This window comes from Gallinula chloropus (assembly GCF_964237585.1).
Source record: "Gallinula chloropus genome assembly, chromosome: Z".
In the NCBI taxonomy this organism is placed as follows: domain Eukaryota; kingdom Metazoa; phylum Chordata; class Aves; order Gruiformes; family Rallidae; genus Gallinula; species Gallinula chloropus.
Genome location: NC_140089.1, coordinates 78860580 through 78992779, shown reverse-complemented (window position 1 = coordinate 78992779; position 132200 = coordinate 78860580). Strand labels below are relative to the sequence as shown.

General features: G+C 45.9%; 2 protein-coding genes across 2 annotated transcripts; both read left to right on the top strand.

The window, feature by feature from the left end:
* Positions 1-12121: 12121 nt before the first annotated feature.
* On the top strand, positions 12122-92563 carry LOC311203777 (phospholipid-transporting ATPase FetA-like; the record flags this gene model as incomplete). Its single annotated transcript, XM_084278535.1, has 25 exons — positions 12122-12344; positions 30578-30656; positions 42826-42884; positions 53686-53799; positions 56083-56181; positions 57958-58019; positions 59601-59673; positions 59861-59931; positions 60949-61031; positions 65214-65372; positions 66333-66421; positions 71775-72009; positions 72992-73276; positions 75369-75412; positions 76969-77134; positions 77933-78121; positions 80111-80226; positions 81630-81794; positions 84110-84221; positions 85217-85322; positions 86098-86242; positions 89318-89501; positions 90983-91206; positions 92046-92129; positions 92549-92563. The coding sequence occupies exons 2-25, from the start codon at positions 30614-30616 to the stop codon at positions 92561-92563; spliced, it is 2922 nt and encodes a 973-aa protein (XP_084134661.1). The 5' UTR covers positions 12122-12344; positions 30578-30613.
* Positions 92564-92995: 432 nt separating this feature from the next.
* LOC311203801 (putative phospholipid-transporting ATPase IM) lies at positions 92996-98437 on the top strand. Its single transcript, XM_084278560.1, has 4 exons — positions 92996-93240; positions 94084-94222; positions 96075-96205; positions 97930-98437. The coding sequence occupies exons 1-4, from the start codon at positions 93016-93018 to the stop codon at positions 98149-98151; spliced, it is 717 nt and encodes a 238-aa protein (XP_084134686.1). The 5' UTR covers positions 92996-93015; the 3' UTR covers positions 98152-98437.
* The last annotated feature ends 33763 nt before the right edge of the window (positions 98438-132200 follow it).

Genomic DNA, 132200 nt, shown 5'->3' with positions numbered 1-132200 from the left:
ATTCATAGGGAAGTGATGTTTGGGTTTGGCTTTTTTCCCCTTTGGGACCACTCATGAAAAGTGGGACACACGAAGGTGACAACTGACAACCCCAACCTCTTCCACTGGATGACCTGCAAGCTCACTCATCAAACACAGTTCCTACATGTCTGTGACAGCAGAAGGAAGGATCTCCATGCTTGTAAGCCAGCAGGTACACGCCATGCTTCTCAGCAGCTGCCTGATAATTGGCATGATGGGACTCATTGATCACCTGTTGTGGTTTTGCCCCGAGCTGGGAGCTGAGCATGACGCAGCCGCTCGCTCTCAGTGGGGAAAGAGAGAGAGGGGAGAAGGAAAAAAAACCCAAAGGCAAACCTTGTGGGTTGTTGGGATAAGGACAGATTGCTGGGACAGGGGAGAGAAAGAGATAACAATAACAGGACTTTATAGCAAAATATGTGAAACTGGTGATGCACAATGCATTTTTTTGCTGAACAACTCAGGCCATACAGCTCAGAGCTGTCCCAAAGCTGGACCATCACCAAAACTGCACATCCTGGAGCCAAGCACTCCTTCTCCCTACCAGCCCCCCTTTATGCTGAGCATGACATCATCGGTATAGAATATCCCTTTGGCTAGCTTGGGTCACCTGTTCTGGCTGTGTCCCCTCCCAGCTTCCTGGGTGCCCCCCTCCTTCTCATTAGCAGGGCAGGGTGAGAAGCTGAGAAGTCCTTGACTGGCAGCAACTAAACCATCAGTGTGTTGTCAGTGCTGCTCTCATCCTGACACCCAAACACAGCGCTGCGCCAGTTGCTAGAAAGAAAATTATCTCTATCCTAGCCAAACCTCACACATCCCCATTCTGGTTTGGGCCCTTTCACTATAAAAAGACATGTCTATAAGCAATATAACGTCACAGATGTAGTGATGCCAGCAAATGCCTATCTCCACTAAAAACAGCAGCAAACAAAACGGAGGATGATATATTTTGCATGGCTGATGTCTTTTTCATGTCTTTTTCATTGGCAAGTCTTTTACTGGCTTTCTGTTGTATTTCATAACATTTCTTGTCCAGACAGTCAAGGTGAGTTATGCTTCTATGTTCAACCTTTTGTTTGTGGTGTTGAGAAAGTCTGCAGGGCTCACCTGTGCTACCTGGAGTAACCACGGTGATCAGGCATTTTGCTGGTTTGGCAACTGTCAGGTAACATGTGTGAGGTTTGAGCCGAAGCAAAATAGAGGAGGGGGACAAGATGCGAATGTGTCTTGAGATTATCCCACCTGTCATTTTCTTTGCGTGGTGTAGGATGATGGAATGGGAAATAGCATTGACATTGCTATTGTTCAGTCTCCAGTGTCAGTCTGGTATCACCCCCAAAACAGTAAGAGCTCACCCTAGGAACATGCCTGCTCTGCAGAGCAATGCTCTTACAGTGTAACGAGCACCAATAAACCAAGAGTAGCCAATTTTGTCCACTCTGTGGGTTTCATCTGAGTAATGCAATGTGGTTTTAAAAGACTGACAGAAAAGCGTGACTTGGCAGAAAGCATCTCTAACATGAGGTTTAAAAGCAACCCTCTTAAGCAATTAAAAGCCATCAACTTCTGTGACAGAGGAACCCACCAGTTATCTCACAGTTTGCCACCTCACCATCTGCCCAATTCACTACAGACTATTATGGCCCTTTCCTATGTTCCACCAAAGCAAGGATGACTGCAGTACGTGCAACATCCATAGAATGAGAGCCAGGGGAGGACCATAGACCATTTATCTCAAGTCCTGCATTTGTCAGGCCATAGAGCATCACTCAGTTAACTCTGCACTGGGCTCAGTGACTTTGGATGTGGCTGTCCCCTCTCACAGAAAGATACTCTTCATCTTGCTGCTGAAGCACTAAGAAATGTAGATCAGCTCTTGGTATTTTGCACTGTTGGTTCCTGGTTTGGAAATGTTCCCAATACTTATTTGTTTGGGTTGAGGCTTCCAGCCTCAGTTCTTACTTTTGTGCCCTCATGACAGGAGGTCAGGTGTTCAGAGCAAGAGAAGTGAGAGGTCTGACTGGGGTTGCTCAGCTGCAGGTTTACCAGAGCAGCATTAGTAGCTGAAAAGAACCCAGGTAGACCCAACACACTTGGAGTTAAGTCCAGAATGAAGAAATGCTGGATAACAAATCATTACTAGGTCAAATGCTTCAGTACTACAGAAATCTTCTGGTAGGGTCAAGCAGTATTGTCCCTTTTCCATCATGCTGAGTAGCTGGTTAGAAATAAACTAAGACTAAAGACGTCGATTTTCTTCTCCCACCTCTCCCATGAAGCAGCAGAGATTGATCTAGTCGCTCCTCCATGGGTTATGGGTAGCACAAAGCTTCCCTTTTCTAACATGTCTGGTTGGCACATCTTACTGAAATGCTCAAGGTCACGCTGGTTAATGGTTTTGGGATCAAACAGAAGTATTCTTTCAGGTCATGTCGGCTTGTGCTGCAGAGGGTTTCCACCCAGCTCTTCTTCACAGCTTGAAATAACTTTCCAAGCTCCCTGACATCTCTGGCCCAAGTAAAGCTTCTTCGATGAAAGTGCCTTGCCTGCTGGAGGGCTCTCAGTTAACCCTGTTACCTGCTTGTGAATGACAGAACTAAAATGTTCTGTCAAATCCTGGGCAGAAATATTAAAAACAAACCCTCTAAATCTTCAGGGATTCCCTTCCCTGTGGCTAAAATTGCAAAAATGAAGAAAATACAATATCTAGTTCTAGCAAGATCTAGAAAAGAACACAGTTAGCTTGTCTCTGTAGCAGAAACAATGCTGGAGGACTTTTTTGTTCCCTTTTGATTAGCCAGGCTGCACAGGTCTCAGGAGAACCTCTCTACTCTGCTCTGGTCAGGCCCCAACTGAGTTTTGTGTCCAGTTCTGGGCTCCCTGGTACAAAAAAGACAGGGATCTCCTGGAGAGAGTCCAAAGGAGGGCTATGAAGATGACTAAAGGCCTGGAGCATCTCCCCTGTGAGGAAAGGCTGAGTGAGCTGGGGCTGTTCAGCCTTAAGACAAGAGATTGAGAGGGGATCTGATCAATGTTTATCAGTATCTGAAGTGTGGGACACAGGGGGAAATGGGCAGCCTCTTCTCAGTGGTGTGTGGGGACAGGACAAGGGGCAATGGCCTCAAGTTGGAGCACAGGAAGTTCCACACCAATATGCAGAAGAACTTCTTCACGGTGAGTGTGACAAAGCCCTGGGACAGGCTGCCCAGGGGGGTGTGGAGTCTCCTTCTCTGGAGAGACTCAACACCCATCTGGACACCTCCCTGTGTGACCTGTCCTGAGGAACCTGCTTTGGCAGGGGGGTTGGACTCAATGGTCTCTGGAGGTCCCTTCCAACCCCTACAATTCAGTGATTCTGTGACCTTATGGCCCTGCAGCCCCCGTCATGTTCGTCACTAGTGTGGAGAGGGTGGTTTGCAGCCAAGTAATGGGCAGTTTTGCAGAAATACAAGCACTCTAAAATACTGATGTGGGGTATTTGGTGAGGATAATTTATTTTATTTCAAAATGGTGTGAAATCAAAGCTCTATTTCTCCACAGCATGGCAGCATAAGCAGATTTCCCATGTACCTGCTAATCCAACAACATGGTGCTCCAGCCAGACATTAGCACATCCTTCTCCACTCACTTAAGGTCCTGCCTCCTTTAAGATCTGTCCTGGTTTTGCTCCAGCTGAGAGCCAAGCACCAGGCAGTTGCTTGTTCTTTGAAGGGAGAGGGGGGGAGGGAAGTTGGGGGGTGTTGGGCAGAGGGAAGGGAAAGGGAAAGAAATGAAACTGAGGAACCAAAACCTTGCAGGTTGGGATATGGATAGTTTACTGGAAAAGCAGTAAGGTAGATATAACAATGATAATAGGACTGTATAGCAAAAAATATATGAAACTGGTGCTACACAATGCAGTTTCTCACTGAACCACACAACTCAGGCCCTGCAGCCCAGAGCCGTCCCGAAATCAGACTGCCCCCAGAACCGTGCATCCTGGAGCTGCCTGCTCCTTCCCCCACCATCCCTCCTGTATGCTGAGCATGATGTAATTGGCATGGAATACCCTCGTTGGCCAGTTCAGGTCACCTGTCCTGGCTGTGTCCCCTCCCTTCTTGTTAGTAGGGAAATATGAACAACTGAAAAGTCCATGATTGCTTAGCAACAACTAGAAACATCAGGGTGTTATCAGCACTGTTCTCATCCTAACTCCCAAACACAGCATTCCATCCACTATTAGAAAAGAAATTAACTCCATCCTAGCCAAAGCCAGGAGCAGATCCTACCCAGGGGTAGGGTGATGCTGCACAACCTGGTGCTACGCAGAAATGCAGGAGGTCCTGGAGCGAGTCCAGGGAAGGGCAACCAGGCTGGGGAAGGGGCTGGAGGGCAAATCCTATGAGGAGCAGCTGGGGGAGCTGGGGATGCTTAGCCTGGAGAAGAGGAGACTGAGGGGAGATCTTGTCACTGCCTACAACTACCTGACAGGAGGTTGTAGAGAGGGGGGCGATGGTCTCTTCAGCCAGGTGACAGGAGACAGGACAAGGGGAAATGACACAAAGCTGGGCCAGGGCAGGGTCAGATTAGATGTCAGGAAAAAGTCCTTCACTGAAAGAGCTGTCAGGGCCTGGAACAGGCAGCCCAGGGAGGGGGTTGCATCACCACCCCTGGATGTGTTTAAAAAAAAAAGTCAGATCAAGTACTTGGGGATCTGGTTTAGCACAGGACAGGAACGGTTGGGCTTGATGATCTCAAAGGTCTTTTCCAATCTTGTGATCCTGTGACTCTGTGAGTGAGCTCCTGCCAGTGCTGTGGCTTTGCTGGCCCAGTGCCACACCAACCAACTGCGGGGTTCTCCCTGCCAGGTTAATTGTATTGTTTTTCTTTGGAGCTAAGTCTGGCTGGGATATTGCTCCAACACAGCACAATGAGTCCATTATTAGAGAACTTGGAACAAAGGCTCAAGAGACATAAGAAAAATCATGAGAAATCAGGGCTGTCTGGGAAAAACATTTTCAGTGGGACGGTGGAGCCTTACTACACATATAAGGCCACTGTGAAAACAGCATTAAGGTTGAAGAATGGCTCAAACTTTGATTAATTTTCATGCTAGCAGGCAGGTTGACATTTCTGCTTCTTCACGAGCGGTGGCATTGGCTGTGCAATCACAGCATGTATCCCTGTGTTGATGCACAGCATTAAATCAACTACCTGAATTAAAGGTGTAAGTTGAAGGGCAGTTCTGTCAACAGAGTGGCTGTCACCCAGTGTGTATGGTGGGGTGTGCGGAAGGATCCATCTTCTTCCTGCTGCCCAGGTTGTTGACTTGGTCCAGGTGTGCTGTGCAGCTGTACCCAAGGAGAAACACTCGATTTCCCTCCCAGTAAAAAGCAGGTTGTTACTTACAAGGGCAAGAATCAGCAGTGTAAAAACTGATTTGCAGCCATAGTCTGTGCTTGGAGACTTGGAAAGACTCCCTGGTGACCAGTTTAGTCATAATCTTGGTGAACTGGTCACTGCAATTGAATCAGGGAGGGGGAATCCAAAGCCCTCAAAATATTGACCACGCTTTGCCAAGGTCTAAGTACCCTGTCCATGGGGTGCCAGGGAGCGCTGGCTTAGTCACAGGCTCGCCTACTGGCTTAGATACCTGTTTCTAAGTGCACGCTTGTGTGTGTGTCTGAAGGAAAGGCCAGTGTGCCTGATGGGCCATATTTGACACTCCATCTCCCCAAAGGAAAAGCAAAGCCCCTCATGAGCATATTTCTTCTTGGCCATGATTCATAGTTCAGCATAAAGCCTGTCCCAAGAAAAAAATCACATCTAGGGGTGACAACGTCCACAGGCAGCAGAGAGAGAAACTGGAGCAGTAAATAGAAAATAACTTTCCTCTTTTCTTTGAAGTCTTGCAGATGCAGCACAGAGGCCAGCCCTCTCAGCTCAGTGAGTTGTAAATTCGTGTACACTGGGGCTCCTTCAGAAATCACTTCCAACTTCTGTGAGCAGAGACTCGTGAGAGATCAAAGCCTTAGGTAAGTAGGGCACCTATTATGCCAAGCCTTTATCTTTTCTTGAGAGGAGATTGGAGAGAGCAGGAAGTTTGATAATTTTTGCAAAGCTAAAACAGAAGTTTATTTCAGTAGCTGGGGGATATCACAGGCATCTTCACAGCAGTCCTGAATTTGCAGCTCTCAACATCCGATGTCTCCAGTGTGCAAGGAACATACTCAGGCACTCCAAAAACATGTAGGGAAAAGGAGAGATGATGCTAACAAGATAACATACTTGTTTAACTTGTTCTCCTGTGAATTTAAGCTATACTTGGGGTTGTCATTGTTGAAATTATTTCTTTTGCTCTTATTTGTCAGAGCCCACTTTTCAAAAGCCTAAGTGTTATTGCTGGGAAAACGGAATTTTTTAGGTGTGTCTGTGTCATAATGTCCCCAGAGTAAAGGGTAAACAATTCCCATGCTTAAAAGAACATGGAAATGTGTGAGAAGTCCTAGAAAAATGTAATTCCTGCCATATGTTTTTTCTCCCCAAATTCATTCCAGAGTCTTGTCAGCTTCAGGCACCTCTTGGGACACATCAAATAATGAAGAGTAAAAATCTGGGTATCATCCCACCGTTCCTGTGGAAAAACAGGTGGCTTTGAGCAGGCAAGAAAAGACAGTGCCCATGCTACTGTTTCCTTGCTAAGGCACAAGACAATTAATTAATGTCTGCCTTGTAAATCAACTCTCAGTGAGAGCTGTGCTGTAAGAAGGGGGTGCACCAAGAGTGGTGCTTCAGGGGACCAGATTGAGGATGGAAACTGAATTATCCAGAGCCACTGAGGTGAACACCAGATGGGAATTTGAGCAGTGGGGACACTGCAGATGGGTTGCACTAAGGGCCCTTGGCACTGACTGCCTTGTGCTGCGGGTCAGAGACGTAGGCCTGGCCTGGCAAGTCCAAACTCAGCCCAATCCTCGACTAGCACATATTATTGAAGGTTCATTTCTGACTCATCATGGGCCAGAAAATGGCCCTTAAAATCTTGTTCCACAGGGGGAAACCAGGTCTCGTGTACTCTGCTTCACCCGTCATAGAATCATAGAACGGTAGGGGCTGGAAGAGACCCCAAGGGTTGTGCTAAGGGAGTATCTTACTGTTAATCCTTTATGACAAACATGTCAGTCACCACGTTTCTGTGAGTCCTTTGTCAAAATTTCTCCTCTGATTGAATGGGTACTGGTGTCCCTGAGTCTGCTGTATTTGGGGCGGGGGGGGCGGGGGGGGGGGGGGGGTGAGGGTGGAGTCCTTTATGCACTATGTTGCTCTTAATGAACTCCACTGTAGTTGCATATATGATACATCCAGTGAAAGGATTTGGTACCATTTCAGAGCTCGCTGACTAACAGGAGGGATGGTGCCAGCACAGGTGTGCTAGGGGCCACCTGCCGTAACGTTTCAAACTTTTTCAGTTGTAGGAGCTCGTCTGGGTTAAACAAGAAGTTTAACACATGTTCTGTGATCTTTTATTTGTTTGCACAGTTAGGTGCAAGGGGTCAAACTCTAACCTGTGATGCTGTGGTGAGTTCAAAGTCCTGTAACATTAATGATAACTGTGGATCATTAATGCTGTTAGCTTAGATCACAGGAAAAGGGAACTGAACCTGGGTGGGAAGCTTGCACAAGCCTTGGCATACTTCTAACAATATGAGCTCTGAACATGCTGCTCACGTCTATTTCAGGATGAGTTTCAACTTCTTTGGGACCAGATTTTTTTTTCTGTTAGAGTTCTTCAGCTGGTATTTTATAAAGATCTCCACTGCCTTTTGACGTTCTTTTCTTGTAATGTTCTCTGTGTTTAACTGATAATAAGAGAGTTCAGAGGGCTGAAAGGTTTCTCTTTGGGTGTTCAGCCATGACTGAAACTTCTCAATTCCTTCAGAAGCCTCAGAAATTGTCACTTTGAAGGTTATGCCACTGGTATTTTAATGAACTGCTGGGAAACTGAGACTTTTCACAGCAGGCAAAGGGAAGTAGGCGCATGAATCTTCCTGAAATTCACTGAAAGGTGACAACTAGACTATTGCAAAAGTTAAAATTGAAACTTTGGTCAGGAGTTCTCATGCTGGCAGTGGGCTGTAATGATTACATGGCCATGTGCTGCTTTTAGACTCAGACTGTGATGCCCTTTCTCTACTTACACTACTTATTTTTTATTATCCATCACAGTGCTCCATCAGGGAGTCTGTTTGTGCAACAAACATCTGACATGCCTTAGAACAAATCAAGTCAGAACTAACGACACCAGGGAGGGTTGTCTGAATCCTAATCAGGAACAACAACCCCATTTCTACAGAGCTTTCCCTCCCTGGGGTCTTGAGCTATTCTTTCATATGTTTTGGAGTGAAAGTCTGTTTATATCCTCATTATAGGGTGTTTAGCATTAAATGTCAGGAAGCATCTGCTGGCACATTTCTCAGTAGGAGACTTCTAAATTCTGCAAGTGAGTTTGGATAGCTGTTGTGAATATACATGGGAGTTCCCTCTAGAGACTTGGATCATGTCTTTGAAGGCAAGTTGAAGCTGCTTCGTTGCAAATACACTTTTATAAAATAGGATTCTCCATAAATGGTCCAGCTGCATGTTCAACAGTGGGTGCTCACATCTTCCCTCCTTTCAGTAATGCCCACTCTCTGGCCCTCCCATATCTGGGAGACTCCTTTTGCTGGTGTTATTGCCATGTGTGAAGGCACACTTCTGTGAGATACTGGTTTCAACCATGACACTGGCTTAGCATCACTGTTCTTTATGCCATGTACTGTGCCTTTTTGAGACCCTGTTTTGAACTCAGCTGCTGAGAAGATGCATTAAAAATACCCCAACCAACCAAAACCAAGGAAAATAATAAAGACAATTAAAAAGTCCATGTTTCTGGTTTGTGTGGTAATGACTTCAAGGGGACATAACCAGACCTCCACCAACAGAGCTCAGTGAATCAGATAAGGAAGATAATACAATAAAAGGGCAGATACGCCCTTCCCTTCCCTTCCCTTCCCTTCCCTTCCCTTCCCTTCCCTTCCCTTCCCTTCCCTTCCCTTCCCTTCCCTTCCCTTCCCTTCCCTTCCCTTCCCTTCCCTTCCCTTCCCTTCCCTTCCCTTCCCTTCCCTTCCCTTCCCTTCCCTTCCCTTCCCTTCCCTTCCCTTCCCTTCCCTTCCCTTCCCTTCCCTTCCCTTCCCTTCCCTTCCCTTCCCTTCCCTTCCCTTCCCTTCCCTTCCCTTCCCTTCCCTTCCCTTCCCTTCCCTTCCCTTCCCTTCCCTTCCCTTCCCTTCCCTTCCCTTCCCTTCCCTTCCCTTCCCTTCCCTTCCCTTCCCTTCCCTTCCCTTCTTTTTTCCCAATCAGCTCCCAGTCTGAGCATAGGGGCAAACAGGAACTTCTGGAGCTGTTTTTTTGTTTTGCATATCCACTCTGCAGGAAGCTGTGTACCAAACCAGTCAGAGCTTTGGTGTCCTTCACTCAAAGTGCCCATTGCTCTTCACACCCAACCAGTACATGTCCTTAGGAATCCAATTACTTAAGGCTGATAGCCTGTCTGGCCTTCGTGGCCTGCACAGCAGGCCCTAAAGAGTGAAGCAGGGCTGGATCTTACCCACAATGCTGAGTGAATGTGGCTGACAGATACATCTGTGTTATCCTTCCATTTGTACATACAGGAGGACTTAACCCCAATATCTTCTGCATCATCCATCAGTGTCGTGGTAAACTCTCTCGTTCCCTGGATGGTTGGTGTGCTTATGGCTGGTGGGATGAGTGTCCACAAGAGATGATGAGACATCTGTCCGTTGCCAAGCCTCTTTCCCAGCACATTACAGCTATAGGAGGAAGCCACAGCATAGCAGGATATTTCTAAAGCAGAAACTGGGGGTGAAGAAACACACAGCCCAGCAGCGCTGTACAGAGTGACTCTGAATTCACAGAGGATGAGAAAACTAGTTTTGGGTTGCACCCATAGTCTGGAAGATGGGAGAGAGGGGAAATGCTCCTCAGTATTTTGTAAAGGGGACAGCAACATCTGAAAGAGCTCCTCTGGAAGAGATCTTCTGGGGAAGAGCTGAGGGTCATTAAGGGAAGAGCAGATCATGTAAGCAGTTCTTGCAAAATGACTTTCCTTTAGGCAGCAGCATGTCTTTCTTTCCCCCTTAAAAATTGCATCACTTTTAAACAGTAGTGTTTTAACTCCAAAGGGAGTTTTCATGCTACAAAAGCTTTGAGCTTTAAGCTGTACTCTCAGTTCCAAATTGTTAACCGTTGTTAATTTGAAGATATTTTTACTTTAGTGACTAACACAGCAGAGACAGGAAAGAATTGCAATTTTGCACATCCTCCAAGACCAATGCAGAATGCTGTGTAAAAGTCCAGCTCACTGACTCACACCTGTAGCGCTCAGAGGCAAAGCACTAGCAGGAGAGGCTGCCACCAAACGTATTACTGTTGTCACCAAATGTGAAATCTGCAGTATTCTGCACCTTTTCCCTTAAGAAGACATTCTTCTGTTTCAGCAGTAGGATCATGAACTAACACAAGAACTGGAAAGTCATCAGAAAAAGCTCCATTCATTTGTACCCCCCAGATAGGTGTGTTTCCCCCACTTTTACACAACATTGCCCCAGGTAGGTTTATAAACACCTCCTGGTCCTCCTTGCCTCCTACTTGTCTCTTGGGGAAGTGAAGTATTATTATTCCCTTTTATGAATAATAATAATAAAACAGAAGCAAAGCAGCAATTAACTGACTCTCCCAGGATCTGTCACGGGTGTAAGAAGGGATTTGAGTCTCATTTCAGTGCTGCTTACCCTGCTATCCTTCCTTCTTTTGGTGTCCACATGACCCGGTTAGTCATAACCATGGTCCATTATCTCCTGGGAGAACTTTAAATAAAACCATGAGCTTCCACTGGTGTGTTTGCAATCCTATCTGCTGCACCAGAAACCAATTAATAGATTTAATTTGAAAAAGGCTGCGGAGAACAGCGGTAATGACAAGTCTCTTGTCATTAGCTGAGAACGAACGGCACAACAAAGCCCCAAACAGACGAGATGGTTAAGAAGAAGGGAATTATCTAAAGCCTCCCCACTTCAATAATTCAGCATATTGGAAGGAATATATTATATACATACATATATACACACACACATATATACATTAAATAAATGTTTCTGTGAAAAAAATCCATGTTTATTTAAAGCTGACACAAATTCTGAATTTTTCAGTCAGAAGATGCCGTCAAACCTAAAATTAAGTGGCAAAAAGGCCTGTGGGAACAAACCAAAGCTTGTGAATTAGCACTTGAATTTTGCAATATCATGTAATTGTAGGAAAATTGGCCTGCTGGTGGGGCTTGAATGATGGTTATTTAGATTATTATTTTTTTTAATCTTAAGTTTTCATATTGCACCCTGTCACAGTTGTACTAAGGTGATTATTTTTTTCCTGATTAGCTCTGTCTTTTCTTTCTCAGCATTATCTTTGTAAATTTTTTTTAGGCTGAACTAGGCATTGAAACAAGTAACCTTGTATCAAAAGCTGAAGCTACTTTTGTTCTATTTTTTCCCCCCACATAACCATGGCATCCAGAAGCCTGAATTGGGATCCTGTTGTATTTGGCACCATAACCCCCTCTCCCAAATAATTTATTATCCCACAGAAGTTACATGCATTTCATGTGTCCTTATGGAAGGCAATGAAATGTCTGACCTTTGAGAAATAAAATAATGTGGGGTTTTTTTCTAATTTAAATCCTTTCTTTGAGTTCTGTCCAATGAAACACATCTGTTGACTGCCAGAAGCTGAGCACAATGTCTCGTCTGCATCTCTCACAGCTGCAGCAGTGTGCCCCAGCAGGTTTTTAACGTTTCACCTGGATGAAATACAGAGTCCTGCCTATGGTATATACAACCCTTTGTAATACCTGATGTCATAACCGAGTCCAACGATCAATTGCTTTTTTTTTTTATTTACTCAGTGCAGTGCTACGTTTCAGCTTTGGGAACTTTGCCTTTTCTCTTGCAGTCCTCTCTGAGAACACGACGTGCACCAAGACATCCTGTAACTCCTGGATCACGTTCAGCGTGCTCCTGCACAGCTTTACCTCCCGATCCTGGAAAGCGTGGTGTTCCCCAGCGAGCTTCGCAGCAGAGCTGGGGACAAGCCTGGTGTGCTCTGTGGAGAAACCCTCTAGGGATTTTAAAAGAAGCTGCAGCTTTTTTTTTCGATGGTGCTCAAAACAATCCCTCCTGCTTGTCTTGACAAAGAGCTTCAGGTAGAAAAGAAGATATATATATAACAGCCAGGTAGGACAATTTCTTCATTTGTTCTCCTAGAAGAGAAGTATAAAAGCTTGTACAGGAGTGCTGATTTCAACTATTTTTTCCTGTGTATTTTCCTTTCCTTTCACATACTGGTTTTTTTCTGTGTCTGTAAATGTTGGTTCTTGATAAGGGGTTTGGAGTCTAAGTTGGTTTTGTGTGGCACACAAAAGGCAGTGTGAGTTGGGACCGTGGATGCAAGTCTTTAGCAAAGTCAGTGGGAAAGCGCACATCTATTTTGCAGGCTTTGGACCAAGGGCTCCCTCTTCTCTCCTTGTTTTAACCTTCTGAAGAGAGAGAGGGAGAGAGAGAGAGAGAGAGAGAGAGAGAGAGAGGCTTCTCTTTCTCTCTGTGCTTAAATCCAAAAGGTGCTCAGAGCTCTCCCCTTCGATTGCATTTTAATTTAGCAGTAAAGTGAAACACAGGAACGCCTTGCCTGCATCATAGAGGGTTTTGCATTGTAACTGTCTCTGAAGGAGATGTGCTTGAGCTTGGACTGGGAGATGAGCCAGCTAACAAGTGCTGTTTTCTGGCCTGCTGTGTACCTATGATGATCTCACTGCCTTTAAAACTGGAGGGTGCAAGGCTGGGATGGAGCATTTGCACCACTTGCTTAAGACACTCAGGTAGAATCCACAGATCATCTGGATATACTTTCACTTAGCATGGTTGCTTTTGTTTCAATTAACTAGTATGTGCCATACTGTGCAAAGATGTGAGGACAACTCCTGGGCACCAGAAGACTTCATGAATATGGAGATTAAATGCATCCAAAATAGCTTCTGTACTGCAGAAAAATAACTCCTTTCCTCCCAAATCCTCTTGTACCTGATAAGAGGAAATCTTCCATCCTTCCCCCATATCTGATAGTAGTTTGACTCTCAACCCAGGAGGAAGACACTCTAGCATGTACTGAATGAGGATTTACACCACAGAACATTCTCTGACCATAAAACACGACTATTAAGGTATCCCAACGTGGGCAGAAGTCCTACAGAAGTCAGCAGGAGATCTGCTGAGTGAAGCTGCAAGAGGAAGAAAGCTTTGCATTTTAGTTAAGGTTAACTTGCTGTGCTAACCATAATGTATACTTCTAAAAGGGATAAATTAGCTCAGAAACAGTACTGAAAGGAAAGGTTAGGACCGTAGTATTGGTGACAGAGGCACTCTGTTTATCTATCAGTGTTACTTGCTTACAAGCCACCAGAGCAAAATAACCCACAGCTCGTGTTAGAGAACTGTTTACTTCCTTTCAGGTGAACAGCTTATTTTTCTTAGCAATAAAAACTCCCTGTGGATCTTTCTGTAGTTAAACGAGTGACTTAACCGCTTTAGCTTTGTTTCTAGTTGTTACCTTATTCATCACCTACACACAGTTCAGCATTACTGAATGTCACTATTTCAGACTTGGAAGGGAACAGTGGTGTAGTCTACCTTGCTGATATCAAAGTGAATCATACTGTTTGCTGGGAGTATGACTCTCTTCAAGTCAACCTGGAAACCTGCTTCCCGTTTCACAGGGAATAGTTCATCACCATTGGACAAGACAGATCCTCAGGGCAGGACCAGACAGTTGGCTGTCTGCTCTCAGGTGCTCCCTGGTGACCCCTTGCATGGCTGTGTGTCGTCTGGATACCTGGCCAGTTCCTGATGCTTATGGGTCCAGTCTAAAACCATAAATGCTTGCATGCTAGGAGTTGGACTTGATGATCCTTATGGGTCCCCTCCAACCCAAGATAGTCTATGAGTCTATGTGCTGAGCACTGGCTCCAGGAGGAGCAGGATTAGATTCTTACATGTGTGTAAACTGATACAAAGGTGATGATGAAAGGACACCTGAGTCCCTGAGGTTCATACAGCAGGAGAGCTCGAAGAGGTGAGTTCTGCTCTACTGTCTGAAGCTATGTATGTATTTAATTATTTTTTTATATATATTTAAAACTGATTTTCACATCTCAAATGTTGAATTACATGCTTTTACCAGCGCTTCCAGTGCCATGCCCCAAGCATAAGCATTGAAAAGAAGATTGCAGGTAGATCACAGTCCATTAAAGACTTTGCTTTTTCCACGTTTGCCCCAGTGATGGACAGCTGCGCAACATGGTTGGGCAACACTGTGTTAGATCCAAGGTCAAAGCTGTGTGCATGCCCTGTAGACAAGTCTGATAATTATGATCCATAGATAAACAAGATTCCTTTTCCCTTTCCCTGACTCATTCCAGGGGGCTGTGCACCTCCCTGCCAGTCTCCATTGGTTATTCAGTGTTACTCATTCATCCATTACTTCCTTCTTACTCCATTGTTCATGGGATCCTGAGTTTACTGGGAGCTGCAGCTACTGTGGATTGCAATTTCAGTGACAATCTGGATTATCTACTAGTTTAACATTAAGACCTTCCCTTTCTTTCCCCTGCCCTTTCATAAGAGCAGTTGCATGCAATTTATGCTTGTTGTCATTGGGAACGTTGCCAGTGCTTTCCCCACCTGCCATTTCACTTCTTGGGCAAACAAGATCTAGTTTACTTTTCCATCTTGAATCTACAGCTTTGGATTTACAGCAGTACAAAAGGTATTGATACAGGTGTGAAGGGAGTGAGAACAATGGTTTTGCTTAATTTATGCTTGGCTACAACAGAGTGCTGTCTTGCATTATAATTAGGATTCCTCTCCCTGTTGTTCTCTCCTAGACCCCTCCACCCTTGGAGCAGTGTCCCTGTAGGCTCTAGGGAAGCAGTCTCTGTCTCAGAGTATTTCTTTCCAAGGTCTCTGGCTCTGCACTGGGGTGGGATGGCTGGAGTGATAACTACCTCACAAGTCTCCTGAAGGCTTCTCACCTTCTAACAAAGCCATCCAAACTGACGTGTATCTCCTCCCATTGCTGTAGTTTGTAGGAACTCTTACATGGGCATGAACTGAAATAGACAATGATTTATGTTTAATTGTGGAGCTCCAGTCACATCTTCTTCAGCTCCATCTGCTGCAAGACCAACCAATGCCTTAGTTGCCTGTGCTAGACTTCCCAGGTGCCTTACAGGAACACCCAGGCTCCACTCATAGTAAACACAAGCATCTACCTGTAAGCACAGGAAACTCACTGGTGTCCAGTGCTTCTCATTGCTGTTTTATCTGTCAGGCAATGAGTTTGCCTTTCAGTTTAGGTCTGATTCTAGGGCTGTTTCACTTCATACTAGCATGCTCCTCAAGTTTCTTTTTTGTCATGCGTGAATCCCTTGGCTTCTGCTGCCTGGTCTGCACAGGTCCCCATGTGCCTTCCTTCTTCCTTTGAGTCTTCTCCTTCAAGGGCTCGTTGTGGTTTAACCCCAGCCAGCAGCTAAGCCCCACGCAGCTGCTCTCTCACTCCCCCCAGTGGGATGGGGCAGAGATTCAGAAGAGTAAACATGAGAAAACTCCTGGGTTGAGACAAAGACAATTTAATAGTTTAAAGCAAAAGCTGTGCATGCAAGACAATTTCTTCTCAGCATCTTTTCTGGAGCAGTGTTAAGTATGTGCTTCCCAAACAGGCGCCAAAACTCACTTGGGACACTGCCTTTTCTGAACTCCTCTGTGGATTGTTCGACTTTTCCTCCGATGGCCAAAACAGCAGTGTGACTGCAGGAAAAAAAAATGATATCCTTGCCTTTCTGGGCAGAGACAACCTGTTCATCAGACGGCATCCAAAGAAACACTCAGCCCTCTGTCTGAGCTGTTTACATCTCTGTACCATGCTCTTGCCCATGAAGCCCATCCAGCCTTGCCTTTAGAAGAGAAATTACAGCTTTCCTTTACTGACACAAGGCATTTATTCTGTTCTGATTACACCATCGTTGCAAAGGTCTTTAGGGATTACATGTGTTTTCTAATACATTGCTTCATTCCAGGGAGCTTGACCAGATACTAACAGTCCTTAGATGACACTTCTTCACCCAAGCCTTGCAAACAGGATCTGCCAAACAAGCCTAAGCAGTTATGTGAAGAGATGCACACTTGGGGTACCAGCAACCAGCTAATGTGGAGCTGGGTGGCAGGAAGAGCATTGCAGAGCTCTGCTTTTGAGAGGTGCCCCATCTGGGATGAGCAGTGCTTTGTTGCCTGCCAAGATTCAAGGTTGTAATCCAGTCAAAAACACGGATTTGGAAATATTGAAGCGTGGCATAAAAAAGAAGCTAAAATAACAAAACAGACTCCGAGGATTATGCTTAAAAGTACAGTTTCTTATGGGCTGCACTAAACAACATGTCCCTTCTGACTCTCTTTTTATTATTTTAAGCAGGATTGTCCTATCTTTAATTGAAGATTATCTATCTCCTTGCTGGGCGGAGGCACTGAAAAAAGGCTGAGCTCCTATTTTTGTGTCACACCAAGCCAGAGGCCCATAGATTTGGTTTTGGTTTGTTTGGGTTTTTTTTACTTCCTTTGTAAGAAAAGATCTGCCTCTCATTCTCCTGACTAGGTGTTTCATGCCACACAGTACTGCTGGAACCTTAATTCCCTTTCCTCCCTCAGAGGCCTTGATTGAGTTTTCTGTTGTGTGCCTTCATTAGCACATTCCTAGCTTCAGGCTGTGCGTCCTTGCCTTCTGGAGAGATACCTGTAAAGCCTTGATCACTCTGTCAGCAACAGCAAGCGCTGTCTCCTCCTGTGGGACCCAGGACAAGTTTTACCCTGCAAGCAGCAGAAGAAAACCAGACACGGTATGACAAATCCCAACACTGGGAATAGGGTGCTTAGTTTAAATACCTGTCTCCCTTCCTATAGATCTCCTTGCTTGTAAAAAGATCTTCTGTGATACTGCATCACACCTCAACAGGAGAAATGGTAACAATAATCCCTAAATAAGAGACTTAACCCCAGCATCCCTGTGGCGCTGTGCACTGCAGTACCCTTCTCCTGCAGTTCTCACCAGCTTAGCTGCGTCTGCCTTCTCCCCCTCCGGGTTCTCTGACACTGTTGTAGTGCTTTTGGGTGAAGAACATGTCCTCCTGAACTCTTCCATCAAGTCTTCAGGCCCTGTGCACCCATCAGGTTATTCCCCTCTTTCCTATGGCTGCAGAGGGGTTTATTTAGTGGGAATTTACCATTTAAACACCCAACAGTTGGTGTGCACAATGAGGAGAGTTGTACAGGTCCTTGTTCTCCTCTGTGTAAGTCTAGAGGAACCAGCATTTCTGTTAAACACCTAGAGAGCAGAAAAGGGAGCAATCTAACATAAAAAATAAACTTCCATTGGAGAAAAGCAAAGGCTGACAGTGCCAGGACCTGGCATGCCTGTGCTGCTTTATGTGGCTTATGCACTGCCAAGGTGATGCTGCAACTGAAGTGCAAACTGCTGATAAAAATGTCACACAGTTTCCTTGTGGAAATTTCCAAAGAAATCAATGGGTTTGGGCCTATTTATGCCAGGTTGTATTAATGCAGATGTTTTAGATTTTTGGTGGATTAGCTAAAATTTGATGTTTCAGAGGGGAACCAAGTTCTCTCTTCTTGATACTCTAGGCTCCCAGGGCTATGTTTTTTTTCTGACTCCATCCTGACCATGCTCCATTGCCACCAGACAGAGGAGGTTTCCTCACTCTTCTCAGGACATGAGCTATGATGGGTCAAAAGGTCACCCAGTTCCAGTCATCAGTGCTAGAATAATGTACTGTAAACATGTTCCTGTCCCCTTTTAGGACCACACCACTGTGGAATGCTGGTGCTGCTACGCATCCCTAAAGCAAACATCAGTCGGTCACCCCTGGGTTCTCCCTGACCTCTCTGAAGTTGGCCACCTCATCTAGCCAGAAAAAGATAATGAGATAATAAAAATGTAATGCAGAAAAAACTATTATAAAATATACAAAAGATCATTGATACATCACAGCAGGCAGCAGGTTGCCTCTATATTTTTCCTGGCAGAATAGATGTGATTGTAACCTGGAAAAGAGACAGTGCAGATAAACATGCCCATTGTGTATTTAGTTTGGAATTATGGTTAAAGTGTTTGTGAGTGTAATGGATGTGACATGAGATTTAAAGGAATCCTCTCAGGATGCCACTGAGTTTTTTATGTGAAGGGTAATTGACTGTCAGAGCAACATGTAATGCAAACCATGAGGGGCTTAAAGAAATAAATCCCAGATCTCTTGGGTGATGCTGTAGGGAATGCAGAAATTATTTGCTCCCTGCAGATCCAGGGATCTCACAGCTGCTTCACACATACTTAATGCAAAAGGCTGGTGAAGTGATGATGGAGGACTGTTGCCACAGTATGAAACAGCCTGTCCAGCATGACACTGCTCCTTGGTGTCCTCTGTGATACCATATAGAAAACTGAACATCGGATTCATTGCAGCACTGTCCTCCTCAGCCTGCTGAGCTCTCCCTGCACATCCGTTGGACACTGATACTTCATCTCCCATAGCAGTGGAGTTTACAGAGGGAGTACTGTGGCTGAGCACAACCAGGATGAGATCATCTCTGGGAGGCTAGAGGAGACTAAACATTGTATAGGCATTATACGGCCCTTTGGGTGATGTTACGGTGTCAAAAGTGCTGCTTCTCCCATGAGGACAACCCATTCTTCCCATATGCAGAGCTCGTGGGAAGACTGTAAAATGCTGAGGCTTTTTGTCAGCTCTGCATGAGTTGGATTTCCTCTGTGTGTTCAATCACGGGGTCCCACTGAGGGGGTATCCTAATTCCTCGTTGGTATGAGCTGTGGTTTTTGATGTGTATCTGAGAAGTGTGCATGTGACAGCGTTTGAAGTGTCACCAGATACAGCATATGCGTTTGTGGCTGCTGCCTTGCAAATAACAGCAGGAGGTCTTGTGTAATAGGCCTGTTACAAAGGGCACTTCAGTCAGAGGCTCTAACAATCTGGGCTGTTGCTTTGCCCTCAGCTATTGATTCTTCTATCCACATAGGCATGATTAGCTTTTAACGAGCCCTCCCAAGCATCCTCCCGAGATTCCACTTTGTTCACTGTCAATGATTAGGAAATACGTGCTAAAAGCAATGTGGGCACATCTGGGGTTTGCTGCAGGGCTGACTGATCCCTGGGCTTTCCCCACGCAGTCGGGCGTAGGCAGTGTCACAGGCAAGGGAAGAGACACAGATTTGTAGCCCAAGAAAGTATCCTGAGACTGATGGATCTCCATTGTGTGCCCATCAAATCACCTAGTTTATCATGGAACCACAGAAAACGTTTGAGGCATCTGGGAGACTTTCCCTGCCAGCAACAAGCCCTTCTCTACCACAGGCAAGAAATTTTTGGCCAGAAACGAGTTCATAAACACAAGATTCCAAATCTGGTGTGAACCAGACCTCAGAGGTGAGATGATCTTGGGCCCTGTTCTCTGCAGAATTTAGCTCAGCTTTATTTTTGTGGATTTCTTATGATTTTCCCCAGCTGATCATTGTTTGTCTGGGTCCTGGAGTACTGGGCAAGGGGATGTGATGGAGAAAGGGAATTTCTAGCCACACAGCTTGCTTTCCCTGCTGCAGGTAAGTGGCACTCCACTGAATCCTGATCAGTATGAGTCATGTTATTCTGCACACACCCACTGAAACTATTTTCTGACCATTTCCATTTGGCATGTGCCTTACAGCACTGTGTTGGTTCTCAGCTGCTGGAGTAACCTGTGAGGTATGGGAATTTTTCTGTGTGAACTGGCAGTGCTGAAACTGTGCACTTTGGTTCAGATCAGGGAGATGGAAGCACACAGGTAGGAATCCAGAGCATCCCTTCAAATTGAGTTACTCTGGATTTCTACCAGTTTATCATTTCCTTGGAGGAGCTGAATTTGGCTGAATAGCTCCCAACAGGCAAGGACAGCCCTTTAGAGCAAATGGTCACTTCGTGATATTGCCTTCTTGTGTCCATTTAATTTTCTTGCCATAGTCCAGTCATGATGACAGGAACATGTAGGATTTCTTTTTCCCTTCCTCTGCAGCCTAATGGTGTGCTTTCTGCTGCCAGTTGGACAAGTTCACCTGTCACATCCTCTGTAGGGATCAGGGACACTGCCAGTACATTTCATCTCTTCTCACCCAATAGTGTATTTTGGGACCTTTGGCTTTCACTATTCACTTTATGACTGTGTGGTGTTTCCTGGACTACAGCAATTTAAATACTGGATATTCCTCCTACACTACATTTTTTTAAACAGCTTTTTGTTATTGAAGGGGTGGGCATCAGTGTCCCACTTTGTTCCTTTCATTCCTGTATTTCTTATGCATCCTACCCTGATTTTGACAGCAAGAGGATGCAGAAAGTCTGTTATAGTGGTGTAGTTCTGTGTGGCTGGGTTCTGGTGGAGAAGGGGGGCTCAGGGGTGGCTTCTGCAAGAAGCAGCCAGAAGCTCTCTGCAGGCCCCACAGAGCAAACACCAGCCGGCTCAAGGCTGGACCTGCCACTGACCAAGGCTGAGCCCATCAGCGATGCTCACAGCACCTCTGGGAATCACATTTAGGAGTAAAAAACCATAAGCAGACGCTTTTTCCCCTTAGAGAAGGGGGTGGGGAGGAAAACAGCTCTTGAGGAACTGACAAAAACCCCCATTCCTCCAGTCCCTGCCCCTCTCCGTGCCACAAAGAGGGGAAGAAGGAAGCAAAATCATGGCTAAAGTGAAGTCTGCTAAGAAGGGAGGTGGGGGAAGAGGTGCTTTAAGATCTGGTGTCACTGGGGGTGCAGGGCAGGGTCATCAATTAGAGAGTTTTCTCTCCTTTATTCTGTGCTGAGTCTGTTCTGCCTGTGACACTGATTGTGGAACGATCTCTCCCTGTCCTTATCTACACTCCTGAGCCTCTCAATATATATTTTCTCCCTTGTCCAGCTGGAAAGGGGAGTGATGAAGCAACTGTGGTGGGCATCTGGCCTCCAGCCACGGTCAAACCACCACACATAGCACCAGCAGCTGGGACAAAACGTCCAGCTGACCCCTCATAGCCATTACAGATGCTGATGTGTAGATCTGTCAGTGGTCCCCAAAGTGAAGCACGATCCTTACTTTTCCCCTACACAAGGAGTTCCTCACTGACCAAGACTAGTCAAGAAAGAGGAGAAAAACTGGGATGAGGAAAGCATAGATTAGGTCATCTAAGGCTGACCTTGGGTGTTTATGAGTGCCATGTAGCAATGCTTTTCTGGAGTTGTGGCTTCCACAGTTGGCATGAACAATGGTCTTGTGCTGTTTTAGGAGCAACATGAAGTTGCTTGGGAGGAAGCAGTGGACCATGGTATGGCAGGTCAAGCTTCAAACCGTGCCATTCAGGACTTGAGACTATAGTTACAAGACAGTAAGGGAAAGCAAAGATCTTCAGTACTCCTTTTGAACTACATACAATTGTTGGGAAAGTATCTAGGTTGACAGTGATTCTAAAAATAGCACTGACATAGGGAGAGCTTCCCACAAGGACTGGCGCTTAGTTTACTTCTACACTGTGGGATGGTCCTGGGTGTGTTTCTCTCCTATCCTCTAGTTACTCTCTCCAATGACTCTGGGGCATATTAAGCCATTCAGAGTCTTGCTAGGTTACCGGGCATGTTTGGGTATTGTGTGGTCCATGAGGGTCCTCTGCTCCCTCAGCTTTGCTGTTTGGAAGGAGAGCAAATCTAGTCTGGAGAGTTGGGTCAAGGGCATTCCTTAAACACCTGTGTCAGTAAGTCTGCAGTTTTGCTTCTTGATTATGGTTGGAATGCCACACAGGTTGCATGATTGGAAGTCATTCTCCCAAATACAGGCCTAGGATAGGGTCTGAAAGGCATGAATGTAAATCCATCCCGCTCTGAGCTAGCCCTCGGTGACTAGCAGGTGGCTGAGAAAGTGGAGAATTCAAAGGTGAAGCATCATGATTTAGGAGTAGCTGTCTGGCCAAGAAAACAGTTTGTTTACTAGAAAGGCCGCAGACCAAACTGCTTTGCACAACTGTGGGTCACAGCAAACTCACTGCTGCCTTGCTGCAGCTGGTTAGCTGAATCTCCATCCAAAGGAGGTCAGACACCCAGCATACATGTACACCCTTCATGCAGGCACTGAAATTTAGACAACTGACATTGCAGGCTACAGCCTCCCTGGTGTGTTCAGAAAACAGCAAAGGAGGATGTGAATGTTGTGATCATCGGGAAGCTGCTACCCAGAGACCAAAGTGTAAGGCAAGAACAAGAGCCCTCAGCACTGAGTTCATAACACTGAATCATTCCTGCTCTTTCCAGTGCTTCCACATTGGGCTGAGCTTCCCCATGTGGGCAGGTTCACTGAAGTCCATGGGGAAAGCATAGCTGAGGGAAAAAGTCATCGCCAATATATGTGAGGTGAATGTCAGTGCCAAGGAAAATCATTAGCAAAACAGCTGACCCAATTTTTAGCTGCTCTAGAGTCTAAACAAGACCCAAGGCCTTGTTTTATAGTTGGGTCCACTCTCACGTCAAAGGAAGGAGATTAACCTAACTCTAGGAAGGAAGAAATTACTGTAGCCAAGGTCAAAGTGGTAACAAGTAATTTGTTATCAGCAGCAAAGAAATTGGGAGTAGTGTGGAATGAGTTGTTATTAGCAAACTTATTAAAATGGGGGGTGGCAGGGGAGAAGGCATAGGAAAGTTCTAAGAAGGAAGAAAACACCAGAATGAAGGAAGAACAAGTGGTTCTCCAAATATGTAAGATGACTGAAATGAATCCTTGTACTTTGGATTGCAGGAAAAAAAATTGATACTTGGGTCTGTTGCTGTTGAGATGGAAGTGGGTGGTAGGAATATGAGAAATGTCTAGTGTCATTGAAAAGGGGCATGGGGTATTTTTCTTCCTTCAGATATTGCTTATGGTGCTATAGGGTCCTCATCACTGCCACTCTGCACTTCAACCTTTGTGATGCCTGGAAAATTGCCAGTGCAGCATCCAGAGTCCTCCATAGCTTTCTTCTTTGACAGGACTTCAGCAGATGTCACCTTCTAGAAGACTGTCTTTGACAAAACCTTTACTCTCACATTACTACAATTAATCAGCTGATGAACACATTCAAGTGGTTAAGGGTAAAGCTGAAATGAATTCTGACAGTTACCGTAAATTCAGTGGGAAAGCACAGATTATGAAGGAAAAAACCAAAGAAAAATACCTTTGCAAATATTTCATGTTAAACTTTCCCTTACCATCAAGCTGACATGTTTGTGGCAGGCAGTACCGACAACACCACTCAGGGAGAGAATATGGTGGACTTAGAATAATTGTAATTTACAAGAACATGGAAGCAGGAGGTGGATTAAAGTTGTAGCTGGCCCTGGTTTAGTCTTGTACAGTACCTGGCAGATCAGATGCCATGGGACTGGCATATAGAAGGGTCCCACAGTTTATAAAACAAGAAGAAGTGAATGATTGGCTTATTGAAGGTGAGGGAAGGGGTGGGAAGGTTGGGAGGCTCCTGGGAGCGCTGAGAGGTTTGGGTGAGAAGGATCCCCCCTGGCAGCAGTGAGGCCAGGCGGGTGTCCCAGAGGCCGAGGGGAGGTCATGCTCTCAGGGATGAGCAAGCCCTGACGTTTCGGTACCGAAGTGATCCTCTGGCTGGCAGAAGGAAGCTCTGTGGTTGGGTTATGCAATTGTGCTCTACGAGGGCTCTTTTTTTTTTTTTTTTTTTTTTTTTTTTTTTTGCCGAGTTTTTGCTACTCAGTGTCTCTGGGTTCCAGGAGTCCTGACTGACTCCAGCACTACAGACACAGGAGAGAGAGAGGGGCTGCTGCTGCTGGGAAATGCATCCCTTACCAAGTCCATCCTTTTTTAAAGCAATGTGATACGCTGGACTCTTTTACTCCCTTGGTTTCCTTTTGAAAGCTTCCACTTCGGGAGGAGGTAGGTAAGATGGGCAGCAGTGGCTTCAGGAATTAACTGGGGTGCCCCAAGCCTAGATGCTCTGCCTTCCTGCTTTACTCTTTCTCATCTTGTTGTGCCGAAGCATTTTATTTTTAAAGGGAGCTACTACACTCTCCCTATCTACAGGAAACAGAATTAAAAAAAAAAAAAGGAAGAATTTGGCAAGGAGCCAAACCCAGTGAGTGAAGTAAGAAGTAGGGAACTTGGAGTAAGTTTAGTTACCAGGACAGTGCATGGCAGAGTGGGTCTGCCCTGGATTTTAGGGCACCCGGAGAGCAGCGTGTGATGCCCATTTCCCAGCGTAGAGAGGCTTTGCTTTCTTAGATGAATGTCCTGGCGCTGTGACCACGAGTGTTGGTGTTGGGAGGGGATAAAGCTGCGTGTAAATGAGAAGAGAGGAGTGTACCGGAGTGCTATGGAGGGCAGCAACTTTGTTGCTGTGACTTTTACAGACTGTCAAGGGTAAGATTTCACACTTTCCTTCTGCTCACTTATTTTCTCTTTCTTTTTTGGGGGGGAGAAGGGCTGGGAGGGGCAGAAAAGCACCTTTCCCCCCCTCCTCCCCCATACCCCGGAGCTTTGCAAAGCTTAATCAAAGTCCTTGGGGTTGAACTTTCTCTGCGAGCGCGCTGGTAGACTTCTGGGTGGAGTGAGCTGAGCTGTGCATGATTCCAAGCAGCAGCAGCAGCAGCAGCCGCCCTGGGAAGCTGCTATTGTTTGCCTTGTTTCAGGGGGAGCATATTGCAGCCTGCATTTCTGTTTGGGATCTCGCTCCCTCTCAGCTGTTGATCCGTAACTTGAGCGCTGCAACTAACTTACCCCAAGGATCTGAATGCAAATTTTTGACTGCCGTTCCGGTGTCAGTTTAAAGTGTGTTTTAATGAAGACAGATGGAGGATATTGGATCATTACTTTAAAACGTGGCAGATAACAGACTGAGTCTGTTTCCCAGCAATTACAGCTAATTGCATTGGCACATTTGTGTGTAGGCGTAGGAGCACTTCGGTCTGCGCACAGTTTCGTGGGTTTCTGTACGTATAGCTTGGAATGGCACCAGAAGGAAAGCTGGAGGGCTAGCTCACCCCATCCAGGACACCCCTTCAGGTATTTAAAAAAAAACCTGGAGAGGTTTCAGGGATACTTTTGAACTCCTTGCACCGAGTTAGTAGATATAGAACAGAGTCACCACGCCTTTTGTAAACTGTAATGCCAAGAGTGACCATTTGTTACTTTATTCCGGGTTGAATTCAGGCAAATCTGATTTCTGCCCTGAAAGAGTGTTATTCTGGGGTTAAAACCACACATTTTGTTTGGGCATCCTGCACGTTGTGTTCTGTGTTTCCCACCTGGAAAGCAAGGAGTGGTACAACACATGCTACTGTTCGGGTCTTTGGGGTGCTCAAACACCTGAGGATGTAAGGAGTGGAGGAGAAAAACAAATGCTAATGTATTTCAGTGTTAAAGGATTATCAGTGCTAATTATGCCTAACGACTGAAATTTTTGTGTTTGCTTTCGATAGGTGTAAGCAAATGCATCCTACTCTTTGGAGCCAAAATTTGAATAATTTGACTGAAACAGTTAATACTCTGGAAGTTTAAAGGGCCCCACTACAAACTTGCCTTTGCCTGGCACGCCACAGTCCATGCAGGTGTGCCAGGCCTTTATGTTGCCCTTGCCAGGGCATCAGCAAACGTTGTACCAACTGTGGTGTACCTCTCAGCCATACCTGGGAGAGAATGTGACTCTTCTGCTTTAACGCCAGACGCTGTGGCATCCCTTTAGCAGGCGTGCATCTAAGACATGGAGAAAACAGGGAGTTTGAGCACCTAATGTACCTGAACCCCTTAACATTTTCTCAGCTGTGCCTCCAAATCCAGTTTAAAGTGATATGTGTTCAAAATTTAGGGTTCACCTCGTGGTATTGCTCCACCAAGAGCACTAGGCAGCACAGGCAGCCTTGAACCTTGTCTGTCATGATGTTCAGTGCTTGTGATCCACTTTCTCATATACTGAGATACTGGTTGGATATTTAGTACTTTTGCCTGAAAAAAAAAATAAATTAAATAAATCCCTACAAGCTCCAGGTATTTGTGATTGGTACATCTGCTGACTACAGATTAAATAAAAACTAACTTTCTTCACATGCAAAAACTGACCTAACATAGAAAGTCATTGAGTGAAGGCGTGGCATACTTTCTAAACGTTTGCCTGGACAGAGGTATTTAAGCTTTTTAGGGTGTATGCATGACCATGTTATGCTCAGTGGCAGAAGGGACTGGAGAAACCTTGATCTCATGCTGAATTCCCCTTGACTGTGTGTGGTTGTTTCTAGCACAATTTTCTGCCCCTCAGATACCTGCTAAAGCCACTGCTTGGGGAGGAATTTCAGTCTGTACCAAACTACGCCCCATGATCTGGATTAAAGTAACCCTTCCCAAAAAACGATCGTATTTAACATGGACCATTTCACAGAGTCTGGGAACAAGGTGATGGGAGCAGAAGCACCAAGTATTCCGTAATCCGTATTTATCATTGAATGTGATGTATCGTGTCGCTGTGAAACGGGGCCAAGAAGTTAGCCAGGTTTTCCATCTGCAACATCTGCTCTCCATTCAGCCGCCCTGTGCCCTATCGTTTCTCATTTTGCTACTCGTCACTGCGGTGGTGGAAGGTGCCTCCCTCCGCCCCCAATTTGCAGCCATGGTTTTGCAAATTCCACGTGCTGTAGCTCATTGCAACCTGCCCCTTACAGGAAGAGATTTGCAGAGTTGTTCTCAAGCCAAAATCTGGCTCTTAAATAAGGCTGAGCTTCGCCTGTGAGAAAGCATCCCTCCCCTATTCAAGAGCCATCAAAGCAGCTTCTTGCTGGGGATATTAAAGCCCTCAGAGCCCATGATTAACCTGTCAGTAGCCATAAAACAGGTGGATTGTCTTTGCAGAAGTGTAAGCTGTAGCTAGACACTTTGTAGAGCACCATAGGTACAAAAGCCTTCTATAGTGAGAAGAGGTAATTTATTCATAGCTTATACCCCCAAATCCCCATAAATGAGAAACTGGGAACTTGAGCTTTAAATCATTTTATGGGCTGTGGAAACATGGGGTAGTAAGACATATCCTGTTAAGTACAAGAGTTCAACCTGTGTGATTATCCAAATACTGTGAGCCCTGACTCATTACTGAGCTGCATAGGGCACCTGAAGTAAAGTGAAATGGGAAAGAAAGAAAAAAAAAATTAAGGAAAAAAAATGAGTGAAAAAGGAAGCATTTAAAAAAAAAAAAAAAGGTCCAGAAGGGCTGACACAGGCTGTGGAAGGCAACTTGAGGAGATTGAAGCAGTGCTTCACTTTGCATCAGAAAATAGCTGCTGTCAAGGAAAATGAAGGCAAATGGGAAATTACCTTTGTTCTGACCACAGAAGGTTTTTGTGTGCTTTATGGATTTTCAATTAATATAGGAATAGGAGGCTGTGAAAGTGTCTTACCAAAATTTGAGATGTACTCAATGCCACATGAAAATCAAATGTGAGAGAGATGATTTTTTTCCCAAAAAGCAGGAAGGGAAATTAAAACTATAGCAGTGCATGAGAGTGATGTGAGGCTGAAGACCCCACTGTTGTGATTTTGGAAGGGAAACTGAATCTCAGATTTAAAAAGTAGATACATAAAGAAAGCTGAACGGGGACAAGCAGAATCTGGGGAAAAAAATAATACCCTGAGGGAGACTGTTGATAGATACAGGTGTAAAGATGCCAGACCCTGCAGGCAGCATTTAGATTCCAAGAAAAAGACCTGGGACTGAAAGGCAGACAGAGCTCAGGTCAGCCAAGAGACGCGTCTGTAGAAGTGGTGATAGCTAACAAAAACAGGAACAGAACCTGGAGCTTCACCAAAAGGGACAACCCCACTGTCATTTGCTTGGGCTTGTTTTCACACTTGCAGCCGATGGTCAATGACTGAAAACAGACACCTGGAAGTGTGAAGTGGCACTGGTGCAGAGTGGGGTGTGAGCAGGCAGGCGCAAACAGAAGCTGTAGCCAGCGTGAGAGTGGCTTGCTAGGTAAAGGAATATGAGGCTTAGATGTGTGAGTCAATAACAAAGCAGTAGAAGAAGATATTTGCAATATTATGAAAATAAAAGGTACATTTTAGTGCAATAGGGGTGTGGCAAGCCCTTAATGCCATCATGTGTGTACCCATTGAATACTGACACATTCTCAAATAACATTGTGGTTTGGGCAAGCGAGGAGCTGACTTTTACATAAAGGATCAGGTCAGCTTGGGAAGGATTCATACATAACTCCTGGGCTTTAACTATGCAGCTGTGCTAAATCTGTGGGATGGAAATGACGTACTGGAGATGTAATTGGTACAGATGGATATGGCAAAGTTATCACCCGTGTCTGCCCTAAAAGGAAAGGGTTTATGGAGTGATGAGCCTGCAAGGATGCTTGTGCTGGCTATGATGATAGCTTAAATTTGCTGTTAAGTGAAGATGTTCCGTTAATGCAATCCTAATCAAATGCACTGAAAAGTTGAAGGAATTAAAGATCCCCTCCATGCCAAAATAGTGTATTGTTTCAGTATTGTTGTCATACTGCGGTCACTCCAGAAACCAGTGATTAAAGAATCAGTAATTAACAAAAGCCATGTGTCACAGCTGAAGGAAGTTTCAGGTTTTTGTTTGTGAGACGCAGACTGTAACTCTATTGTTTGTTTCATGTTTTTACTGCTGAAAGAAGGCTTATAACCACCCTCTCTTCTCTTCTCCCCCACACATATAAACATCCTTTCTTTCCCTCTGCTGAAATTACATGCCTTGTCAATTGAGTACACAGCTGGGAGAGGTTTGGTAGCTGCAGATAGTTTTTTCCAAAACATTTGGCTCTTAGAGCAAAATCCAGAGTTCAGCATCACAGCCATATGATGATTACAGCCAGTCCACCTTTTGCATGCTTGTTCTGCCAGTGGACAGTGCCAATCACATCTGTGGCTTCTGGTGCTCTAGGAAATCCGAAGTCTTTGTGTCTGGATGTGTGTGTAGTGTGTCTCACTCCTCCCACTGTCTTACGGGAAGCTCTCAGCCTTCGTTAGGGGTGTTTTGTAAGACACAATAGTAATTCTAAAACACTCAAAGAAATACATTCAAAATTATAGACTAAGGTCAGCTAGGGATGAAAAGTAAGGTCAGTCAGCAACGTTGAGAAAGCTTTAGGTTGTGACATTGAATATTGTAATGTCAAGTGGTTTAGCTCCTTGGAAGCAGGAAATTTTGGGGAGAGGTGTTGCCAAAGCATTTGTTTAGGTGAGCAGAAACAGTTGGATCTACATGGGTGAATAGGAAAAGGATCTCTTCAAAGCACAGTGGGCACAGAGGGGTTCCTGAACACCACGGTGAGTGGCAGGGAGCACCATGCCAGGGTTGTGCTGTGCTCAGGCTGTACAGCACTCAGCTGGGTGGCTGGAGCTTACCTGGTATTGTTTACCTTATCTCAGCCTCATTGAATTGCAGCTGCTAAATATAGCTTTGCTTTAGCATCTGGAATTGACATCTGTGCATAAATGCTTGACCTATGCAGTGATAGTAGAGTTTTCCTTAAAGTTCACCTTAATTTTCCGAAAAGATGTGAAGCTCAAGCTTGGGCAGAGCCTGGTGGTGTTGTATCAGGCTTGCACTTGGGCAGTGGCATTGGCTTCATTCGCGTTCGCGCGTTTCCAAAATATGGTATATTCACTATACTTGTCTCCTTAGCACAATGCTCTGCACAGAGCGCATAAAGTGCAAAAGCTTCTTTCTGTCACTTAGACAACTTGTTCTGGATAAATGACAATTCCCTCAAATGTCTCAGTTTGGCTACGCTGGCCAGTTAAGCAACTGGTACAATGTTCCTGTTGATTCATGCCCCGGTGAGACAGGCATGCTAAGCAGAACACGGAGGGTGACCAGCACATGCACAAAAGTGTCAGCCAGTACATTTTAAGTGCAGGCAGAGGTACAGGAAACCAGTGTTTCCCACTGCTTCCTGCTCTTGAGGAAGGCTGGTCTTGCTCTGGGTAGTCACGGAGTTCCTCTCTACCTTAAGTACAAGCCCTGTGAGTGTATTCCTCCTTTTTGTTTAGGGCCAAATTGGGCCAAGGTAGGAGGAACGTCCTTTTCACCTCCAACAGCCTCTTTGTGGCACGTCAGGAGGTGAGCAAATCAAAATGTCCAAGATAGGGCTGCCCATGCTGATGCAGCAGTGCGACTCGCAAACCTGAGACGCAGTGCTAAGGAGTTTGATTTTCTTACTTTATAGGTGCAGAATCACATGTATGTGCTGTGTTGTGTCATGCTGTGGGACTAGAAATGCCCATCATGAATTACCTTCTCTTTTCTCTTGCAGAAATTCCATGGAGTTGGACTAAAATAAAGTTTTGGGATGTCTCTATTTGGATTAAAATTTGGCAAGAAGAAATTGAAAGGTGAGTGTGGTCTGGTAGTACCATTGTCACGGGTGACCACCTAAGGAATGTAAACACAGCACTGTGTGCAAGCCCTTGAGAGTGTGCTTGCAGAGAAGGCAGAGGCAGGCACACGTTGTTCATGTGCCTTGCACACCTTGGGGAAGTGCTGCAGACCATGTGCCAGTGAATGGGAGGGAGGGACACTTGCAACAGCACAGGCCTCAAAGTTTGTACCCTGTCATGGCATGCAGCTGGCTCAGGGAACGTTGTGTTTTGGTGTCTTTTACACAAGGATCTTTTGGGGCAGTGGGTGGAGGAGCAATGCATCATGTCTGCTCTTAAGTAGTTTTATAAAATATGGTAGAAGCAAGTGAGTGTGAAGGTCCGATGAAGAAATTTGATGATTAAATGTGTTCATGGGAATGGCCTGGATATTCCCTTCAGTGAGAGGTCAGAAAAAGAGCAAAGCACAGAGATGGACCCTGAGAGCATAAAGAATGCTGAGGGGAACGCTAACTCTGGAGGACAAACCAGTGCCTAACAGTTTCCTCCCTTTAAGCTCTACATGGCTCACAGATAAACAGATGTGGAGGTAGGGAGCAGCCACCCTCTGCAACATGATCCTCGCTGGACTTCAGAGCAGAAATCCCTGCAGAGATGAATGCTTGAAAGAAGTTCAGGTGGGGCCTGCTAGCATGCCCTTACAGCAGGCCAGCTTCCTGTGGCCTTGTAGGGTACATCTTCATCAGTACCAGGGCTTTGCAGCACGAGTCATTGAAGTGACTCTTGTGTTTTATCACTTCGTCTCCAGGCCCAGGGTGTGATCTCTGGTCAAGGATCCAGGTCTGCAGACACTGAATTGTGAAAGTCTCCAGCCTTTCCTTTCAAGGGTGTTCCACCCTGTGTTAGATGAATGCAGAGATTAATGCCCTGCTCGTATTTTGACATGAAATTATTTTTTTCCCAACCTCTCTGAGCTCAGAAGACTGAATAGCTTTTTCCCAAGGGTTTATTTTTGCAATTGTGCTGCTGTTTCCCCTTCCTGGCATGGGGCAGACCGTAAGCCCTGGTGTTAAGACAGGGGCATCCGTTCGCTGCTCTGATAGTCCCAGGAGAGGAGGCTGTGATTGCTTTCAGGGAAGGATCTCTGCCAGTCCAAGGTCTCTTTTTCCATCTTGGCTTTGGAGATGAGGGAGCACTGGCACATCTGTGCATCGCTGTCCACTCAGGGCATCCCCGCTTGTTAAGCAGTTGCTGTTCTGAGTATCAAAAAGATGATGTTGCTGTTTCGGGGTAGTTTGGTTTTGCCTGGCCCAGTATCTGAGTCTCAGCAGAGCAGTATTCAGCCCCTCCTTTCAACCAAGCTCAGCTCTCCCTAGATATAAAACCTATACTTTACAGGAGAAAATTATTTATTTTCACAGTTTATGAGCTTTGGATCACCAGTTCAAAACAAATTAATTCAAACTGGAGGAAGTTCAGGGAAGGATAAGGGAAGCTGGACTGATGAGGGAATGAGGAGCTTCCATAACAGGAAGCGAAAACAGCTTTTTTCCCCCCTCCCTTTTATTTTTAATTATTTTGCCTTGCAGCCCAAAAGCTGAAAGGGCTATGGTTGCTCCTTGCACACATTTTGCTGGAGTAAATGCCAGATTTGAAGTGCTATTTTAATTGAATGATATATATGCCTTTGTATTTGGAGAAGTCCACAGGACTGTGCTGCCTGGGAGCAGGCAGAGCTCTTCTGCAGAGGCTGTCCCATATGCACGCATCTTGGCAGGACAGTATTTGTCATGGAAATATCAAATTTTTGTTCCAAAAACAAAGCTGGGTGGCAGTTGACCTCACTGAAGAGCTCATGATATGACTTTCATGGGAGAGAATGGATTACCTCAGGCATCAGCTGCTGAAGCTGGGATCAGTATTGCTCCCATGAGAACCAGTAATATTTTCTTGTCTTTCCTCAGCAAGACATGGCTGTTTCCACATGATCTGAGATGCAGGCAAAATTAGGAGGGTTTTGTTTCAGGTTAGATATAGTTTAACAAGACAGGTTAAGTGGTCTAAAATTCTTGGAAATAAGAGGGACACAAAACTACTAGAGAGTGTCCAGAGGAGGATAACGAGGATGGGGAAGGGTCTGGAGGGGAAGTCTTAGAGGAGAGGCTGAAGTGCCTTGGTTTGTTCAGCCTGGAGAAGAGGAGTCTGAGGGGAGACCTCATCATGGTCTGGTGCTTCCTGATGAGGGGGAGTGAAGGGGCAGGTTCTGATCTCCTCTCTTTGGTGACAAGAGATAGAACCCAAAGGAGTAGTATGAAGCAGGGAATGTTTAGGTAGGATGTTAGGAAGAGGTTCTTTACATAAGAAGGTGGTCAGGAACTGGAACAGGCTCCCCAGGGAAGGGGTCACAGCACCCAGCTTGGCTGAGTTCAAGAAGCATCTGGACGACGCGCTCAGTCCCACGCTCTGACCTGGCTGGTCCTGTGTGGAGCCAGGAGTTGGGCTTGTGGATCCTTGTGTGTCCCTTCCAGCTCAGGATACTCTATGATTCTATAAGAGTTTTTCATTGGTTTATGTTCTTTATACAAGCAGGCAAGGACATAACTAATAAGTCAGCTTCACGGAGCAGTAATGTGTAGTGTCACGTCAGACACACTGTGTAGTGTCACGTCAGACACACAAAGACTGCTGGAGGAAGCCAGTTCCTAGACAGCAGAAACTTAGCAAAGCTCTTCCAGCCAAAGCAGGGAAGTACATCTCATAGACTAGCAGCAGTAGTGTTTCAGCAGAAAGGATGCCTGAGATCTTTTATGCTGAGGTTTAACCTACAGCAAATATTGATGGAACAGAGGATCAGGAACACTTTCAGTTCAGAGGGTCTGTGGGAAGAAATAAGGGTCATGCCTTGGTGATGGTTTATAAATGTGAGTATCTCTGCTCACTGACTTGATCCCGTGGCAGCTTAACTCAGTGCTGGAGCTCCATACGTTTAGGATGGGGGTGGTTAAGAACAATCTGTGAAACAAACAGAAATAGGGAACTGTGAGAACTCACCTACACAAATGATCTTATCCCCCAGGTGTGTGCTTCCAGTCAATGACAACACCAGTCATTGCTGCATTTTCAAGCCCAGCCTGAGTGCACTGTGCAAGGAAAAAGAAAGATATAAATTGAGCCAGAGCTTTTTGAAAGCTGCATTGGGTTTTCCTTCTTGCTGCTAGGGACAGAACCCAGCTCTCCAGGGCAGCTGGGTTTTCAGCAGCTGGGCTCAGCGGGGCTTGGCAGGGGTAGCAGCCACCTATGGTGAAGGCAGCCCAAGACTGGCTCTATGGACGTAAAGCTCAGCTGCCTCTTGGGACTCCCATTAAGGTCTGATAGGAAATGTCTTATCACAACAGACATTCAGTATGTAAAATACATTTATTTTTACATAATTTCCCATGAGGGAAATAACTGTGAACTGAAAAACCTCTCAAAGTTTGTTTCAGAGCTGTATTTATTTTTGTGATTTTTACATCACTTCCTATCACTGTGTATTGCTGTTATGAAACGTGCATTTGTGTCAAGCTGTGGAATTACCACCGTGTATAGGTGATACTATTTTCTAGTAAAGGAAATTATATGTGCCAGCCAGTCACTGTCAGTCTAGTTTTTAAAACAAAAACAAATCACCGTTTCAGCTGCTGTATGTGGCATGCTGATATTGGTCAAAATATTGTGAACTACTATTACAAAAACCAGGATACAAAGAGATATAAAATTCTAAACAAAATTTGAAAAAAAAAATTAAATTACAGTTTTCCAAAATTAAGAGACAATTTCTACTGCTAATGTATTTGAAAAATGCATACTTTCATTCTGGAGTGGACTGAAAGCAAACATGAAAAGATGTAGATGCTTCTTGAGAAATTACCTGTTGTAAGGCAATATCTGAGATGTAGTGAGTCCCCACCCCTTGCCCAGAGCCTGGGTGAGATGGGTGAGACATTGCTGGGTGGAGGGAGCAAAGGAAAACCAGTACTTATATTATTGCAGGACATGGGGAGAGACATGGCTGCCTCTGTCTCTTCACAGAATAATCTAGAAATGAGTATTTTTGTTTTAAAAATATCTAGCACTTCTTCCAGCCCTATGACCCAAGAGTGCTGTTTGACCATGAGTGCTGTACATGCTGGGCAAATCCAAGGCATCCTTTTGAAGCTCTCTTCTACTTTTCTTCCTTGCCTTGCCTTGCCCTGCCTTCCTGTCCCCTTACCCCATCTCCCCCTTCACCTCCCCCTTCACCTCCTCCTTGCCTTGCCTTGCCTTGCCTTGCCTTGCCTTGCCTTGCCTTGCCTTGCCTTGCCTTGCCTTGCCTTGCCTTGCCTTGCCTTCCCTTCTCTTCCCTTCTCTTCCCTTCCTTTCCCTTCTCTCACTTTATGGCAAAAATATCAAGTACTACATTTAAGATCTAATATTGAATTTTATTTTCATATCAAAAACTTAACTGCACCTGAGGCAGAAATAATTCCAGTTCACCCTCCAGACTTTTTATTTTCGACCTTGCATCTGCTGTATGAAAATGGAAGTGTGACAGTATATCTAAGTGGGGCCTCTATTAGCAGTGCCAGAAGAAAAAGGATTTTGCATTAATACCAGGAACATGTGAAGTGTTTTACATGTGTGGCAAATTCCACCTGCCACATAGTGTTTGACCTGTGCTAGCGTGAGGCTGAGCTCAGTACCAAAGGCACAGTCCATGACCACAGAAGTACACTTCTTGCATTTCATTTCTTTCAGGAGGGTACTTGCACTTTTGAGGCAAAAAGGCATAATAAAGAAGGTCTTTATTTAATAATGGAGGAACAGGCAGGAGGGAATAGGGTTAAATGCATTTATGGTGATGTCTCTGAATGGTCTTGCCGCAGGTTTTTTTAAATTAAATTCCTCACACTCAGCTACTCCATTTCCAAGATGAAAATGCATGTGATTGCCAGCATAAATCCTCTCCAGCTGCAGCAGCCAGAGAGGCTCTGTAGAAAAGGGGGCATCTACATGCCCAAAATGTGCAGTTTTCCAAGACAGAGAGCCCTCTGAGTCAATTAAAAAACAAAAGAAAAAGCAGATTTTCTTGCCAGGCATCTGGGCATGTTCCTGCTCCGAGCAAGGCTTGGCTGTGACCTTCCCCCTGCCCGTTTCCATCCCACTGGCTTCTCATCGCTCTTCCTGCCCCAGCCACGCTCACTGCAACCTGCCAGGCTCTGGCAGGTTCAGGACAGGGATGGGCTTTGTTTTCGTGCCGCAGAGCTGCTGGCACCAGGCATTAGGTTGACGCTCGGGTAATGAGCCTGGCTCTTGTCTGTGTCTCAGACTAGCTGTGAAATGTAGATAGTTAACCTGTGTGAACCTCAGACCTGTTGTAGGGCTCTTCCCTTCACACGTGCATACCCTCTGATCCATATTAAATGTTGAGCTGTTGGGTAAAGATCCCTGGTTTGGTTTTGGGTAGAGTCTGCTTGCTGCAGCTCCCATCCCAGCAAGGCCCTGATGTACTATGAATGCGACATCCTGTGATACAGCTCTTGTAAAAGATCACTCTGATCCCTTTAATCTAAAGCTAGGAATTCTACCCAGGTATGGCACCTGCAAACCACAAAGCTTGTTGCATGGTTCCCACATCTCTTCTGTTTGCAAAAAAGGGTGATTGTTGCTTTACTGTGCAAGGAGATTTTGGCTATCAGTTTGTATAATAACCTCTCTAGGAGCAACAGTTTTTGTTGCCTAATACATTACATGAGGTCTTGCCCTCTCCCATAAAGTTACCTTTCAGTGGAAACCGTACTTCTCTTTTTTGAGGGGAGAACAGTGATACCAATGCACCACGGCAGGCTTCAGTTACCTGTGCACATGGGGTAACGGTCCATCAAAGACCATAAACAAGAGCCTGGATTTCTCTGCCTGTGCAGCTGGGTGATCTCTTGGATCCTGGATGCGAGGTGCCACTTGTGCCCTTGCTGAGAGGGGACACCAAAAGCTGGGTCACACTGTGACAGTGAGGTGTCCAAAAGAAGGGTCACCAAAAGTCGGAGAGACATGGGTCAGGAGGAGGTGGAAGGAGACACGTCATGAGATGTGCAACAAAAATGTGCTGCTACTGTTGAGAGGTCTTCTAACACTGGTTATAGGGTGTTGTAGGAGACACATGAACTACAGCCCCAGGAAGGTCAGGTACGTGCCCTTGGGAGCAGAATTAACTGTGTTACCGCTTTCACAACTTGATATTGGTAAGGTTAGAAGCTTTGCTAAGAGCCACTTTGCAAGGAAAGCTGAGGAGATGAGCCCAGCTCCTGGATGCCACTATTTGTAGCTGGTCCAGGGCAGCAGTGTTTGTGCTCTTGAGGTAGCTTGTTTAAAGGGTGGAGTAGAGATTACTACTTTTAGAATTTATGTTGTCTCTGTTCTCTTGTCAGGCTTAGTTATGCCGACACTCCCCTAATTGGGCTGTGTTCATTCCATGCATGAGGTATCAGGGACTAGTTTGTATATGACTTGGCAAAACCAGGCAGATCTTAACCTCCTGTTTCTTGGAACCACAAGACCTAATATCTACAAAACTTTTGCAATAGCCTGTTGAAAGCATTGCTCTTGGCACACGATCCTTCGCATAAACCAGAAACAAATTTCCAGGCTGTCTGACCAGATCTTGAATCTAACCTTTTGCAGGACTTTTCCATGTAGCAGTCCTAAATGGAGAAGGCTGGTGGGCTGGCCATCTACATTCATAGCTGAGTTTTGGCATGGGTTTGATTTTATTAAATACAGATGTTATTCTGTGGTTTAGCTCCTAAATCTGTCTGCCTGAGAAAACAGCCGCTTTCCCAGTGGCTTGTCTCAGTGGTTAAACCAAGCACTGGGCACTAAGCCATATTTATGTATGCTGAGTTTCCACTGATGAATAATTTAAAATAGTTTTCAGTGGCACAGAAATGATAACTTGGAGCACGAATCCCATTCCTTCTTTCCAGTGATTTGTGACCGCAGTTTGCAGAAGCAGAAAGTTTGAGTTGCTCAGAGATAATGAAAAGTTTCAATAAAAGAAAAACTTCTCATCTGATAATTTGTCAGGTTTCCCCTCCCTTTTTCTTCAAAGCTTTCAGAATCAACAGGGCATGATCAGACGTGTGCTTGCATCTACAGCCAAAACACCCTGAGCTGTGGTCTCCAGGCAAAAGTAGTGTCATATTTGATTTTCCCTAACTTTTTGTTTATCACAATCAACCAAGAGGCTTCACTTCTGTCCAAACAGTTCCAGAAACATCTATGAGTTGTCTGGTCTATGATCGTTGAGACCTGTTGGTTTAGGAGGCATGGCAGCAGGACCTCATGGTTCTTTGCTGGTAAAAATAAAACCACTGAGGCAGTGTTGCCCTGTGCTTGTGGTCAGTGGTGGTTCTCCTTGTGTGTAGCTGGAGGACAGAAAGTTTGACTTGCTAATATTGGTGGGTGAGGCATTCTTTGCAATTCGTTGTGGTTGTTCTTTCTTTAGGCAAAAGTATTGGCTGTTAGCCAGTAAGGAAAGTGAAAATTTTGCCACTGGAAATTAGCCTCATATTTTGGCCTTCAGGCACACCACCTCTGAGAGGGATGGATGGCTACAGCAGGACACAGACTTTCCATTCAGTTTTGAACCAGGCTCATAGCTATCTGGGGCTTTCAGAAATGGGTTGTCCTGGAAAACTTGCCCTTAGGTACCATGTGGTCCAGGTCAGGAGAGCAGTGCCTTGAGGGAGTTTCATTTGCTGTTCTGTTTCATGCCCCACTGCTTCATGTTTCTGTGCCGTCCCTAAGCTGTGTGCAGCTATTTGTGTGTCTCACATAAAAGTCACCCTTCTCAGAAAGTGCACGTCTCACAGCGATGAGGAGCTCGTCTCCTTTGCTCACTGGAGCAGATGCCTGTATGGGTTCTTTTTAGGAGCACTTAGGATCTTTGCATTCAAATGCACGTGTTATAGAGGTTGATGAAGGGGGTCAGCTCCTCGCTCCCTCAGCGAAGAGCAGAGGAACTGATGGCATGTCTGTTTCTGTATACAGTCCTCTCAAGGCCTGCCCTTCCTACAAAAAACAGAAAGTCACAGAACACTTCAGAGCCTCTCAGAAGCTGCTGGGTGACCCCGGGGCTCTGCTGTGTGCCCTGCGTCTCATCTGCTGGAGAGGAAATAGATACCCAAAGGGCCGCAGCCCAGATAAGCAGTTCTGGATGTCTTTGTGCCTCTCCATCCATCATGCACTTCCGCAGTTCCTTCTCGTGACAGAGCTGGGCAGACCTGCTGACTGTGAGCAGTGTGGACAACGTTGTCTCCTGCTGTGAGCAGCAACAGACGAAGATGTCACTTGTGACATCTCAGCCTTTCATTTCAGGGCTGCCACAGGTCTCTGACTTGGCTGTGCTGCTCCCCATAGCACAGGGTACCTTGCAGAGAGCTCTGTCTGCTGATTCCCTTTCCCATGACCAGCACAAGCTCTGCAAGCACACCTCTGAGGCCCAGTAGGTTTTCAGGCTTTGTCATCTATTTCTATTTATGTTAAAGCCATTTATCTTTTCTGTGGCATTTATTCCACTTGGAGCCCCTGGGGAGGGGATCAGAGTAGCACTTACTGTATGGGAGGAAACGTGCGAGTGTTGGGAAGTCCTGTTTTTAACAAATACCTTTATCTTTCATCTGCTTTGATAATACTACTTGCTCTCAGGAAAATTCCTGAAGGGGTACATAACACAATAGTTGAAGCCCCACAAGCCCGGACCCCTTGAGCTCTGCTTCTGTTTTCCTCAGGGACATCAGACAACTTACTCTGCTCTCTCTGTACCTCATTCTCCCCATTGTGAAAGATGAGAAAAATATGTCTGAGGAAAGCAGTGAAGGATTGAGCACTTTGAGGGGCTTGAATGGAGCCTCTGTGGTTGGTCTGAATTGCCTGGTCTGGCTAGTTGGGAGCCAATTTGGAAATGCCAGACATGGATAGATGTCCTGAAGAAAGGGGAAAGCACATTTACCTGCTAACATAGCTATACATTAGTATTAAAGGTCCTGATGAAAACAAGCCACAGAGAGAGACCAAAAAAAGGTAATCTGGTAAAGGGTTTAAAAATTAGGAATACAGTGTTGTTTATAGGGTTATTGGAGGGAAAGGAAGAAGGATAGCAGTTCAGTGCACTGAATAGCTTAGATGCTTGCTAATTCAAGAGTGGATAAACAGGAAGAACTAGATGTCTTAGCACATCATTTAATATGTATTATAGACACGTGCTGGGATAGCTCATGAGGCTGGAATATTAATAGAAAAGAATAAAGCTTATTCTGGAAGGGCAACAGAGGTGGCAAGGGAAGAGATGTTTTCCTTCTATGTTCATGTGCTCTGAGATCCAGCATGAAGAACAAGATGAACAAATTGCAGATCTCTGAGTAATGCTACAAGGGTAAAGAACACAGGCATAACAAACCAAGAAGGGCAGCCTTGTCTTCTTTTTTTTTTTTCTTTTGGGGGGCAGGAGGGAGGGAAAGATGGACGAGAGGTGTTTTCTGAGATGGGGTATGGTGGTAGATGAGGATTTCTAACTATGCAGAGGCAGAGTTGGAGAGAAGCACAGGGAAACATGACCTGTGCAGCTGGCACTGTGTTTTGGTGCAGAGGTGGGTAATATTTTTCAGAGCTAGAGAGGAGGCTGTTCCAGAACTGAGTCCCTCCAACAGGGAGGAGCTGGCTGGTCCTGTGAAAGCAGGAAGGACCATAAACGGGAATGGTTATGCAATGATGGTATGATACTTCAGAAAAAGTGACAATAGCAATGTGTTTAAAATGGAGTTCAAGAAGGAAATCTTCAGCAAATCTGAAGAACTAGTAATGGTGTCTCATGGAAGAAAATCTGGGTCAGAAGGAGAATTAAGCAGAGCTGTTGTTTCCCTAAATAATTGATATTAAGGGCACATGTACAAGTTATCTTTCAGGGAAAGGCTCAGAAAGGTGAGTGAAATGCAAAATCACAAGCTCCTGATTCTCTTCAGGCAGAGGAAGGATGCTTCTAAAGCATGCAAAACATCTTGTTTTATCCAGCACAACTGTGTAGCAAAGGCTCAAAGCAAGAAAAAAAATACTGAGGACATAAAGGGCAGTAGAAGTTGTTCTCTTAAGTGTCAGGATCTCTGGGATTCTTTAACCCTTCTAGTAAGAGGGAGATCAAAGACTATGTATTTCTGCTAGTCAGTGAAAAAAGCCTAGCAAAGGCTTTAACAACAAGGAAATATGTTTTGGGGTTTTTTTTTTGTTTGTTTGTTTGTTTGTTCATTTTTGTTTTAGTTTTGGGGTTTTCTTCTTTAGATGTCTAACACAACAGTTAAGAAACAGAGGAGAAGGGGCAAGGTTTTGGGCTGGTACAGAGGGCAAATGGGTTGGCCTGGAGCAGTGCTGCCTTTGGGAGTTTCTGGAGCACAGACCAAGTTTAGAAGTCTGGGAAAAAAGCAAGCATAGCATTTATCTTGAAACAAGGGGGAAAGAAAAGGTGAGTGATTATAGATATATTGGTTTAACTTCTTGGCTAAAGGCTGAAAGAAACCAACAAACCACTTCAAAGTAACTACAAGTGTGTGTGGGGGGAAGAGAAGATTAACAGTCAGCAGTCCTGAAAAACTGCATCAAACCAAAATTAATTCTGCGCTAGTAGTAGCCAGAGGGCAAGTGAAAAAAAACTTAGATATTGGTCATATGTCTTCATTGCCACTTACAGAATTTTTACAAGCAAATTGGAGATACATGCTCGAGATTAAATCACCATACAGCGAGTGCCAGACTTCTCAGGAAAAAAAGGAGACACTGACAGTAGTTATCAATGACTGATTATGAAACTTGAGAAATTCACCAGGGATGTATCCTGACTCTGGTATTCAGCATTTTCCTCTACATCTTGGCTGGCAAATTAAAAAAAACACACTCAGTAGATCTGTGAGTGGCATGATGCTGGCAGCTGCTACAAGCGCACTGAAAGATAGAATTAGAATTGACTGGTTGGAGAAATAGTCTGAAAAAGTTTGGATGTGGTTCAGCAAGGACAAATGAAAGATTTGCATTGCCTGATGAGGCATCGGCGCTGCCAGGAGGATCTGCCAACATGGAATGGTGTCAGCTGTGTGCTGGTGGTGCATAGGGGTATTACTAGATTACTCCTGGGTGAATTCCCATGTCAAGTATACATTGTTATGAAGGAATGTGGAGTGTCCCTTGTGGTCCATCAGCTTTGGTAAGGCCCCAGCTGCAAACTGTGGCCCATTTTGGCCACTAAGTGTCCAGAATGAGGTGAACTGGATGGAGAGCAGCAAGAGTGATGCTCCTTCTGACAGACAGACTCATAAGAAGTGACTGAAGAAAGTGGAGTTGCTTACCCTTGGGAAGAGAAGACTACAGTAAGGCATTGCAGCCTTCAGCACATAATGGACTCGTCCATGCTCAGTGTCCTTAGCAAGAAACTGAGAGGGAGCAGAAGAGCTGACCATAATTTGTTTAAATTGAAGTAATAAGTTTTATGTCAGCTAATGGGGAATAATCTCCCCCAGGCAAGGATACTGCAATGCTGGAATAGGCAGTGTGAAGAACAGCCACCTGTGGAGCTTTCTAGGACATTTATTGGCAGTGACAGGCACGACCCTATCTTGAAGTAGAGGAAAGATGTGATGACCTTTTGAAATCCCTTCCAGTAGTTTTTGATTTCATGACAGCTATAGTGGTGGTGTCCCAACTGTGGGATAATGCCAGGAGATGCACTTATGCTAGAGGAAGGGCACTAACAGTAGAATGATGGCAATAGCCCCAGAGACTTCAGGAGGAAGAGATGGAACAGCGCAGGTATAGTGAACACCACTAGTTAAGGGGTAATTCCCACCCAGGAGAAGATGAACATTTAGAACCACTGCTGGCATTGCAGTGGGATGTAGACAGTGGGGACCTGAGCATGAATTTAGAGTCCTGTGGTACCATGCTGCTGCCCTGACAGTGACACCGGCTTCTCAAGTTCCCTGACACGGGCCAGTTAGCTCGGAGAACAGATTGCTGGTGACATTTCCTTTTAGCGGCTCTACTTGTGTTTTCTGATGCTTCATTCATATCTGTGTTGAATCTGCTTATCTTCAAGTCTATCTGATATGTTTCCTCTTCTTTACAGAGGAAGAGAGACAACTTCAAGCAAACAACCGGGATTTTAATCTGCAGTTTGAATATGCTGTAAGTACCCAGCATATGCTGTTTCATGCAGATGCAGTCACAGATGTAGCTGCATCTGCTTCATGTCTTGAATGTTGTTTCAAGGGAGTGACTAGCTATGACTGTGTGCTAGCTGTGACTCTGCAAACAAGGCAAACATGTGCCAGAAGAACCATCCGACACAGTTCATTGTTGAGTCAGCCATGGGGAGCTCGGCCTTTGGAGTCAACCGTGCGAACGGGCTGTTGAAGGAGGCTGAATGCTGGAATAGCACAACGCAGTGACTTTATGCACTTCCAGAAACTGACTTGTCACTCAAAGTGTTTGCAGGATCAGGCTCCAAGGCCTTTCAGTAGCGGAACCTGGGAGGAGTTTTCGGTTGGAAACGTGTCTCCATTTAAAGTAAAACATGAAAGGAAATGTGTCAGTTCCTCAGCTCTTGCAGCGAAATCCTCTGACAGGAAGGTTTTGAATCAGGCCTTTATGGCTTCCTGCCATCTTTATTTCCAGATCCTTAACAGACTAGGTTCACGTTGTGCCATGAAATCTGTGACTCCAAAGAACATCATGACACAGGCTGGCAGTGACCCAGGTCTGCCAGGCTACAGTGCCAGGCAGTCCCTTGGGCAACTTAATTTCCAGTGCCTGGGGAGTATTTGCTGACTCTGTGCAGAGGAGGGATAGTTCACTTGCTAGACCTGTACTGTCTGGCTGCAGGGTCATCTCCTCCTTGAGAAGATCCTGAAACCGCATTATTTCAAAGTGTTTGCAGCTGCCAACTGATATTGAAATGAATTTTGTAATCTTTTTTATCTCTGCATATCCGAATTCTGGTGGTGAAATGTATCCTTCAGTGTTATGCAGCACCTCCTTTGAATCTGTGTTTTGTTTTAGGAACATCACAAGGCTGGAAAAACTCAGTATTTCAGAACTTTGTAATTTCTCATGAGATATGAAGTCTGGCTTGCCAACAGCTTTGGCTAAAGATCTTAGTGTATCTGGTCTGTTGGCAACAAGAACTGGGTGGATTTCAGTGGTCAGCTCTCATCCATGAACTACACAATGCAGGATAAAGACGTCCTAGGTCTAGAGCTGCTGCATGTGCCCTGAATATGAAGTGTGTGATACTTAATATATTTAAAGGACTATGCAGCAATAATGCATAGCCAGGCCTGGTGCCTTGACACTGGAGAAGTGCATTTGATTTGCACAGAACCTGCCAGTAGAGTACTGGGGTGAGTATTGCCACTGCCTATGGACTTGTGATCTTTCATTGAAGGACTGCAGAGTAGACTCCATGCAGCAGTGGGGCAGGAAAGCAGGAGGGAGATGTACAATGAAATCAGGGTAGAGAGGACAAGCAGCTCTTCTGGGTCTGTGCCTGTTTCCATGAAAAGCCATTCATAAGGCCGACTTCACACGTCACAGCTTCCCATCTGATTGCTTACACGCCCAAGGATTTGCAAACAACCAAAATTAAGGAGAGGGCTGTGAGAGCTCCGGATGGTTTCTGTAAGAGTCTATTCATTAGGCGTGAAAGGGGATGCAGCCAACAAGCCAGCTCAATATAATCTTCATACTTTGGCAATGAGCTTCAGTAATCCTGTTCCTCGTTTTAGTCAGCTGTGGCTCATTATTTCTGGACTCCAGTGTAGACTGAGGCCTAGGAAATCTAGAAAACCATCCAGAAAAAGCCAAGTCTTGAAGGGGCAAATGTGTGGTGAGGTGCTGAAAGAATATGTGGTGATGCAAGGACTGCCCTAACTGTATGGGGCTGCACATCATGTCCTGGGCTGCTTATTTCCACTAAGTTCTGGCAAAAGGTCAATTTATTAAACCCACATTACTGTGGTGTATGAAAAGGACTAATGTTGCTCATAAGCCTCTTCAGCCATCTATAGTAGAGATTGATGAGATGCATCTGGTGATGCCAAAAAGGAAGATAGTATGCTGGTACCCTCCCATCAACGCATGTGATGGCCCTGAAAATTAGTGCTTCCAGTCCTGAAGTCCTCTGCAAGGATCAAATCTGTGTCCCTTCCTCATGTTCAGTTTTGTATGAACACAGTGGGGTTGCACTGCCAAGCACTAGGATGTGGTCCAGGGGGACCAAGACTGTCCAAATCCTGGACCTTGCCTTGGGGTGCTCAGACACAGCAGCTGTTAAGTTCAGATGTCTTTCAGCATGCCAATAATTTCTGGACAGCATTAATTTCTGTCTCCTGCAGCCACAGGCCTCCCTCATTATGTCTTCTTACCCTCATGTATTTAATTTTACCTGTGTACAACAAAACCACAGATGCATTTGGACTGTCTGTGCTTCATTGTGCTGCCTAGCTCTTTGGGACATGAGAACTGGCATATGTGGGCAGCCACACAGTGATTTGCATCTTCTTTACAGAGCCAGGAGGAGAACTGCTGCCCTCCAGCTCTTGGTCCCACAGCGAGCAACATTAGTCCTTGTCCTCCTGCACAGGAGTCTTGTCGTCTCTTGAAGCACAAAGAAAGTTGCAACAATAGCTACTCCAGGCAGATAAAAGGCACACTGCGTGGAATCTGGAAGGAAAACAACAATGTTTAGAAAGTATTTTAGACAGTGAAAGCCTCAAGAGAGAGGTTTACTTCAGTAACTTAAGGCCATGTTAGCCATAAAACCTATAGAACAGGTTCTCCTAACAAAGATAGGTGAGGTGGTAAATGTTTCCTTAGGGTGAGGTAGTTGCTGTGAAAGGCCAGTAAGGAAAAGAAAGGGAAATGCAAACAGAGGCTTAGAGTATTGCCTTACTGCTGGGGCTGGGGTGTAGGTAGCAGACGGTGTGAAGGTTAAAGCCTTTCACTAAAAAGAAAGTTTCTGTTATGTAGGCATAGATCAAAGGTACAAACGGTGCTTTGTCCTCATTCAGTGAGAACAGGGAAGTGGGAACTACAATCAGAAGTGGGTGTGTTATCCCTGAATAGTTGGTGGTTATCATCCCTTCCTGGTGCAAAGTCTACAGGGTATCTGTGAAGGGAGAGGAGAGGACCTGAGAAAGACTTGAAAACTCCATTGTGTTTGGAGCCTGACATCAGCCCTGGCAGCAGCTGAAAGCTGGCCCTCCTGGTATGAAGCAAGACTCTCTAATATGTTCAAACCAGCTTTGCAGGAACCTGATGGTGCACCATGAAAAGCTGTGTCTGACAGTGCGTGCAAGGGCATGTCCAGATCCGTCACACTTAGATTTGCAGGAGACTTTGGAGGGCAAATTCCCTCCCAGAGCTCACAGGAAAACACATGAGAGACCAAGCTGAGGGACACACTGCCGCAGCCATGAAGACTCTTTAGCTGAGCACCAGCTGAGCACCCTGAGGGTTGGACAGTGTTGGTGCCTGGGCTGATAGGGTGGGGTGAGGCTGAGGGGTGGAAAGGAGCTGTACAGAGTGGAAGTTCCCTTAACACAGAGCTTCACCGTGAGCTGAGGGGCAGTTTGAGAGGAAGAATTTGTGGGCATATGAGATGCATCATGTAGTGGGCTGGAAGATTGGGGTGATCTCCTTCATCTGGATGAACAGAGGCAATACAGACTGAGTGGGATACAGTGGAAGTATCTCTTATTTGAACAAGCCTCTTGCATGTCTTCTGATGATTTCTCCTGCAATTAAAGAATAGGAGGTACCTGTAATTAAGGGCAGCAGTTTTTATGCCGTGGAAGTGCTTGGGTAGGTCAGGATTTATTTAGACTTGGTGGGAAGACTGAAGCTGAAACTAGAGCTCTTAGGCTGGTGTAACCCCAGGCATCCTTGGCCTTATCCTGCACAGCAAGAACACAGTAGCTGAAAAAAATAAACTTTAAAACAAAGTGCTGTACAGTTAACTGGAAGGGCTGAGTGTGAAGGTACGTACTACCCACCAGCTCACAAAATTAGTTTGGAATGACTCAGAAACCAAGTGTGAATGAGTGACATGCAAAGGCACTTAGTGCAGCACAAAAATGGACTCAATATAGGTCACTAAAAATGAAAAGTCAAGTCTTAATCCCGTCTTTATTCACACTGCAGACAGGAAGATCTTTCCTGACTTCAGTAAGAGATTTGCCTGTGTAAAGACTGAAATAAAGTGAAAAGCAAGGTGCAAGATGTGGTCCAGCAAGTTTTAAAGGCTTTATCAAGGTTCTTATCTGAGGCAATTCAATCTGGCTGCAGAGGGGACTGCCCAGTGTGGGTCCACCATGATGGTCTCATGACAGGCTCTCTGTCAACACTCTGGAGAAGAAAATCTTCTGAAGGATTGTAATGTTCACTCTGATCCAAAGTCCCTTTTATTTCTTCACTTTCACATTGGAATTTAGTACAGCTGCACTGGGATGTCATGAAGGGCTGCAAAAACAACTTTGAAATTGGCTTTCAGACAATAGGAGAGGAAATGCAGGGCCCATGAGTCAATGATAAATTTCATCTTGGACCAGGATGTAGGGGCAAATCAGCATGCTTTCTGCAGGACCAGTGGTGAGGGGCTGCTTGGATTCTGCTTTTGCCCTCCCTGATCACCTGGTTAATTTTCTAGTGAAATATGAAGGTTGTATGTGTCTTCATATGGACAATACACATTGCCCTGGTCTGGATTGGCACCTGGGTTCTTATCCTTGACATTTAACTGGAGAGCAAGGAGTTCCAGAAGTGGGCTCAGATTCTGCTCCACCTCCTCCACCTGTGTGCTTTGATCTGAGAAAGTTGTCTGGTGGGTTATCCTCAAGAACCTTATCAGTGTGGTGAGGATGTTGACAATGATAGGCCTCTCTTCCCATCTCAACCTGCAGATCTGAAGACTGAAGGAGTGTTGTCTGATCATGTGAAAAGCAGCCTGAGTAGCCCCTGAAGGAATACCTGCAGCAGCAACCTGCACTGTTCCTTTTCCACTTAGGAAGGTGTTAGCTGGATTAATCTGAAGACCAGCTGAGGCACTGTCAGGTAGCAGCCAGAGCAGGGCTACCCTACAGGAGGATATGATATGGGTGCTAAGAGAGACCCAGGTGTGCAATGCTCTCACTGACCAGGGTGCAGTCCTGCAGCATCTAGTCAGGGGTGACAGGGCAGGATGCTAGGAATAGTACCCATTCTGACTGTCCCAGACAAGAGGAACATTATGAACCACCTCCAGGTTCAAATAGGAAGCCCAGTCAGGAGCAATGGGAGACCGGGCTGAAGACAAGGCTACAGCATAGGTCAAAGGTCCATCCAGGACACACAGGTGGATAGGTCCTGAGCCCTGGACAGGGGTTGTAGATGGAGATGACAGGTGAGGTCAAGGATCTTAAGGCATAGTAGAGCCTTAACAAGCACTGAAAGGTGGAATGGTGCCAGATATGAGCTTCAGTGAAGTCCATAGACTCCTTTGGACCAAGCCCTCCACTCTTCATCTTAGCTTAAGTGTCATGGAGACATTCCTGCCACACTGGTTGGGAGTCTGGTTGTGGGAGACCTTAACGAACAGAGAACAGTGGTTTTGAGTTTTCCTCCTCTGTACCACTTGATAGTGCTCTGCCCTTCGCTTCTTCCTGCTTGGCAGTGGCTTCAGGTACTGACCTTAGCAGGAGGAGAAGGCAGAGACAAGAAACAGAGAAGAGACAAGACCTTTAGATCCTGTACTTGGCCTGTCTGTGAGCATGAGGCTGTCAAGCCACACCACCTCTATCCACCTCTTCTACACTCATTACAGTGATGATTAACTGCACTGTAACGGGATGACACCAGGCAGAAGGAACAGCATAAGAAAACACAACCAGTGACCACATTTTTCTAGACATTTTCCTGGAATACCCAGTATGTGATGGGATCCTGGAACTCACTTCATAACTGCTGCCAAGAGGGGGTCATGGGGTTACATATGTAAGACATTCCTAAAGCCATTAGAAAAAAAAAAAAAGAGAAAAAAGAAGACAAAAGAACAAGAAGAAAAAAGAGGATTGTGGGTTGGATACAGACCTTTTTATTTCTGGTGTTTAGCCAGTGTTTTACTTCTAGGAGCCGGAGTGAGATCTTAGCAGGAACCAAATGAACTCCCATCAGCATCCTGTTCACCTTTCTTCTGTTGACTTGGGGTTGCTGCCCACTGCCAGGCATCAGTCCGTGTACTTGGTAGGCCTGACGCCTGGCAGTAGAAAGTGATCTGGTCTGACTACTCTGAACTCCCTGTGAAAACAAAGCCTCTGTGGCATCATAAGCCCTGTTACATGAATTTATTAAACATGTCCTTGAGCACATTCTCAGCCCTGTGGCTGCATTTCTGCATACGGCATCCGTGTGCTCTCAAACCACCCTGCCACTGTAAAAAAAGTGCTGTTGAATTGCACTCTTGCCCCCCTGCCACCTCCTTGCAAGGCTTTACTGAAGCACCTGGGAAAGCTGTTTCTGCTTCTCCACTGCTTCATCCGTCTGCACCTTGTGCTACACAGGTACCTGTGAAATTGCCAGCTGTCGTGCCACACCACTTTCCTGCAGGATCACCAAGATTCTGCTAAAATTTGCTTTGGGCCACATTGTCCAGCTGGTAGAAACTGCTATGTCATTGAGTTAAATTCAGGTGGTCAATACCCTGCTGTACTCTGCCTTTTCACCCTTTAGCCCTTTAGTAATCTAGCCACAAAACCAGCAGTATCTCTTATTTCCAGTGACTTTTATGGAGAGGAGATGATTTGTTTGCTCAGTGAACAAAGGTAGGAGCCATCTGCTGAGTGTTTGCCCGCGGTCGGACGTCACAGGCGGGCTTCTGAAAACACCCCCAAAGTAACAGCTCATCCACCAGATCTGGACTTGTGCAACTGTGGCGCGATGAGCACTATTCTTAGGGACAGCATTTCAGTAGAGTCACACCTCCGGGAGGTGTGAATCTAGCCCCTGAAAAGAGCAGATGAGAATAATCCCTCACCCACAGACAATGTTGCTCTCGTGTCAAGCTTCGCATCTGGAGAGCTTGAGGCTGATGGTGGGTAACCATGCTCAAGCCTGTTCATTTAGGACACCAGCACATGCAGGGTCTTTCCATAATCAACCAGGAGCCTAGGGCAGATCTGGGAGTGAGTGGAAAGGTCCTGATTCCCATCTTTGTGCTTGGCCCATACAGCTGCTTTTCTCAGATGTTTGATTTTTTTATATACATAAAGGCGATCCAGAAGTTCCTGTAAGGTCTCTAAATACTTAATTGCTGCTTCAAAGATACTTCCTCTCCATCACTTTTCCCATATGGGACTCTTCTTCACAGAAAACAGAGCATGGGGGAGGTAGGGCAGATGACCTGTTGCAGAGGCATTGCTTATAAAATGATGGCTGTGTATAGACTGCTTAACACAGTGTGATGCTGCAGGTTCCAGTGGTAACTCTCACACCCCAAAAGTCAGGTTCTGGTACAGTTCTAAAGGAGCAACAGCACATGATGGTGTTAAGGATCAGGACCAGAGGCCAGCTGAGATTTCCCTCTAGTTAAGTGAGGACTGGAGCTGTAAAGCCATGCAGCCCTGGCATATTGCATGGAAACGTAAATGGTATCTTACACAGAGCTTCAACTGTATCTGTGATATGGGAATGCAGACAATTGAATTGGAAAGGCTGACATTTTTCCTAGTTTGTTTTTATCATTTAATATTGATATTTCTTTAGCCCCCAAGGGCCACAAACAAGTTATTTGTTGAATTAGAAATCTTCTTAGTGATTATGAAGAATTATTTTTTTTCCTGGTGCTTAGTTTTAATGATGGATTCTAGAATAATGAGAAGATGCACTGTAATACTCCCTGTCCTTACCCTGAGGTCTGTAGTGTCCCAGCATGCCATAAGACAGCGTGTGTCGCACAATATCACAATCCTCTATGGACAAAATATTGGATGTTCAGATTCGTGCAGTTGAATCATTTGGAAGCTGTTATGTCTGGGGTTTTTACCATGCCTAATGGCAATAGGAAACAAAATGAATGGCCCTGGTTGATTCAGTGGCTTTCCTGATGTAATTAATGGACAGAAATAGAAGGCAGGAATTGAAATAAACCACTCCCATTCTTTTCTTATCCCCCTCTGAGATTTTTGCAGGCAACTATCTATAAACCTTTTGTGAGTGTTTACTGAGTAGTTTTTCCCATGTTGCATGTGACCCTTCGAAATCTGTTGACACACAAAGGTTGTGTCCCCTGTACGTACTTTTTCCTGCCGCTACTGGTATTTTTCTTCACATCAGTGGGCAGGGAGCATCTTTAAGATCCAGTTTTTATTAAAAAATCTGCCAGACTCTGTGTCTGGTGGGCACAGACTTGTCAAGCAGTTTAGCTCTCCATACGTCGGGTTTACAGGGGATGCTGCTACTCCGTTGCCTCTGGTTTAGCAGTGTCTGTGGAGCCCATGCACAGCACACATCCTGCCATGAGGAATTTTGAAATAAACCAAATTTCACTATGTGTCATGACATTTAGATCACAAAGTTAGCCACACCCCGAGATGACTACATGATGCCAGGAGACAGGCAATATTGTTTATATCATGACCACTGACAAACGCCTTTTCTTGCTGGAGTGTGATCAGTGGGAAGATTTTGCTGGCTCTTCCATCAAGGGCGTTTCCATCTCTGCTTTTTAGAGAGTTATTCCTTGGCTTGTACAGTGTATAAAACATCAAGTTAATGCTGAAGAATGTGGCTTAACTTTGTGTCTGGACGTAGAAAAATACAGTCAGCTCCTAAAATGGAAGAGCTTCTCTTATACACACCCCATGCGGTGGTATTCCTCAACAATTGGCTTAATGGTGGAAACATGCTGATGGGTGTCAGTTTAGATGTTGAGATCCTGGATTAATGCATGAATTGAAAGTGGCCTGTGATTCATACTTAGCAGTTCTCCCAACAGCTTAGCAATATCTAAAGGCTATTACAACACTACAATCACCATTTTCTATGCCGCTAAACTAGCAAATCTGTTACTGAATATGGGTGCACTGTGTAATATCTGCCTCCTTGTGCTGTTACACCCTAGGTCCTCTGGGGAGGGCTTAGTATGCATCTTTTGGAGAGCTTTTAGGGAGGGAATTTTAGATTCAAGAGATGGCAAACACTCTTCTAGGACTAAACCTAGATGAGTGCTTGATAAGCTTCATATGAAAAGAAAGTCTATCACACTAAAAAACTGAAGGGACACCCCAAACTGGTGGGCTCAGTATGACGGATTGAGCCTACCTATCAGGTGGCCAGAATCAGACCAGAATGCTCTGAACTTCAGGAAAGAAAATACCTAGTTTTGTAATCCCAGTCTTGGGTTTGAGGAAGACAGGAGCAGCCGTTGCATGGCTGGAGAGGCTGTCTGCAATTAGTAAAGGAAAGTGGAAATAGGGAACAAAGATGCAACTCACTTACTGAAGTTGTCAGTTCTTGTATTACTGTGCATTTGCACACCACCACATTCAAGCGATTTTTGTGGAACAGAAACAAGCCGTCTTTCCAAGTTTCTGAGTTGACAGGCTGCCAAATCAGCCGAAAATAATCATAGAATCACAGACTGGTTTGGGTTGGAAGGGACCTCAGACACCATCTAGTCCCACCCCTCTGCCATGGGCAGGGACACCCTCCTTCAGACCGGGTTGCCCAAAGCCTCATCCAGCCTGGCCTTGAACCCTGCCAGGGATGGGGCAGCCACAGCTTCTCTGGGCAGCCTGTGCCAGGGCCTCACCTCCTCACAGGGAAGAATTTCTTCCTAATATCAAATCTAAATCCACTCTGGTTTAGTTTAAACCTTTAGCGCTGTTACTACTCTCCCCAGTAAAAGAGTCCCCCTCCAGCTTTCTTGTAGCCCCTTTAGGTACCAGAAGGTTGCAAAGCCGTCTCCAGGCTGAACAAGCCCAACTCGCTCAGCCTGTCTTCATAGCTGGACCCCAGATATCAACAAATTACTATAGGTAGGGTCTTACCAGAGCGGAGTAGAGGGGCAAAATCATCTCCCTTGACCTGCTGGTCACGCTTCTTTTGAGGCAGCCCAGGATATGGTTGGCTTTCTGGGCTGCAAGCACACACTGGCAGCTCATGTTAAGCTTCTCATCCACCACCCCCCCCAAGTCCCTTTCCTCAGGGCTGCTCTCAAATCCATTCTCTGCCCAGCCTGTAGTTGTGCTTGGGATTGCCCCAGCCCATGTGCAGGACCTTGTGTTTCGCCTTGTTGAACTTCGTGCAGTTTGCGTGGCCACTGTCTCAAGCCTGTCAAGGTCCCTCTGGATGGCATCCCTTCCCTCCAGCATGTCAACCACACCACACAGCTTGGTGTCATTGGCAAACTTGATGAGGTTGTTAAAGGTGATAAACAGTGCTGGTCCCAATATCACTCCTTGAGGAACACCGCTTGTCACTGATCTCCAGTTGGACATCAAATAACAATGTCATGTTCTGCTCCTGTGGGGTTGTCCAGCCAAATGTCCTTCAAAGTTTTAGACAAGTTATAGATAATTGTGTTTTCTAACACTGATGGTAGATGCTACCAGTGAAGTTGTTGAGTTCTTATTGCAGTTTTTAATCCTATTTGTGCATCATATAAGTAGTTAGACTGTTAATAAAGGGAAGATGTGTCTCTGTGAGCAACGACATGTATCTGTAACTACCTGCAGTTGCACTGGCATAAACTGAGCATCAAGTTTTCACCACTTCCAAGAGGAATTCTGTCTGTTTATCCAGGCGTGGCATGGGGGAAAAGGAATTTTTTTTGAGCTGCTGTTGGAAACAATGCTATTGCTAAATATAAGCAATTAAAAACACAGTCGAAATGGGTTGTACGGTAATTCTGTTTCCTGTTTTACCAATCCTATTAATTTTCCTTTCTTCCTTACAGAACAATTCAATTAAAACATCAAAATACAACTTCTTCACTTTCCTGCCTCTCAACCTGTTTGAACAGTTCCAGCGAATAGCCAATGCTTATTTTCTTTTCTTGCTGATTTTGCAGGTATGAATTCACTGTGATGTTTATAGCTGGTTTGCATTGTCTGTTATCAAAGCCGGTCTGTGTATTGATAGTTGTAATAAAGTGCAAGCTGTATCCCTGTTATCAACTGGCTCCTCAGTAAAACCTTAAAATAAATAGGAAGTCAGGCAGAGAAAAAGCAATCTGCTGTCTTACTTTTAGATATGTTGGTCTGAACTAGATGAAGAAAAAAAATTAAAATAAAAAAATTAAATTAATACAGTTTTCAGCAAATTATGACACTTCTTCATGTCCTCTCCCACCACCCCTTTGTCTACACCTGAATGCTTCCTGCTGCCCTCATATTTGCATTATTTATTGCTCCAATAGTACAAAAGGAAGTTTTCCCTTATCCATGGGTTTAAAGTCAAATTTCACTGGCAGTCTCAAAGAGCAGGAAGAACTAATTTGTAACTTGTATAGTTTCCCTGGGAAGGAAGGAGTTAACGTCAGGAAGGCTCAAGGCTGGAGCTGGTTTGCATAAAGCTGGATATTGCTGCTCCCTGCTCAGCAGGGTGAGGAAGGTGTCTAATATGGAGCGTGTCAGACACCGGCACCACTGCCGAACCCGTGGCTGGTAATGGCGTTGAGTTGCACTTTGCCCATCGCCGTTGGTGATACAACTGTCTGAAAGCTGAGCGCCACCAGAGAAATTGGTATCAGGATTTCTGCCCCTTTGCACTTTGCTAGAATAAATGCAGTGTACTCTGTTGTTGCTAAGTCATCCTGGAATACACTTTATCAAAAAAAAAAAAAAAACAAAAAAGCAGCATATTTTTTATTATGTTTCAAGTATGCTATTTTAAAAATAGGATGATTTCAGTGCACACAAGTTTGCAAAATTACCTTTTCTCAAACGCTCTTTTTCAATTTCAGCTCAAAAAGGCCCGGGCAAAATTTTGTTAAATCTGTAGCAAGCTAGGTACATACAATCTTCTTTGCTTATTTACGGGGAATGAATTTGGAAAATTTCAGCCCACTTATATTTTTCAAGCAACTAGTGAAAATGCCTTTTCAGCTAAGCTGACAGCACTGTTCCTGTGTTGTTGTACTGCACTCTAGCTGTTTGTCTATCAAATTCAATGTGCTTCAAACAATTTGCCTTAAATTATTCCTCTGTGTTGAACCATCTAGGAGCAGCTGTGTATAGAAGCATACAGCAAATTTTTCTGCTGCTTGCTTCAAGGTAGGCTAAAGAGGGTGGCCATTAGTCTTTTATGTATTCCTCCATTTAATGTTTTTCCCTCTTCTGACCACTGACTACATCCCTGTAGCACTGGGAGTATCCCTTCCTGCACCAGGAGTGTATATGATGAGTAGGCTGTGGGGTCTCTGCCTCCCCACTCCTTTGGCACAGCCCAGTAGGAAATGCAGATCCCCAGTTAGGTGAGAAGATAGCAGTTCCTTCCCTCTGCAGCCTCCATGGCTGAGCAGGGCTGTGTTTGCCTCCAAACATCATCCTCCTGGCTGGATTTGGTGGTGCCAGGAGGTAGTGCAGGTGCAGTGGAAGGAACTAGTGCAAACAGTAGCTCTCCACCCCTAAGCACCTGCTTTAGTGGCGTAAATGTCAACTTCATGATACACATGGAGTGGAGACTGCCCAGTTACAGTCTGATGGGCATGGTGATGCTGGTATCACATTGCTTCCATCATTACTGCTGTTCTTCTAGAGGAAGGGGAGAACTGTGCTGGGGTAAGGCATCCATCTCTGCATCACTGAAGCCATGACAGAGCCACCTTCCACGTCTTGGGTCCTCTGACTATAAAGATGTGGGAAACAAAAATGGGTCTGTTGATCTTGGAAGAGCATGGTCAGCCCTGGCAACAGCTGTGTGTTGTTTATTGATATGAAGTTTACTTCAGCAAAATATGAAGAGTTAGTGAAACAAAAGATAGAAGCATTTGAAGGCTCTGCACAGCAGACCTTGCTGAGATAGCTCTGGGTCCCTCACAGCAGGCTTGCCTATGTCAGTGCCTCCAGAGAAATCCACTGGGACTTCACAATCCCAATGTTACAATCAGCACTGACAGTGCTTTCAGCTCCATCCTTATATCCTAAATTACAGCTTGTTTTGTAAGCAAAGTGTGTGTTCCCTGGCTGTCCTGCCTTGGTGGGGTCACATCTAAGTGACAGAGATGCATTTCTGTCCCCAGTCTGCATTCAGGTGTCATAGAAAAATGTTATCTTCAGGTTCCACAGAAAACAGTGCTTTGTTTTGATCTGTTGGATGGAAATTTCTCATCTTGGATCTTTTCTTCCTACAGCTGATTCCTCAGATTTCCTCGCTGGCATGGTTTACAACGGTGGTGCCCCTAGTGCTGGTGCTGGCTGTGTCAGGAGTCAAGGATGCCATCGATGATTTCGTAAGTAATCTGTATTGCTGACCTGTATTTTGGAGTTTGCCTGTGACTCTTCAGTATAATGACTAAAGCAAATCACTTGAAATAAACACAGAGGATGGCAGGCAGTTGGAGAACTGCTCTGTGGCCAAGATGGTATCTGAAATTAGATCCCTAAATCTGTGGTTCATTGCCTAAAAAGGACCCAGAAATTCCAAATTGCTGAGCAGTCCAGCAGCTCCACTGACTTGCTCTGAAACTGATTAGCAGTGGTCACCAATAGGTGTGTCGGGTTGCATGCACAGAAGCCTACTCTTAGGCTTCTGCTCTGGAGAACTCATCCTCTGCCATCTAGCTGAGATGTAGGCAAAAACCCCATTTGATTGTCAGTAAGCATATAACTTGTGTGTGATTTTTCAAACTTACACAGAGAGCTTTGGCCAAAGTCTGCTCCCATCAGAGACAATGGTCAAAATCCCATTGACTTCATAGAATCATAGAATGTATTGGGTTAGAAGGCACTTTTAAAGGCCATGTAGTTCAACCCCTCTGCAGTGAGCAGGGACATCTTCACTAGGTCAGGTTGCTCAGAGCCCTATCAAGCCTGACCTTGATTATCTCCAGGGATGGGACCTCCACTACCTCTCTGGGCAACATGTTCCAGTGATCTACCACCCTCATATTGATGAACTTTTTTCTAATATCCAACCTAAACCTCCCCTTTTCTAGTTTAAAATCATTACCCCTCCTCCTACTGCTACATAGCCTCATGAACAGTTCTTCCCCAGCTTTCTTATAGGCACCTTTCAGGTATTGGAAGGCTGCTATAAGGTCCCTCAGAGCCTTCTCTTCTCCAAGCTGAACAAGCCCAACTCTCAACTCCCTCAGTCTGTCTTCACAGGAGAGGTGATCCTGCCCTTTGATCATTTTTGTGGCCCTCCTCTGGACGTGCTCCAACAGGTTCATGTCCTTCTTGTGTTGAGGGCTCCAAAGCTGGATGAGGTATTCCAGGTGGGGTCTCACCAGAGCAGAGCAGAGGGGCAGAATCCCCTCTCTTGATCTGCTGGCCACACTTCTTTTGATGCAGCCCAGGATGTGGTTGGCCTTCTGGGCTGCAGATGCACATTGGTGGCTCATGTCCAGCTTCTCATCCATGAGTACTCCCAAATCCTTTTCCTCAGGGCTGTTTTCCAGCATGTCATGTCCTAACCTGTATGGCTAATGAGGGTTGTCCCAACCCAGGTGCAGGACCCTGCACTTGGCTTTGTGGAATCTTATGAGGTTCACCTGGGCCCCCTTCTCCAGCTTGTCACAGGGTTACACTAAGGTGGAGTCTTGTGTCTGATTTTTTCTTGTAATTGAATAATTTGGAAGGTCTCAGAGACTCGGTGCATCTTTCCAAGGGAGCAGGTGAGGTATAACGAGGTGCTCTCCCAGGGACCATTGCCAGAACATCTGTGGCCACTTTCCATGCCAGAGCAGAGGAGTGGATTTATCTGAGCACTTTGCTCACAGAACTGTGGCAGGCAGAACCACCACCAGTTGAATCAGGACTGTGCTCAGTGGCATATAAGGCTCTACCCACCTTCTTCCCTCCAAGAGCAAGCCGCATGTTGCCTGTTGCTCGTTGCAGTCCATTACTAGAGTAAACACGGGCTTGACTATGACTCAGTTGTGACTCTAATCTGCCTGACCCGCTCAGTCAGCTGGGTGAAAAACTAAAGTCTTAATGAACTGCTTATAGCTTTTGGGTTCTTGGTTTCCTGGATGTGCCCTTTAATGTACTGATCAAATTTTCAGAATCGACACAGAAGTGACAAACACGTCAACAACCGCCCAGTCCAGGTCCTGATCAATGGCATGTAAGTCCTTCATCTTTTGTTGTCATTTTGACTGGGAAGAGCATTTTATTCTTAATATCTTTTTCCTGTGTGGCACAAAGGATCACTACGCAATTAAAAATTGAATTGCCTTTCACACCATTAGCTCACCGTGCAGTTCTGGATTTTGTCTGATTAATGAACCTTAAACACAGTGCCACAATTAGTACAGACATTATGGCTATGACCTTACACTGACAAAAGGTAAACACTTTCTGTTCCTGGATAAATATATACGTATTTTTATATATACAAAAAGTAATACTTTGAGAGTACTGTATCATTTTACTCCTTAGCCTAGAAGTGATGATCAAGGCTATTTTTCCATGTCCATTTATGTTCATAGCATTTATTTCTGCATTAAGCAAAACTAAACATTATCAAAAAGTTATTTTAAATTAAGAAGCAGGAATAGCTTCCTCATACATTTCATAATATTTTGAGTGTATGTAGCACTTCTGACTTAGATGTACTCAAAACATTTTGGCTGTGTGTTTTGGACATTGTACTGCTAGCCCTGTTCTTTCCTGCAGAAAAAAAATAGCAGAGGCTTTGGCTTTTGTGGCAGGCAGATGTGCTGTTTACTTGCAGCTCCATGGAGTCCAACTGTGCATTGGACACAGCTGCAGACAGCTGTGAAGTCTCTGGTGACTTTTTTTTCCTGTACTATAGATAGCAGTATGTTGTGTAAACTCCAGCAGATGATCAAACAGTTAAAAATATAACTGGAAAGTGAAGAATAGGAACATAACTTTGTGTGCTTTCTGCTACAGAAACCAGTTTCTTAGTTTGCTCTGTATTAGTTACTGTGTCTAGGAAACATACATTGAAACAGATATTCTCTAATATTTTGCCTTTGTTCAAAACTGGAAACCATGGTTGCTGCCCAGCTCTGACTAGCATTGAAAAAAAACATGGATGAGCTGTCCGCCAGCTTGAATATTCAGTCCTGTTTTGATATAGCTTTTGATATTCTTCACCTCTATATTCTGCACATACAGGTCTCTTGACTTGGTTATGTTGGCATCTGCAGTTTAGCCCTCAGTCTGCATGCACATCTTGCTTTGTGCTGTGAAGGCCACTGCAGACATGGGCTTTTCTAGGCACATGCACGGCCCAAGCACGTGCACTGACCTCCCTCACAGCCAGGGCCCCCACAGAACCAGATCCGTTGCTCTGACCCTTGACATCACTTAGAAAAATTAACACAACTGGCAATTTTCCCTGGTGTTTGGGAAGTCTGGTAGACAAAGTAGAATTTTTTTCTGAGACAATGCAGCCCTTCATGAGAAGGAAGGGAGTGGTAAGTCCAGACAGAAGGACGGTGCACATGCTGTTGTAGGGATTGGTCTCAGCCCTGCACAGGTCACACCAACCACTGTAACTACTTTTTATGTATTGTGGTGGTCCCTTAGCTTAGTATGGATTGGGCCATATCTTAGCAGACCCGTGCTCCATTTACCTGATGGCACCTACTGTCTGACTACAAGAGCAGAATGGGGCATCCTGCTTTCCCAAACGATATTTGCTTTATTGGCCTACTTACTGGGAGTTTTCTTGCAGGTTAAAGGATGAAAAATGGATGAATGTCCAAGTAGGGGATATAATAAAACTAGAAAACAACAACTTTGTGACGGTGAGTACAATTTCCCACTATCCTGCTCACAGTTGGTCTCTGTAATTACTCATGTCATTCACATGCAAGTTAAACAATACTGATAACTGCCTCAGAGACCTGCAGTGTGCAGAAACCACAAGAAGCATTGTGGTACCATGCCCTTTGACTGTGTGAACTCATGCCAACTCTGTTTGTCCACTCTCAGGCCGATCTACTGTTACTGTCAAGCAGCGAGCCGCACAGTCTGACATACATCGAGACAGCTGAACTGGACGGGTGAGTGAGCCTGGTCCTCAGGTGTAACCACTGCTGTCAGTGCAATGCCAAATCTTTCCTGGCGACCCTGGGTGCTGCAAGCATACCTGAAACAGCTTTTGTAGTGAGAGTTTCATAATATGTAGAATAAACTTTGGGTAGGTATCTCAGTCTTTTCTCTTAGCCAGGTTATTTGGATTAGATAATCAGAAAGCATAGCTCCAGTAATCTCCTTTGGATTGCTCTGCCATAATATTCATGCATGCATACTGCAAAGGCTTCCAAATGTGGCTCAAACCAGGGCACAACTGGCCTCAAGTCTGAGGGATGCAGCTTCTTTGTGTTAATTGGAATAAACTGGGTCTGACCTCATCTTTATGACCCAATTTGCATTATCTTTTCTGCGTTGCCTGCAGCAAGCATCACCTTGAAGGACTAAGCAGAACCAGAAAGATGAAGTATTCATGTCTCTTCCCAGACCCTATGGAGAGTGCCCTGGGCTTTCTCCATTCAATTTCTGCTGACAATGATCTTGTAGTTCTTGTACACACAAGTGCCAGAGAACACTTTTGAGAGGGCCTGAGCAAATGCAGTGTTTCTTTGACATTGCATTTCAAACTCACCAGCTAGCCAGTCTCAGGGCCAGAGTACTCTTCAGGACCAGAATACTGTGAGATAATGTTCACAGCTCTTCTGTATGCTTAGATACCTAAGGGTTCAGTCTGGTTTGAATGGCAGGATAGACGGTTTAGAGAGTTGATATGCCTGGTCTTAGACCAGGTTAAAATCAGACGACAAAGCCACCTCACTCTTTTTGGTGCCATGGTACCATGTCTAGAATTCCTCTGTCCTGTCCATTTTTGCAGCTGAAAGAGGTAACTACACCCTTTGGCCATGTAAGAAAGGAACCTGATGTCACAGTCTGTTAGATGCCTAGGGAAGAAGACTGTCCTCAAGAACAGAAATTATTTTCAGGGAGAGCTTTCAATTCACATACGAGTTTTAGTTCATGGTTTTGTCTCATGCTCTTTGTTCCAGTGAAACAAACCTCAAGGTGAAGCAGGCACTGACAATCACTGCAGAGCTTGGAGAAGATCTTCAGAAACTGACAGAGTTCAATGGTGAGTCTATGTGAAAAATTAACATCCCAAAACATTTCCCTAAACACCAGAGTCCAGAGAGTGCCTGGGAGTCTGGCTGCCAGGCTGCTCCCTGCTCCTTGCTAGGAGTCCTCTGGAAGACAGAATGGGCACATTGCATCAGCAGAAGAGGTATCAGAAGCATACACAGAGAAGGAGATCCCCCTTCACCCACAGGTCTCTGTGCTGTGCATGGCTGTAACCTGAAACTGCATCGGTGGGGATTCTGCATGCATGTTCCTTTAGCATCTGCCTGCACATGTCAAGGCATCACCTTGACCTTAAGTACAAGAGCCTGTGCAGTTGCACAGCAGAAATGGCTTTCCTAAAACTGCATGCTCAGTTCTGATCTCAAAACATTTTAACTGTTAACATTGATTCAGCAGTGCTGAGGCATTGATTATATTTAGCTTCTGAGCAGCAGCACCTTCCAGGTGTGGTGCAGACCTGAGGACTAACTGCACACACAGGGGAGGTGACTACTTCCCAGCCCGAAGCCTTGCCCTACCAGCATTTATCTCCTCTCTCAATGCCACTATAAAGACTGTATTTTAAGATAATTAAAGACAAGCAGTGCAGATGTGCCTAATGGCCAATGTGTCCTTTCTTAGCACTGTTTTGTATGCCAAATATAGCATAGCATAGCATAGCATAGCATAGCATAGCATAGCATAGCATAGCATAGCATAGCATAGGACTGTTTCAGCTGGAAGGGACCTACAATGATCATGCAGTCCAGCTGTCTGACCACTTCAGGGCTGACTAAAAGTTAAATCATGTTATTAAGAACATCATCCAAATGCCTCTTGAGCAGCGACAGGCTTGGGGCATGGACCACCTCTCTGGGAAGCCTGTTCCAGTGTGTGACCCTCCTCTAGGTAAAGAAATACTTCCTCATGTCCAGTCTGAACCTCCCCTGGTGCAGCTTTGAGCTGTTCCCACATTTTTTTCCACTGGATGCCAGGGAATATATAGCAGCACATGCACAGAAAGGAGCCAGATCTGTCCAAAACAGGATACTCCATGCTCGCACATCATCTGTCTGGAGAGAGGGGATGGGGGAACAGACCAAGTCACACTCCACAGTGCCCTGCTGGCTTAGGTACAAGGGCAGGATTACGGGAAGAGTTGGTATGGAAAAGGGTGGAGTGAGTGCTGCTGTACTTGGAATGTCTCAAAGACTGCAGGCTCTCAGCCAGTGTTTCTAGATAAAGAGGAAAAGTAATTTAAAAAAAAAAAATTCTCTTCTAAATAACTAGATGATTCCAGGACAAATGGTGGGGACGTGGCAGAGAGTTCACATAGCTGGAACTGTCTGGTACAGCCATCTACAGGCTGTACTTTTTGAACTTTTTATTTTGCTTTCTGCATTGAGGTTTTGTGAATAATGTGTGTCATCTCAACTGTGCGTCAGTTCAGTACATCAGGATTTCTCTGAAGTGATGGCTGAGGTTCTAAGTGCTTTATGTCTTGAGAAATCTGTTTTTACAGGTGCAGTTAGATGCTTTATATTAATAGTCAGAGTGGCATGCTGTAATTAGTTTCCTGAAGAGGCTGCAACATGTACCAATTTGTAAGCAAAGTCTTCACCTTAAATAATTGTTCAAGCATTTTCTGTGTAATGCTTATCTAAGGATGCTGCATTCTTGAAACTCCATAATTTAAAAAAAAAACCCAGCTCCAAAATATTTTGGAAAATTAAAACATTTTTATCAAGTATTTATTTGTCCTTTAAATCTCTATTTTAGTTATGTTGTAAACAAAACTGGCCTCTCTGCAATACTTAAAATGAATAAGATGTTTCCCAGGATGATTTATATTTGGCAGAGTACTGGGAAGAGTGCCTGGAATCAGACCCAACCTTGCATTTCCCCAGCAAACCTCTATAGAAGTATTTAAATATTTATGTAACTCTTTATCTAATTACTTCTTAAGACAGGAAGGGAGGAAAGGGTAGCGCAGCTAATACAGGCACTCGGTGGAATGTTTAATGTGAGTGATGATGTTTGTTGACATCCTGATGGTTCAGATAAGGGAGATGCTTGCAAAACGCTGAACTTTTTTATTTGGTTAGGGGAACTGGGAGATGAGAAAGGAAACAATACCTTTCAGTTACCTGCTACTTATCACAGGTAGACTGGGCAGTATTTAACTCTTTCAGCTGAAATGCTTCCAGGTTTCATCCTGCTGTTAATGGGAGGCGGGGACAGGAGGCACGGTGCCTTGCTGAGGTACCTTCAGCTGCAGAGTTACTGGGGTCAGCACAGGTATTTTGGGTGAATCTCTAGAGCGTCTCACTTTTTTTGTGATCAGTCCAATTTGTATGATTCTCTTCTGATCTCAAAATCAGCGTATCAGTTACCCAGACCCACCTGCTTACTGGAAAGCTGATGTGGATGCTGACACACAAGCTATTCACATGAATATTGTCCCACAGCTGGCATGAGGAGCAGCAGTCTTCTGGTGGGGGATCATGTGCTGGGTTCTGTTCACCAGAGTCCCGCAGTGCTGTATTTCAGGTTGTGCTGCAAAGCCTCTGTTTCCTTCATGCCTTTCAAGAGGTGGCAAGGGCTGCAGTGAGACACATCTGGTTACTGAGACTTTTAGAAATGATGGAGTATAAATCTGATTGTTCTAGGGTTAACCAGACGATAGAATAGAAGATAAGTGCAGTTGTTAGCACGAGCATCACAGAACTTCCTAACTGATTCATCTTTCAAGACTGTTGAATTGTCTGTGCTAGAGTAGAGCTACTTTTCTATGAAAAGAAAATAAGCTCTTAATTATAAAATTTGCAGTCCTGGAGACTACCATGATACTTAAGGTTGTACTTCTGGACTTCTCTGGAGTTTTTCTTTTGAGTCTGGTGTGTTTTGTCTGGGAACAGCTAAAAGAGCTGTATTCCCTGCAAATGCTAGTCCCTATCTAGGTATTGAAGCCAGCAAGCAAAATAACTTTAATGTTCCTGATCAGTAACTGAACAGACTGAACTCTTGGATTCCTTTTCAATAAGGCACATTTATATTTTCCAGTTCTCTTTGGTACATCCACGGGGCTCTGCTTTGAATCTTCAGATGTCAGGTGCAAATGTTGATTAAATAATCATTTTTATACTGAAGTATCTGTTTACAGTTTTGTGGGAACAAATTTTATTACAAGAAATAAATATAAAGCATAGAAATAGGAACAGGCTCTCCAGTCGCTTACAGTGTCAGCTGCATGGCCAAAGAAGGTAGAAGTATCTCTTTTCATGTGCCGCTGGGACTTAAGCTATAAAACAGATGAAATTAAAAAAGAGTGAACAAAGACACCTCACTTAATTACTCTTTTGCAGCCTTCAGGCTATGATTTTTCTCACTTGGGCTCTTGCATTTTTAAAGAAAATGGAATATTTGAGGTCAGTACTTTCAGCTATTCGGTGGCACCCTACTGCTGTGGACTTGCCGTGAAAGGATTAAAAATAGGTTGCTGGTTCAACATTTCTTCTCACCCACATAAAAGCTGTGGAAACTTTTGTTTTGTACTCTACCAGTAAAAAGCTGCCATGTTCAAAGAACAAGATAAACCCAAGTTCATTGTGCTTCATTGGATTATGACATGATACAGGGAAGGAGTGATATCCCAGTAAATGTAGGATACAGGGTGGGAACAGTGGGGTCAGGAGTAGCCTGCAGCTACAGTGTCAAATATTCCCTGTCTGGGGAACTGCTGAGAACGCAGGATTGACTGACATCTTTCCGGGACAAGATTTTGATTTTTGTTTTCAGCCTGGAGAAGAGAAGGCTGCGGGAGGACCTCATTGCAGCCTTCCAGTCCCTGAAGGGAGCAGAGAAACAGGAGGGGAATCAGCTTTTTAAAAGGGCAGACAATGGCAGGACAAGGGGGGTGGATTGAAGCTGAAGGAGGGAAAGTTTAGATTAGATATTAGAGGGAAGTTCCTTACAGAGAGAGTGGTGAGGGGGCTGGGACAGGTTGCCCAGAGATGTGGTGGGTGCCCTGTCCCAGGAAGTGTTCAAGGCCAGGTTGGATGGGACCCCGGGCAACCTTGTGTAGATTCAGGCCTGGAGGTTGGTGTCCCTGCCTGTGGCAGGGGGTTAGAGCTCTGTGATCCTTGTGGTCCCTTCCAACCCAGACCATTCTATGATTCTGTGATTCCTTTTACAGGTGAAGTCAAGTGTGAGGCACCAAATAACAAACTGGATAAGTTCACAGGAACTCTTACTCTTCGGGGAGAGAAGTATGCCTTGGACAATGAGAAGATGTTGCTGAGGGGCTGTACGATCAGGAACACAGAATGGTGCTTTGGTCTCGTTATTTACGCTGGTAGGTAGAAAAACTGACATGTGAATTTCAGAGCACAGCAGCACTGGTGTGGGAGTACATCACACCCACTATGCATAAAGGAACCAAGTGTTTTCCTCTTTGGAAAGTATTTTTCTACCAGGTACAAGGACAAAAGCAAAACAGTACATGAGATCTCTTGGCTTAACTCTAGGCTAGAAATTATGCCTACTACAGGGATTTTAATTGGAGAATTTTTATAGTGGTCCACAAGAGAAAGCTGGATAACAAGTGCTACAATACAACATCTAATTCCACCTTGATTGAGTGCTTTAGTAAGCAGAATTAATCTTTTATTTTAGAAATACATGCAGCAAAGTACATTATATAAGTCTGAATCAATCAATAAGAAAGAATATTAAATCTGTTTTAAAATTAAAGCTGAATTAAATCTGCCTTTATTGTCCCACACTGGGCCAATAGTCTCTCTCCAGGCCTGTTCAAAACTTTTCATTTTAAGTGTAGGAGACTAAAAATTCCACCTAATTTCTATGTGATTGTAATCCATACAGGAATACCAGAGTCATCCAACAATGTTATCGTAGACCACTAGATGTGTGTTTTTTATGAGCATAGACCTTCTATTGTTTCTATACTGCTGCAGACATGTGAGATGATATATAACATGTCACCAGTAACAGCAGTAGAGGGTACTCTGTGAAAAGTAATTAAACCTGAAAGGAGGATTGGCTCTTGAAATACGAGAACAGGGACAAAATCCAGAATTAGTAGCTTTATGTGGCCCTCTCTATATAATCTAAGGCAAGTGACTTAACCTGTTCCTGCTTAAGTTTCCCACTGGCATCATAAACTGTATGTACCTGCTTTCAGGAAAGCCGTGATGGGTACTTGCGCTGTAAAGGACAGAGGGGCCTCAGAGGGAATCAGCTTACGAACTGCTAAGCTTTATTACTAAAATTCACAAGCCTGTTTCATCTCCAGGGCCAGACACCAAACTAATGCAGAACAGTGGAAAAACAACTTTTAAGCGGACAAGCATTGATCGGCTCATGAATGTCCTTGTCTTGCTGGTAAGTCTGATTAATGTGTCTTCATTTCTTCAGATGTGTTCACCATTTCCAGCTCCACCTCTTTGTCCACACAAATGAGGGAATATCAGAATTGACTGATGATAAAAAGAAAAATTATGCAATAATTTATTAGCAGCCTGAGTTCTGCAACTCCTCTGGAGCCCATCTTGCAAGGCAAGGCCATTACAGTGACAGCATTAAAGACTTTTCTTCTCAGCTTTTAATTTTCTCTGGTATCCTTGCTCTGCTTTTTTTTTTGTGTGTGTGTGTGTGTGTGTAAGAATCACTTTGAAGCTAGTAAATGCTTTTTTTCTCTAGTAATTTTGTCATTTTCTATTTAAATAAACATTAGCAGTTCTCCCTCTTCCTCCTGATTTCTTGGCATCTCTAGTGATATCTGCATAGGACTAGGTAATGGAGTTTGTTAATTTACATGATGCCAGCTTCTGACTTAACACATTAGGGTAAAATATTAGACATGGTCTCATTAATACTTGGAAATGGTGTTTTTAGCAGCTGGGAAATTTGAGACCACTAATCTTATATAGCAGGCACTCTCTTCAGATTGGAAAACAGATCTGATTTGAGGGTTAAGCTTGTCAGTGGTTTTAACAAATGGCAAATACTTCCAGGGAGAGGCAGTGATTCTTTTACAAAGAGTCTCACAAGATTTTACTGCTTGAGCTCAAAGCCACTCATGGAAGGAAGACATAGACCCTGATGCTGCTTTACATATTAGGGCTTGAAGAAAAGCTCTTTAGTTTCAGTCTTTTCCTTTCCTACCGTTGGATGCAAGTTTGTCATGCCTTTTCATGCATGGTGCACACCGCCTTCAGTTTATCACACTGAGAAGGTTTGGTGGCCACTGTTCCTCTTCCTCTCTCCTGCCCTTACTCTCCAGCCCAACCTGACAGCCAGGCTGCGGCAGGATCCACTCCCAGGTGCTGGAGGAAGAATTGAGAAGGCATCCAGCAGCACTCTGCCCCTCACAGCAAAGCCACCCTGAGGTCTCCCTGCCCTCCATGACGTCATGCCTCCTCTGCACTCACGCTTGCAGGCACCAACGTTGCTTCTTCACCCCAGCCCCTGTGGTCCTGCTTTTTTCTTGGGATCCCAAAAACTCTTTAGGTGGGCCCAGGGGTGAGAGCTGTTAGTGGACAGAGCCAGTTGTGCCTCTGTGAGACCCAGAACTGTATGAAAGCAGCAGTGGTTAGCCCAGGTCACATGAAGCAGTGTTCTGAACATCTGCATGTGTGTGCTTGCTGCAAAGCAGTGCCAAAGCACAGAGAGTCCCTCCAGGGTCATCTTCGAGTCATCTTGAGTCCTTTCTCTGTGTGCAGTAAGGATGTGGCTTTGATTTTAGTAACATTAATCTCCAGCAAGTAAAAATCTTAAACACAATCAGCACCTCAATGTTTTCTTCCCTTACACTTAAGGGGACAGCAAAACCAAACAAGATTTGGGCCTCTAAATTTTGCAAGCATTTGAAAAGTTTCACCTTTTCCTTGCTGTTCAGCTATGCTCCAGCTGGAGCTGTGGGGTAGGGCTGTGAGGGATCCATGAGACACAGAAACAGAGCAGAGAAAAAAACGAACAGGGAACTCAGAATTTTGCATTTGATTAAGATGTGACACATCTCCTTTCACAAGTCAAGGGTCTCACCCGGGACTTGCAGACTGTTTGGCCTCTCTTCAGAAACACAAATGAGATGAACTTACCTCCTGGCTCCGTTTTAAAAAACCGAGCAAGTTACAACCGGTTGCATCAGCCTCCGCCTGGGCTCTTGGGCGATGATGGAATCAAGGGTGTGTTTTTCTCCTTTGCTCATTTTTAACTCATCTAACCTTCTGGTTTGTTAAGTAAAGGTCTGCCTGCCCTGAGCACCAGGCTCTTTGCATACCCAAGGGGAAGTGAGTGGCATCAGGTCCTTCCAGCTCACTGGGTGGTCGAAGGTTCCAAAGTGTGGTCATAAAAAGAGGCAATATATTGTGCTCTTGAGTTTGGAAATACAAAGCAGCCACAGCTTGCTATAAATAGGTCACTTTCAGTCTAATGAAACTTGTTCCACTGGCAAAGCTATTTTGTACTTAATTGTCCATAGAACTTCCAGGCACAAAGCTGTGTTTAAGCAGCGCTCGCCAATGGAGTCCTGGTTCTATGTGGCCCTGGTCTGTCTCAGCAAGGGTTAAAGCGGAGTGAACCTTTCCAGATGGCAACTGTAGCTGGTTTTTTTATGTTTGGAAATGTTTCTTGGGGATCTGAGAGAGAAGTGAATGTTCCTCCACTAAGGACGCTTCAGCCAGCTCCAAGAATACTTTTTTCCTCCAGAACTTGCTTTTTAGCAGACTTGGAAGAGCATGTTGCAGAGAAATAGAGCTGTCACCTTCTTAAACAACTCATTGCTTCAAATCCTACAGCAGAATTCAAAAGTGCCAACAAAGAAACCGAGGCGGGGTTTTTTTTAATTCACAGTCCATCAAGAAACATTTGTCAAAAGTCACCTCCTCTCTACAGCAACCTCACTCAGGCCCACAGAGGAGATTTCACAGGCACAGCATGGGCAGGACCCAGGGAGGGTCCTTCACAGTGTGAAGCCCCATGACAGTTCACCATCCTACCCTGCCATCAGGGTTTTCTCGTGCCCGTCTCTTGCAGAGCTGTGGTTACGATTACAACACACCGCACACAGTTGTTACCCTGAACAGAAATTAACCTCCAGGGCCGTTGTTAACGGCTCGGTCCTGTGCATTTGTCTCAGGGCAAACAGTGTGCTAGTGGCCTTTGTGTAAGCACAAGTGTTGCACACTAGTTGAGCTGCTGGAGAGGAGGGTGTTGACATCCCAAATGCACACCAAGCAAAACGTGCCTAAAGCAACTACAGTGGTAGAGAAGAGTCGCTGTGACATGCGCAAGTTCAGCTGCTGCCTTGCACCATGCACACTTCTGTTGCTAAAGGCATCCTTGGGTCATGCCTCTCATAGATCCCTAAGTCACTGTGATTACAACAGCACAAATTGAAGTCTGGTTTTAGTGTTGCTCACGGAGGTTTAAAAACACTGCACCACATTCCGGATCTGGGGCCCACAATACAAGAAGGATGTAGAACTGTTGGAGAGGGTTCAGAGGAGGGCCACAAGGATGATTAGAGGGCTGGAGCACCTTCCCTACGAAGAGAGGCTGAGGGAGCTGGGCTGGTTCAGCCTAGAGAAGAGAAGGTTGGGGGGGCATCTCATTGCAGCCTTCCAGTCCCTGAAGGGAGCAGAGAAACAGGAGGGGAATCAGCTTTTTAAAAGGGCAGAGAATGGCAGGACAAGGGGGGTGGATTGAAACTGAAGGAGGGAAGGTTTAGATTAGATATTGAAGGGAAGTTCCTCACAGAGAGAGTGGTGAGGTGCTAGAACAGGCTGCCCAGAGACATGGTGGGTGCCCCATCCCTGGAGGTTTTCAAGGCTAGGTTGGATGGGGCCCTGGGCAACCTTGTGTAGATTCAGGCCTGGAGGTTGGTGGCCCTGCCTGTGACAGAGGGTTGGAACTCTGTGATCCTCAGGTTCCCTTCCAACCCAGACAATTCTATGATTCTATGATTCCTTGCCAGCAAGCAACATCGTCACCATTTTACAAACAGCGATATTTGGTAATTTGGTAATTTGTGGTCCTCCCACAATTAAATTTAAAAGATGCTACTAATGTAGGAAATAAATTGTATCTACTGAAACCCAGTCCAGCACCTTTACTTACAGCAATCCCTTTTTAGAAGCTTCTTGGCATTAAAATTCAAGTTGGTTATGTGATTCAAATCACATCAAGTGATTCAAATCACTCCGTTAAGCGAACCCCTTCTCCTCTCGTAGATTACTTCAGAAATACAACTGTCACCTTTCCAGCAATGTTTCTGTGTTTGTACCTCAATTACTGTTTGTTAAAAAGGCTGATTACTGTTGTAATGTGATTGTTACTGGGTGGCCTTATGCATAATGGTCCAATTTACTGATATTTCCTTCCTAATGATCATAATTGAAAGAAATTATTTTAAATTGCTCTGTTGTGCAGTCTGATGATTCTATATCTTCACATTTATGAGAATGTTGATAGTTTTAAGTCAAATATTTGGAGAAGACCATAACAGTGATGTCAAGCTAACTCCAGTTTGTCTTCCCCTTCATCATAATTTCTATATTTCAAATATTAGGATTATAACAGCAGATTTCCAGTTCTGTAAGCATTGTTAAAAATTAACCTTACAGGTTAACATAATTTCTTAGCTAGTCCCTCCAAGCTTTCATCTTTAAATTACCTGGACTCACTGTTTTGAAAATGCTTTTATTAGCCACATAATGTTCCTTGTCAGAAGATAATTTGTCTTTTCCATCTACTGCATCATATGGGATAGATAGTTCCTTCTGCTTCCTTCCCCTTCATTCTGGAAAACTGTTGTGAACACATCTGCCTTTTCCAGACCTCTGCTCATGAGTTTACTGTTTTCTTGGTATTTTTATGACTAAATAGATATTCACAGTTCTATAATTCCTTGAAGTTTATTTTAATTTCTACAAACTTCCCTTCTTCCACTCCTTTTTACACTGCTGTATCGTGATGTTCGTGTTTTCTTTTAATTAAAAATTCTTTATGACCTACGTAATGGTTTTGTGTCCATTGAATGGCGTTGCTGAGCAAGTCCCAGTTTTCAATGAGGTTTCCCACTTAGAAATTCTCTTCCCAGTTGCTGTTCCCATGGTTGCCTTAGACTTAAGGAAATAGGTTTCTCTAAAGTCCAAGGATACACATCACTAGTTAGCCTAGCTTTCTGTTTGCTCAAAGGAAATGTAATCAGATTTTGATTGCAGGTACCAAGGCAACCATTAGTTCTGAGTCAGTGATTAACTTCCCCTTAACCATCAGAATGATATCCAGTACTGAATTCCAAACTGCACAGTGCTCAGTCTTCTGTGATACAAATGATTGTCAGTAGTTTTTCAGAAATAGTGAGGGATAGCCAGGTAAAGTCTTCCAGAAAGTTGCTATTCCCAAATGTGCAGCCAGATGTTCGAGGACCTGTAGTTTAACTCACCTTTAACAAGATTTGATGCTCTGCAGCCAGCTGTCCATGAACATCTTGGTTTAGATACCTGCTTGGGACCAAAATCCTCACCTGTTTGAAGTCTTGTGACTCCAAATTGGCAGACCCCTCCCTGTGTAATTTTGTCCTTGAGCTAAACGTGTCATTGCTTTGCCGTTTTTCCTCCTGCACTCCTAGGAACATCTTCCTGTGATTCAGGCTGTCCGACCTCTTGTTTCTAAAATACAATATTTTGGTGTTGGGTTGTGTTGTCATTTGTTTGTTTGTTTTTTCCAGATCTTTGCATTTTTAGCATTGATGTGTCTTATCCTAGCCATTGGCAATGGCATCTGGGAGTATGATAAGGGCTACTACTTCCAGGTCTATCTGCCCTGGGCAGAAGGAGTCAACTCTGCCTCCTACTCCGGCTTCCTCATGTTCTGGTCATACGTGATCATACTAAACACAGTGGTGCCAATTTCGCTCTACGTCAGGTATGTACCAGAACCTCCTTTCACTTTTCACATTAGAAGTACTTTAGCCTTTGCAGCAGTACTTTAGCTGGGAGCAGCATTTTCTTTAGACACAAAGGCAACCCCATGGCAGGTGACTGCACACAATCACAGCAAGGCTGCTCTTCTTCCTGCTGTCTTCAGAAGTCTTTGTCAGAGCTGGAGCAGGAACAGCAGTGAGTGTTGGAAGAAGAAAGAATGATTTTGCAGTTAAAGGGGGGGGGGGGGGGCGCTATGGGTGCTACAGGAGTTAGACTGGAAGCCTGTTACTGGTAGCATCTTCCTCTCTCCCACTTCCACTGCCCATCAGAGTGAACGGCACGTTCTTTGAGGTGTTTGTAGGACTTAGGTGAGGAGCAGATTGCCACGTAAGTAGGTGTTATCAGATTGAGAATCCGTAGTGTAGTACTTTATGCTGTATGAGCATGTCACAACTTCCCAGAGAACATGGTGCTACATTGGTTCTTGCAGATAGGCAAGCAGTGGTAAAGAGTAGGCAATGCGTCCATGATGCTCGCAAAACTGTGAGGTTGAGGTGTAAACTGAGTGAGGCAACTTTTCTATTGAGACTCCCTTTTTGTGTCAGTAAATATGAGGAATTCATCCCATTCCTGTCCACTATGTCACACCAGCAACAAAGTGGAAAATTCATTTTGCCTGCAAGCTGATATGGCTCTTTGGGTGTATTGAATTACACAACGACTCATTGTGGAGCTGTGGGTTGTTTGAGCCATGGCTGTGTTCATTCCCTGGCACTGGGCTCATGCCAGGCCTGAGCTCCAAGTGAAAACTACAGCTCCTGCCTCAGTTTTCAATATGAAAACTTCTGTAGTTTTTAAATACATTTACAAGATGTTGTTTTATAAATAAAGGAATTTGCTATAAACCTAACTAAAATAATTTCAGTGGGGCTTGCTTCAACATTATTTACTACAAGGCTATTTGAGGACAGCCTGATGAGTACACCCTGTCATTACCTTCAGAGTTGACTTCTAATTGCAGTCACTAATGATGGTGCAGAAGATAAAGATCATGTCCCTTTAACTAATGAATATTCCATCACCTTATCTTTCTTCAGTGTAGAGATTATACGCTTGGGTAACAGTTTCTACATTGACTGGGACCGTAAAATGTATTATCCGCTGAATAACACGCCAGCTCAGGCCCGTACCACTACACTCAATGAAGAGCTGGGGCAGATCAAGTACATCTTCTCAGACAAAACAGGAACTCTCACTCAGAACATCATGTGTTTCAACAAGTGCTCCATCAATGGCAAAGCCTATGGTATGTTATCTATTTGTTTCATTCTCTTTGTTTTGTTGTTACATGCCACTTGTTCCACAGACACTAAATGTGACATCCAAAAGACATCTTGTCAGAAGCTGCAGTGATCAAGTGCAGGGCTGCCTATCAGGACAGCCCTGATTACATCACTTGCATATCTTATTATCATTTTCCTCTCCCTTGTTTCCCCTTTTTGCGACACTTTGACCTCTGTTTTCCTGCCCCAGTATTGTCCCAACAAAAGAACCTGCAACCACCTTATTGTTTTTTCCTCACTGTTCCCAGTTTTACTACATCTGCATTGAGTTATTATCATTCTTATATCACTTCCTAAGTAATCTCTGTCTTTTACAGTATTACTGACATGGTTTCCCATGTATAACCAGCACTACAAACCATAACACATAGCTTACGTGCCTAACTCTCTCTCAACTGCTTGTGAAATCAGCCATCCCTCATGGTGTTATCTGCAGATTTTGACAGCTTCTCACACCATTAGCTCTCACATTCAGCAATTTCTCATGTCATGAGCAGCAGTTTCCCACATCCTGCTCTGGTAGCTGAACCTCTGGCTGGCACCTAGTCAATGTCCTGGTCATTTGTCTTTAGCCCTGGCATATTTCACCTGCCAGAACAGAGAAAAGTTTTGGGAAGTTGGGAAAACTGGCAAATAAAAGATGTTAGCTCTGTTAGATCCTAACAGCCACTGACTTGAAAGGTTCCTTCAGCATATGGCCCCGGGCAGTTTTCTTCATACTGCTCACAAGTTGCTAACAATTCATAAACTGACTAATTGATTAACATCATTAAATCCCCCCAGAGAAATTAGTCATAGACTGATGCTTGCCTTGCCTATGTCAGACCTGCTGATGGACTAGTGTGCCAGAAAGCTTGTATTTTTTTTCTCAGTGGTATCCCCATGCATAATAAAATAAGTTATTCCTTCCTGTAAATCTTGTTTTGTCTATATTTGTAGACCACCTTATGGACAGCACTACTATGCTAGCCAACATTAGTGATGCTAAACAGTTTGAAAAAATATTCAGCCTGTTCAGTTGGCTTTTCCAATGTGGATGTCTCCACTAATACAGATACAGGATGTGGATTCAATAAATAAATGCCATTTATGGGGAAAAGATATGGACAGTCTATTGCCTATAGTTTTCTAAAGGCTTGGCTTCTTCGTAGGAAGAGACCTCTTTGGATTTGCTGTTTAGGGGCACTTGGGAAAGCCATGCCAGAAAGGATGAGTTAGTTCTGTTGCCAGGGAAGGTATTTCAGAGGCTTATGGCTTTCTCTTTGGGAAAGAGGTGCCTAAAAGCCTCTTGGTTACAATTCAGCTGATGTGCAATTGTCAGGAGACATGTCTTCTGAGTTTCTTCTACACCCTCAGGGATTTTGTGAGGGAGTACCAGTACCTATGTTGACTCTGGTCACAGCTGAGGTTGCTGGTGCAGGTATGGACCTATTCTTCATGTAGCTCACTGTATTTCAAAGTTATTTCAATGAAGTGTTGAACCTGGCAGTCCAGACCTTCCAAGTCAAATTTTTCTTCATGCAAAAGAAGTTTCAAGAGTGTTTCCTGGACATGAGATATCTTCAACTTCTTGAAGATATCTGATCACCAGTTCAGGGAAAATGAATGGAGCAGCCTTGCTGCCTGTGTGTGGGAAGAATTGGCTTTGACAATTCCTTCTCTGTGGTTGCCCATGGACTGCTGCAAACCCAATATGATCCAGGAGCTGGATTTTGTTTCTTATCTGAAATGGAAAATACAAGCGAAGACATCCCCTGAAAGCACCTTTGTTTCCTGCCTAGCACTACATCCTTGGTTCGACTTGAGCCAAATCCTCTTTGCCCAAATATCAGTCATTTTTATGGTAACTGCTTTGTATGTCAAGTATCGGTCAATCTCTGGATTTTTTTATGCATTAGCCATTAGTCTCTGGTACCCATGTCAAGATATTTGTGCTGACTGAAATGTTTTAACTAGATGCTACCTTCAAAACAAACTGATTTTTGTGGTAGCAAAGCTCAGAGACTGCATTTATTAGGAGTTTGTGGCTATAACCTCAGTCTTTCTTGCTTGCAGGTGATGTGTATGATATGTCTGGGCAGAGAATAGAAATAAATGAGGTAAGTGCTCTAGTCCTAGTGGGATCTGTGCTTTCTGTGAACCTACTTGCATAGGTGGTAGTGGACACAACTCACCCAGGCATAGCTCATGGTCTTGAACCTGCAAGAGATGATGCTCTTGACACTGACAGTAGGGTTGTTTGTTCTCATGGCTGTTTTAAACCTTTAGTTTAGGTAGCCTGAGTGCCTGCCGTTCCCTCAGCCTCATATGACATCCTAGTGCATCCACAGGTCCTCTCGAATACTTCACCATTGGTATTTGTTGGGAACTTGGGACAGTTAACTTGGCAGTTGATTAAAGTTTTGGTGGGGAATCAGTGAGTTCAGTTCACATCAATAACATGGTCACTGTCAAATTCCCCTTGTGTCTGGACATTAGAAAGTGTGAGAATGGGTGACTTCTCCATTTCTTTCTAGCCTCTGCTCACTGGCACAAACTCACATGTCTTGGATTTCACTGCCTAAGATGTCTGAAAACTGCATGCAGTAATCCAAGTAACAAACAGCAAGATGATGATGAAAATCCCACTCCTCATTCCAATGATTAATTCCCAGGCTATTTAAACCTTAAATTACCCAGTGAAATTGTCTCTTTGTGCAGAGTGCTGTGCCACAAGACTGCCCTTGCTCAGAACACACAATGCAAAGGACTGGCTTGTTCAGGGAGACACACTGCTCCCCTGCCAGCTGGCTGCCCAGCAGCTCCTCCTGGCCATCCTACTCGCCTGAGCAGTCTTGCAGGTCAAGGGGCTACCGCCCACATACCCTCGGTGTTGCAGTGACTAGTGCCTGTGCTTTGCTGCATAGATGAGGGGGGGTGGGGGTGGGGATGAGGGGGGGTGTGGGCCTGCACTCTTGTGTTAAGCGCTAAATGTCAGTTTGCTGAGGTCAAGAGGATGACTCTCATCCTGGAAACTCTGAGCTCATCAGGGATGGGGTGGGAGTCGGAACTGTCCCGGGCAGGCTCAGCAGTGCATTCCTCCAAGACACATCATGCTGAGAGCTTCTGGCCATTTCTACACTACATTCCCCTCTGCATGGGCCTCCTTGTTTTTGGACAAAATGGGCAGTGCCTGTGGCGTTAAACCTTTACATCACTTGCCTGTCCTCTTTTTCCATATCAGGATTTGTTCCTTGCTTTGGGAGAATAAAGTGGATGACACAGTCTTTTGAATTGTTTTAAACTGGGGTTCCACATTCCCCTGTCACAGGAGGTCATTTAAATCAGAAGCATGATGGATGCCACCACACATGCACATATTGAAGGCAGGCATTTCTTTGCTATAGAAAACCTTTGTCAGGGATCCTGTAGTGGAATTTTCTGTCATGCAGGCAGACACCTTTAGCTAATCAGTTGCTGCCTTGAAAGGCACTTCAAGTGCCTGTCCTCTCTTGTGATTCAGTACATTTCACGACCTCCCACTTACTTAGGCTCCTCAGTCTCTGTTATGAACAGCCCTGCAGGAGACAGACCCTTGTAAATAAAAGGAGGAGAGGAGGGCTAAGATGGTAGCATGTGAGAGCTCCACAGATAACACCAAACCATGTTTTTGCAGAACACAGAGAAGGTTGATTTCTCATACAACCACCTGGCCGACCCGAAGTTTGCCTTCTATGACCATAGCTTGGTTGAAGCTGTGAAGCTGAGTGATGAGCCGACGCACAGGTTCTTCCGGCTGCTCTCACTTTGTCACACGGTGATGCCAGAAGAGAAGAAGGAAGGTGAGGACTGTTGAAGTCACCAAACTGAGTGGTTATGTTCACCCTGCACCACAGTATGTCTTCTTTCCACAGAAGCTGTTACTGGTCCTTTTGGCTCCCTGGTGATTTTCTGTAGTCTGTGGCTACACATAAATCAATGTCTTTGGAGATGCCACATGGGAAGAAAAAGGACCAGGGCCTCCTCTCCCTGTGTGATCCTGTGGTGGAGCTGACCCTCTGCAAACACCACATCTCTGGAGGGCGGAAATTGCAGGTGCCACAGCTTTGCTGAGGTGGCAGATGGCTTGCCCCACTCTCTCTCTGTGCTGCTCCAAGTCCTATAAAGCAAAGAGTGTAGAGCAACTATCCACTGGAGACTCGTTAGCTCTGCTCACCCAGTGTTCCCACAAGTACTGGGTCAGTCTCCTCAAATCCCAGGCAGGGTGAAAACTGTGCTTTAAAGGCCAGAACGGTTAATTTACATACATTAGGTGAAAAATGCTGATGAGAAAAATACATGGAAGTGCAAACTAAAAGAGGTTAAACTCAAAAAAAGTTGTCCTCACAGTGAGATCTATTGAACCCCAAAGAGAGTGATAAAAGACTCCAAAAGAGTCTTGGTGGCCTCTTGCTCTGGCCTGGAGCATAGGTTGATGGGACTTGATGGTGACATGTGGATGGTGCTTCTTAGTGCTGCAGCTCTGGGGCTAGACAGAATGGCAAAGACTTAACTGCTATATAGTGTCTTTCATCTTGTATTTGTTTAGCCTCAGAAACAGGGCAGGAGTCACATTGTTGGTTTTTTTCCTTGCATGTCAGGTAAATTGGTGTATCAAGCACAGTCTCCTGACGAGGGAGCCCTTGTCACTGCTGCCAGAAACTTTGGATTTGTGTTCCGGGCTCGCACACCAGAGACCATCACTGTCGTTGAAATGGGAGAAACAAAAGTCTACAAACTCCTGGCTATTCTTGATTTCAACAACGTTCGCAAGAGAATGTCTGTTATTGGTATGGGTTTGAGCTTTTTTGGCTTCTTTCCTTCCTGACTTATTAGGCCCTCTAGTTGGCCCTCATTCTGCAGTGATGACTTTTCCCAGAAGACTTTCATAGAATCACAGAATGGTTTGGGTTGGAAGGGACCTGAAAGATCATCAAATTCCAACTCCCCTGCCATGGGCAGGGACACCTCTCACTAAACCAGGCTGCTCAACGCCACATCCAACCCAGCCTTGAACACTGCCAGAGAGGGGGCAGCCACCCCCTCATAGTGAAAAATTTCTTCCTAATATCCAACCTAAATCTATCCCCTTCCAATTTAAAACCATTCACCCTCATCCTATCACTATTCAAACATCTAAAAAGTCCCTCCCCAGTTTTCCTGTAGCCCCTTCAGGTACTGGAAGGCTGCTGTACAATCTCTCCCAGAGCCTTCTCTTCTCCAGGCTGAACAAGCCCCAGTGTCTCAGCCTTTTCATAGGAGAGGTGCTCCAGCCCTCCAGTCATCTTTGTGGCCTCCTTTGGACCTGTTCCAACAGTCCCATGTCCTTCTTATGTTGGGGACTCCAGAACTGGACTCAGCACTCCAGATGGGGTCTCACAAGAGCAGAGTGGAGGGGCATCTCCATGGACCTGCTGGCCATGCTGCTTTTGATGCAGCCCAGGATGCAGTTGGCCTTCTGGACTGTGAGTGCACATTGTCAGCTCATAGAATCACAAGGTTGGAAAAGACCTTTAAGATCATCAAGTCCAACCGTTACCATCCTATATCCCGAAGTACCTCGTCCACCCTTTTTTTAAACACATCCAGGGTGGTGACTCAGTCCCCTCCCTGGGCAGCCTGTTCCAGGCCCTGACAGCTCTTTCAGTGCAAAATTTTTTTCTAACATCTAATCTGACCCTGCCCTGGGGCAGCTTTGTGCCATTTCCCCTTGTCCCATCTCCTGTCACCTGGCTGAAGAGACCATCACCCACCTGTCTACAACCTCCTTTCAGGTAGTTGTAGGTGGTGTGATAAGGTCTCCCTTTGTTGAGCTTCTTGTCAACCTCATGTTGAGGTTCTCATCAACCAGCACCCCCAAGTCCTTCTCTGCAGGGCTGGTCTCTATCACTTCATCTCCCAGCCTATACAAGGATTACCCTGACCCAGATGCAGGACCCTGCACTTTTTCTTGTTGAATCTCATGAAGTTCACATGGCCCCACTTCTCCAGGTTCCTCTGGATGACATGACATCCTTCCAGTGTGCCATGCTTTCTGCATCATTAACTTCTATGCTCTTGAGATTGGCTGACTTGACTTGTCAGCTACACAGCAATAGTGCTACATAAATACTTAACTTAGGCTGGTGGGAGAACATCTTAACATCTGGAACACAGTGATGGAGCAGCCTCCTGAAGACACTAAGCTTTTTGCATATCTTACCTCCCTCACAGCAGCGCAGGAAAGGCTTTCCTTCCTATCAGCTTCAAAACTGCCAGCAAAATCTGAGAAAGTGGGAAAGGAGAATGTAAGGATGAATGGAGAAGCCCACATTCCTGAAAGAAAAATGTAGAAATGATTCAAGAAACCGTGTGTAGCCTTTATTAATCCTCCAATATCCTCCATTATTAAAGGAATTGGGATATCGTAGCTGTAGCAAGAGAGCGGTATTACCTTTACTGGTAGTGGAGCAGTAGGACCAGCTGCAGAAGAACAAATTGTTCTTGACTTTTGAATGCAGATGTCCTGAAGTGTTGCTTGTGGGAGTCATGCAGTTGAACAGAGCATCTGCTCAGATCAATGCAATCTTAGTACAGTTGCCTGTACTGCTACCACTAATGTGGAGAGTATTTGCATTATCTTCTGTTCCAAGCAAAGCTTGTCTTGATTCCTGTGAGGTTACCAACATTTGGTGGGGTTTTGACACCTCTAAAAACCTTTCTTTGTTTTGATGCCAGTGCTGTGAATCCCAGGTGTCTCAGTCTGGGATCTGTAGCAATTATTTTTGTCTCCCTTGTAGTGAGGAGTCCGGAAGGTGACTTGACTTTGTACTGCAAAGGAGCTGACACCATTCTTTATGAACTGCTTCATTCTTCATGCGAGTCCCTCAAAGAGGAGACTACAGAACACCTGAATGTAAGTCTTTTCTTCCTCACAACATCTCTGCATTTGATGGTTTCTTTATCTCCAGGTATGGAAATGTACTTTGTGTTGAGGCCAATAAAAAGATTCCAGAGACAGCACCCAAGCTTTTTAATATTTTTTTTATATATGCAGGGAAAGGAGAGGGTAATAAATCAGGTCTCAAATCAGCTGCCTCAGCATGGGCACTAGGTGTCATTTGAACTACTTTAGGATATCCAGGATATCGTGACACATGTGGCAATACAATGTAGGACATTCAGAAGACCTGTATTCCTCTGGAATAGAACCTGGGAGCCAGGCAGGATAGGTGAAACACCTGACATAGCACAACACATCTGTGTTTTAGGACCTAAATTCCACCCAAGTCTCCTGCCATTGTACAACACATGCACCCAATGCATGCAAGAATGCCTTGGATTTTAACAACTCAGGTGATCAGTAAAGGGCCACAGAGATGTCTATCTTCTTTAATATAGTTCATATCCACAGTGATTGCTGTCCAAGAGGTCTCAGCAGGAAGGGTCTGAGCAGGCACTGGTACCTGGTTACATCCCCTTCTTCAAGGTCATACAGGGGCCTGTTGCCTGGGCAGCAAGGAAACTGCGTCACTCCAAGTTGTGGCCTTTCATATTGCTGGTGGTGTGTGCTGGGATGTGGTTATGCAGACAAGTGGATGTTTCAGCCAATATTTAGAGCCCCCCCAGATGTCAAATCCTACTGGTATGAGAGCACAGGATAATAGAAGGTTTTGCCAGAAGGGATGTGCTCACTGCCTGGGGCACCCAGAGAAATTTTCTGGTGAGAGAGAGGGTAGAGCAGAGATGGGCTGTGGATGTGGCCTGTTCCTGATGCACCTCGACTTCAAGCCTGGGGGAACACCAACAGACAGATCTCTGTTTATCTACCAAACTCTGAGACTCATACTAGCAATCATACACCCACAGGAAGCATTGCAAGGCCTTGTTGAGATGTCCTGACCGGGCTCACACTGTGCATTTCAGCCAGCACCTCTACCCTAAAAATGTTGAGCCCATGTTCAAACTTTGAGGCTGTGTTCAGTGTTTAAGTCTCACTATTCTGAACCTAATACTGAAAAATATAAGCCTGGGAAACAGCTCCTGCGCAATACCAAATTTTAGAGCCAGAGAGTAGGAAAGGTCTTTTGAATCTGTTCTTTGTAAGAACCATAGGTTGCAATTATAAGGTGGTCTGGAAGTAGTTTGTAAAAAGTACCCCAAGGTTTGTGATTTAAGGTGTAACTCTGTTTGCCTTTCTCTGCAGACTTTTGGCAAGAAGCTTTTATACATAGTCATTTACTTTCCAAGGGTCCTTTGTAAGCCCAGGTGAGCAGATGGTGCTTCTTTGACCTAATCTGTCTCACCCATGTCTTGCAGGAGTTTGCTGGTGAAGGTCTGAGGACTCTTGTAGTGGCCTATAAAAATCTGGACGAGGACTACTTCCAGGACTGGATCAGGCGTCACCATGAAGCAAGCACTGCCTTGGAAGGGCGGGAGGAGAAGCTGTCAGAGATATATGAAGAGATTGAAAAAGACCTAATGGTTGGTGTTTCAGGGAAACTGGGCCAAGCTCTGGGGGAGGCAGTGAGGATGGTGGTTTGTCAATAAACAGCTCGGTGTGACTTCAGTAAACATTGCTCTGCAAACAGCTCAGTGGGCTGCGTGGCAGGAGTGGTTGAGAGTATGGCAGTCCTGGGTTTTCACTGGCACCTCCGTCAGGAGCCCTTAACGGGGCTGTCAGCCACCAGTGCAGGGGAATGGTTTTATTTTAACTCATGTGGGTGTCAGAGAAGCTCTCTCATGATGAAGTGACATATCAGAGCCTGAGGGAGATGACGTGGACACAAATATTTTATAGCTATCCTTTCTATGTGCAAACGGGTGATCTTCTTGTTCTCCTGTCTTTGAAATGTCAGGCAGTGGATAATCTCCAGTGCCCATCCATTTCAGAGAGTGTGTTCTTTGTTCTTGCAGCCCTGACAAGATGGGGAGATGATGTCCATGAACATATTTGTGTCAATTTGAAATAGGGCTAAACTGTGATCTTCAAGTCATTCTTTTCTCCATGAGTGTTGTTACAGCATTTTGAATGCCCTGGGGGGGGGGGGGGGGGGGGTCCTTCTGTGTTTTAGAACTGTGAATAATGAATGAAAAGGATGTGTGGGATCTAAGGAGAAGCAATTCAGCTTCTGCGATTGCAGCGGCGCTTTCCTAAAATCTCAGAAATCCTGGGAGCCACACTGTTGCTCCTTCCATTAGCTGTATGCTCAGGATGCAAGCAGAGCCTGGGAAGAAGCCAAGGAGCTGCTGACCTCTGGAAGTTGCATGGTCCGTGGAGCAGAACCTACTGCCTGTCTGGGTCTGGTCTGGGAAAATGCTAATCCTCCTGTCCAGAGAATACATCCCATTAATGCTGTCTGGGTTGTGTCCAAAGCAGGAAAGATGTGGAGGCTTAGGATGTTAAGCAGCCACCTGCTTTGGAAGAAAGATTTATGAAGCTCATGGCCTGAGTTGAGGTCACCGTCTCACAGCAGGAAGAAGCACGGCTCAGAAGAAAACTCTCTTTACGCCAGATGGGACTCTGGACAGGACTGACTTTACTTCCCAAAGATGCTGCAGAAACAGGGGATGGGTCTAGGAAAGCCTGCTTGTGACAGAGAATGGGTGTGAGACAGAGTCAGCAAGGACAGAGAAGGGTCTTGTGGAGATGTAGAGGACTGCCAGATATCGTGGTCAGGTTGATAGGCAAGAGCAGAAGTCCCTCTGCGTGGCAGACTTCTGATAAAGGGTCCTTGTGGGGAATAGGGATGGAACATGGTTATATTCAAAGAATAGTAGGTCACGAGCGGACAGGCAAAGGCCTGTCAATAGTACTGTTGTGTCTTTCTGCAGCTCCAGAAAGACAATGGCTGAGGGGAACACATGGCCTGGGAACATTTGACTTCAGTCTACATCTTTGGACTTCCAGCTGCTGACTCAGGCTGCTGAGGATGAGTGGGCACTCCCAGGAGGTGGCTTTGTTTGCTACAGGCGTTTAAGTTCTCGCTAGCTGGGCCAGGGACAACTGCTGTAAAGTGTGGATTGTGTAGTTTTGAAGACCCTACAGAGAAGTTCCCTCAGAAATTTTATCTACATTGATAACACTCATAGCTGGAGAACGATAAACATCCCCAGAGGCCAAAAGAGGTCTTGGGCTTAAAGCCAAGCCCTGAATTTAGTCTCCTAACAGCAGGAGGTAGGTGGTAGCAGATGCTATCCAAACCTGAGCTAGCAGCAAAACCTTCATGTCCCTTCAACAATAGGTTAAAGCCACCAACTGTTTCCAAAATGCAGAAATAGTAACAACTTTAAAATAATGAAGGTTTGTGTCCTGAGCAGCCTGTGGTGTAGTTGTGTGACAATGTAGAGCAGAGGTGCAAACAAGGACCAAGAAGATGCTTGGCAGCCAGAGGACTGCTACAGTAGAACATGGCTGGGAGCAAGCTCCACACTAGAGGATGGTTCTGAAAGTTTGGGAACATGGATCCACAGGTGTCTTTGTTCCTCAGTTACAGGTCTATCTGCAGTGAAAGGGACATATGGAAGAACATAGACCAGTGGGTCTGAAAACACATTGGCAATTAATTTCACGCACATTCATGATTCAGCTGAGCCTGGGGCACTAGAGACTAGAACATCAGCATGATGAGGGCTAATTTTTGGGGGAAACACTAATTTTGCTGGGGAAGAATGAAAATTAGTACAACCCTACTCCAGGATTTCATCTGTGTTCTCTGGAGTGATTACCTGGATGTCTAATGCTTTCTCCTTTGATAGCAATGGAAAAACTCATCAGTTCCCTGTTATTTTCTGTTAAGCTGCTAGGTGCCACGGCGATTGAGGACAAGTTACAAGACGGAGTCCCACAGACAATAGAGACTCTTGCCAAAGCCAACATTAAGATATGGGTTCTCACTGGAGACAAGCAAGGTAAAGGGTCTATGGTTTTCAGTGTTTCTCTTCTCTTTCACCCATGAGATGTGTCTTGCTCATTCTTTCTCCTTTGAAAAACTGCACAGAAGACAAACTTAAGGGGCTTTGCTTCATTGCCAGCTAGGAAAAACTCCAGTTGTCTGGAATTAGACCAGATACGGTACCTAGTGTCTCTTCTTAATTCCTGTTCTGAGTGGAAGCAGTGTGAAGGCAGCATCCTTTGCCTTTAGAGACCCAGCAATGAGCATCCCATAATCCCTGTCATATGCTGTGAAAAGGTGTCAGTTTAGTACCATGGACCAACTTGGTGAAGAAGGTGGAAAAATCTTGCCCTGGGACTGTAATGCTAAAGTGGATGTTAGGTCTGTTTCCATTTGGTCCTGGCATTAATGATGCAGAATGGAATGGAGGAAACTCAGGCTTTTGGAGAGAGCATTACATTGGAGAGAAATGTGAATAGATTCCAACAGATGTTTCAGGGAGGACAAAAGTGTTTTCAAATCAAGAAGTGAGTAGAGAAATTTTGAGGAAAATAAAACGTTTAGTTTTGTACTGTTACAAAAGAGCTATTTTTGCTTATTAAATACCAAAATATGTGGGGTTTTTCCCAGAATTTTATGAATCAAATGTCTTGGTATTCTTCAGAACCATGGTTTGAGGTTTTTCTGGGGGGAGGGAAAGTTAAATATCCTGAAATATTTTTTTTATTATGTGTTATGTTGCTCCAAGTGTGTTGACTAAAGGGTGTTTTAAGCTTTTTCTTTTTTGGTAGAATTATTTTTTTCCTGTGGCCTTGTAAAGCCCAATTAGGGGAGATTTGCTGCTACATCCATCAAAGTGACTCTCCTGGCTTTCTTAAACTGTTCATTCTCACAAGCTCAAAGCTCTTTTGAGTGGGAAAGAGAACTTTTGTCATGTGTAAAAAGCCACAGAGACAACGTGTGAGTTTGGGGCTGCTAAGGTGGGTCATCTCCCTGGTTTATCTTTCCCAGAGACGGCAATGAATATTGGTTACTCCTGCAACTTGCTGAATGATGACATGGATGATGTTTTCATTATTGAAGGCAGCACATCGGATGACGTACTTAATGAGCTGAGGTAAATAGCTGAAATACACAGCTTCATTGCTGTGCACTGACACTGGAACAGAACAGTATTTCTGTTTTCCATTATTATGCTAATATTCCACTTTTCTATTCCCTGTGGGCTTCACCTGATGCAGTTCATTCATGGAACTTTGATAACAGCTAGCTGGCTCCAGCAGTGACAAAGGGTAGAAATCTCCTTTGAGGGTAAACTCTAAAGCTTCCTGATCCAAGAGCTCAAATCTATACCAATGTATAAGCAATCAAAGTCAGGCAGGCAGTATCAGCTGATGTTCCACAAGTGATCTGGAGCCACAAAGCCTCTGGTCCCAGTTTTGGGCTACAGCTAGTGCCATGCATCCACACTGCTTTGCCTGGATATGGTCCTTTTCCAGCATCGTCTGGAAATTCACCTTCCTCAGAAGTCAGAAATTCTTAGGTATCAGTGGAAAGTGGGAATATTTTTCAGTCTTCTTCTGTTGACGTAGGTGTTTGTCAGGCAATATGCACAGAAGATTGGGATGCCCTTTGGGATACTGTCCTTCATAGCATTCAGATTATTTATTTGACTTTAAATCAGCATAAGGCAGTACACATATATGGGTGACCTGCAGAAACAGCAGCAGCTAAACCATATGTGTTGTTCTAGGGATACAGGGAAAATTGCACTAAGCTATCAAAAAGAAGCATCGAGGGGTTTTATTTTCATAAAGTTGATTTAATACAACATATATCTTTTTGCAAGCTTTTCACTATTATTCTGGGGTTTGTTTGTTTGTTTGTTTTAGGAATGCAAGGAAAAAGATGAAGCCAGACTCCTTTCTGGACAGTGATGAAAACATTCAGTTTGAAAAATCTTCAAAACCTCCCAAAATAATACCTGATGAGCAAGCAAATGGGGTGTACGGTCTGGTTATCACTGGCCACAGCCTGGTAAGGAAGGTTTAGAGTCATGTTAGTGCTCAGTTCTCTTAAGAACTTAGTGTCATAAGGACATGTTAGGAGTCTGAAAATGCTTTAAAAATTTAGCTCTGGAGGACAGGATTTTCACTTATATTGAAAATTGGGTCCAGTGGTTACCTGAGACATTAAAGGTGATGGGCAAGATTTCAGAAGACTGGAACAGGGAAGAATTGGCCCTGATGTTAGGTGAACAGGAGGGGTGAAGTAACTGCATCAAATTTCATTTCCAGTAAGATACTAGAAAAACAATTTAGGCAGTTTATGGATGCAGCAAGAAGATAACATCAGATACAGGTTACAAGTATGCCAAAAACACATTCTACTAAACATATCTGGTACCAGGGTTTTTTATATTTAATGGGTGGGATATGTATCTTATAACCTAACATGCTGTCTCCCAAAATGTTCTTCCAAATGAACTGACATAATACTGTCTAGATTAAATTGTTAAGTGACAGATTCAAGACAGCTTGCAAAGTATGACTCTTAAGGGCTCACAGTTGATCTAAAAGGACAGGTAAGTGGCATCTGCAGGGGGCTACACCATATCTATTTGATTTCAGTGTTTTATTTAACTGCTTAAAAAGAGAACAGGTAACACCAGGCTGGGAGAAACAGCAGGCATGATGCAGTTCAAGATTAGATTTGAAAAAAAGTTTGACAAATTGGAGAAATACTTTGGAAAAATGGAGAATGCAATTCAGTAAGAACAAATGCTGCCTTCTCCATTTGCATGTAATTGACAATACACATACAAAATTATATATATACATATGAAGGAAAATCATCTATCAGCATATATATATGAAGGAGGACCATTTGGTAAGACTTGTGAAGAAAATCTTCTGCTTCATTTGATATTGGTGAATTCTTAGCTGAAATGATGGGCTATTTTCTTTGAGAAAATTTAGACTAGCTAGAGAGAATATAAGGAAAACTCTTAACAGTGGTCATGCATGATCTAGAAAGCATAGGGAAGAACTGAGAGGTAGCATTTCTGAGCCTAGAGAATTGATCAGTCTTGGTACTGCTCTTCAAATAATAACAGGTAAACAAAGTAATGGAATTAAACTGAGAAGAGGGTTTTGAATTCAGTTTTTTTCCTGGTGGGAATAGCAAGCACTGGAGTAGGTTTTCCATCCTTGGAAATTTTTTAGAACAGGTTAGAGACAAAGACCCAGTTTAGATGCAGTTCAGCCTGTCTGGGAGGAAGGCTCAGTCTGGGTCAGGTTTATTTGTCTCTTGCATTTTACTTTCCCACATTGCAGGGGAAACAAATACGTAGATGTGGAAAGAGCTGTGAGGCAGTGCCTTCCAGAGACAAGATGCTACTGTTCGCTGTGATTGCTACCTCTGTGAATGGCAGGCCAGCAAGTATAACTCCCAGCTCTATAACAACCCAGAAAATTACTATTCAAAAAATCTCATCTTGCTCATTTTTGACTTGTGTGCCAAGTGTACAGGTCATGTCTATATTGTCAATTAACCTCTTTCCCTCTTTTACATTTGCTCCCTCTTTAACTCCAGGGCCCTAATCCCCTTTAGATTCTCACTGCAAAGCATAGAAAACCTCTGACATCCCATCTAGGCCCTTGCCTCTTCATCCTGCCAGCCTGCAGGACCCACCCCAGGCAGAGTGGAGCAGGGACAAAGCTTTCTTTTTATTCCTGGAAAACCACACACACACACACACCCTGGCAAGGAGATCTGTGCCGCTCAAAGAAATTCGGGTCTGGGCTGTGTGGGAGCAGCCGGCCCACACAGGCCTCAGCAGCAGGGTGGGCACAGCCAGCCTCTCCAAGACCAGGGCTTTCTGCTGGGTGCTGAACATAAGGATGGTGTGGACAAAATTATATGTTGCTTATTCCTTTCTGTGAACCCAGTGCTTGAACAATGGTAATAGTGCTGGTACCGTCCCACTCAAACAGAGCATCTGTTCAGTGCAGCTGGGGGTTTGGCAGCACAGGGACTGTGCACACATAGGGTCTTGCTTAAACATGGCGAACAAATGAAGGCATCTGTAATGGAATCATCATACAACTGGCTGATTTGTGTGCAGTGCCACATGAAGATTAACTTCATGGAGACATTTTTCCAGTACTGTGCAGCAAGGATGTTGTGGCAAAACCCATCTCTAGCAGCAGTCAGCGGCAAGTACTAAAACTAAACTGTGAGAAGTCTCTTGTTGAGCAATTCTGCCAGGCACTGAAAGGGGGGAAGCTGGGGTGCTGGTGACTCACAGCTCTGTTTCAAGAAGAAAGGGTATCTGGCCTGAGGATTGTCTGCAGGAAGGGCAGTGGACCTGCTGTAGTGGCTCTGAGGAGAGGAGAGCCCTGTAGGTTCCTTCCATGCATGTCTACTGAGAAGAGACATCAAAGAACAAAGCCAAAAAACCATGAAAGGAATATGAAAAGTTAACACTGCTCCCTTCCTTCCTCTTGTGCAAAGTTGGAGGAGTGACCAGACATCCAATTATCTCTGTGTTTCCCCAAAAAGAAATAACACAGCTGACTGATTTAAAAGGTCAGCACTCAAAGCAAAGTTGTCTTCTCCCTGGCTTGGTGTTTTGCCTTGTCATGTCCACCTGAGCTCAGCTTTTTCTGTGTTTTTTTTTAATTAAGTTCTCCCAAATTGAAATTTCTTCTATTTATACCACTGTTCTCCCAGAGCTTAAAAAGCAATCCAAGAGGGATGAGCAGAGACGCTCTCGCATGGAGATAAGGTTGTCTCAGGCCCAGCAGCAGCTTTAATTAGTGCTCCTGCTGTTTGACACTTCTGCTGCACAGTCAGGTTACATCAGCCAGAGCAGCTGTTGTGCAAATCCAGCTATGGTTCATCTAAAGTGCAAGCGTATAGGTATGCTCTGCGTGGCATGATGTTGTGTGGTGTGAATGCTCCCTGCAACTGAATGGATGGAGTTGCTTGGGATATCTCATACCTTCCTTCTGCTGAATGGGAGAAGGAGTTCAGTTCCCATTTCTTTCCTGCTGCATCCTCTTTGCCAGGCCATGAGCTGCTAACACCCCTTTTGCTCCGTCTTCTCAGGCTTACGCGCTGGAAGGGAATCTGGAGCTGGAGCTGGTGAGAACTGCCTGCATGTGCAAAGTGGTGATCTGCTGCCGTGTGACTCCGCTACAGAAGGCCCAGGTGGTGGAGCTGGTGAAGAAGTACAAGAAGGCTGTGACCCTGGCAATCGGAGACGGTGCCAATGATGTCAGCATGATCAAAAGTGAGTGATGGCCAACAGCTGGCACGCTCTGAGAGTGGTTGCATTAGCCATCTGAGGTAGCCTAGCAGCAGGGACGTGACTCTGAGCACCTTCTGTACCACACCCTCTTTGTGGCACCAAATGTCTGTGCCCCAAGTTTTGGCAGTTCTCCACAGAGCACTGTCACTGTAGGCTACTCATCAGTCCTGCCTTCCAGGACACAAAAGAGGGCTCATTGCTGTGCCTCCACCTCCCAGATCGCCGGAAGCTAAGATTGCACTTATTACCTATTTCTCTGTTTCTACCTTAGAATAGACAAAAGCCCACCGGGGCTGTGACAAGTCCACCTGTGTGTCTGCATGGCCACCATCCTAAGGGCGTTACAAGGACCAAACAAGCTTGTTTCAGAGAGGGCCTGTCTGCAATGCCCAAAGAAAATCTTCGTGCCTGTGAATAATCAGTAAATTACTACATGATTTCTTTTTAACCTTTCCATGTGGTAGGGCCATTTGTCAGTTACCCCTTTTGTGTCGCCAAACATGGGCTTTGAGGCTCCTTCATCCTTAAGCATCATCTATGAAAAAACATCCTCTAACTAGGTATAATTAAATTAAGATTATTCAGAAGGGCCTATTGCTAATCTTCCTTGTGTTAATTTGCAGGAATTGATTAACTGGAGCCTTTTAATTAAGAAAGAAAAGGCTAAGTAGGGAGCTTCAAGAGAGATAAGTCAGGCAGTCAGAAAAAAAAAGGATAAGAAAAGCAAGTTGAAGTGTACATGATAATTAGAAACCAGCCCACCCTTCCCACCACAATACCCTCCCCACCCCTCCACCTCCCCTGAGAGTGTTGGGACTTTGGGATTTTATCAATTCAATATTCCATGGAAACCTCTGAGTCTAACCAACCTCCAGCCATCAAGATTGTTCTCATTAGTTGAAGCTGTATAATTAGCTGTCACATTAAACTTATGTCCACGTTTAATAAACCCAAGTTGCCATCAAAAAGGATGTGACTCTTCTATCTGACTATTTGATTGAACTAATAAAGACCAGGAAATTTAAACATGCTACATTCTGCCTTGTAGCACTGTTTCTGAGAAATCTATAAGGAAATTGAATATTTTGCTTGTCTGGAGTGATGTTTTAAGGCTGCTGGAAGGACAGGCATGCATGTAAATATAAATTAATCAACAGCATAAGTGAACAACAGGATTTATGTTGTGGAAAACATTCTGAAAGAAAACATTAATTTTCACTGAGAGTGAAATTTCATTCAAATAATGAAATCCCAGTCCAGTTACTGGAGATGTATTGCCACAGCCAAACTCACAATGCTGATGATAGAATTTGTGTCCCAAAATTTTAATATCTTTTAAAAAAAAACCCACAACCTTTACATATCACTTTATGAAGGATGGGTGGGAACTAGCAGAGTGTCCTGTTGTAGAGAACTCATTTTAAAAAGGGGGTAATCAAAAGTCATTAACCTTCTTGTTGCAGCTGCCCACATCGGGGTTGGTATCAGTGGCCAGGAGGGGATGCAGGCAGTCCTGTCCAGTGACTTCTCCTTCGCACAGTTCCGCTACCTGCAGCGCCTGCTCCTGGTGCACGGCCGCTGGTCCTACATCCGCATGTGCAAGTTCCTCAAGTACTTCTTCTACAAGAATTTTGCCTTCACTTTAGTGCATTTCTGGTATGGCTTCTTCTCTGGCTTCTCAGCACAGGTAGGTCCAGCTTCTGCTTCCTTGTGGTCATGTCTGGCATTTTCAAGTGAAGTGTCTGAAAATGTTCCAAAAGGAAAAGAGTTAAACCATTCCCCTCCACCTCACTGAGCAGCACTAGGGCTCTGTCTTCTTCAGCAGATACTGATGCCATCACTGTAATGCTGACAGGGGGCAGATGCTTAAAGACATTAAGGTACATTATGAAGCACATAGAGCCTTCATGGGATTTTTCAAAGTGTTTAAATTTGCTACAGTCCTGAAACAAGGATACAGATTACACAGAGGCCTGACCAGTTTGGCACAAATCCCTGTAAGATCTATCCTTGCCCTGTTAGCACATTTGAAGCAATCAGTTTAACACCAGGATGCCTGCGTGCTGCAACAGCTTGCAGGAAGAGCCACTCTCCTGCAGCGAAAAATCTAGACAATGCAATCTCTAACCCAGACCCTGGGGAGTGCAGGTAGAGTGCAAACGTTAGCCCTGCTTGCAAGGGTGCAGGTAGGGTAGTTGCCATCCACCCCTGCCCACCATGGAGCACAGGTCCCACCTAGCAGCAGCTGCTCTGCTGGACTGGGCTAGGGGTTTCTTGGGGTGGGAGTATGGCTCTGGCTGTGGCCAGCAGTGGATGCTGGGCAAGCAGGACTAGTAGAACATAATCCTTCTCGCATGTATTCCCACAGTTTATGGTAACGAGCCGTTTAAGGCTGCTGAGCTTGAGTCACCTTATACTTTTTGTCTCAGTAACACCTCAAATCAGGATGTTCCAACATTCAATCGTGTAGACTCTTGAAAGGCAGCCTTTTGCTAACTTCATGATCTGGTTTGGGTTTTTTTTCAGACTGTCTATGATGAGTGGTTCATTACACTTTACAATTTGGTATATACCTCCCTCCCAGTGCTAGGAATGAGCCTCTTCGACCAGGTACTGTTCCTATCACCTCTTGGGCTTTCTTATTGGGGTTTTATCTCCAGCTGCTTTGAGCTGGTTCCCTGAAGTGAAAGCAGCTCACTTTTTGCCTAGCTATTGTGGTAGCTCTTAAAACAGTTTCCTGCCAGTGAGATCTGAGAGCACAAAGTAAGGATGCACCAGAAGGAGATGTGTGTTATCCAAATTTGGCCTGTGGGGATTAGTGCATGATGAGACTTGGGCTGTTTGCCACAGCAAAAGCTGCCATTGCAACATTCCCATGAAGGAGTCACATCTTACTGTGTTCCTGAAGCACAACAAATGAACTAGAGCTCTGAAGCCAGGTTTTCCAGGTCCAGCTTTCCTAGTGGAAGTCTTCTGGCAGTAGTTTCATGTACGCATTTTTACCTCATATGCTATTACTGCTCCACAAGACACAGGAGCGATAAAGCTGCTTCTATATGCCAAGTCAGATAAGCAGGAACTTGCTACTGGACAATGGTTCCAAATATTCAACTCTGGACACTTGAAGGATCCAAGCCACACAGCCCTGCCTGTGCGTGGACCGTGTGGAGGTGTTTTCTACCACTTAGCTTCCAGGCAGCTCTCAGTGGAGCAGACCCTTATGGTCTGCTTGAGATGTGTTTCTTTGCTTTCTGTTTCTTTTCTCAACACTTGACAGCTTTCTCAGCACAAGAAAGGTGAAATTCAACACAGAAAATGTGTCTGGGTGACCTTCAGATGTGGCACACTCGTCAGCACAACTGAATTGTGTGCTAAGATGGAAATGCATCTCACACGGACATGGCAACCCTAACTGATCCTGTGTGATCAGTTGGGTAGATGCCAGCGAATCTGACCATCTCCTGTCTACTTTCAGGATGTGGATGATCATTGGAGCATGCTGTTTCCTCAGCTATATGTGCCTGGCCAGCAAAACCTCTATTTTAACAAAATGGTGTTTGTCAAGTGCATGTTGCAAGGGATCTACAGTTCCCTCATTCTCTTCTTCATCCCCTATGGGGCCATGTACAATACGATGAGAAGTGATGGGAAGGCCATTGCTGACTACCAGTCCTTTGCACTGATGGCCCAGACCTGCTTGCTGATTGTGGTGTCTGTGCAGGTAAGGTGTCCCAGGCAATGTTTTCAGGAATTAGTTGTTGCTTTATGAAGGCAGCACCTGGAGGACCCTGTGGGACCTCAATAGCATCGTATTTACTGCTGCATCTTGTACTCTTGCAAAAGAAAAGAAATCTCTTGACACCAGATTACTCTCCTCAGTTCAACACAACAACAGATTTGTATGTTAGGGAAGATCAGTGTGACAGGAAAGTAGAGTGTTTGCCTTGTGAGGTTTACAGTCACAGCAGACAAAACAGTTAAGACTGTGAGTAGAGAAGGGTTCATTCCAGTCTCTGGGATGGGTTTGAAGCATGGGACTGTCTGTCTGCTCTCAGGCAGTTATTTATAGGGTCTCCATCAAGAGGCTGTCTCTGTAGCCTGGCCTCATGCATGGTGGCAGAACCACACTGGCTGGAAGACATAGCTAAGGCTTGGGTGGTACAAAATGCAGATACTGGCAGGATGAGAGAAATTTCTTAAAAGCCAACCAATTATGCTTCCCCTAGATAATAAATGGCTTCTGCTGTCTCAGGTCTTGTAGTCTCCTTCTCATAACTTCCAAGGCTAGATCACATCTTGAGGGTGTCTCATTCGAATTTTGTATCCTATCTCCTGTATTGGCCTCTAGTGAATGTTTGAGAAGAGTGTAGCAACAGTTCAACCATAGTAATGCTTGCCCTGAACAGTCTCCCAGCATCCTGTGATCTGTAGCTTGGTATTTCTTGAAACTTGAATGAGTAACATTCTTGGGGGCAAGGGTACAAAGATGGGTCTAGCTGTGTTCAGCATAGGTATGCTAAATAATTAAGGCACTAACAATTGCTGTATTGCTCCATTCCTTCAGATTGGCTTGGACACCTCTTACTGGACAGTTGTGAACCAGTTCTTCATCTGGGGAAGCCTTTCTGTTTACTTTGCTATCACCTTCACCATGTACAGTGATGGCATGTACCTGATCTTCACAGCCTCCTTCCCATTCGTTGGTAAGCCCTGGGAAAAATACAGATTGCACTCAGAATGGGCATACTGCAGGGCTTAAATCTGTCGAGTATTTCCAGTACATGTTATTTCCTTTTTAGAAGGAATAACAGAATATATCGATTGCCTTTTATACAAGAAATTCCAGGGTATTTCTGAGGGCTGCTGGGAATGCTTATTTTGAATCCCATCCATCCAGGTGAATGCATCACCTTCCCTTCCTTGCATAAGAAGACGCATTCACATGCAGCCACAGGAATGATCCTTTAAATAAACCTACTGAGCTAGCCAGAATGCTTTCTGCTGCTCTTTATTATGCTGTTTCCAGATGTCCAGTTCTATCAGATATCTAGGAGCATCCTGTTTGCAGAATGATGAGTGTTCTTTTGTAAATAAGTTAAAACGTTGGTGTGGGGAAGCACAGAAGTACAACATCCAGTTGGATGTGAAAAGAATGCCATGTGATCATGGTGAGCCTTCAGACACATTAAAGGGCAAATTCCCAACAAAAGAATGCCCAGGTCTCTGGGGTTACTGTACATAACAGATTTCTGAACACTTGCAAAAGGTGAAGGAAAACATCAGAATCAGTCTGTCTCCTGAGACTTTGACCAGGGCAAAGAAGATGAAAGCTTAGCAAGTAATTCAGATGTTTGCAGTAGCTCTGTGCACCCACAGCCAGTATTGATACAGCTTTTTTATCAGACTCTACTTTTGAAATCCCAGTGCTTTTTGTTTCAAGTGTCAGGTTGGTGTATTAATCAGTCTTTATTTCTGGATGAATGGTTAAGCCAAGACTTGTTCTGCCCATCTTCGCTGTAATGCCAAGATGCTTGGCCGTTTTAGAAACACCTGTGATGCAGGTCAGTTGCTGCAGTGCTTTTTCCAAGCAGATGGTTACATCCACTTCAAGATGGCTTTTAGTATCAGAAGCACTGAGTGAGAGATGGAGTGTCCATTCAGTTTCCAAAGAGGTGGTAACTCACATGCCAGGGATATCTCTGTTGATACTATGTAGGACGAATTAGACATGATGCTGAGTGCTGCTTAATAAGGTCTCAGTCTGAGAGACACTAGAGACACATTTTAAGGAAAAGTGTTTCTAGTCTGGACTCAGAGAACTGGTTTACTTTAATTTCAGTGGAGTTGTATTACAGCAGAATTTGGCCAACTGAAAACATTCAGCAACTTTACTGCCAACAACAGCATCATTAAGCCCTGTAATGAGGGATTTGCAGACTGTTTGTTCTGTGCCTTACATTCCTTCAGTCTTGGAAGAACCAAAAGTGAGCACTTTGGATTCAAAGGTGTCAGTGTCCTGCCAGAACATGGAAGTTGCTCTGCCAATACACCCCTTAGGCCATGGTGTCCCTGTGGACACCCAAAGCAGTGCATGCTCCTCTCATGAAGGGCTGCAATCCTCTTGTCTGCTGAGCAGTCAGAGTTAGTGCTCCATATGCTTCAGGAAATGGTGCTGGAAAATAAGAAAATTGTGTTTCTCCTTTTGCACTGGAGCCTGGCAAATGGTGAGAGGGATGGATGGCTGAAGAAGGTCTCTTGAGCATCTATGTCAGTCCTTTCCAGTGATTTGACTCATTGTCAGGAGATGTCATTCACTCTGACATCCTTGTCATCCTCAGTTGTTGATGCAGTTGAGCATTTTTATTTGCTCCTCTCAGATACTGATATTCATATGGCTGTCTTCTCTACAGGTTGATTTCACTGTTGGAGGTGGTGTCTGCTTTAAATTGTGGTCTGTTTGCCAAATGCTTTGGAATCACAGAGGGTGAAAGGTTCACGTGAGGGATGATGAGAACAATGCTGGTACACAGTTTTAATCAGGCTTTTGTTTTTCAGGTACAGCTCGAAATACCCTCAGCCAACCAAACGTGTGGCTAGCCATCTTCCTCAGCATCACCCTCTGCGTGCTGCCTGTAGTTGGCTTTCGATTCTTGAAGGCTCAGTTAATGCCAACTCCCACTGAAAAAGTAAGGAGATTCCTTATTAAACCAGGAATTGATACCACCTAAGCTGACTGTGGGGGCATATTGCAGGGGCCTGGCATTGCTAGGTGTATGTCCCTGTAGAGGCAAGTGCTGCCATCTGTCTGTCCCCTAGTCCTTGGATTGAATTTGGGTTTTGGCACAGTTCAAGCCATCTGCATCTGGGACCAAGGCTGAGATTATTTAGATGTGGATTAGGTTGCACTGAAGCTGCACTATTTTTAGGTGCAGGGTTTAAGTGCTGTGGCTCAGTGGCAAAGGACTGGCGTGTTTCAGTCCTCCTGCCCTGCTGCAGTACTGTTTTTAGCCTTGCAGACCGCAGCCCTTCACCCTCCACCCAGGTGTATGAATTTCCTTCGTTTGTAGCCTAAGGTTATACACCCTCTCTGCAAACAGCTGCCCCCCGCCCCCATCCCCGGGAATAATGTCCATCTGCAAGCCGTTTAGTGCAAGGAGAGGTCTGGGGAGATGGAGCGGGCAGAACGTGCTCAGATCACTACAGCCAACGGACCCCTTCAGAAGATCAGCATCAACACAGCTCCCCGGGCTGGCTTTCAAACAAGAGCATCTGCTAAATGCTGCTGCCACCTGGTGCTTCATTCCCCTTCCTGCACCGAGCTGCAGGCACCAGTGAGTGCAGCCCCATGGGCATGCTCCTCAGTGGCTGCCCTGATCGTCCTTGGGATGTACTCTCAGCCCTTCCAGAGGGAGTAAGTGGGTGCTAGAGAAGACTGCTAGGTAGGGAGGTCCTCAGGACGCAGTTGGAGGCCGTTCAGACATGTGAAAACAGGCTGAGTTGGTCTTTCAGTTGAGTAGAAGTTTGACATGCAGCTGTGGCCCAGAATCCCAGCCTCAGTGCTTGGGTTAAGAATTTCTTTCTAGTGAAAAATTGCTTTACTTTTCTACATCATCTGTAAAGTGAACCGTCCTGTGAGGTATGTTTGGGTTTCCCACTGTACTAAGATCCCCAGCTGGAAGCATAAAAGGAACTTAAATACAAAGTTTAGAGAGCCAAGTACCTACAGCTGTTCCAAGCAGGAGGGATGGAGGTCCAGCCAGTGGGACTGGCATCTGGCACACAGTACCGGCCTCCTTCCCTTTCTGAAAAGATGCTAGTCCAGAGATGGTCTCAGTGGCCCTGTGGGAGCAGAGAACCCACTACCTGCAAACAAAGTACATTGGTCCCTTCTCTTCTGCCAAGGAATATAAGAATCTATTGATCACCATTCTCATCAGAAGAAAGCTTTTATGTATCAGGCATTCCCCTTAATAGGCTGTTTTATAGATGAAGTAAGCCAATTTTTAAATGCTTCTTTATTTTCTGGACTTGGGGCTTTTCACTGTTACTGAGATGACTATTACATTTTGGGTTGACTGAAGTGCCTAAAGGAGCTGCAGTAATACCCCATCCGAGGCATCACAGAGCCATGCAGAACAACACACTGAGATCATCCCCACCCTAGTCCTATGGATAACACTTCCATTAATGCCTTTTAGAGTAAGGTTTGGTTTTCCCCTTACCAGACTGCCATCCTATGCTGGCAGTGCAGTTCCTGATCTGCAGCCCCTCCTGCCATACCCCTGTTCTGTCAATCATTCTTCACTCTGTTTCCCTTTGTTTCCCTGCCACCGTTTCCTTTTACATGCTCCTCTTTTAACTCCACCCGTGAATGATGATGCACTTCTTCCACCTTACTTTCTGATCTCAGGTCCTGCTCAAGATCAAAGAAGCCAAAAAGAGGCCACCTCCACCCTCACCCAAGAGACGCCTGCGTCGGACCAGCACCCGCCGCTCTGGCTATGCCTTCTCCCATCACCCTGGCTTCGGAGCTCTCATTATGTCTGGGAGAAACATGCGGCCAAAATCACCTTTTGCCACAACAGGAACATTTTCGCCAAACAGTGACAAACATAAACTAAAAGGACTATAATTTAAAAAAAAAAAAAAGAGAGAGAAAAAGAGAGAAAGAGAGAAAGAGAGAAAGAGAGAAAGAGAGAAAGAGAGAAAGAAAGAAAGAAAGAAAGAAAGAAAGAAAGAAAGAAAGAAAGAAAGAAAGAAAGAAAGAAAGAAAGAAAGAAAGAAAGAAAGAAAGAAAGAAAGAAAGAAAGAAAGAAAGAAAGAAAGAAAGAAAGAAAGAAAGAAAGAAAGAAAGAAAGAAAGAAAGAAAGAAAGAAAGAAAGAAAGAAAAAGACAAAAAGACAAAACATCCAACAAAGCCAACCAAAGTAAAGGGCTGTCGGGAGAGGAGGTGTGCTCCCTGCCAAGCACCAGGCCAGTGGCTGCCTAGAGCTCTGCCCTCTGGGCTAGCAAATGAAGGACTTGGGCCTTTCCTTTCACCCTCATGCACTCTCGGATTTCAGCTTTTTTCCCAAAGATGTGTGCTCCTGCCAGGCAAGATGGGCAGGGTGAATTAGAGCTGTTGTGTACTATCCCATGGGGCCTCCCTGCAAAACGGAGAGCATGCTTACAGGAGGCATCTCTGCTCCCTAAGATTGTTTATAATGCCTTTTTTTCTTGGTTATTTTTTTTTTCCCCTTTAACCACATACCTCGGGGCAAAGAGAAGTCCCAGCTGAGGGAAAGGCTGAATTGGCAATGTCTTTCTCATTCATGTGCCTTTGTCATGATTCCACTCAGGACAATATTACTGGGGTGACAGTATTGACCCTAGATGTGCCTTAGATCCAGCCACACAACTCCCAAATCCCCAATCTTTGAAATATGTGTAATTTTGTAGCCTTTTGTGCCTACACAGGCATTTTGGAAGGCATGAGTTGGAAACAACTTCCTTCCACATGAACAGTTAATCCAGTTTCTCAAGAGATGGCCAGTGCCCAAACACCACCCTCTTCCTGCATCTATGGGCGGGAAGTGCAGCAAGCTCAGAGAAGCCCTTAGCTAGTCAAGGGACAAGGATTTGACATTCTTTGGCCTGCCCTGTGTTACCTGCATTGCAAACCTGCTCTTGTAAAAGACCGTTGTCCTCAGAGCCCTCTCAGGTTTTGTAGCTGGGCACCAGCCATTTCATTTAGGCTTAAAAGGGCAGAAGCAGCTCAGGCTCCTGTATGGATCAAGCCATAAAACCTGGCTGAGAACCCCATTCCACGGTGAGGGCTCACCGGAGCTGCCAGCACTGGGTGTCTTCTGCCATCAGAGACTGAGGCACACGCACATCTGACCCAATGGAGATCAAAGCGCGGCATCAGAGGCAGAGGTGCTATTTCATGGCAAGGGCAGGTTGTCCTGCTCTTTACCATGTGCTTTTCCTCAGAGTAAGGGATGGAGCATGACCCAGTGGGTCCCGCACCCTCCTTTATCAGTGATGTGGTCAAGTTTCTTAGGAACTTAATGTGGGCTCAGGGGCCTCAGCAGAATTCCTCTGTGCTGGCTAATATCTTTCTTCTCTCTGGAAACAGTTCATCTGTCAATCATGGGCTCAATCATGGGCTGCAGAGAGACGAAAATCCTATCAGTCTGGTTGCCAGCAGAGGGACTTAAGATGCACAGACACAGCCAAAGACATGGTGATCCTGAAGGGACTGGGATTTGCTCACTGTTTTGTTACACCAGCTCCATAATCAGTGGGGTTACTGGGTGGCAGACCAGCATGGCAGCGCGAGAGTCTGTCCTGCCAGCACTGCTAAGCTGTCTAAATGGAGCAGTTTTGTCTGCAGAGGACTAAGCAGCACTGCCCGTGTAGGGTTTTTTTTTTTCAGCTCCTTTATACAAATTTAGACTCCCTCCTTATTTTGAATTGCATTTTTTTTTTTTTTTTTGTACAGTAACCATCTGGTATTTATTGGGAACTCTCTGCCTTGAGTCTCTGAGCGATGGGTGGAGACAATGTACGATGGCGACAGGCCAGGCATGTCCCCATTTCATCCAGTCTGTGTGTAAAACTTTGCTACCTGTGGTCCCAATTTCAGCAGTTACTGTTAAGATTGTTTAAGCTCTAAGGTTTCATCTTCCTGCATTTATCTCATAAAAAAATCCAACCCAACCAACAAAACCCCAGTCTGTTGCACCTGCTGCTTTGGGAGGCGCGTTGAAATATTAAATTTCAGCATAGCTGGGGCTGAACTAGAGCTGGGACTGGATCCAGACTTCAGCAGCCAGGAGCTGCTTGCTAGGGAAGGAGCAAATTCTAATCTGGCGATCTCCCCTGCAAGGAGATACCTGAGTAAAGTGAGAGCTTGTACCCTGACTGACGAACCCACTGTGACAGAGCTTGTTGCAGCCCTCTGATTTACCATGCACTTTGCAGAGACAGCCGTGGCTTTCTGATGAGGATTATTTTTCACAGTCAGCCTCCCCGGGGCTAGAGGAAAAAAGGGAGAATTTATGCAGGTAAGCAGACATTCCCCACGATACCCAGACTGGTGCGTGGACCGAGAGTCCTACCAAAGCTGTTCCTAGCATGTAATTCAGCAGAATTACAGCCATGCAGCAGAGGCAGAGTTTTGCTGATGGAGCCAGTCGACTCTGAGGCTGTGTCACTCTTTTCTTACGGTTTACGTGCAAAGCACTCACCTTCTGGCGAAAGGGAACTTGCAAATGCTGCATAGGACGTGTAGGGGATAATAGATTTGCTGGTGAACTTGAACCAGATAAAAATACTTCAGTGGTTTGATGAAATAAGCATTTGAAACATATCAAACGGTGGTGATGTCTGTCCTGCATCACTCCTGATTTTGTAAAATAATTTTTTTTAAATAAAAAGAGAATATTGGGATGACCAATTCCTTGCCAGTCTGCTGATTTATCAAAGGAGTTTGTAACCAGGCGTGTCAGGTTGTGCCTGGATTTCCCACAGGAGGAAGATCGGTGGGAGGATGGACCTGAGAGGATAGCACTTCTCCTGCTGCAGGCTGATGGGGGAAACTCCCAAGCTTTGGGAATGTCAGGGATGTTTTAACTGGAATCTTAAAGGAAACGGCTGACATCCTTGGAGGACCGGACCTCCCGGGGGCGGGCAGCGCCGAGATCCCGCCCCGCCGCCCGGCTCGGGAGCGGTGCGGGCGGCCGGTAAGGGGCGGCGGTGGCGGTCGCTGTCGCTGCGGTGGTCTCCGCCGCTCGGCACCACCGCCATCTGCGGGGGGATGGAGGGGGTCGGTTTCACCCGTGTCCGGAGCGGGGAGCCCTGCGCGGGGGTGGGTATTTGTCGTGTGCGCGGTGCTCTGCTCGGTCCCGCGGGGGAGGGTGGGATGTGGAGGGGTGTCAGTCAATCAGACTTGGTGTCATCGGCTGTGCGATGTCTGGAGATGGTAGTTCTGCCTTTTGTGAGGCTCTTTTATTTGATAGGTGTATCAAAAATTAGTCCTTGAAGTGTGTTTGGGCTTTTTCCCCCCATTTTTTTCTCATTAGCCCGTCGCAGAGCAGTTTGTGGTTTGATCACTGTTCTGCTGCAGCACCCAAACACCCGCCAGCCCGATGGGCAGCAGCTTCAGGCTCAAGGGTTATAAAGCTTTGATAACCAGTGATGTTATGGGTCCTCTTCTTACCATGTAGCAGAAGGCTTAGAGCGTTCTCTCCCTCCCCTAAATCCAACAGAGTGACGTGGAGCACCCTCAGCAGCTAATAGTGTGGGGCATCAGGTGCTTTTGGGCGGAGGCACCTTAAGGGTGTTTTAGACGTCCAACTGTGACACCTGCATTCCTTCCCTCACTTCATTGGTGTATATCCACACGACTCTTCCGCTGGCCTGTAGCCTGGAAGTCATTACTCATGAGCAGCTCCCACAGAATGGGAGGGCAGAGGAGAGACACATGCTTGCTCTGGGTTCTCCAGCTGCGGTGATCCTTGGCAAGATCTGTTGTAAGAAAGGCACTGTCTGAATAATGACTCCTGCTAATTACCAGCTGAGAACAAAAACAGGACCATAAGGGAACTCTTCAATACCTGTGGGCAGAGGTTTTGTGTCCTATAACCCCATCAGACCACTGATCAGGCTTCATCCCAAAAGCTGGAAAGCTTCCTGGTCTGATGGTTGATTTTTTTTTTCCTCCCCCTCTAATTTTCAACCTAAATGCATACACAATGCATTTATTCTCTTGTTGATGTGCCAGCACTATCCTCTTGCTTCAGCAGTTTTGTTTGTCTCCTGTGATATATTTAGAGAGCAATCCTATCCGCTCCCTGCCTACATTTGGCTAGGCTAAACAAGCCAGGCTCTTAAGTTTCTTCTTGTTTGATAGGTTTTCTCTTTCTCCCAGGCACATTTTGCACCTGTTAATTTGAGTTTGTAATTTTTAAATGTGAGTGGTGAGAATTGTTTTTTTCTTTCCTTTTTTGGTATGATGCTGCTGTTACCGGTGCCTGTACAATGGCGCTGCTATTTCACTGCCTTGTCTAGTCTGCCTTTGCTTTTCTTATGCCCTCACCACGCCTGTGATCCCTGATGCAGTTTTAGTGGTTAATTTCCTGACTTCACTGTGGATATGCACAGCTGTTAGCTAAACTGTGTTAGCTGAATGCCTCTGTCTCTCGCTGTCTCACACCCGATAATGTGGGGAGGATCTGAAGTCACCACAGCATAAGTCTGTGCATGCTGATGCTTTAAGCTGCTGCTGTGTCCTCGGGGCCAAGGGCTGGCAAGGGCTTTTTACTACATCTACTTACATGTTGGATGATGTAAATATGCTGTAGTGACAGAGCTGTCATTCCTCCTAGCAAAGGTGAATTCCCAGGCTTATCTCCCTCTTTGGAAGCCACCTCTAGCCCTGGTCCAGTGAGAGGGGACTAGGCTGCTGCAGGGTGAAGAAGGGGCTCAGAAGAAGGGCTCAGAGCCCTGCAGCCTGTGCTTGGCTTACAAGTGTTTCTGGCCATTAGCTGCAGCTCAGCCGCACTTCATTTTTTCCAGAGCTAGTCTTCTGCTGCCCTACTTTTTATAATTCGATCACAAAGTCGACAAGTGTTTTTCTCTGCCTGGCACTGTGGAGGAACAACCTCTCTCCCGTTGCTCCCAGCTCGAAGGGAAGTGGTTTTCATACCCCCCTGTCTCTTTCCCCAGGCTGGCTCTGCTGCAGGGTGGAGCGGGCTGTACCGAGCTGTCAGCTCCCTGCCTTTCCCCACAATGCTGAGCCTTCTGCCAGACTTTTCAGCTATAAATGGCTCTGGCCTTTTCCAACCCCCCTCCTGACACCAAGCGATGTTGCGGGAAACCGGAGCTGGGCCAGGCTTCCTCTGAATTAGGAAAACATAAGATCCAAACACTGGCTTTCCGTGGGTTTTCTGGAAGCGTCGTGCCTGGCTTTGCAGAGAGCTGTCTGTGCCCTGATGAGGGCTCTGTGCTGCTGAAATGTTCGATCACACTGAGAGAGGGGTTATTCCCAGAGCTGAATGCAAAGCTGGGGCAGACCCATAGGTGCTGCCTGGGTGTAGCAGCCCACAAACAAAGTGCCCTCTGATCTGAGTGTGGTGTCTCAAGGGAAGGCCAATGTTTTTGTTGCTGGCCTCATCCTGCTTCCACATCCGTATTAGGCACTTAATAAAAAGAAGCCTGGCTTTTGTACACTATGACCGACCCCGTTTCCCTCCCTTAACTGTGGTATTTATGGGAGAGATCCTGGGATTTTTTTAAGCTTTACTGCGTTACCCCTCCCCTAAGAAGTAGGTAGGATCAGTATCTTCTTGTTCAGCAGGGAACCAGGGCCCAAAGTATGCAGACCAAGGTGACTCAGGGAGTCAGTAGCTGCCCTGAATTTTAAACTGAAGTCTTTTGTGTCACCTGGAGTAGAGTGCTACCCCTCCGTCAGCCCTGCAGGCATCCAGGCCACTCATTCCATGACAGTACAGGTCTCTATTTAGAAAACTAATTTGCACTCTCATGTTGAAAAATTGTAGTCTGAAAGTCTTCTGGTTCATGTGCTTCATAGAAGCTGCTGGGCTGGGTCCCAGTCTGGCAACCTTTTGCTGGCAGCAGTGAGTTTGCATCCTTTGGGCTGAGACAGCAAGCCCTACAGCAGCTGCTTCAGAGGCTTCCTTACCTCCCAGGAAACCTCTGGGCTGTGGATAAAGGAACATATAATATTCAAAAGGTGCAAACCTGGTTTATGGTTGCCCCATATTCTGCCTGCAGTTCTGCTTCTGGTTCAGATTTTGCTGTGGCAGCAGATGTGTGACCCTTTTTTCCTGTGCAGGATGCTTGGTATCCTCAATTTTGCCTATCCAGTGGCCTGGCTGTGTTGTCTATTGGGTGGGTTGGTGGAGCTTTTGACTGGGCAGCTTGTGATGGGCAATATGCAGGAATATGTTTGTTCTCTTTTTATATGAGCTGGAGAATATAATATCCCAAACCGGGATTATTGTTCACTGAAACCTCCTATCTTTCTGCTGGGACAGAAGGCAGTATTTTGTGTGAAACAGATGAGGGACAGATGAAGTGCCTCCTTCACCCTTCCCCACGCTATCAAGCTGCTGTGTGCCAAGGGTTCCTCTGAGTTCTGGGAATAAATGAAGATATTGTGTGCAGTTGTAGCTGCCTGATCCTCTTCCCTGTGGTAAGCTCTGCTGAAAGCAGAAGCTCTGCCAGGCATCAGGTCCTTCTGGTTAGCCAGATCAGCTTGGAGTCCTTCAGGGTAAACTCAGCTGGAAGGAGTTTTTCTGCTTGCTGTATGCCTCCCAGATGTTACCGGTTACCCCAATTCTGCTTGGCCATCAGCAATCCGCCTTCTACTGAACACTTAACTCCCCATTCTTCACCCAAGCCCTGGACACACAGCAGGGTGTTTCCTGAGGTTTGTTTGCTACAGGCCTGTGTTCTTCTGATTCTGGAATGTGAAGCCAGGTTGGAGTTTTGCTTGTGATACCTGCAGCTCATCTAAAGCCCACAGTTTCTCTCCATTGTCTGTGCTCACCTGAAGTGGCAGTATTAGTCTCCACAATTCAGATCTGTTGTGCCCAGTATTTGTTGAGCATCTTTATAACCCTCAGGTCTTATGCTGGACTCTGCATTGCCAACTGAGCTGTGGATGGGCATGTGTGTCTGTCACCTGGTACAGATAGGTTCTCCTAGGGATCCTTGGCAGAACAGTGACAGCACTAAATCGTAGTTACAATTAAAGCTTTATTTTCTTAACAGGTTCCTGGGCCTTGAGTCTGGTAGGGAGAGGAAGGAGAAATCTGTTTGGCTTGTCTGCTTGGAGCACAGGACCTGATAACGAGGGGAAGGCAACAAATACATGACCCACTCAGTGACAGAGAATGGCAGCCTGCCTGACAACATGGCACTGGCATGCTAACTGCATCCCCCAGGGTCAGGAGCAGGGGGGGAACGGTCACATTGTGTCCTCTTTAGGATTCGTTCTGTCTGAGCAGTGTCCCCATCGGCAGCTCTTGCGCTGCTGTTACAAATGTTCTGCTGACACCAGTATCTGTCTGGCACTGGCTGTATAAGCTGCTGTTGGAGGACGCAGCCTTAGGATGGCTTTCAACCTCTCTGCTAGTTCAACTGATGTGCAGAAAACTATGCATTACGCTGGTGGTGTCCCTTGGGTGACTTGTTCGTGTCCTTAACAAGAACAACTTCCTTTTGGGTGGTTTCACAGTGGTTGGGTCAGACTGAACCAGGATCTTCCACAAGTGCCCAAGCAAGACACTGGTTCAGATGGTGGTCTGTGAGCGCAGAGTTGATACACTGCTGATTCCATCACAGTGCTGGGCTGTGGGTGTCCTGCTACTGTAACTGTTGTGCTGCCATATAGACAGCACTGAGACTGGGCCTGGCGAAGCCTGCGGAGTATCTGATACAGAGGCCTGCTTGTGCACAGCCCTGTCAGCACAAGTTCAGGTGCAGACCATGGGCAGTAGAGCTCCACAGCTCCTCACATCAGGCCATGCTGGGGCATTTCAGAGACCAGGCTTCCCTGGTCACTTGTGCTTAGAGACTTAGAGCACTTCTTGTCAGAGTGACAGAATCCCAGAACAGCAGCAATTGGAAGGGACCTCTGGGAGTCATCAAGTCCAACACCCCTGCTAAAGTATATGACTGCATCCAGGCAAACTTTTAATCTCTCCAAGGAGAAATTCCACAGCCTCTCTGAGCAGCTTGTCCCAGTGAAGAATTTGTTCCCCACATGCAGCTGAAACTCCCGGTGTTCCAGTTTGTGCTTGTTGACCCTTGTCCTGTTGCTGGCACCACTGAGAAGAGTCTGGCCCCATCCTCCTGACACCCACCCGTTAGATATCTATAAGCATTAATCAGATCCCCTCTCAGTCTTCTCTTCTCCAGGTGGAACTGCCCCAGGTCCATCAGCCTTTCCTTATGAGAGAGATGCCCCAGTCCCCCAATGAAGCAAATGCAATGCATCAAAGCTCTGGTACCCACAGTGCCTGGGTCCAGTGGGGACCTCAGTGCAAAAGATGCTGTGCAACAAGTCTAGCTATGGCGTGGAAGACTCTAATTTTCTGACGATTCTAAGTTAGTCTGGGTGGTCAGTTTGAAAACAGCTTGAAGAATGACAGGAGTATCTTGCAAAACTATTAGCATGATAAAACAGCAAATGGGATTCCGTGCTGATGAATGGCACAACTTTATGCATGTAATGGTGATTTGCAAACAGTTTCTCACCTCCCACAAGAAGCCTTTTGGAGTCACTGTGGATCGTTATCTGAGCTCATCAAACAAAATGTTCAGCTGTAGCCAAAAGGGCAGACCTCATACTGGAAATAAAGAATAAATTAAAAAATGCTGGTGTATACTTCGGTATACTGTCATGCTGTGCCTGCACCTTGAGTACCACGTACAGTCTGGTCACTGTCTCTCATAAAAAGTGCCCTAACCCTAGAAATGATGCAGAAAAGGAGAATGAGGATGATTAATGGGCTGGAACGACTTCTGTTGGAAGAGACTCTAAACAAGGTAAAGTAAAAGACAGTGGGAAAGAGTAAAAGCCTATAAAATAGTGTACAGTGGGTAGAAGTTGAGTAAGAAATGAAGCAGCATGTCTAGCAAAATTATTTATTAGGCAGGAGGTTAAGGAAGTCCTTTTTCAACACAGTTGATTTGCAGAACATGTTGCTACGAGATGGCATGAAGGCTGAAAATACACAGAGATTCCAAAAGGAACCAGACACCTCAATGGCAGAGATGTGTTGCAGTGGCTGTTAAACATGGTGTTCAGTGTGCAGCCTTCAGCTCTAGAAGTTTCTTGACTGCTGATTGTCTCAGGCTGGAAGAGCATGGCCTTTGGAGAGATCAAGCCGTACTGTGTGATAAGTATGTGATATGACATGTCACATAGGCTGAGAGAGTTGGGGTTGTTCAGCCTGGAGAAGAGAAGCCTCTGTGGAACCTTATAGCAGCCTTCCAGCACCTAAAAGGTGCCTATAAGAAAGTTGGGGAAGAACTGTTCACGAGGGCATGTAGCAGTAGGATGAGGGATAACAGTTTTAAACTGGAAAAGGGGAGGTTTGGGTTGGATGTTAGGAAAAAAATCTTCAATATGAGGGTGGTAGGTCACTGGAACAGGTTGCCCAGAGAGGCAGTGGAGGGACCATCTCTGGAGTTACTCAAGGTGAGGCTTGATGGGGCTCTGAGCAGCCTGAACTAGTGAAGATGTCCCTGCCCACTGCAGGGGGGTTGGAATAGATGGCCTCTAAAGGTCCCTTCCAACCTTACACATTCTATGATTCTATGACAAGAAGAGCTGTTCGTGTGACTCAGTGGGGGGGTTCTGGTCAGGAGAACACGCTGGAACAGGGTGGTGAAATTAAACTGAATTGTCTCTGAGCACTTCTGGTCTAATGTCTGTCCTGTGGCAGCTGCACACAGATCTTCATCTCTTTCAGTACCGAGGCGAAAGTGCCTGCAGGAGAAGGGGACTGGTGGGCACAGCCCCCCGGCTCAGCGTGCCAGGTGCTGGTGTTTGCAGAGCATGCCAGCACAGTAGCTGCTACCCAGCCTGCCACGGAAACGTCTGGCATGAGCTGTCTGGTCCTGCCCTTTAGGATCTGTTTTATGTCCTGATGGAACAAAATCTGGATTGTTAGAGCCTTTTATTCATACAACTGTGGGTGTTCTTGTTATCCATCCAAATGTCTCGTCCTGCAGCGAGGGGAAAGAGCAGGCTATTGCAAATTCCACTGTGAATTCTTTTTTCCTTTCCAAGTCCTATGTTGCAACTTCCTTCACAGTCTAAGTAGCAAAATGTCTCCAGCCTCCCTCCTCTGAGAACTGGGAAAGGCTGGAACTGCACAGCCTTGAAAAGTCTATTTGCTGATACTGGAGGGCTTTGGACGCTCATTTTGGAAGCAATAGCAGAGCCACTGTTATTTGGCTGTCACCCCATTGAAAACTAACCTAACCAATGTGGTTGTATTGTGTTTTGTTTTGGGGAAGCTGGTTGAGGCTGTGGCAAAAGAAACCAGACAGTAATGGGAGTTTGATTTTGTCGTCTGCCATTCAGCTTGCTGAAGGGGGATTCTTCACTGCTTTCAGCCCAGGCGTGGTATTGCAGTGAGATTTTGGGAACACTGAACTCAGAATCCAGTTATAATTTTACTTCTGCACGTTCCATGAACCCGAATCTAATGTTTGTACCTCTTTCAGTGGGATGGATAAGGAGTTTAAAGCCCCCGTTGTGCTGCCTGGGTCCCTGCTCCCTTGCAGATGGAAAAAAAAAAAGTCTCCTGGCTGCCTCAAGCTGTTTTTAAATGAGACAAATGCCCGGGGTGCCTGTCTGCCAGAGCCTCCAGCCTGTACACCGCGTCCCTTTTTAGCACGTTTCTCCATGCAGCTATATCTGGCTCCAGCTCCTTGCTCTGGGAACGTGACCTCATCATTGTTTTGGTATTTCCAGTGATTCAGCCTGGTCCGGGGCAGGGAGGAGTCATTCCTGGTGCAGGCTGACAGGGTGTTTGTGCGTTGCTGGAATTCCAGAGCTGTGCAGCCCCAGCCCTTCCGCTGCCTTGACAGCTCGGCTGAGGCTGGGCTGGTGCATCGCATCGCTGCCTGGCAGATGGCCTGGATACAGCTGGTAGAGGGACCAGAGCTCCTGCTTTTGGGGGTGATGGGGATCCCTGTCTTTGCAGCTTACCTGCTACATTGAGGGTGAAGGAAGCTGCATGCAGTAGCTTGTATGCCTCTGAGAGCCACAAGGAGTCTTTGCTTTATGGGTGGAAAAAGAGCCTCGCAGAATGCTCGTTGCTGTTTACAGACTGCCAGCATCCCATAATGAAATTAACCTTACAACATCTGCAGCAGCTTGGTAAGTTTTACAACCCTTATTTCACAGGGGAGGAAACTGAGGCACTGAACAGGGAGGTGGTCTGCTTGGGGTCTTTCGCAGCTGAGCTGAAGAAGTGTAATCCTGTGGAGTGGTGCCGGTTGTGCGTGTCCTCCGGTGGGTCAGGAACGTGAGCAGTGGGTCAGAGTGAGATGGAGCTGTGCTTCTCTGGAAAAGCAGCTTCCAAAGTGAGACGAGGCCAGGCTCTACAGATTGCTGAACTTCATTTTCTGTGGGTATCACTTTCCTCCATCTCTCCAGGTGTGGTGAGAAAGCACAGGGCTGAGGTTGTAGACAGGGTTCCCCAGCCAAGGTCAATGCTCCTGCTCCTGGCAGGCTGTGGATGCTGCAGGGCCATCACTGGTGCTTTGGCTGGACTGCAGATGTGGTGAGCCTTACTGCAGCCTTATCTAAACACTCAACTGCCTCATTCAAGCCTGGGTTATTGTGAATGGGTTTAAAACCCTTTGGGATCATCTAGTGGTTAGTCATTCTCTAGCTGAGACCAGGTCAGCTGCAGAAGCAGCTTGGTTGAAGATGTGTCTTCACAGCTGTCTTGCTTAGCAGTGAACCAGCCTGTCAGTGTAGTCGCTTCACCCCAGGAGAGACCTGTTCCCAGTTTATCACTATGCAGGAATAAGCCATGAAGGCTTATCATTCATGGAGAAGCAGCCCCTTGTCTGGAGCCATATTGCCCACATTGATGAGTACCTGGTGGTGAAGTTGTTGCTGTATTTAGATTGCTGCACCTGGCATCAAGTTCACTGTTGTTACATTGGGAAGTTTTCATGATTTTTCTGGTGTCAGTGTAGCTCAATCACAGGAAAATTATCTCATCCTAAGGTCATCTGGGCTGGGCTGCAGTGAGAACCTCTGCACTATGGAGGAGGAAAGCATGAAGCACCTTTCTTACTGTTGGCACCATCAGCCCAGGGAAAGCATATCAGATGCACAGGAACAAGGAGTTTTAACTCTGATAACCTTTTGTTCCCAGTTGTGAGAATGTGTAGTGGCTGTTCTAGTACTTTGCTGAACAGTTAGTACAACCTGGCTGCTCTCTTTAACAGGGAGAATTTCAGGCTGGCTTAATGCTGTCTGGTTTTACCCCTCTTGTAGGTATCATCAGCACATACACCTCTTCATTTAGGGTCCCAGTGCTCACACTGAAGCTAGGTTTTTAACAGCACTCACCGATGCAGTTGGCTTATGTCAACTGTTTTCAACCTTTTCCTGTTTGGATATAGGCAATGTTTTATCAAAGGAGGTCCCCCCAGTCCCTAATGAACAGATCTCAGTTCCCACATAACTACATGAACTCCCTGTTGTCTGTCTCTGGTTGCACCCAGAGGGCAGTGGCATGAACTGTATGACAGTCTGGCACCAGGCTTACTGAAAATAGGCTATGGCTGCTGTGGTATGCATCCTGAAACAGCTCCTTCTCAGCCTTGCTGTGAGGTCTTTCAGTGCTTGATAATCATAGAATCATAGAATGCTCTTGGCTGGAAGGGACCTCAATGATCATATAGTCCCAACCCCCTGGCATGGGCAGGGACACCTCTCACTCGATCAGGCTGCTCAAGGCCCCATCCAGCCTGGCCTTGAACCCTGCCATGGAGGGGGTTTCCACAACTTCTCTGGGCAGCCTGTGCCAGCGCCTCACTACCAGAACAGTGTGGTGGGCAGTAGCTGAAACCTACAAACCCACTCTACTTGCCATTCCAGCTGTGGGAACAACAGAGGCAAAGCCCCCAAACCCTTTGACACATTGCTTCTTTGATGAGATGGCCCCTGTCCCCCCATCTTCCTTACTTGGTGTAAATCCGGTTGCAATACAACTTGTAAGTTATCCTGGGATAGTATGGAAAGACAAATCCTACCAGGAGGTGCCAAGGGCAGTGAACTGGAGACAGGGTAAGTCCCAAAGGTGTGGAGGCCCGGAGCATGGGGAAAGGGCCTGGACAGCGATGGGCTCCTGCACCACGATCTGGTCACACACACAATGGAGTGATGCTCTGATCAGCCTTTCTCCCAGGAGTGATGGGTGCTGTAGCACTGTGCAACAGAGAAAGTGTGGGGCTGGAGCTGTCCCTCCAGGTGGCGTGGAGGATGCAAAAATAGGTGTGTTTGCATTACTGCTAGCAGGTCCAGCTGTAGGAGCTGCTGCAGAGTGTGGAGCTGGGGGTCTCCCCTCACTGGTGGTCTCTTCAGCAGCTGCCCTCCCACCCCCCTGCGTGAGCCTGCACAGCCCCACCACGCTGGCTTCTTTCTGAGCCTGCTGTAAATGGCTCTCTGTAACACGAGCTGCATTTCTGCCATAGTCCCCTCCTCAGCGCATCTGTATTTACACTGGGGCTTTCATTAGCAATCTGGCCCTCGCATTGCCAGCAGCCCGCAGCCCTTGCTTTTCTCTCCTGCCCACATGCTCTGTGAGTGAGACCAGCACCCTGGCACCCCTGTGCCCGGGGAGAGGCAGGTGACTGGCAGCGGGAGGGATTCCTGAGCCAGCTCCCATCTGGAAGAAGTGCCTTGTCATGTTGCCTCTCGCCCGCCATCCTACAGCGACGGGGGAGCTGCCTGCAGAGACTCCTGGCAGTATGGCTCGCTGATCCCTGATCTGACACGGGGACAAGCTGGTTTTGCTTTGGATTATCGCTGGCTCTCCATGCTGTGTTCTCCCTGCTGCTTTCATGCCATAGCGGCCGCGCCCGGCTTCCAGCTGCAGTCAGCCGAGTCCACAATCTGGGGAGATCGTATCTGGCAAGGTAGGAGCTGATCCCCTCCATTTGTTCTGATAAAAGCAATGTGGCCTTCCTGTCCCTGCCTGGAGAGCATTCCTCAATCAGTACTGGGTATTTGGTTTTATTCTGTGTTGTTCTGCAGCTCTGATGAACAGTCAGTATGCTGCTCAGGCTGTAGCCTCTGTGACATGGAAAGAAAATGCATATATCAATTTTCTTTTTACCTACACACTGGAAAATCAAACTCAGCTTCCCTTTCTACTCCTGCTGGTGCTCCAGAGTCCATCTGTCTACTCTGTTCCTGTGCAGCATCCTATATGTGTTCTGCAGGTCGTGTCACCTGCTTCTGCAGGAGACACAAAAGTAGAGAGTGGTCTGAACGTGTCTTGGCAGAAAGGGGGAGGGAGAGGAAACTCAGGCAAAGCAAAAAATCAAGGAAGTTCAATAGGCACAGAAATGGCTTTAGTTAAGTTATTTTTACCCGAGAAAATTAGACAGGGAAAGTCCCTCCTTTCCATGCACAGTCTGAAAAGTGTATTTTTTTTCCCTCCAGTCCTTTAGAGCAAGCTGTTTTGATACAGAAAGTCTGCTGGTGTCCCTGGGGATGAAGGAGAGTCTGTTGTGTAAGTCTGGTGCCTTCTTTCCAGTGATCCTCACTGGTGTTTAATGCTTCACCTTCCCCCACCACTGCACACCTTTTCTGGGGCTGCCCAGGGAAAAGAGGTGATGACCAGGAAACCCTTCCCTGCTGGCTTTCCCTGCAGTAGCTAATGACAGATAAAATGGGAGGGCAGCAGCAGTTTCTTCTGACCTAGCTGGAGTTTAGGCACGATTGTTCCCTTTTTAGGCCACAGCAGCTGGGGTGTGCCGGCTTCTGTATACACAGCCATCCATCACCTTCCCCAAGCCTGGTGTACCTGGGCTTCCATCCCATGTGGAGGAGAGTCTCCTAAACAGGACAGACAAGGATGTCAGGCCTTGTGTATGTGATGGTTTACTGAGGACTAGCTCAAAAAGCAAACCATACTTTAGGGCCCCTCTTGTATCCCTAGTTGTTAAGCTGTGAGGGGGGAAGGGGGTCCTCTAGCTTTCCCTCCTTAGCATATCCTGCTGTGCTGCCAGTGGGTGTATAAATAGTGCCCACAGCATACTATTTTGGTGACAAGCTCTTCCCAGGATTCATCCAAAGAGTTATGTGAGCAAGTGTTAAAAATAACACCAAGCCCTGCCCAAATGCTGGCATCGTGTCAGCCAAAGTGTTGGGAATCTTCCATAGAGAGCAGCCTTGGACCCTTGGGAGGGGGCAGCAGGAAGGGGTCCAGCTGAGCTCCCCATGTTCTCTTTTTGCTGACCACAGAGGACACCATCCATCAGGTTCAGCAGATGTACTGGTCACCAAGAGGATGTGAAACTTTCACTTCTAATTAGGTTATTTGCTACTGAGCTTTCCTCGTGTGTTCTGAGTATTATCACTAGGTCTAATGAGAGTTACAGGAATTTCCAGAAGGGGTTAACCTGAGCTTTAATCTAGCCTGCTGACAGGTCCCTGCCAATGGCCAGAGCTGGCTGCTTATGTCTTGGTTTGTAGCAAGGGCATGCATTGGGATTCAGGCCTTGCATTAGGTTTATCCCAAGGACTGGTAGCTGGAAGCGTGGTGGAAAGCATGGTCAATATGTATGTTGAACTAGCTCTGAACATTCTTGCTATTTCTATAAATACAAAAGTAATTCCAAGATTCCACCCTTTTCACGGTGTGGTCAGTGTGTGTAACTGAGAACTGAACCACACTGCAAAGGTTGTGAGGGAGCCGTGCTCCTCAGACTCCATAGCCACTGCAGCGTGCACCATCCCACCAGGAAGCTGGGAGCTGCAGGTTGCTGCCCTGTGGCTGGGTTTTGCCTGTTGTTGGTCAAGACCCATGCTAGGCATGCAGTTCAGCTGGTCTCATGCTGCTGCAGCACCAGTCCCTGCTGTGTGCTGGAAAACAGGAGACCCCACTGGAAAGTAGCAAAGTCGTTGTGTTCAGTACATGGAGCCCAGACCTCACAAAAATGCTTCTTGGGGGCCTCATGCTCGAAGAAGCCCCATGTGAAGAGAGAGAGATGGTCCCTCTTGCTGATAGGCGATGTAGCTCCGCTCTCACACTGAGATGTAGAAGCTACCCCCAGGCAGTCCCCATTGCTGTAGCATGGTTTACTAGATGCTGCTTTGCACAGAGGAGGAGGTAAAAAGAGCCAAGCCTGCAAAAATTGCTGAAAAGGTCACAGGCACAGATGGGCTCTCCATGCTTCCCCTCTTCTGATGTGGGATTACTAATTCTGGCAGATGTTTCCAGGGATGGGAGCAGGTCCTGTTAGAACATCATGTCTGAGAGTTTTCTCCAGGTGTTGTACTGAGAATGATTGAGAGCACAACAGCTGCTCATCTTCTGGCTTGGCCTATTTCAGATGCTCAGCCCTTGCTAGCCTTCCTCTCCATCCCACCATTTAGCTGATCTTCCCGTTTCCTTGCTGTGTGTTGAGAGGTGCATGCTTGGTTTGTGCACAAGATGGAGTACTTTGTTATGTATTCATTGACTGCACAGGCTTCAGAATTGTCTGGAGATGGAAATACATCATGGAGATGAAAAGCAAGTTTCTGGTTTTCCAGAACCATGCTCTGGGCAATTAGACCTACATCAGGGGCTTCCTGCTCCTCAATTCCTCTGCTTCTGCCTGCACCTCTCCCATGTCGAGCCAACAAAAGAGTTCTCTGAGTCTAAAATAAGCCTTGTTGCTGCTTATTATTAGGCCTAAGCCAAGTCTCTGTGTACCAGTGCACATTACAGAGCTCCTGAAGGCTCCTTCAGGGCTCTTTCCACCCTGGCATGCTCTTGTTCCTCTTCCTGGAATGTTTCTTTGGTGCACGGGGACACATGACTGTTTTTAAGCAACACTTTGCTGGACATTTCTCCACAGTCCTCTGTGCGGTGCCAGAGCCCCACACCACGGCTACCAGCAGTTCCTGAAGTGCTGAGATGTCTCCACAGAGAACCCCACAGAGCAGTGTACCCCAGCTCCTTCATCTGCTTCACATGAGGCTGAGCCCCATTAGGCTGTGTGCAACATCACCTAAGCCTGGTGTGGTTGTCAGGCATCTCCTGTGACCTGCTTTGCCTCCATGGCCTGCCTCATCACTGGTACCCAAGCTTTGCCTCTGCCAGCTTTTATTTTCTATTTTAAAGAACATGGCAGGATTTCCTCCCACACAAGGATCCCCTTTATCCCTGCAGCATTTCCTTCCTCAGGTCTTTCTCCAACCTGAGCAAAGTCGTGGCACGCAGTGAACAGGCCTGTCCTTCCCAGTTCTGGCTCTGTGTGCCCGCCTGCAGAGGGGATGGCTGCCTGTTGGGTGAACATGTCTTTTTGGAGGAGGTGGACCTTGCACAACTGGCTGCACGTGCTGCAGATTAGCCTCTGTGCCGATTAAGCCTACACCAGTAAGTACATGCAGGCAAAAGGTTGTTTAATCAAGGGCTGATCTGACGTGGAGACCTCAAGTACAGCTGACTTGATGATCTGGTACAGCCTGCTGTATGGAGTGGGGTTTAATGGCCAGAGAGACACTTGGGTGGATCCTCACCTGTGGTGCAGGATCATTTTCCACAAGACCAAATTAATGAGAAAAAGTCTTTCCACGGTGATGGATGAAAGGGGGATGAACCCACCGCCTGCAAGCTGGTGCTAAACATACTGCTTTAAAAAAAAAATAAATTAAAAAATCACCCTTCAGTATCTTTTTAACAGCCAGGTGGATTAGCTACCAGTGAGCTGGCACAGTCTTCTCTGTCTTCACCTGTAGGTCTGACATGTCTTTCCTAGAGCGTGTTCCTGTTTCTCCAGGTATTCTGACAGCTTTTTAATCCTGGGTTAGAGGCTTCCTGCTCTGTGAGTCAAACAGAAATCATACAAGAATAAGACCTCCATAAAGAATTTAATTACACCTCCCTGACCCAGGCTGAGTGGACTCAGGCCATTCTTTGTGTTTCTTCAGAAACCTCTTCAGAAGGTCCCAGTGATTGGGACATCATCTGCTGCATCCCACATCTTAGTAGTCTGGTCCCTTCTCTCTGTCAGTATCTCCTGGTGCTATGGCACACTGAACTGACCAAACCAACCAAGCCTGGATTGGTCTTAACCCTAAGTTGACCATTTCTTCAGCAGCATACCCAGAAAATTCAAATTTCTGACACTAATGACCCATGAAAATTAGCAGGAATGCATGCCTCTAAGTAACTAAGGCAAAGAACACTGGAGACAGACAAGACTATGCAAAATGTAAAGAAAGCTTAGCCCCTGACTGCTGTGCTTTTTGATGGAATGGCTGGTTTTAACTGCTAGCCCAGGCTGCCCCTCAGGCAGGCTGTTCCTCTTGCTGAGGGTGTGGAGAACAGCTAATTCATTTGCTCTTTATACGTTTCAGAACCTCTCTCAGGTACCACCAAGTCTTCTACAGAGGACTAATCCACTTTTTTGGCAATTTATTCCTTTCAGGGTTTCCTTGCTCACAAATTTATCCATGTAGGACATGAACATGAAGCATTTGCAAGGGTTGGGCAGTGAGGACGGATTGCTCCAGGTCTTTCATCTGACATGCCTATTCGTACAGCCCTACATACTGTTTGTCTGCTTCAAAGCAAAATGCCACCATTACTCAAGTTCAGCCTGTGATCTGTGGTAACCGCAGATCCCTTCTGAATGAGCAGGTCATGCATGATGATTATGGGTGGGGATGTGCAATTGGTGCTGTGTGAGGTGTCATTGTAATAATGGTAATTTATGTCAGTTTACTGTTTATGTGTAAGACCTTATACCTTTAGCTAACAGTGTCGCCGCTGTAGATGACACAGATGAAGGGTAAAAAACAGTCACTCCTTCTGGGAGCCCACAGGTTAAATGCACAAGTGGTAGATGGGGTCTTGTGGTGGTTTGACCCTGGCTGGAGGCCAGATGCCACCAAAGCTGCACCATCACTCCTCTTTCCAGCTGGACAGGGGAGAAAATAGATATTGAGAGGCTCAGGAGTGGAGATAAGGACAGGGAGAGATCATTCCACAATCAGCATCACGGGCAGAACAGACTCAGCACAGAATAAAGGAAAGAAAATTCTAGTTTCTGACACTGCCCTGCACCCCCAGAGACACCAGAGTCGGGTGATGAGAAGTGCAGCCAGATCTTGAAGCACCTCTCCCCACCCCTCCCTTCTTAGCAGACTTCACTTTAGTCATGATTTTGTTCCCTTCTTCCCCCCATTGTGGCACAGGGAGGGGCAGGGACTGGGGGGATGGGGATTTAGTCAGTTCCTCACTAGTTGTTTTCCTTCTTGGCCTGGGCAGGGGCATTCCTCACCCCCTTCCCCGCTGCACCCTGGGGTCCCACCCACCACAGACAGTCCTCCAAGAACTTCTCCAACGTTGAGTCCTTTCCCATGGGGCTTCAGCTCTTCCCCAGCTGCCCCAGCGTGGGTCACTGCTATGGGGTGCAGTCATAAATCATAGAATGTCTCTCAGTCTCGCAGGCCCAGACTGCTCCAGCCTGGTCCCCCATGGGGTCACAAGTCCCCCCAGCAAATCTGCTCTGGCGTGGGTCTCTCTCTCTCTCTCTCTCGCTCATCTCTGTGTCTCTGTCTCTCTCCATGGGCTGCAGGTCCTGCCAGGATCTTGCTCGAAAACAGGTCACAGCATCTTCTGTATGTATGGTGGCACCAGTCCTATGCCTCCTAATTCTTTGATGTAGCATTGCTGCTACATGGCTGGATTTGAGTGTATCTTCAGTAGTCTTTTTTTCATAGCAGAGTGCTGTGCAGAGGCACAAGCTGTCTAGACATTACTTTATTTGCCACTAAAATGTAGCCAGCTGGGGCAGGTAGCATTGCAAAGGGGGTACCACATGTCCAGTTAGGATGATGGATGGAGAAACTTGGGAAAAACCCAGTATAAACAACCTTAAGTAATATCACATGTCCTAATAAATCAGCCGGTGCTTATATACTCCCTTGGGTTTTATTGCAAGTGTGGGAGGGTTTGAGAACAGGGAAGTCTGTTGGGAACTTTCTTTGTGGTGAGTTGACAGATCTCCCTGCTTGACTTCTGCAGTTGCTGCGAGCAGTGATGGCAGGGAAGCGCTTTGGCGCACACCGGGGAAGTGCTTTGTCATGCGCAGAGAGAGGCCAGTGTGGCTTTTTCCTGCGTGAAATCCAGAGCAGTTGTCATACTTGCTGTTGCCTTGGAAAAACTAAAATATTTATGACTCAGTACCGAAGCAGAAGGGCAGGATGCTTTTTCCATTCTTGGACGTGGCCTCTTGTGTGTCCAACAGCGATGATTTTCTTCTCCTCTGCTTGCCCCTTTCCTGCTGCATCCCTTGCATTGCAGACTCGGTGAGCTGAGTCTTGCGTGCAATGCAGTCACCCCTGCTTTGAGTCAGCCAGGCAGTGCCCCTGGGGTGGGAAGGGAATGTCACTTTGGTGTACATCACGGGACACATAAGCAGTCACCTTCCTTGAGCAGTGCACGCCGTATGCACAGAGATCTGCGGCTGTGCTGAGCGTGTAGCCATTTCAGGGCTGTGGATTGAGCTCAGCCCTGCAGCTTTTCAGCTGCTTAGTTGGAAATACCTGTTTTTTTGTTTGAGGTCAGAATGCAAACTGCTGGGTACAGAAGAACTGCAGCTGCCAAGCTCACCAGCTCCGATACAGTATGTAATGAGGCAACTTAAAGCTTTCCTTATGGCAGTGGGGAACTATTAAATTATGGTGAAACTAATGATTTGGGTAAATTGTGCAACTAATGGTTTAGGTAAATGGTGCTGTAGAGGCAGCATTTTGGAAACTATTTTAATAGAAGTGAAGCCAGTAACACCCTAATATCCACTGTTACCACAGGCTGCTCAGAGCAATTGATTGCCAGATTAGAAAGCATGTATTTTACGTAATAACACCCTTTCCGCTCCTTTTGCCAAGGCTTTGATGGCTGAAAGAGTTTATAGTCTCACTCAGTGTATCATCAATATTTGAGTGAGTGCTTGAAGAAATCAGGCTCTTGTTAGAGCTCAGCTCATGCTTTAACACTCTGAAATCTCAGGCTGGATTACTTACATCCAGGTTTTGCTTTAATTCAAGATTTTCTGTACACCCTTATGATTTTGGTTTAACAGATTGAAGCTGAGACTTCAGGCACGATTTGAGAGCTGCTCTCTTATTTCGGTCTTGATTCTCCTCTGCCTAACAGCGTTCAGCTATTTCTTTGTGCTCTTGCTTGGGCAGTACTAAGTATTAGGGCTAAAAGATGGGCACTGGGGTCGTAGGATCAGTTCTTCCTTTGCCACAACCTTCCATGGGATTCACATCTCCTTGTCCCCATCTCCTGCATGTAAAATGTTGATAGCAGCACTTTCCTTGGAAAAGAGTATGAACGTACTGGTATCCTGGGCTGGAGGGGCAGGAGACAGGCAACTGGCTGTGTGCTGAGTTTGGTTTTCCAGTAGACATCTCAGTATCGGAGAGGTATGTGGAGCTGATCCCAGCCCTGTGGGGATCCTTGCCAGCACTAGCCCTATCTGGTAGTCGTGACTTTTTACGGAGATTGCGAAAGCCTCTATTCCTGGGCAGTGAGGCATCAGCTGCTAGCACTTGGAAGGATTCAACCTTAACACAGGAAAGTGGGAATCATCCATGCTTGGGATGAAGGATTCACCCAGCCCAGTATTGTTTTTACAGTAGCAGCAGCAGGTGGTCAGCTAGGGAAGAGTGGGAGCAGAGCAAGCAGATACCATTTCTTTTCCCTTTTTTTTTTTTTTTTTTTTGTGTGTGTGTGTGTGTTTTCCTAGGGTATTTGCTAAGAATATTGTACTTTATCTGCATCTCTCAGGTACTTTCCCTGCATCTTCTGGAGCCTATGTGGACCACTTCCACCCATAATATCCTTTGCTGACAAGTAAAGAGCAGCAAACAGGGTAGAGGAGGATAACAGGATTGTTAAAATATTAAAGAGGAACTACTGGTCCAAAGGGAAGTTGTTTCTAGAGACCGGTCATGAAATGGAAGCTATATAATATGTCAAATAGTGCTCTGAGCATTAAAAAGTAAGATTTTGGCTAGTGATGTTTTCTGAAGACGCAAAGAGAGGAAACAGAGGCAGTTTAGGTTTATTCAGCAGGAAGAACTTGGATGTCCTTAAGGAATAATACAGATGGGAATTGGATGGTTCAAAATGGTATGGCTGTGTTGCATGAGAACTAAGCTGAATGTTTAGCTCCCAACTGGGAGCTCACTGGGCAATGTGAGAGAAATGGGGGGAACCCAAAGTCCATCAGGGATGTGGAGGATAGCTGTGAGCAACCAGTGTGATACAGCTATGAAAAAGGATAAATTTCACCCAACATTATATGTTGGACAAAATATTTGTAGCAGAGATGAGGAAATTTTAGTGTATGAAGGCAAGACCAGAGCTTGCTTGGAATGTATGTTTGCCGTCACTTTCCGAAGGCTGTGTGCAAACTGGGTCAGGTCCACAGAAGGGATACTGTATGATCAAAGAAACGAAGAGCCTACCTAATGTGAAGTGATTAAAGTACTCAGATGATATAACTTTAAACGCAGGCTGGGTAAGCACTGACGTTAAAGCTCATTTTTGGAACATGAGTGAATAGGGGTGAGCTGTGCATGGATAAAGATAAGCTGGAAATTTAGAGAATGTTCTTAAACATCAGAGGAATTAATTTGGGGAATGAATTCTGTTAGAAAACAGTTAGCAAGCAAGAAGAAATGTCCAGATCTTTGGAAAAAACCAGCAACAACTTTCTCTTCTCAAGCCATTTACTTATTTGGAGGTGTGACTCCTGCTTGAGTTGCTAGCCCTGAATAAATGAGTACTGCTGCTGTGAGCAGCAGGAAGGGCTTTCTGGGGTGCAGTCATCATGGAGGCTGTTGAATCCTTCCGTTACAAATGTGTCTACAGGTGGCATAGCCCCCCAGACTCCAGTGCCTCTCTGCTCAGATGCTCTGGGAAGGCAGGCTCAATACAGGGGAGATTAGTTAGTGACCCCCATGGGGAAATGTGAGGACTGAGGGCAGACTTTGCCACTAAGTTAATATGTGCCTTTTCTCAATCATCTTTGATTCTGACCCCTCATTCACAACCTCCTGTATTTGTTCCCACCAGATGGAAAAGTTGTCAAGCGCGTGTGACTAGCAATCAGCCTGTATTGATCTCAGTGTGTTTTGAGAGGGATGTTGTTAGACCTTGAAAGGCATGGCTGGCAGGGATGAGGAATGATTTGGGGCTTTCCTTCTGAGGATTTTCATAAAGTTTTCCAGCTTTCATGGTCCCCCTTGCTCCAGTTGAGCAAGACCATGCTCTTACTTCAGCTCTGACTGACATCCCTCTCTCTGGCATTTCTGAATAGGGGTTCTGAAACAGCCTCAGCAGTGGTGGATGGGGTTTCCATGTCTTGAGGCTTCAGGATTCTGCTGTGAGAAATCGGTGAGTGAGGTGGAGAGCTACTGGTCCCACCTTCCTCCTGAGTGGTCCAGCACAAGCGAAAGTGCCCATCCCTCCTCTGGCCATGCTCCAGATGGAGTTGTGATGAGCTGGAAACTGTAGTCTGGGCATGTTCATGCTGTTTCACCATCAGATAGCAAGCCACAGATTGTCCAGCGTTGTTATGAGCTTGCGGTTGCTCATACCACTTTCTTTTTGCTTGAGAGGCATGGGCATGCTGGAGGGAGTGAGGGCTAGATCGAATATCCATCATTTAGGAGGAGGCAGCAAGGAGGGTTATTGCTGTGAGCTACGGAGGAGAGGCAGCAGCCCTGGGGCTGTCTGGCTGTTGCGAGGGTGGACAGGTTGTGCATCACGCCTGATGGTGAGGGGTGATGAAAGACCTGTGCTTGGTGTTGGAGCTACAGCCCAGGCAGCTGGCTGGGATCTGAGGCTGAGCTGTTTCCAGGTCACAGATCACCAGATTTGCAGCAAATGGATGGGAGGCTTGAGCTCCTGGCAGATGATTTTGTTGTACAATTGCAGCAAAAGTGGAAAGGTTTATTGTCTTTATTTTATGTGGGAGCATGCTGACCTTAGCAGCCTTAGCAGCAGATTCTTCCTGCGTGGTATGTGAAGACACATGGAGGAAGGAGCCTGAAGCCAAGGCAGAATTGTGTTTATTGAGGGTTTTTTTCCCATCTAGATCATGTATTTGTGCTCTACTTGTGGTCAGCAAGCACTCCAAGTACACACATAGCTCATGTCCAGCATGAGTGCAGCACATGGGGCTCCCCCAAAGTGGCAAGCTACGTTGCAGCCCGGCGCTGGGAATGGGATGTGTCTCCTTACCATAATTCATAGGTGGGAGAATGGGTTGTACATGGAGTTCTCATACCCTTGGAGCAAGGGGAAAAGAGGTGAGATGACGAAATCCTGCCCTATCACCAGGGTGCCTGTGAGTAATGACACCAGCGTTGCTTAATACGCAGTTTTCTCCATGCAAAGCTGCACACCACAGTGCTGGAGGGTGTGGGAAGCACCTACCTCTATCTCTTCAGGCCAAGCAGGATGAGGACCCTGATACTGTGGGGGCAAGAACATTCTGGCATCTCCATCTTCCTTGCCTTGCTTCTCTAAGGAGAGCAGTCACCAGCCTGCAGAATCCCTGCTCCCTCAGTGCATGAGACTGGCATCAGCCAGGCTCCCCCTCTTGCTCCAGCTTGGCTGTGATCAAAGAGAAGTCATCTCCTAGAAGACAGGCCCGTCTTTTTTCTTCCTCATTAGTGCCTGTAATCTCTCACTGCTTGTGAAACCTTGGGACAGCCCATCAGCTTTACTGGTGGTGCTGAGGGGGGCAGATCCTGGGAGGGTGTGCAGCAGAGGGCTGCCTGCTGCAGAGGGACAAGGCCACGTGAGCTTGGGGTGAGGAGAAGGTGCTGAATAACTGTTTTGGGGAGTAGGATATAGATATTTCTGTTGGGAACAGATCATCAATAGGAGTGTTTCTGAGGGAGCCCCATGTCTGCAGCGTTGCTCTGTCTGGTTTTTAACAAACAGCCCCCTGACTCCCATCTGCTGTGCTGTGTGTGTCTGCTAGACAAGGCAGGCATTGCTGTCAGTGAATTGGTTAATGCCAGTGTCCTGTGGCAGGGACAGGGATGCAGGCAAGCACACAGCCTGCCAGCATTTATACCTCCTGGCGTCAGCATTGGCAAGGCTAGTGGAGGACTGAGGAGGGCACCGAAATAGTTTCCATTCTCCTCTCTGCTGTGGGAACGAGTCTCCTGGGTAACAAATGCTCCTTGTTCTGCACAGAGCTCTGCAGCTGAGTCTCTCTGTCGCGTTCCTCACTGCTGCTCCCTGACTGTCCCAGCTGAACGGGCTGGAGATGTCTGCTGGAGCCTGCCTTAATTAACGCTGACAGTACAATGGGACTGGCCGTGCGGTGGTCCAGGGGCTGCACGCTAATGGGAATACAGTAAATGGTCTCATTTACTGCAGCTCGGGTGGAGCAGAGCCTGGCAGGACTATCTTCTCCTTGCTGCAATGACCAGGCGTTGAGGTATGTCCCTCACTCCTGCATCCTCCTCCCTGGGGCTTGTGCCTGCTGCTTGATCAAGTCATGGTGGTGGTGTGAGCCCTGAGCATCCAAGGAAAGGCAAGCAGTGGGCTGGGAGAGTGAAATACCACGAATGGGGCAAGTGCATCGACCTCTCAGGAGGCACCTGCGGAGCCTGAGCTTTGGGACGGGCTGACGGAGTGTCCTCAGGGTTTTGGAGGTGAGTAGCATTGCTGTGCCTGCGATGCTGGCTCCAGTGCATTGCTGATGGGCTGCACAGCCTCCAGCCACCCCCAGGACCCTTTACCTTTTCTTGCTGGAAGGGTCTCTCTGGGGGTTGGGGGGAGTCCCAAATGCCTCTTTCTGGAAACCTTGGTGGGAGCCACCCACCAGACACTGGCTTTTCAGTTAGAAATCTGATTTGGATGTTACCTGAAGAGGTATTTTAAAGGTTTTCTGAAGAGATATTTTAAGGGGTTTGTGTTGTCTGGGATCTGAGACAACTGGCATCTGCTTCCAGTAATGAGTCTAACATTTTTCTGGCGTTTTCTTTTATGTTGGCCTCTCCAGAGACTGAAAAGCATTGTATTGTCCAGGCTGTTGTTTTTGTTTTATTTGGTTGCTGCTTTGGGTGCATCATGGCATGGAGCAAAAAGTACTCAGGCATGTGACAGTTCTTTATTTCTCTTAGCTGTGCATCTGTGGGACATTTTTACCTCATTTCTGACTTACCTGCTCCCTATGGAACCTCGGTTTAGGAGGTGAAGTTTGGTTTGGGCTCACAGGGGCTGCTTTTTTCCAATGTGGATGCTTCATTTTCTGAGCTCTGCTTAGCTCAGGGCAGGGTTGTAGGAGTGGGGCTACAACATGAGTGGTCCCTCCAGGGTGTCTGTCTCAGGGCAGCTGCTCTGGTGCTAGCAGCATCTCCCGCAGAAAAGCCTGGAGCACAGCTGTCTCTGGGCTGTGTGGTCATGCCCAGGCTGGGGGAGAAAAACAGAAGCTTTCACACATGTCCCTTGGCAAAGCTACCTGTGCCCTGCCAAGAACTGCACAGACCTGCATGTGGAGCAGGTTGCAGCTGCTTCTGCTGGAAGGGAGATAATGAAAAAAGTCCTTTCACATGGCCCTAGGAAAGCACGAGAGCCTGAGCTTTTACAAGTCCTTTGTTTCAGGAAGGAAGATCTGCTGTGTTTTGCTTTGCAGAGATGCTGGAATTTAGCCTGGGTTACAGGCAGCACTGATCACAAGCTGGAGTTCACAGTTGCTGGGATCTTGATTTGAGCTTCCCTGTGGCAGCGGGGATGCAGACATCCTGCCCTTGCCAGGTGGACTTGGCACTGGGGGAAGTGCCAGTGGTTACAGCTCGCTCCAGGGGTGTCTGCATTTCAGGGATGCTGTGTACATACTGTTGATGAAGCTCTTTAGGATAAGGCACTACAGAAATGTAAAAGAAGCTTCAAGAAGCTTCTTGTAATTTTCCTGGTCTCTCAGTTATAGGTCCTCCCATCCTCCTCCTCCCGTGTGCTGCTTTGCAGACCAGCATTGTGTCTGTGAGGGTTCCAGCTCCCATACCATTGGTAGGAACACAGCATTCAAATTCCTTTTCTTTTCCTTTGCAAAACCAGGAGATGAGATCAGACAGCTTGCAACCACGCAGCATCTGAAACCTAAGCTCCTCACAGAGTAAGATGCTGCAGCCCTATTTTATGCCTTGGGCTTCAGTCTTTTCATTTCGCATCGTGCTACCTTCCTGATTTCCCAGTTCCTGTAAGAATCAAGCCTCCATCTTCCAGCAAGATTCATCTCCCCCCCCATCTCATCCTCGGCTCCCTCCCATCCTCTGCCTTGCCTGAGGTCCCGCAGGGACTGGTTGCAAGCCGGAGCAGCGGTGCTGTGGGCATGCTTGCTCCTTCACACGCAGCAACGTCACAGCAGCAGCAGCAGCAGCAGCAGGAGCACTGGGGATGTGATTGCGCAGACCCTCTGCATTGCCAGGGATGCAGCTGTGAAAAAGAGGAGGAAAAAAAAAAAAAACAACCCCCCAAAAATTGACTCTCTGTTTCCCACAGCATCCTGGTGAGAGAACACAGAGCCTGCTGGAATCCCAAGTGCTCAGCGGTGCCGGAGCAGAGCACGTTCAGTGAGAGGAGCCGGGGAGCTGAGGATCTGTGGTAAGGTGAGATGGAGAAAAGATGGGGGTGGGCGTTGGTCATGCCGACGGTGCTCAGGCTGTTTGTCACCCTGCGAAGCGGCCGGGTTGTTTTTGCAGGGATTGCCGGCTACCCGATGGAGCCGGGATTTTGGGATTGCTTTGTCTCCTCGGAGGCGGCGTTGGCTCGGAGCTGCTGTGGTTATAATGGATGTCAGCGAGAGAGGAGGCTGGTGTTGCTGCGCAGAGTGTGTGTTTGGCCATTGTAGCTATGAAATAGCAGTTGTCATGTCCGGGGCTGGTTGTGCAGGGGCGAGCTGTGCTTCGCCCCGACAACGCCGTCGCACAGCTCTCCATTGTGCCTGCCATGACAGCCGAGCCCACAGGGATTGTTTTGGTCCCGGCAGCTACCATGCTCCCCCGTGCATCCCTGGTGGTGATGCTGCTGTGCAGCTCAAAAGCTGTTTTGACAGACAGCGCATCCATGAAAAGACAGAAACAAAGGATGCAGACAGGGGGAAAGCTGCTGTCATTGTGTCAGTGTGGCTTTTGGCTTTTTTAGCTTTTTTTCTTTTTTTTTTTTTCTTTTTCAAGTAAATGCCAGTAAGTCAGTTGCTCAGATGGTGTTAATAAATATAAAAACTGTGGCAGGTAAAACCCTGTGCTTCTGCTGAGATACGTGGTTTCTGTGCAGGCTGGAGTCCTTTGTGTAGCCCAGGGTGTGTCTGTGCTGGCTATGTAAACGGATGCTTTCTCCCTGATTCCTTTCACAGCTTGGATGAGAAAGGTTATCTAGGAATGGAAGAATTACCACTTTTAATTACAGAAATGAGGGTTTCGGGCTGGGTACCAGTTACAAGAGCTTAATTACAGGGTCTTGTTATAGCCAAATCCCTCTTTTCCCTGCCCGCCTGCCTTCTTCTTCCCTCCCCCACCCTCTGCACAAATCCTTCCATCAAATTATCGGTCCAAATGCAAAGGAAAAAGAGCTTGAACAAAGAGACACTGATGCTGAAGAGGCGATGTTCAGTATGATGGCAAGAAAAAATGAGACAGAGGTACAAAAGAATGAGATTTTGGTATATGTGGTGAAGTGAGGTGGCTGTAGGGTACACATGGGAATGTAGCAACAAAAGGGGATAAGCAGATAACCAATGTAATCTGTTGGGGTTATAGAAAATGCTGAGAATATGGGCTTGCAATTGCAGATGTTTGGAGGGAATGTGGCATTGATGGGAGATAACGTTAGTGTCGGCTGTTGAGGAACAGCACATACAGGTCTGGATTGATGGGTGTTGTAAAGGTGAATGGAGTATGGGGGGAGTAGAGATCTGCCTTTTTGTCTCCAGACACCTACATGCTGGTATGCCAGTGTTGCTGTAGGGAGCACTTGGCACATTCTGCAGTTTGCCAGTGACCCGAGAATAATTCAGATAAAGCATCTTTGGACCTATCAGGAGCAACACAATGGTAGGAAAACTGTAGATAAGAGGGTAAATGTTTTGCAGAGCAATAGAGGAACTGTAGAGCTAAAGAGGCAGGTTTGAGGGGCATTGCAGAGCTGGAGGAACAGGATGTTGTGGGCCAGAGGCCCGAATGGTAGAGGACAGAGAGGGGAAAATTCAGGGTAGTCATTGTCAGGGTATGTAAATGTATCATTTGTGCCATTTCTCCAGCCTCTCACAGTGTTCCCCAAGATGGTTGGTGTTGTGTGTGGCCCCCAGGGGGGTGTGGAGGTGGGAGCAATCCTCAGCACAGCCTTTTCTGCAGCAGTTTTCTCGAGGAACCATTTTGCTGCTGCAGGTTCTCCGTTGGTTGCTCCCTCTCTATTCCTATGCGGGGCCAAGGCTCTCCAGCCTTTACACCTGGGGAAGGAGCTAAACCCAGAGTTTGGGTGTGGGATGCCAGGTGGGAAGGAGGGGGCTTCCAGCAAAATCAGAGCTGAGTGTATTCTCCTTGCAGCTCTGTGACAATGTCCTGGATGCACCACAGGGCTTCCTGAAGGGTGGCTCCTTTTCATCCCTGGTTTTCCCTTGGAACCCCCTCTGTGTCTCCAGATCTGTCCTGCTCAGCCCCATGGGAGCAGGATATGCCCCAGTAGGTGTGTACCAGGCTGTGTTTGTGGTGATGCTGCAGAGCAGGCTCTGGCAGGAGGTTGGGGAGGTGGGTAACAACAGCACATGCGTGTGTTTATGGATGCATTGTGGGCTGGAGGACAGGACATGCAGTGGGACATAATCTGTACAGGACACACATACTTGTGCCAGGGTGAAGAAGAAAAATTGTGTGTAATTTGTGTGTCCAATGGCTAACTAAAGGAATGAAGAGAAGGCAATGCAGCCTCCTTTGCTCTGTGGGATAGGAAGATTCCCCAGGCCATGCAGGCTGTGCCTAGCTACTGGGTGCCACTCCTACAAGAGCATCTGTTAAGCAGTGAGAGTGCACAGATAATCTCTGCCTTGAGATGCTTAAAAGATGGGCCAGAGCTTCTGGCGACTGGAGCTGACCAAAATGATTCCCAGGAAGGAGCTGTAATCGCTGCTGTGTGTCTTCCTCACTGCATCGATGCAGAATGCTGGAGATGAAGTGCAGCTGGATCTCTAGATCCAGAGGACCTGGACCTGCATTGCAGAAAGTGCAGGTGGCCCAGGAGAGTATGTTGTGGACTCAGGAATATCTAGCTCTCTCAGGTGTCTGAAGCTATAATAGCAAGCAAAGAATGAATTACCTGTCCCAGAGATCTTAATTTTCTTCCAATCTGATGCTGCTGGTGAGTCAAGATCTCACTCTGGCATTATACCTGATAGCCAGACAGTAGCCTACAGTTTTCAACCCCATGTTGGGCTTTGCCCCATTTTTCATTTATTTTACAGTCTTATTATTATTTTCTGGTGTTTTCTGAAACCCAGATATAGTACTAAGGACAGGTTGATAAATCTAATGTGAATGACTTTCCCTCCTCTTCCAGAAGAGGTACAGACTTCACCTTTATCATTGGCCAGCCACAGAGATCCCTCTCCCTCCTCTCTGTCCTTGTACATATTTTTGTTGAACACCCTGTTGCCAGCTGAGATCACACAGCTATTCTTCCATTGTTCTGGGATCAAGAATATCTTGTCCCTCTGACTTGACAGCATTCATCTTCATGAATTTGTTTCCACTTCAAAAGCTCATTTCCTTGTCTGCATCTTCTTTCCTCTGTGTTATCTAGCCTGTCGCTGCTGCAGCTTCAATATTATTATTACCCTTGTCAAAACAGCACACAAGATGCTGTTTTACTTACCTCTAATATCGTTCTTGGTGTGGTTATTCATTCAGGCTGGTCATGAGACCTGCTCTTCAAATTTCCTTACCTCTCTTGGTGATTCCAGATATTTGGGTTCTTATAATGTACATTTGAAGTCATTTCTGCAGTATTTTTCCATGCTCTTTGTTCTTGTTTGGCTTCATAAGTGTTTTCCCTGCTATGCCAGAAATCTGCTCTTTAAAAATTGAAAAGGTTTCATTACAGAGTTGTTTGCTTTCTACCGTTCTGTTTAATGTAAACTGGGTCAGCTCAAGGTGTTCAATCCAAAACCACTCCTGTGTGTTTTAGGTGCTGGGTGATACCTCAGTAGGCATAGTTCTGGTGGCAAAACCCTAGAAAGCAAGAGATGTGGAGATGTGCAGGTGGTTGAGAGGTGGAGGATTGGAACTGTGGAATCACAGGACAGTGCTGGATGAGATTATTTTGTCCCCATGTTTGTGGAAGACACTGAAATCCAAACAGTAGTGGCAAGTTAACTTACTTGTGCTGCTTTGTGGGAAGAGTTCTGATGGGGATTAAGTGCTTCTGGCAGTCCGGTCCATAAGTCCAAAGGACCCAGAAGCTGAACCCGTTCAGAGTGCTGCAAAAGGCTACAAGATAAGGCTTGGAGGAGCTGAGAGAGCTTGGCTGGCAGGGGGTGAAAGCCATAGCGATGATCAATGACAGCTGCATGGGTAACCAGCCTTAGCAGGGATTTGCAGTGTTATCTGCTGAGCAGGTTCCCTGCATGCCCCAGCACTCATCTGATCGTTGGTTACTCTCCGTAGAGAAGTGGGCTGTCAAAATGGCTCTAGTCCCTGATCCTGATCCAGTTGCCTCTCTTGATGAAAATTATTTTAATGTTCATTTTCTGAAAGAAGTCGGTCAAATCAAGGGCATACCTGTGAAGAGGAGTGCAAGAGCAGGCTTGTCCACAAATTCTTGCTCTTCCCACTGCAGTTTTGTTGCTGCCTGAAGGTCATCCAGGTGTTTTTCTCTATCCATCAGATGCATGCAAATATTTGTTACTGGGTAGGGCTGCTGGTGGTTGTATCAGCAGATAGGAGGGGACAAAAAAAACCCATAACTCGGCTTCAGTTTTTAGTTGTTGTAATGGGAGGGAGGCAGGAGGCAGAGCTGTAGTGTAGGTGAGTGGCCACAATGCAGCTGATGGCAACTTCTGGCTCAGGATCACCTTCTGAGTTTGAGCTCAGAAGGGATAAAGACTATGTGTTGGTCTTTGTGTAGAGCTGAGGGTGTGGGGCTGGCAGTGCCTTTGAGTGATAAATAATAAATATTTGAGTGATGGCAGCAATGATTTGCAATAACACTTGACAAGTGATGAAAAACGAGCAGCACCACCAAAATGTCTCTTTCTGCTGCCATACAAGACGCTCCCTGGAAGTAGAGAGTTAGGGTCACTGCCCTGTTGTTGTGGGTGTAGGCCCAGTGGCACAGAGAGCTCAGTGTGATGAGAGCTAGCAAGTCCTTCTGGCAAGAAGGGATTTTCTTCCTCTGGGAGTTACAGGGAAAAAAAATAAAATTAGACCCTGTAGGGAGGACCTTATCAAGTACACAGCAGATTTTCATTTGATACTTCCTTTGGACCCACTGCTACCTCAGACTAGACCATGCTCTGCTCCTGGGGAAGGGTAAGACACATGGACAAGGGATGAGTACCAAACTGGAAGACTCTGTCTTCCCCTTGCTTCCAAGATGTGCAAGAGACTCACCTGAGCATCTGTGGCTCTAGCAGATGTTTAGGAGCTCTCTTGCCTGTCAGTGCCAGAAAAAAACCTGCTGCAGGAAAATTAATATTTTCATGAGACCTCAAGTCATGATGGTGAGTTGCTTAACTGTTGCTTAACGCGTGTGTGCTCCCAAGTGTTGGCTAGCACAGTCAGTTCAGCAACAATTAGATAATCACTCTCAGTTCCTTCTGATACTCAGGGAATGGGCTTTTCAGGTGTTGCTCTTCCAGGAAGTAGGGAGTCCTTACCCCCTTTGTAGGTAGACTGATCTCAGCAGTTCAAGTCCAGAACTGAGCCGTATTCTGTGTCAGCTGGTACAGCTGCCATCACTTCTGGAGAAGTGTGACCTAAATGCTTTCAGTGGGCAGGTTCTTCTCTGCCTGCTCTGCCTGCATTGGTGCAGGACCAACTGCACACTTACTGAGCCTCCTTTTGCCTCAGAGGTCAGTTCACCTTAATTCAGCAGGCCACCTTCTGTTGGTCCCTCTCTGGGATTCCCATGGCGAAGAGCAGGGACAAGTGCCTCACGCTGCTTTGTCATGTGGCTTCTGTGTAACTCGGAGAGCATAGCTGTCCTCACAGATGTCCTTCTCAGCAGGGAGAATGACCTGTCTGGACCATTGTGCCAGTGCAATTTTCTGTTCTTGGTGGTGAGCAGTGAGATTAGTTCCAGTGTCTGCTTACATGCCATTTTTGCCCATCATCCCAGCCTCAGACCTTTTCCTAACTCAGGTGTCAGAGTCATAAACCCAGACAGGAGAAGATCCAGTGGGAGGTGTAAGCAACTCATATATCCAGTTCCAAGATACTGTTGGCCCAGACAGTGTATTTTTCTTGGCTTTGCCTAATTCTTTTTGATGATCAACACCTGGGTCTGGGGTTTGACTTGTGGTGTCTCCTTCACCCCTTTGTTAGTATGTGAGCTGTTAACAGTTACTTCTAAGAGGTTTCTTGCCTGAATAGCTCATTGTGAGCAGTGACTGTAGCTTGACCCTTCAGAAGAACAGCAAGAGAATTTCAGCCTGCAGCTGCACTTGGCCATTTTCTCCTGGCAACAAGCTGTTCTCTCTTGCCATAGTCAGCAGCATCTAACCTAACCTACTGCTGAGATCTGTCCTCCAGTTGCAGGTCATAGCATGTCTTCCTCATCCAGATGTCTCCTGCCTCCAGCTCCTTGTCATATGCCTCCATTTTCATTTCTGCAGGCACTTGCTATTTATAATTACTATATATATAAAGAACTCTGAAGGTGG

Coding starts and splice junctions, on each gene's coding strand:
- LOC311203801 (XM_084278560.1), top strand. CDS start 93,016: ATGCTGTTTCCTCAGCTATATGTGCCTGGCCAGCAAAACCTCTATTTT. Junction 94,223..96,074: donor AGCCTCCTTCCCATTCGTTG/GTAAGCCCTGGG, acceptor TTTGTTTTTCAG/GTACAGCTCGAAATACCCTC. Junction 96,206..97,929: donor TGCCAACTCCCACTGAAAAA/GTAAGGAGATTC, acceptor TTCTGATCTCAG/GTCCTGCTCAAGATCAAAGA.